The following is a 133,814-nucleotide window of genomic DNA, read 5'->3' as shown; positions in this document are numbered from 1 at the left end:
TGATTTTCAATTATAAATTTATAGACTTAGTCAACCTTATTTTATAATTTCAATTACATTTTTGTTTTCAATTATAATTTCAATCAATTTTATCAGTTTCTAATTATGCATTTTAAATTTTCAATCAACATTACATTACTTTATATGTTCCAGTCAATCAACTTTACTTTTCCCTTTAATTTCGTATATAAATGATAAAAAATTGTCAAAAATTTGTTTGACAAAAAAAAATGACAAAATATCGCCAAGTTTCAACGATATTTCACCAAAAACTCCTACCTTACTTTTTCACTTGAACATTTGTTGTTTAGTTATTATATCTTAAGTCTTATATTTTTTTAAAATTATTAATTAATCTAATTTTATATGTTTCTTGAAATTACTAGTGCTCTTCAGTAAGTTCCTTCAATTGATATTTTTATATTTTTTAAAATTTCTAAAATAACTTTAAGATTTGTTGTTACTTATTCATCTCATAAAGATCCAACTCAACCACTTTGCAAGTTGCAACATTACTTTCATTTATAATATATTTGATTTAATCATGTCAATTTATATACAATTGCCCCAAAACCATTAACATAGATGTTATACCCAAGGTTAAGAGATTCAAGAATAATTTTTTTTTTTGACACCCCATGATGAGAGAGGAAGAATATGAATTTAAGATCGTTCTCTGAAGTATCAAGGATGTCGTTCCATGGAAATATTTTGAAGGTGGAAAATATGTCACTTAGGAACCCTTATCCAAAATAACCCAAAAAATAAGTCTTGCTGCCAAGAGTACTAGAGAGGTTTGTTTCTTATTCCAAAACTATTATCATCTTTGTTGTTGTTTATTTCATCCAATTATGAATCTATATGGGTTTGTTTGGGGTTACATAACTACATTCTCTATTTAGATATGATAGCAGAAGGAAGCACTAACTAATTCAAATCCGACGATCAGGAAGGGTGGGAAATCTACCTCAATCTAAACATCTAACTATCCAAATTTTTATTCGTTTTGGTAAATAAAAGAGGGGATGCAGTAGCAACAACCTAATGCCCTCCCGCTACGCAATGTTCAGACTTTTTATCGAGTACGACCTATGCAAGCATTAGTTCCGGACACTACCAGCATAAGCACTAGCTCAGTCAGCAGAGCCCCACCGGAGGCGTAGTATAGTCCATGATCCCTATTATTTATGTCATACTATAAACCCTTCGCTCGACTCACACAAGGTAATAAATGCTCAATTTCTATTCTCAAGCTCCGTGAATACTCAACGTAGAAATTTCCTTATGGGAATTGTGTGCAAGTACTAACTTGATTGTCACAGGCTGCCCCCCCCCCCGGCCATTTCTTGAAATTTTGTCCCTTTACTTCTCCATTTTTTGAAATTTCTCATATAGTCTTCTTTCGACATGTAATACCAGCACTTGGCCTCTCTCAATGTTAAATCTTGACTCTGCCCTTAGTTGCAATCAACAAGTGGACCATTAAGTCATGTTTGAATGCAAATGATACCATACAAGCACAGATTGGCAAGTCCTCTTTCTCCAACTTTGTTGTTGAATAGATTCACAATCCATATTCTCTACTTATTCCAGCGTGTTAAAAGAAAGTCTTCATCAGTGCAACTCTTTTTTCCTTTGTTCACTCCTTTCCTAACGCAAGCAAGGCAAGTAAATGATTGATATAGCCAAATTGGTGGACAACTTGATTCTTACTACTCCAATGTTTTTTGTATGCTAAGCTTAAGCCCTTATGTGGTTAAAGAGAAAGTCACCACTCATACTTCATTTTGAAGCTCATAACTTAAAGCTAACAGGGCTGAGTTATTCCTACTAAACAAAATATTTAAATTGAAGACAAGTAACAAAAATCTTGAACAAGTTTGTTACATTTGTAGATTGCATTGACAATTCTTAATGATTGACAATATCTAGTTTGTAACTTTAGTCATGATCCGGCAGACGATGAGGTAGTGATACTTGATGATAAGGAGATTCCTCAGAATGATTGTTTTAGGTACCTAGGTTCAATCATAAATAAAAGATGTGATATATATAGAGGATGATGTTTCCCAAAGAATTAAAATAAGGTGGATGAAGTACTGGAGAGGTGCGTCCGAGGTCTTGTGTGATCGACGTATTCCATTAAAGCTTAAAGAAAAAATTTATAAGATCATTGTTCGACCAACCATGAAGTATGGTGCAGAGTGTTGAGATGTTTAAAAAAAAATCATATAGATAAACTCATTATAGCATAAATGAGGATGCTAAGATGGGAGTGACAAAACTATGAGGGACAAGATAAGGAATGATCATATTAGAGTTGGTTTTGGAATTGCTCACATATGTGATAAGCTTTGAGAAAGTCATTTGAGGTGACACAATCACGTTCAATGGAGACATATAAATGCTCATGTACGGAGAAGTGATATAATCCAGATTGAAGGGACTAGAAAAGCTGGAGGTAGACCTAAAATAACTTTAAGAAAAGTAGTGAGAAAAAATATGCATAGCTTAGACCTTGTATTTAGCATGACCTCAGATATAACTGATTGAAAGGCAATAATCCATGTAACCTATTTAGTTGGAACAAGGCTTATTGTTGTTGTTGTTGGACTTCAGAGTTATAATGCGCTACTAAAATTTTCTGAGATTTCAGTCAAAATTTATAGCCGAAAAATAATAATTTTCCATTTTGAACTAGCATTTTATTGAGGTTTCATCACTGAAATTCTTGAAATTTCCAAAATTCTCGATATATTATAATAACTCTTATACCATACCTCTAGTTGTGCGCAGAAGCCATGAATGCCACGAGACCTTAAGAAGAATTCAACAGCTTCATTTGGTCCAGAAACTCCTTCGTTACTCATGGGTATTGGCCTTTGTTGCTGCAGCATTCCCATTGCTTGTTGTCCTCCTTTTATATCTGAGAAACACCCACCCATCACTTCTCTCTCACTGAACAAGAAGAAGGTTTCTGCAACTAATCAAAGTCGCTTAATTTCTTGCAGTTCCCAAACGTTTAAGCAAAGCAGCTTCTGATAACGTTTCTATTCTGAAAACGCTCTTCTAGCTATAACTAAAATCTCAATGGAGTTGTAGGAAGGGTTGGTTTATGCATGCTTCAATTTATATATCTAAGAGATTAGACTTTTAGCTGTTGCTGCAACACGCTTTCCACTTTCCGCTTTCGACTGCTTAGAACAAACAGAACCTTGTTTTGAATTATTCTCTGTTAGTGACTTCCAAGCAAGAAGCCACGACTCAAGCAGAGAATAATTATTTTCTCTTTTATATAATCTTGCTTTTTTAATGTAAAACTTTCATTGTTTCGTTTTTAATGGAAAAGGAGACAGTCCCCATGATTTCTTGGGAGGCAACTTTCAAGTTTTCTCGTAAAACCAGCTGAGTGCATGAAATATGAGACACTGGGGTACTCATTCAACTTTGTAATTTCGTGGTGGACTTGGATTTCTCCTTTTCATTTCTCTGCAATTTCCTGGTAGCGTAAGCATTGGAAAAGCAAATCTTTCTTTTTCTTATATCATACGATTTACTCTTCAATGTATCTGAATATGTGGGAAACTGCTGGGGTGTTGCTTAATTAATGCGCAGGACTTTGGTCTCGATCGTCCATTTCTAAAAAGTGTGTTTTCACATTTTTGTGAAGCAGACGTCAATATCGAAATCTTCGACCGTTTGCATCGAAATTTTGATCTCGACTATTGCTGGACATGCATCCTCATATTCGGGCTCGACTTTGTAACACTGTACTGCAAACGGTCGAGATTTCGATATTGACCGTCTGCTTCTCAAAAATGTGAAAACACACTTTTCAGAAATGAATGGTAGAGACCAAGGTGTTGAGCATTAATTAAGTAGCACTTTTCCGAATATGAGGATGCATGTCCAGCAATAGTCGAGATCAAAATCTTGTCGAGATTTTGATCTCGACCGCTCATTGCACTTAAATGGTTTAAGGCAATGAGTGTTCGTCAAAATTTCGACTAGACCTTGATCTCGACTTTTAACCGGACGCTAAATGCGCAAGATTGAAGCAATTTAAACTAAACAAAGATCGCCAATGAAAATTGAAATAATCATTCCATTTATGTGGGGTCGAAGTAAACGGGTCATTTCCATTGTTTATGTATTTCTATCGTTTTTTGGGGGCAGACTTGAATGTTGCGCATTGCACGCCTTCGTTTCGCAGATGATTAGAAGCGAGACTAACCGTTGAGAGATTTTGATCTCAACTGTGCTGATCCGCTTTTTCTGACGTCTTTTTTATTTAAAAAAAGTTTTTTGCTGACGCAAGCAATACCAAGGTCAGGGTTTCATTCCCATTCTTCCCCTTTTTAAACTCCGAGATGCAATTTTCCAGCTGACTTCAGTTTCTTGCTTTTATTTTGTTTCCTTTCCCAAAGACTTGAAGTCTTCTTCTATCTGTAATTTAATGGTGAGAGCTTTCATGCAAATTCCATGTAATTATATTTTAAAATCTTCATCGTTTTTATTGAAAATTTTCAGCGCCCTTGGGTTATTGAGTCATCTCCTAAAATTAATATCATTTCTTGAATTATATATTTAATATATCAATTAGACTTTCTATAGGAGAAAAATATATCAATGACATTCCTTAGTATTAGGAAACCAAAGTTCAATATTAATGTAAGCAGTCTAAACTTTTCAAAAAGACAAGAATACCCTTAAACAAGAATCTCTAAATTCGATTAGTTTTCGTCTTCCTCTATTGCCTGTAACCGCTCCTCTTCTTTTATTCTTGTATCTTCCTCATTTTTATTCTAGCATAAATATTTCTTTTTGTCTCTCTCTTATTTATTATCTTCTTTTCTTAGAATGGTGGAATAATATTGAAAATGAATAAATAAAAATTAATTGAAACTAACAGTGTTAATAATAAAGAGTCTCATTGATAAATTGAATAACTTAAGGGGTGGCAAAAATATATGCCAAGAACATACCTTAGTGGATGATGTTGGACATTTCTCTTTTATTATTGAGTTCCAATATGTCTTGTATTTGTGGGTTTATATATTATAATTTCTAAACCAATGACTAACGTGTATTTGAAATAATAAATTAATGCAAGAAAATGTAGTACCAACTACCAATGGATATTATAATTTCCGCTCCCTGGAGCAGCATTTTAATTTTATTTCCTTCAATCACATACTCAGGGAAGGAAATCATGTGGCAGATAAGCTGGCCTCACTTGCTGCCTCCCAACCTTCTCTTAATCTTATTTCTGTTAATCCCCCTCCCTTGCTAAACTGGAACCTGTACTTTGATGCTATTGGATGTCCTTTCCCTAGAGGTTTTCATTTTAAATAAATTCCCAAATTCACCCAAAAAGAATGTATAGATTAATAGAAAAAAATACTACGGGGCAAATATTACATCATTCCACACTGAGAAAAAGAATAAGGTTACAACCATTTGAAAAAAACAACAAATAAGGTAACCTCACAATAATCCAAATTAAGAAAACACCATACACCACCATGGATTTCACAATGTTTCATTGATTTGAATGGATGACCAATTGAGTAGACAAATTTTTTTTATGGACAACCTATCTTCCTCTTCTTTCTTTCTTATTTTTTTTATTCATTTTTCTCTCATTGTCTCAGTAGTCAAGAAACCTCATAAAAACTTGAAGACTATCAACATGTGATTAGACTTAAAATTGTACTAATCAAACTCTAATTACATGGGCCTACATAATACAAGACATTCTCAAACCTAACATTATATAATTAAAGTTTGACTATAATTGTAAATGAAATGATTTTTGGGTATTTAGTTAGACAAGGTTAATGTTCTAATAATATAGGGATTAGGGTATTAGATTTCCCTTTTGCATCCGCATTTGATAACCTTCCCTGGAAATGTTTCTCTTGTTTTCACGTGTTGTGAGAACAAAAAATAGTTGAATTATGTTTGTAAACTGATTTGTTTTTCTGGGCGCTACAAATGAACCGGATGCAAAACTCACTCCAAAACAATTTAAAACACCTTAGAGTTGTTTTCTTAAGAGCTTTTTACTTGGCACTGACCCCGTAAGTTGGGTCGAAACCTAGACTGCCCTGCCCTTTTTTTTTCTTCAATTTGATAAATTATCTTTTATCCTCTATTAAGTTGTTAACTTTGAAATTGAAATAATCATTTTGCCCATGGGATGTTATGACTAAATTACCCTTCAATGTGCCTATCATCTTCCCGGATCTTGCATGCTAGAGAACACCAGACACCACCGGCTCCCTAATACCAGAGGAATTCTGATACTACATACCACCCAAAACAAGTAAAAAGACGATCTTAAGGCTGCGTTTGTTTGCTGGAATAAAGGTGGGGTGAGAAAATTCTTAAAAATAGTGTAGATTTCTTATTTTTTTCTTAAATCCCAAAATGGTAGATTGTTTGGTTGCTTGATCCAAAGAAACTTGTCTAGTGATATGGCAACTCAACTTTCCCACCCCAAGTCATTTTAAAACCTTACATATTTGGTAGGACTTTGTGAAAAAGTTGGGAAAAGTAAATAGTGGAACCCACTACTATAACTTTTTCGCATGTTTTTTTTCCACTCATTTTTTCTCATCCCACCTTTACAAACAAAGGCAGCCTAAAGGAGATAGAAGGTGACAACTAAAGAGGAAGAGCAGAGTAAATGAGATGAGAACGAAAGCATGTATAGTTCTTGGGTGTTTTTATTGCATTGTTTTCCTGGATATATATCTGGTCTTAAATGATCAAAAAATTAATTGTTTTCCTGTCCTAAAACTTGCGGAAGCACGTCATTACTCGCCATTGCGGGTGAATCGGTGTGAAACTCCTCGAAGAAATGTTTAGTATCGAAATTGGAAAGGAAGAGCGGAGAAAAAAAAAAAAAAAAAAAAAAAAGGGGGGGCCGTAGCTCTAGTACCGAGGATTCACGCAATTAGAGTTTTGCTAGGCATCTCTGAATTTAATTGACAAATTCAGTCTCAGAAGATGGGTGAGAATGCAAAACTTTGATTTGGGGGGGTTTTGTGAAACCCATCAACCAGGATTAACTAAAAAAATATATGGAGATTTCTTTTAAATGCTTAATGATTTGCGATTTTAGATTGAAGCAGACAAACTTATTTTTGTGGACCAAAGATACTAACAACTGAATTTTAGATGTTAGGGTTCGTGTTCCTAGGGTTTTAGAAGGTCAAGTCACAGAGTTTTTGTTGAACAAAACTTTTGTTAGCAAAAAGGAATTTTATGTGATGGGTGAAGGTAAAGGATGGGTGTTTAATCACCTAAGGTTTGGGTATGGAGGGTAATTTAGTCATAACACCCCTATGGGTAAAATGGTTATTTTAATTTCAAAGTTAATAGAAAAGGTGAGTAAACTTAATCGAAAGTAATGGATAATTTTAAAAAGAGCAAATTGCACTGGTACTCCAAAATGGAGGTCTAAAAGCACTGACACCCCACTTTATGTTTAAAAAACACAGACACCCCAATTCAATAAACACACTAGTCCATTCTGTCAGTGAAACTGTTAACCCATTGTTAATGTTTTTTTAATTCCAAAAATACCCTTCTAAGATCTGAGAGGAAAAAAATTCATCAGGCGGAAGAAACCAGCGGTGCTCATCAGATCGCTTTGTGTATCTAATAAGTGTATTTAGTGAACTTCGCCTCAACACCATGATAGAATGAAGTTTTTTCCTAGCGCCATGATAAAGTTTAGGATCCTCTCCCCCAAAGCTCCCCGAAGCCCTATCGCGGTTACAACATGCAATACATGCTTTTTCACCTCCAACATCCCCTATTCCCCTCCCTAGTAAACCTATCTCACTCATTAGGTGGGAACCTCCACATATGGGTAAGATTAAATTAAATGTGGATGGCTCTTCATGTCTTAATCTAACATGTTCCGGGATTGGTGGTATAGCTCGAAACTCTTCTCATCAAATGGTGTTTGCTTTGGACAAGGAACGGGATCACAAGACTCTCTTACAGCTGAGGCACTCGCCGTTCGTCGCGGTCTTAGCCTTGCTCTCGACCTCCAGATCACTCATCTTCAAGTGGAAAGTGACAACCAGGCGCCGTTCGTCGCGGTCTTTGCCTTGCTCTCGACCTCCAGATCACTCATCTTCAAGTGGAAAGTGACAACCAGGCGATTATCTTTTCCCTTACACATCGGGAATCTCATGGAAGTTGGAAATTTTCACACCTCATTTCTGATATTCGTAGGCTGGCTGAATCATTCATCGAATGTTCTTTCTCCTACATTCCTCGTGAAGCCAACTTTGCTGCCGATGCACTTCCTAAATTTGCGGCCCGCTCTCAGGATTGGTTTCTGTACCGTTTTTCCCCCACCCCCCCCCCTTTTTAATTTGGTTTTTACTCTTCGACTCTTTAATGTGTAAGATCCCCAGGGGATTCCAGTTAGATAAATAAAGTTTTAATATTCCCACCAAAAAAAAAATGATAAAGTTTAGAAATGCTATGAAGTACTTCAAAATCGCAAGATATTGGGACCAAAGTTTTCAACGATCATCACTTTCATATCCTATTTTCACCACCAGAAAACCCTTCATTTTAATTAAGCATTGATCAATTTTTTCCAGCAACTCTAAAGAAAATGCTGTGAAGAAATTCAACCTCACTCCTGCAAAGTAAACTTTTATTATTACCCTTGAGCAAAGCAATACGCTGTAGACCATGCCCGATCAACTGGTCTTCAATTGCTCTCCTCAAAGGCAGCATGAATTGAGAGAAATCCATAATGTTGTGCCCTAACCAAGCGCCTACTCCATCTAACGAATTGACAACATCAACTTCATTTCTCTTCATTCTTCTCAATAAGTTTGGAGAAATCGTCGTCAGAGGCTCCTTAATCGTCCAAATTCCTCATAGAAGAGGAGTTGCGTTGGTAAACAAAATCAAGTGAATCTTCTCTGCGAGACATTGAACTTGTCTCCAAAAAGAAGAAGAGCAGTTCCATTGAGCCACGGCGAGAGAAGAACCACTCATTATTTGCAAAACCAAAACCCCAAATCTGTGTGCTTGAGCTGTAAAGAGAGAGAAACCGGAGAGAAAAGGGTCCAACGCTTGAATCATTGGACAGAAGGAGGACCAGAAAAGGAAAAGATCGGACTGAAGAGTAAGAGCGATTTCTCATGGCTGCAGAGATGAAGATGAAGATGGGCAGAGCGGTTTTTGTCTTTTTCAAATTAGCTTAAGATGAAGATGGGCGGGTGCAGGGTTAGGTTTTTTTTTGATAAAGGAGAATAGATTTTTTGGAAAATAAGTCAAGGGTATAATAGTCTTTGTAAAAATATGACTAACCTAATAATAACCATTCTAACAGAATAGGACCTATGTATTTTTTAAACATAAAGTGGGTTGTCAGTGCTTTAAGGCCTCCATTTTGGGGTTTCAGTGCAATTTGCTCTTTAAAAAATTGTAAAATATGGGCAATCAGTAATATTCCCCACTTAAGGGGGCAGCTAATAATTTTAGTCCATGATAAGGGGTGCCAAGTAAAAAACTCTTTTTCCAAGCAACTTAACTAATAGTGATGGAAGAACCCCAACCCATCTTATGTCTTCTCAAATTACAACTTACAAGAGGGACTCGAACGACAATAGTAGCTGAGGTCTTGTTTTCGTCTTTGCAACTCCTGAGATTCCTCCACCAGGTAGCTTGGTTAATCTTTATCTTGACTCTCTCTTCACTCGTGTTTCTCTATCTCACTACCTCTTTTTGAGCATCGACTATGTTTGTCTCACTATTGAATTTGATCCTTTTTTTTTTTTTTTTTTTTTGCTGATATAACTCTGCTTCTATTGTTCTTGTTTTTCTCCTTAATAATATTTTTCTGTTGGTTCTTTCTTTTGTTTTCTTTGGTGGGTTGGGTATGGTTAAGAAGAATGTGCAATCATCCTCAAGCCCCATATCCTTATAAAGGAGTTAGGGTTGGTTGGTGTGAAATCTAAGACTTGGCAGACCAGGTTTTGTTCTTCTGCTTGTCGAAAACATTTTTTTTCTGATGCGTCTCAGTTAAACTTCTGGATCCAACTGAGCTTCCTCTCGTATCCAGGACGATGAGTCCTGCAAGAAAGGGTAGATGCGGCCGGCTTGTGTGCCGGGCAGCCGCCTCCGATGGCAAAGTCAGATAATGAACGGAGTGAGGTCTCGTGCAAAAGCTACATAATATTATACTCATAATGTATTGGATACTTACAGGAGAGGTATGTCCCCTATCTTATATTGATTATGTTACCTTATATGCATTTGGTAAGTTTGTCTGACGGAGGCTGTCTTATCCCAGAGATCACGCCTTCCTATTATTAATCCTGTGTAATCATCGATGGAGTTGACTTTCTTGATAGAGAAAGGTTACCATATTAGTCGAGCGTTCATCGTGCCTTGATCAATCTAGTCGGCTATTATCCCGATTTGACGTGGAGCCCCAATCGGGTATAACTCGATAGATTAGGAAGCCCATGCCATGAGGTGATCGACCGGATGTGGAGGCCCTGTCCGGGTCTGACCCGGTTGGGTATGAAACTTCTGTATCATTTTCTTTTTCTTTCTCTTGGAGGTTAGTTTTGTACACAGAGCTGTGTTTCTCTTTCCCTGTTCTTCGCATATTTTTATATGTTGCAGGGCTGTAGCCAGCAGCGAGTGGCTAGGATTTTGCCATGCGTATCAAAATAAATTCGACAACCATTAGTGAAAATGCAGGGGCATATATTTAAGGGTAATTTTCATCTGGACCCCCTGAGGTTTGGTCTATGTCATTTTTAGTCCAAAATAACTGAAACTTTGCATCTGCCTCTCCTGTAATATAGAAAAAGTCAATTTAAGGACAAATGATCAATTCTATGATGAATTTGCCCTTATTTTTTTTTTTTTTAATTTAATTTTTTATTTTTACATTTTAAGGAGTTAAAATTTATTAATTTACAAAATCAGACCCTTCTTCATTACTCGATTCCCAAATGCTTAGTTCTATCAATTCTAAATCCTTAATATCCAAATCCTAGTTGAAGATTTGAAAATGAAAATTAATGGGTGAAATGTAATCTCCAACTCATGAGCAAGGAATCGTTTGCGTTTTGGCGTCAGAGAGAGAAAAGAGCCCAAAAGATGGATGGAACACACGCTCAAACCAGATCTTGAAACGCAAAGCTTGAAACCAGATCTTGAAAGCCAAAAACCAGCTCTAACACGTTGAAATCAGAAACCAGAACCAGCTCAAACATGTTGAAATGCAGAAACCAGAAACATGTAGAAACAAATCTTGAACTAAGAAAACGAGAAACGCAGAACCAAAACCACAGAACCAGAAACGCCGATCTGAGAAGAACTAGAAGAAACTATACGCTGATCTTCATCTGAAACGCTGATTTGCATCTGAAAGCAGAGCAATGCAAAGTCAGGAAAGTTATCCGTAAATCTCATTGGAAAAGCTGAACAGGTTTTGAGAAGAAGAGGAACGCAGATCTGAGGAACAAATTTCACAAATCAAGAGAAGGTTCAAGAAGAGCCAGTTCTTTGAACCACAGCAAGTAAAAAGAACCAGGGTCAAACGAAGCAGGTAGTATTGAGAGACCATGTCTATGGTCTTCTTAAGGAGATAGACACGATTTTCAACAGAGGCACCATCTATCTAAAGGTTTCTCAAGGCTCCAAAGCCATTATGCTGAAAAATATCTACTTAGCTTGTGATCCAAGACCAATCTGGTCAAAGAACCTACCGAAACATGTAGAAAATGCAAGCGAGGCTGGCTCGGTGTGACTCAATACTTCTTGTTTCAATTTACTTCATTTGATTTCTAGTCGATCTGGTTTCAGCGTTTGAGATGAGCTTCTCGTAAGTACTTTAATTCCATCTTTTGAGCTCTCTTCTCTCTCTGAGCCCAAAACGCAAACACCTCTTCTTAACGAGTTGAAGATTACGTTCAACCCATTAATTTTCATTCCTTAATTTTCAACCAGGATTTGGAAAATAAAGATTTAGAATTGGTAGAACCAATGATTTGGGAATCGGGTAGTGAAGAAGGGTCTGATTTTGTAAATTAATAAACTTTAATCCCTTAAAAAAAAGAAAGGAATAAGGGCATATTTGTCACAGAAATAATAATTTGTCCTTAAATTGACCTTTTCTATAGTACAGGGGAGGCAGATGCAAAGTCTCGGTTTTTTTGGACTAAAAATGACATAGACCAAACCTCAGGGGGTCCAGATGAAAATTACCCTATATTTAATATGAGATTTTATTTTACATTCAATGGTTCAACTTTCCAAAATTTACAAAATAAAGTCCCTGACTCTATCTCCAATTTTCCAAACCCTAGGTGCAAATAACTCTTCTGCGACTGCGAGAAGGAGAGTGAGAGACTTAACGGTATCCCCATTTTTGCTAGAGAAAATGGAGGTTGCAGAATTGCCAAAGTGTCTACAACAAGAGGCCAACAAGCACCTTGGTTCCTCTTTAAAACCACCAACACCATGAACATCCTCCATAGGAAAATCCAAGAAATCATCGATGTGGTCGAACAAATCCCAACACAAGTCATTGTCTAAATTATCTAAATGTGCTCCTTCTAGAATCATAGTTAAGATTTTGTTCACGGTATCAATCTTTACTATTTGGCAATCCAATTCATGGATAATTGAAGCTAACAATGACCACAGTCAATTATCATACAAGTGTATGATTTGTGTAAAGTAGTCTCTAACTAGTCTTTCCTTTGTGCATATAAGGCATTCAAATTAAATTCTGTATAGAAAGCCCACTTCAGTAAATTTTATTTGAATGCCTCGCATGTATCTCTCAAAAAATTTTTGTTAAATTTTAACTTCCTTTGGTCAAACGTGACACCGATAAAAGCTTAAATCCAGGCGAGAAAAAGCAAGAGACGAATTCTACCTTGCTTTAAGGTCATCTACAACCATAGGAATAATAGAGAGGTTATAACATGTTTTCACTGATGAGGCGTAAATAGACATACAGGTAAGAAATCCCTATTGTCTCTCACTCTCCCTTTTGCAGTCGTGGAAGAGTGCGAATCACCTAGGCTGCGTTGGTTTGCTGGAATAAAGGTGGGGTGGGAAAATTCTTGAAAAAAGTGCAGATTTTTTACTTTTCCCTTAAATCTCAAAATGGTAGATTGTTTGGTTGCTTGATCTAAGGAAACTTGTCTAGTGATGTGGCAACCAAATTTTCCCACCCCAAACCATTTTAAAACCCCACATATTTAATGGAACTTCGTGGAAAAGTTGGGAAAAGTAAAAAGTGGGACCCACCACTATCACTTTTCTACAAAATTCTTTCATTTTCTTTTTCTTTTCCTTCTCCGTCACCCCACTATACATGAGACCCACATTTTTTTTTTTCACCCCTTTTTTCCTACTCACCTTTGCAAACAAACGCAGCCTAAAAGAGATAGAAAAATGAGAACTAAAGAGGAAGAAGAAGAAGAAGAGCAGAGTAAATGAGATGAGAACCAAATCATGCATAGTTCTTGGCTGCTTTTATTGCATTGTTTTCCTGTATATATATCTGGTCTTAAATGATCAAAAAATTAATTGTTTTCCTGTCCTAAAACTTGCGGAAGCACGTCATTACTCGCCATTGCAGCTGAATCAGTGTGAAACTCCTCGAAGAAATGTTTAGTATCGAAATTTGGAATAGGAAGAGCAGAGTAAATGAAAATGATAACAAAAGAAGGTGTCGTTGTTAGCTGCTTCTGTAACTCTAGTACCGAGGATTCACGCAAATAGAGTTTCTTGTTTATGGAGAATTTATGATTTCGGAGCTAGGTATCTCTGAATTTAATTGACGAATTCAGTCTCAGAAGATGGGTGAGAATGCAAAACTTTGATTTGCGGGGTTTTGTGAAACCCAAAAAGCAGGATTAACTCAAAAAAAATATGGAGATTTCTTTTAAATGCTTAATGATTTGCGATTTTAGATTGAAGCAGACAAACTTATTTTTGTGGACCAAAGATAATAACAACTGAATTTTAGATGTTAGGGTTCGTGTTCCTAGGGTTTTAGAAGGTCAAGTCACAGAGTTTTTGTTGAACAAAACTTTTGTTAGCAAAGAGGAATTTTATGTGATGGTTGAAGGTAAAGGATGGGTGTTTAATCACCTAAGGCTTGGGTATGAAGGGTAATTTAGTCATAACACCCATATGGGTAAAATGGTTACTTTAATTTCAAACTTAATAGAAAAGGTTAGTAAACCTAACCGAAAGTAACATATAGTTTAAAAAATTGTAAAAATGGGGCAGTCAATAATATTTCCCACTTAAGAGGGCAGCTAATAATTTCAATCCATGATAAGGGGCGCCAAGTAAAAAACTCTTTTCCCAAGCAACTTAACTAATAGTGATGGAAATATTATGTCTTCTCAAATTACAACTTACAAGAGGGACTTGAACGACAATAGTAGCTGAGGTCGTGTTTTTGTCTTTGCAACTCCTGAGATTCCTCCACCAGGTAGCTTGTTTAATCTTTATCTTCACTCTCTCTTCACTTGTTTCTCTCTCTCTCACTACGTCTTTTTGAGCGCCGACTATGTTCGTCTCATTATTGAATTTGATCGATTTTTTGTTGATGTGACTCTGCTTCTCTTGTTGTTGTGTTTTTCCTTAATCATATTTTTCTGTTGGTTCTTTCTTTTGTTTTCTTTGGTGGGTTGGGGATGGGTAAGAAGAACGTGCAATCATCCCCAAGCCCCATATCCTTATAAATGAGTTAGGGTTGGTTGGTGAGAAATCTAAGACTTGGCAGGCTAGGTTTTGTTCTTCCATTCGTCGAAAACATTTTTTTTTCTTTTTCTTTCTCTTGGAGGTTAGTTTTGTACACAAGGTTGTGTTTCTCTTCCCTTGTTCTTTACGGACTTTCTTCCCTTGTTCTTTACGGACTTTTATTTGTTGCAGGGCTATAGCTAGCAACGAGTGGCTAGGATTTTGCCATGCGTATCAAAATAAATTCGACAACTATGAGTGAAAATGCAGGGGCATATATTTAATATGAGATTTTATTTTTACATTCAATGGTTCAACTTTTCAAAATTTACAAAATAAAGTCCTTGACTCTATCCCCAATTTCCCAAATCCTTGGTGCAAATAACTCTTCTGCGACTGCAAGAGGGAGAGTGGGAGACTAAACAGTGTCCCAATTTTTCCAGAGAAAATAGAGGTTGTAGAATCTACCGAAGTGTCTACAACAAGAGGCCAACAAGCACATTGGTTTCTCTTTAAAACCACCAACACCATGAACATCCTCCATAGGAAAATCCAAGAAATCATCGATGTGGTCGAACAAATCCCAACACAAGTCATTGTTTAAATTATCTAATGTTCTCCTTCTAGAATCATAGCTAAGATTTTGTTCACGGTATCTATCTTTACTATTTGGCAATCCAATTCATGGATAATTGAAGCTAATAATGACCACAGTCAATTATCATACAAGTGTATGATTTGTGTAAAGTAGTAGTCTCTAGCTAGTCTTTCCTTTTGTTCATGCAAGGCATTCAAATTAAATTATGTTAGTAAATTTTATTTGAATGCCTCGCATGTATCTCTCCAAAAAAATTGTGTTAAGATTTTAACTTTCTCTGGTCAAACGTGATACCGATAAAAGCTTAAATTCAGGCGAGAGAAAGCAAGAGACAAATTCTACATTGCTTTAAGGTCATCTACATCCATAGGAATAATAGAGAGGTTATAACATGTTTTCACTGATGAGGCGTAAATAGACTTACAGGTAAGAAATCCCTATTGTCTTTCACTCTCCCTCTTGCTGTCGTGGAAGAGTGCGAATCACCTAAGGTTTGAGAAGTTGGGGATTGAGTCGGGTAGGGTCAGGGACTTTATTATGTAAATTTAGAAAAATTGAATTGTTGAATGTAAAAATAAAATCTCATATTTACATGTATGCCCCAACATTTTCAATGAGAAGTCGAATTTATTTTGATACACGTGTTGAAATCCTAACCACCCGCTGCTGGTTGTCAATGTTGAGTTAATAAAGTGGTTAAAGGCCCAACTTCCCACAGGGAGGTATTGGGTTCACACCCATTGGATGGCATGGCATTAATATTCTCATTCCCATCGGAGTATATTTGAAGCTCTTAATAAAAAATAAAAAAAAAATCCTTTTATCGCTTGGTTTTATTTCGCTATATCGTGCAGCCGATATTGATTTATTGTATCAGTTTGACATTGATGGGTTAAATCGGTACATATCGTCCGTATACAATACCGCTAATCGAAAATGCATGATCTCGATTCTTCGAGTCTCGTCTCCCTCATGCTCTATTAGGGTTTTTCACTGGCTATTTTCTTACTACAACGTTTCTGGCCCCTGTCGATCAGCTTGTTTGTAATTTGATTAGTTGAAGGATTGGTTAAGCTGTTCGATTAAGGTTGAACGTGCGACTTGTTGTCTTCTGTATGTAGTATTAGATTTCCATCATAGCTGTTTTGAGCTATTTTCTGGTATACATTGCAGATTCTAACCCGAATAAATTTTGTTTACCTCCCATCTCCGTTTACTTTATTTGGTCTCTCTTTTTTGTTTATGGATTGACATTGATCGAAGATCACTTTTGGGTTTTGAAATTTGTAGGTCTTCTAACTAATTTGTAGGAGTTTGCTAACTTCGGCCGCTCAGCATGCCTCGGTATGGGGTTCTCATTCTTTTCGCATTTACAATTCTTCCTTCGGATTCTTCTTTTGTTTCTACCCTTTTGCTCAGGAAACTCTTTTTTTTTTCGTCCTCTAATTAAATTTCTCTGATTTTTCAGGTACTACTGCGATTACTGCGATACCTACCTGACTCACGATTCTGTGAGTTACTTGAGTTCTGTTACTCTTTTTCCCTTCTATTATGGTGTAAACTGATCTGAATAGAATTTATCAACCAAAAAAGGAACTGACCCTGAATGGTGGAAATATGTATTGTTTGACATTGATGGTAGACATAGCCTGCTGCAATGTCTTGCTATGGTTGCATCTATTCCGGATGGGTCTATTTTGTTACGGTTCTGTTTATTTCGAATCAGTCTGTTTTGTTATGGTGCCATTTGTTTTGAATTTGTATATAATAATGTCTGCCTTTTTTTCTTCTTCTTTTGAAATCTATAGTTGCGGATTATAGTGAAAGGATTATTCACTGAAATGATGGCCAATGAAGATTTTCTTTTGGTTAGCTATTCCCAATAATAATAATGCCAGTCACTAGCTGTGAATTGGGCCACTGTCGCATTTTCTTTTGAGTTGAACACAATTGACAACTTCTGAACATCAAAGCGTCCTTGATTGGAACCATTTCAAGTTGGCAAATGTATTGAAGCTTCCACTTTCCCCTGTGAAATCAGGGTGACAATTTGGAACAGATTAAGTTCTATTTGTGTGCCTAATAGCCACTTAGGAAATCATTACGATCAATCTCAGAAACAAGGTTTAAAGTATCCCACGATACCATACAATACTAGCCGATACGTATCCATATTCGACCCAACCGATACAATACATCTCGATACGTCTCTCTATTAAATTACATTAAAATACCTTAACTAGAGCGATACAATACTCGATACAGGATGATGTCTCTTAAAATCACATGACCGGTACGATACCTGATACCGATACTTTAAACCTTGCTCAGAAATGCTTGTAACCTTCAACTTGAAGATGGAAATTGCATTTCCACCAGGGCGACCTACTTCATTGGCTTGGCCTTGCTCAGGTTTTTGTTTTTACGGCTCTTTCCAGTTTGATTTATTCTCTTGGAGCATGTCCCTCGTCCCTTGTCCCTCGTTTATTTCTACAAATTATTTGGGTTATCACTAGAGTGTTCAGCCCATTGGATGGATTAACAAGTCTAATGATAGAGAACAACTTACTAAGCCTTCACCAATTGTCTATGGTCGGACGTATGAACACCATAGTACCGTCCCACTCAATTAGGGGTTCATCGTGAGATAGTAGTTATATGTCTTCTCATCACTTCAACTAAGGTCATCTTTTGTCTTCCTCATGTCCTTTTACATGCTGAATTTGCTCCATATCAGTCATTTTCACTGATGCATTTAGTGATTATCATTGCACTTGAAAATAAACCATTTCAAATGACTTATTTGTTAGTACCACAAGATTTCCCCAAACTTGTATGCTTCTGTTTTAGTCTGATAAGCCCCTAGTAACTAAAGTATACATCCATAACAAGTGGACGCGCAGTAGAGGATCAAGTCCAGTTGTGGCTGTGTCTGTTGGAGGACAAGAGCAAGTGAGATGACAGGTGGCAGCTTAGCATTCGTGGACAACCTCAACCATGCAAAGTACAGCAGAGGGGTACTTCTCAGAGGTTGTGGCTTACGTGGAAGTGAGTTAGTTAGGAGAACTGTGGGGGGATATTCGGAGGGAAGGGATGAAGGCAGAAGGTAAGGAAGAATTCAACAAGGAAGAGCAGAGGTGTTGCTGGGCAGAGTTCTACTCTCAGGAAAGGTGTAGGTTCTCGTTATTTCATAGTTGAATCGATGTGCTCATCTTTTGTGTTGGCCGAAGTGACAATAGTCACATTGAACCCTCGAATATGTTCAAAGTATGGATCTAATGAACTGAACTGAGTAGTGTTGCTGCATTGTCTTCTTGAATCGATTTATTGATGAATGAACAGATAGATGAATAAGTCATTTCTCTCTCTGTTCTATTGTGCATGACTGCATTGTGTTGAGAACTTGGGTGATTTAGCTGAGTAGAGATAAGGGGTTTTATCATATTCCGTATGAGAAGTTGGTCTCATGCATTTCTTATACAATTACCCTTTTGGTTTAATTGTATAAATTGATCACACAACGCTCTCTGGTCATACTCTTTGAACAACTTTCTCGATTGACTCTTTCCTTATTTATGAATACATTACTGATAAATGGCCAGTTTGAGCTTGGTTCTCTCTTGATCATTAATGTTTGCAATTCCTTCTATGTATCTACTGTTACTTAATTGCAACTTATATTCCATGTTGGCAAGCTTCATGTTGAAACTTCGGATTGTGAACCCTTCCTTTGTTGGTCTAACTTGGCGTTTACTCCTTCCGATCAATACTCTTATAATCTTAAATGGCAAATACAGTGGAAACTTATGATGTAGGAATCCAGTACTAAACTTCTGATTAGAAACCTGAAATTTATTCCTTTGGTTAATTTTCTTTTCTTTTCTGGAGCATGAATTTCTCTTTGGTGCTTTCTTTCTGGTTGTTGCATAGGATATCCTGTCATGGACGCAGTTATTTTTAACCTTTTTACTAGAATTTTGAGGCCTTGAAAAGATTTTCCTATTCTGCTACTTACCCTCTCTTTTTCATTTTTTCCTGGACAGCCTTCAGTTAGAAAGCAGCACAATGCGGGATACAAGCACAAGGTATTTGTTTTGCTTTAAAAAACCCAATAGGCCCTCATGCATCATATTTTGTGGTTGCTGTGATGCTGATTTCTTTATCACTTCAGGCGAATGTGCGATCCTATTATCAGCAATTTGAAGAGCAACAAACGCAAAGTTTGATTGATCAAAGAGTCAAGGAGCATCTTGGGCAGACTGCAGCATTCCAGCAAGTTGGTGCAGCATACAACCAACATCTTGCTGCTTTCCAAGGTCCAAGGCCCCGACTTCCAATTTTACCTACTCCTGGCATGCCAATGCCAGGAGCTCCACCTGGTAGTGGACCAATGATGCCAGGGATCAGACTTCCCGTCTTGCCAAGGCCTGTTTCCGGTGCCCCAGGTGAATTATAGATTGATTGTTTGGTTCTTTTTATCTAGAGTCCTATTTTGCTTTGATTTGGTTGTAATGTGCCTGCAATTCAAACATGCCATAATTATATTTTCGTGAATATCCAACTTTCGTGGTACCATTTTGTTGGTTGATGTTCCATATAATATTTAGCAGTCTGTTCCAACAGTATGGATGGCAAACATGCTGCCCAATGTTCTGCATTGGGGTTTGTTTGCTTGATTCTGCCCCACATAAACATCAGGCAGTCAGGAGTATGAAAATTTTTGCCTTCACACCACTTTAAAGCTGACCAAATACCCCTGGGGTATTTTGGTCATTTTTGTAGCCCTTTTAGGACTCAATAGGGGTCTGGTTTGAATCTCCTTGATAAAAGGGTCATTGATCTACCTTTATTTTTCCATTTGGGTCAGTGTCATATGAGATATGACAGAGTCCTAGTCTAGTCTAGTCTAGAGTCCCAGTTGGAATTAATTCAAAAAAAGATTCCTTCTGGATAATTACCTATTTATTTTTGCAAGATTCTTAGGAGATTCCTTTTGATTGGTTTTCGGTTGTAAAGGGAATTCTGATCATAAGTGGATTCCCTAGTTAGAGTAAAGTTGAGTACAAGTAAGTTTTAAGCTGTAAGGCTATAAATAGCCCTCTTATTATGAACAAAGTTAGATATGGAGTTATTGAATAATCGATGCTTGGGCTGTGGGGGAGGGGAACCCTTGTGGCCTGGGCTGAGAGTGTTCTTTGTGCAAATTCAGCATATTCCAGCAGAGTTCAAATACAGCGAGCCTCTTCATCTCCTCTTCCCTGCAGCAGCCTCCATTAAAGGTTTTTGCAGTTTCCTACCTTGATGGTCATCTCCTTCAACTCCAGTGCATACTGCAGCAACCCCAACCAAGTAAGTACAACCTCAGCCCCTTCCCCTAACCTGCGAACCACCAAGAAACCCTCCCCTTCCACCTGCAAGTCTTCCCAGCCCCCTAGCACCATCACAGCCTGCCCCATCCATCCCCCCCCCCCCCCAAAAAAAAAAAAAAAAAAAAAAAACCCAAAAAAGAAGAAGAAGGATCACAGATCCTGAAGAATTCCAAGATCCAATCAGGAATCCATCCCTCTCTTGCCGCAAGATCCCCTATATATTTCCCATCCCCATCTTACCTAAGTTAATAGCACCCTATTACATTCCAAATTAGGATACCATATAACAGTCCACATCCTTTCCATTTATCTCCAAATTATTTGACTAGTCTTCTCCCCCTCCCCATTCCCTTTGGGCATATATCACCCTGCCTTTATTAGTCCAAATTAACCCATTCTCCTTCCCTAGGATCTTTGGGTATTCCCACAACCCAAGATACATACCCAAGATACATAAACAATAGTCCTTTTCTTCCACTCAAGCCATCCCATAGGGTATCTAATGTAGTACTGTATTTGTTTGATCAAAACAATAACCAAATAGGACCTTTCATGGGGAATCAATTTCAGATTTGATGGACTTAAGATGAAACATAATTCAAATGTGAAAGAGGGCTGAAACTATGTTTTTATAAGGATAATAGCATAACAAGATGGGCTGAATAGATCTTCAAAACAAGGACAAAACTATGATGAAGAAATTGGAAGGACAATATGAGGGAATCGAGAACAAAAATGTAACACCTGGGCTTCACACTGCAAGGTGGATCGATTGGATCGAACACCAACCTACCTTGATCAAACACAAGGATTCTCCATAGGGAAGGAATGCTAACAAAGCAATTTGATTGCAATTGATGAGTTGTGTCCTCACCTCTTACATAAGTCTCTTTATATAGCTATCTAAAAAGATATAAACATTAATGGTAACATCCAACCACTAGCTAACACCACCTACCTATTAATAACTCAGTTATTACCTAACTCTTGACAAAGGAAAACTCCTTTGATAATGAATTCTTTTATTTTGAAAGCACAACCCCTTTTATTGACTTTTCGAGAACTAGCTTGGGCTTAGGTTTAGACCATGGAGACCAAAATATGTGGGCTAACTTCAATCCATTAAAACAGTCTTTAGCCCATGAAAGTCATGGGCTGATTTGGGTGATAGCTTTAGGCCTTTGATGGGCCTAACCCAATGGGCTTCTTCTTTCTTAAATAGGTCTTCAATTCTGCATCAGTATTCCATAATTTTAGCTATCCCATAGGATACCCTAACCTTCCCATAGGATATGCACAGGCTCCTAAGATCTCAAAAGCATTGCCTTGTCAACCCATAGACCATACTCTAATCCTTGGAAAAGGCGAGATCTCGGTCGAGATCTACCAAAAAATGGGCGTAATCTTGGTGGCCCATCTCGGTGGGTTTTAGGTCCCCGGTTGGGCTGAAACTTGGTATTTAACCTATTTAAGGCCTTTTGAACACATTGGTGGCCTTAGATTTGTGAGAAAATAACCCTAACTATGTCTCCTAAGTCGACCCTATGTGTAAGACCGAAATTCTGTGAAGTGCAAGGTTAGACAACATGTAATGTAAAGATATCAAGTAATTCAAGTATCAAATACAATAACATTACACATAAAGTATTCAAGTCAACAAGTGATCAAAGTTCAAACTATCAAAGTAATAAATTGTTAAATGTCTTAAAAATTTTACAACCATAAGAATTAAGAAGTTTTAGACTTTTAGACTTTTAGTAAGTCATAAGTCATAATCCATAAGTTCACAATCACAAGTCATAAGATTGACAAGATCACAAGAGTACAAGAGACAAGAGTAACAAGATTAGAAAATTACAACTTACAACTTACAACTTACAAGACTAAGACTCTAAGAGTGTCACTCAACATTTTGCATCAATTGATTTTGAACAGTGGCCACATATGACTCCCAAGTCAACCCATCACTGTAGTATGTCACATATCAGTTTATATGGAACTGATATGTCTCCATGTCGAATCACTGGAGGAATAGCACTCTGGGATAACTGTCAATCGTGGGTGGGTGAAAGTGCCATTGTTGTTGTACATATTGGTGTTGAGTATGTGGGTAGGGGTTTCTAAACCACTCAGTTAACAACCCACCTTCACTCCCATATGTGTACTCTCCAAGTGCAGGGTCTTGAGGAATAGCATGACCTCCATAAGAAGAATACCCACTGTAATCTGACCCGATGTTGTGATCCTCGTATTGGTACCCCGATGACTGCCAACTGTCCAAACTCTGCTGTTGTGAATCACTGTGACCATGATCTAGGCTCATGCTTCCCATGTTGAATTCAAGATCATGCATGCTCGCATCATCATTCGTTTGCCCCTCCCCCTGGTTTGATATGCTCTTCCTACTCCTAGCATAAGTCCGAGAGATAGGGGAACTGTGGCTCGCATGTGTTGGATGACTCGGACCTGGTGGAGGTGACTCCCTTTGTTGACGCTGACTTCCACCAAAAATACGACCAGCCTGACTGCCTCCATGACTCGAACTCGATGGTTGACTTGGGCCACTTGGCCCTCTGGTATCATCGGCATCATCTGAATCCCCACTACTAGTTGTCACCTCAGTTGTTTCAAGTCGACCAGGTGGCTCCACAAATGGTACAGTTGGTCCTTCTGATGCTTGCTGACAGCCCTGACCCTCATCAGAAGACACGTGCTCAGCCATAACATCTGGCCCATAGTAGCAGCAATGGTTGGATCCGGCTGCCCTCCTGGCCCATCCAGCATTGGGACTCCTCAATCCCTAACCCACTGATATATGACATCATCTTCTGCGGGGGGGGCTCGTTGAATATATCAGTCAACTCAATCGGTTCACGATTGTCGTCATCTATATCATCTTGTATGTGCCCTACTCTCAATCTCATGTTGTAATGCACATACACTAAGTCCTCGAGCCTCTTACTCCCCAATCTGTTCCGTACCTTACTATGGATGAGCGAGAAGGTGTTCCAGTTCCTCTCGCAACCAGAAGGTGAGCAAGTCTGTGAGAGTATTTTAATTGCTATATCCCTGAGATTTGGCGCACTAGTTCCATATAGCACCCACCAGTCAGCTGCATAACCAAAAACAAGAATGCATTAGGCAAGTAAATCTTTATATTTATATAACTTATCAGTTATCATTTATAGAGTTATAGACTTAATGACTTATAGTAATGGACTATTTACCAGGATCATTTTTTTGCCTAGTTGCAACTGCAGAAGGCTTTCCAAAACTCCCAGAGACATCCCTGAACTCCCTGATCTATACATCAATTCTTCAATTATTGTATTATGGATATGCTTAATGTACTAATGCAAGAAGTTGAAAAAACAATTGAGTAAGTTCTCACCTCTCCATTACTTGTCCCTTGCATGACGGGATTTGACACAAGCTTCTCCACCACTTCTTGCATCGCATTCATCAACTTTACATCAAGCCCCAGATCATTCTTGTAATGGTACTTTGGGTTGAGGTAGTAAGCTTGCATTGTGGAAATAAATTTTTTTGTTAGTGACGTAGTGTTTTGGTTGTTTATTTGTTTATAAATTATAAGTTATAAGTTATAACTTAATAAACTTATAACTTATAACAAATTAAGAATGTAAATTAAAGTATACAACAAAAACTTAAAGACTTAAAACTTAAAAGTGACTCACCAGCCAAGTGCAAAGGATGCATCAAGTGCATCTCCCATCTATTATCGATGATCCTCTCGTAGGATTTGAAGGAGCTAGGGGCAGCAGCTCTAATCAGCTCTTTCATTTGCTCGAGGGCTGCGGCTTCTTCTCCGAATCCACCATCCTTAAAATAAACACAATAGACTCTATAATGCCCAGTATTCTATTCAGCTGCCTCCAAAAGGAATCATCAGCAATGGTTTGTTGGGCTAGTACTGCATCAGGATGGCTAGATCCACGCCAACCAAACCACTCCTCACTTGTAAACATGTGCCGTAGACCCACCACTTTCTTCTTGAAGCTTTTCAGAGCTACATAGTTGGTGACAAATCTAGTCAATCCAGGTCTTACTAGATCACTCTTATAGTGGTTCCTCATCATCTTCAGCACATAATCATGGTTATAAATAAAAATTACTTACCCTTCTAGCCCTCTCAACTACAGTATTGATTGACATTCTTTTCCCCCAAGTCCTTCAACATAAGATCAATCGAATGTGCTGCACATGGTGCCCAAAAGAGGTGGATCTTGCTGCTCTTCTTCCTCATCAACATTTCACCAGCTTTTTTGAAGTTAGCACCATTATCTGTGACAATTAGGATAACATTCTTTGGCCCTACCTCGAGGACCACCTCCCTAAGAAGCTTGTAAAGGTAGTCAACATCTTTGATTTTATCTAAGGCATCCACTGACTTAAGGAAGGATGTCTTTCCATTGCAGCTCGCCATGAAATTAATGATGGACTGTGTAGTAGGACCAGTCCATCCATCAGCCATCACAGTAACACCATTTGTACTCCATTTTTCCTTTAATGAACCAATGTATTCATCCACCTCTTGCTTTACCTTTGGTAAATATTTATTCATTACTTCCCAAGCTGTTGGGCCTTTAACCCCTACACCTGCCCTAGCAACTGCATTGATCATCCCCTGATGGTATGGTGTTTTTGCTACATTGGCTGCAATGTTGTTGTAGAGCATGAATTTGCTGATTGCCAACCTAACTTCCTCCTCCCTACCGCCTTCTTTACCTCCAGCAAACATATATGGAATGCTTCTTTGATAAATGTCTTGTTGCTTGAAGAGTGAGGGGTCTTGGTCAAATGTGGAATCATAATGTCTAGTCTTCCTCCTCCATTCGGTCCTCTCAGTTCCCTGAAAACTATGTTTAGGTGGCATGGATGCCCCTGACCCCGAACCACCTGCTCCCCTTGTCTGTTCATATTGCCTCACATTCTCAACATGTAAGGACTGTCTGCTAGCTTCCATTGCAGCCTTCATTTGTCTCCACTCGGCCCGTGACTCAACACCAATAACCCTCCTCTCTTCATCATTGCTTGACTCCTCATCAACATCAAGAAAAGGTCTAGATAGCACTGTATCTTCAAATTCCTTTTGCTTTTGTGCCATCTCGTCCTTTTTTTGTTTCCCTCCCTTTAAAATTGTTGCAATTGCTTTTTGCACTCCTTAAGGAACCTTGGGACACTTGGAAACATCTTTGTAGCCACCAACCAAATGTTGCTTTAATCTGGTTGAACCACTAGAATTCAAAATCTTGAGGCAATACTTGCATTGGGATTTTTTCTTGTCGGCAGTCAGGGGATCCTCATGTTGCCAAGCAATGTCCTAAGTCCCACTACTAGTGCTGCCACTCCCACTAGTTTTCATTTAAGATTCAAATGTACAGCACTGAAAGTCTGAAATGCATACATGAATGTTCCCAAATAATCATTAGAATAATTTTTAGATACATAAAAACATGTAAAAACAATTTATAAAACAACAAAACACACACTTTGTTCTAAGATAACATATATACAATGCTCAAACAAACATGTTTGTATTTTTAAAATAAACTACATAATATGAGCATCAGTTAAAAAAAAAAAACAGATAAATTTTTAATAACATATTATTTTTTATAATTATTTATGTAAAAACAATTTATATAACAACAAAACACACACTTTGTTCTAAGGTAACATATATACAATGCTCAAACAGGCATGTTTGTATTTTTAAAATAAACTACATAATATAAGCATTTTTAAAATAAACTACATAATATAAGCATCATTAAAATAATAATAATATATCATTTTGTAATAAAAATATTATTTTTCATAATTTTTTTATTAATTATTTAAATAAAAAAATAAAAATAAATACATCAAGCATGATAATCAAAATATTAATACATGAGATTGTAGCCCTCTAAATGTAGTTTAACATAAGTAATAATCACATTCATATCATAAGTATTTATTTATAATTTATAATTTTAATTTTTTAGATAATATATTTTTTAAATATGAAAATAATAATAATAATAATAATAACAGAATTAAATTTTTTTTCCATGAAAGTGTAGATCAAAGCTTGATCATCAACATATATTTATACCACACTCATACACCCATTGTAGAACCTTCTATTTGAAAAAATTCAAATTTGGGAGAAAATCTTACATTTGTTGAAGATCACTTGAAATAGGCTCGAATCACTTGAAATATACTTGAATCTGCTGTTGTAGATGAGTTAATGATGTTGCTATGTTGAATCCCCAACAAATTCCGGCCAAAATTTGAGTTTTTCGGCAAAAAATGGCCTTGCAGCGAGAGAGAGGCTCGAGAGAGGCGAGATATGCCTCTCTTGAGCGAGACAGGGGCTTTTTAAAGCCCCTATAGAGGTGAAAAAAAGTCCGTTAGCGAGATCTTGAACCGAGATCTCCCATCTCTCATCTCTCGCAGACCATCTCGTCTTGCTATCTCACGATAATGAGATATCTCGCGAGATCTCGCTGAGATCTCCCACCATGCCTTGGACAGCCAGTTATTTGCTGGTTCTTATTAAAGAGGATCCTGGAGGATCTAACCCAGACCTTGGGTTACATCACGCATACTCGATAGAACTCTTCCATTTGCCGCTTCTTCAACCCTAACGAAGGGATTGTCGGATTCTTCCTGCTTTTGCAAAAGGGGTCCTTGTTCTTCATCTTCTTTATTTTGATGTGATAAGATGCTTGTTGGTACTGTTTCGACTTCTAGAAGCAAGTTTGGTCAAACCCTTATAAAAGTGCTTTTGCTTCTAGAATTGCTTTTGGTGTTTCTTGAAGCAGAAACACTTGCTAGGTTATCAAATGCAGGTCCTAGGATATTGGTCTTAGAATGGGGGTCCATTTTTGAGTCTTCTATATAAGGTTAAAGTTACCTAATATGTCCAGGATTGATTAGGACTTTGCTTCTTAAAATGGAGGTCTATTTTTGAGTCTTCCATATTAGGCTGTAAGGCGGTAGGGGTTGATATAGTCCTAGATTGGTAGAGAAGATCCGCTAGTATCCAATATCCAGGATCTTGGTTGAATTGGTTAGCTCAGGTAAGTTGAGTTCAGGGTTTGGGGTCTAAACTATGTCTGGATTGGTAAGACGTGATTGATGGCAGGGCTATGCCAAGTGAGCGGCAGGGAAGACTATTAGTGAAGGTTTGAGGTTTTCAAGGATGGTCGAATATTGCTGAATCAAAGAAACAGTTACTTATGGTATTGTTCTGGGGTCTCTGAAAGGTAATATAGGGTTTCTAATGTCACCGGAGGTTGCAATTATGATCATGTTTCCCAATGGTTGTGGAGAAGACTTGATCCAAGGGGGGGGGGGGGGGGGGGGGGGGGGGGGGGGGGGGGGGGGGGGGGGGGGGGGGGGGGGGGGGGGGGGGGGGGGGGGGGGGGGGGGGGGAGGTAAAAAGGGGGGAGGGGGGGGGGGGGAGAGAAGTACAAAGAAGACAGAGGCTGTCTTGGATGATTTTCAAATTGTGATCTTGCACTGATGATTATTTTAAAAAGGTTTGTATAAGAGTAAAGGTATAAAGTAGCGCTTTGGTGGCTGATTGGGTGGCTCAAGAAGAGATGGAGGAGGTTTGGTTTCAATGGATGGCTTGGACAGCAAAGGGGATCAAATGATGATTCAGGTTAGGAAATGATATGTCCAAGTTTCAGAAGCATTTTTTATGGCTGGGTGCAAAGTAATTTTGGATTTATTGAATTAGAAGGTTAAGTATGAATTTAGAAGTTTGGGGTTTTTGCTGGACAGAATTGGGCCAGCTGAGGATTGAATGTCAAGGGGATGGAAGGGGTTGTCCAAACCTTTTTGGGGATGCTTGGATGGTTAATTTTTGTCTATGAATGAGTGATGGTGTGGGAAACAAAGATCAAAGGGAAAAAATTGAGGATTTGAAAGAAGTTTAGAAGTAGATTCGGGGGTTGAGAATTGATGCAACTTACTGATGCAACTTACTCATATTAGAAGAACAGCAATCTAAGTGCTTGAAGACACTTGAACTTGCACGAATTCTGGCGGTTGAAGAGTCTTCAACAAAGATCGAAATTGGCAGCTTGGGGGAAGATTGTGGAAATTGATAGAGGCCTGGAGGGAATGGGGAAAGCTAAAAAGCTTTCAAAAGGCTAAGCAGTACTCAACTTAAACCGTGTTATTGGTCAACCGTTTCCAATTCTTGCTCGTATTTCCACCCTACATAAAGAGAACACAATTAGATTCTTATACTAAAGAGAAAAGTCCTGCTTTAGTTTTTAACCTACAAAGTTACTTAAGCTGATTAGGGAAACTGAAATGGACTCTAAACAGAGCAAATTATTATTATACAATAAAAGGGAACATTTCCTTAGTAAATTTCAACTTTCAGTATAACTTAAGTTGAACCACTGGTTAATCAGCATTTTTGGTCCAATTTACAAAATAAAATAAAAAACTATACATAGAAATAAAGATGCCTAATTTCGTAGGCCAATGAATCATTTGATTGAAGGCCCAACATGTATATAGCCCTAGCCAAGACTTACTCATAAGAAAAGAAGCCCAAGTTGGTGATGAATTTGCATAAGTGGGCCAAATATTGAACACAAATTTTGGTTAGTGAAAAGCTTTTTGCTGCTCTTCTTATACATTCTTTGAGACTTTTTGCCTTTTGTGGAGCGTCATATCAACCCATTGATCTGTAACATCAGTTTATCCTTTGTTGTTAATTTCAAATGATGGATTCCTAGCTTCTTTCTGTTCTTCCTTTCCTCTTTCTCAAATCAGTGACTCTCTCTACTGCTATATGCCTTACCTACTGTGGAGCTATTACAACTGTCATCACTTTTTTGGGTTCTTCTCAAATCAGTGACCCTCTCTCTCTATTGCTATATGCCTTGCCTACTGAGGAGCTATTACAACTGTCATCACTTTTTTGCTGCACTTTTTGAGTTCTTTGGTGCATGCAATTTCTAACATGGGAGCTCCCTTTGCATGTGTGGGAACTGTATGCCTAGCTCAAAAAGATTTTCTTAATGTTATTATTTTTCTGATGAATTGCACATTTAAGATGTATTTTTCTTGGTGTGAGAATGAATGACTGCAATATTTTGATTATCCAAGTTGGTGATTTTGGATATCTGATTGAGACCATCAAATGACAGATCTTTGACGTGATCCTGTGCGTGTATTGATGTATATAACCAAAGTTCCTTCCCCCCCCCCCCCCCCCCAAAAAAAAAAAAAAAAAAAAAATCATTTTCCCCCTTCTCCATTTTCATCCCCATCACTGTTTATCTCCTACTTTATTATATTGATATTCTGTATTCCTCTCTATTTCTTTATCATTACCAAATCTCATATGCCCACCATCCTTTTTCAGCGTGACAAATATAGATTGCTTTTGATTCATATTTCCTTGTAATGGATTGCCTTTTACTCATATTACCTTTGGCAGGTTATGGGGCTCCTCCAATGATGGGGCCACCTAGCACAACTTCGATGCCAATGCAAATAAATGGTCTTCCTCGGCCTCCGATGGTGAATCCCCCAGCACCTGGGAGCACGATGGCACCCACTTCTAATGGTGCCCCCTCTATGACTACACCGCCTATGTATCAAGCCAGTCCAACAGCCCCAGCAAGTGGAGGTTTTGATGGTTTCAACATGAATGCTGGTTCAAATATGCCAGTTACACCTCCAAGTGGAGCCACTGCTCCTTCAACTGCCCCTACAGCTTCACAGGATGGGTTTACTTACTCTCAATCTTCAGAGGCCAGTCATTAGACAGATGGTTGTGTATGCTAGTCTTTCATTCTTTATGCTGTATGTTTAGGGAGAGACTGAATTGTAATGATGAATCAGGATATGTAGGAAGTAACAAATGTTTGTGTTTTTTGTTTATAATATAACAGTTGCAATTTTCAAAATTTCATTCATGTTGTGACTGCTGGTGAGGGACACATAGGTTTCTTATAGTTGGGACCCAACCGAAGGTAAGTTTTCTGATCCTGGTCCTTAAGCAGTGCAAATGTAGATTGGACATTGATCCCTCTCCTTCCATTGAGGACTGAGAGAGCACAATTGATTTGATGCATGGGCATTGATTTCACCCATCCTGGAAGGTATCCTCCCTGAATTTCCTGAGAATTTTGAATATTTATAACTACATTTTCAGATGGGCTTTAGATCTAGTGAGCGATCTTATTACAGCAAAGAGTGAATTTAAGTGCTTATTTTGTTCACTCTTGTGAAAGGTAAAATCTGTGGCCTTGCTAATCCTGTTTCTTTAGGGCAGCCGGGTGAGAGATAGACAATGGGTTTTTTTTTTTTTTTTTTTTTTTTGGGTAGAGACAATGGGTTTTGTGACTTTCTCATGGGTCTTAAACAGAGAATCTGGATCATCACCCCCGACGGCGAGCACAAAGTGCTCATCGACGGTTTTTCCACCACAAAAAATGGTGGGCCCCACCTGAAAAATATATAAATAAAAAAAAAACAAAACAGAAAAACCCTCCACATCACCACCCTGCCCCCCCCCCCCCCTGTTTTTTGTGGTGGTAAGCCAAGTGCTCCCCGACGGGGTTGCAGATCCGGACTCCTTAACAGAGTGGTCTTTGAAGTTTCTTATTGGTGATCATTGAAGACTTACTGGCAATTGTGAAAAATTGGGGAGACTGCAACTTAGGAACATAGATGGATCTCATGGTGGCATTACCTTATTTGTATTAAATTGTTTATAGATTCATATAATATTCTTATTTAATTCTCAAACAGGTTAGGTGGATTTGGATTTTTTAACACAAAGATTCTCTAAAAATGGGGGTATGATTATAAAAGAATATATTGAATACAAAATTGTATGGTTGTATGAGCATATATTGAATACAAAATTGTAACTACTTGTTTATCTATTTAAAAAGAAAGTTAAGGTTGAGGATGAAAATTTAGGAATTTTTTTCTACTATTATTTTTGAGCTGAGGTTCACCCAAGCTAGGGCTTCGCCCCTATCTCCCAGGGGATTATATCCAACTAGATAAGTTAGACCCATTGATTGATCAATAATAATTATTTGATAGAGGTAGCCATGTTTGCATTTCGTCGAATTCTCTCAAATGGACATGAATGCAAACTTTAAAAACAGATTTCAATCGTGCATTTGACATTAGATATAAATGTGAAGGAGAAATTAGTTTTTATAAAAGATCATAAATTTTACATTAGTGAGATTGTGTGAATGAGTCTGTGGAGTTTTAGGACCCATTTGATATCTTGCCAAGTGTTTCTAATTTGAGAAACACCAAAAACAGTTTTGAGTATTTCTGGAAGCAAAAGTACTTTTTTAGGCATTAATAGAACCAGTTTTTAAAAGTAGAAATAATACTAATAGGCATGTGATAAAATTTGTTTCTTGAAAAAATTTGAAAATTGTAATAAATTTATGAAATTTGTTATTGTTATATTTAAAGTGTCAAATTTCATAAACGCCCCTCTAAAACTGCCTCACTTAAACTTAACCTGTAGACAAAAAATAAACACTTAATCCGCAACCAATTTTTGCTTGATGCAACAAGAAATAATTACTGTATCAAAAATGTTTCTCAAAGCAATTAATTTGTGTTACAAAATTATGCGAAACAAAATGCTTTAATCAAACGGTTTTTAGTCAATTTTACTGCTTTTGAAGCAAGAAACCATATAAACTATTGTTTAGTGAGTTATCAAAAGGATCTTCATTGTGATTCTTGACAAGGATTTAAACTCAAATCATGGTGGCATTTGATGCAGGAAAACTGTTAGTTTTTTGTTTTGCTCAACTGTAAAAAGGGGAAAATTGCTAGTGGAAAAGCTTGAGTACAGCTTAAAAGTTTCAAGTTTCAACAACTATAAATGTGTGGTCCATAATACATCAAATTAAATTTTCACAAAAACAACAAAAATAAAATAATTTTAAAACAATGATTTCCTTTTTATTTTGTCAACTGGAAGTCTGGAACAATGATTCCATTATAAGATGGAGCTTACCTGATAATCGACATTGTTTTATATTTTTCAGTGAAACAGTAAAAACTCGTTGACCCATTCACGCTGCACTCGCAGCCTGCGTCATCTGCAATTGAGTTCATTGTCGGTTTCTTATTTTGTGTAAATTCTAAGAGAATTGCAGTGTGTGAGAGAGAGATCATTTCTTCCCTCCCCAGTTCACTGCTCCTGGTCTTTTTTACTGAAATTTATACTGCCAAATAGTTCATCTTGGGACGGCTGATACAGGAGGAAAAGGAAGAAGAAGAAATGCAACACGATGCAGCTTCTGATGGCGTTAGGGACGAAGAAGCAACGTCTCAAGAGGTAATTTCTCTCTTTTTTTGTTTTTGTTTTTTTGTTATGTCTTGATCAAAAGATGAAAAAAAAGGAACAGAGAGGTGGATTTCATTATTTCTCTTTGAAGTAGAAGCGAAGTTGAACTTAAGATCGGTTCACATAATCTCATATGTTCCTCAATTATTTGTTTCTATAGGTAAGGGGGTGGAAATCACTTTGTTTTTTTTCCCTAACAGTGATTTCCTGGAATGCTTTTATAATTGATGTGATACTCAATTGTAGTTCTTTTATACTTCTATTCCTTCTTTTCCTCCTATGGCTGAGGGTGTTATGCTTGATTGTAGTTATTTATCTGTTGTAATCATAAGTGATAAAGGGGGAACCACTTTGTTGACAACTTGACATGCATGCGTTTCTTTTCTGGCTGGACTTTAGGAACTGATTGTATTGAGCCCCGTCGCCTACTCAAAAGGAACAAACCATAATTGTCTTAGCGATATCATTTTTTGACACTGATAGGTTTTGATCTTGTCCATGAAACGGAGGTCATTCAGCTTATAGTAAGTGGTGAGTGGTCCACAGGAATAAGAAAAGGAAATTGAATTCTTTTCTGGGTAGAAAAAGTAAATTCTTTATGCCATGTCCAAGTGTGGATTTTGCTGGACTCGAGCTATATCCAGTGATAGGGAGTTTGAGGGCTGAGTTGGATTTTTGACCCATTTAGTCTACATTTATCCAGTGGTAGAGTGTTTATTTTGCCACTCTGAAGATTGGTTTTTCCTAGCTAACAATGAACTGAAGCTGAAAAGCGAAAGCATTGTAGAATTACCCGAGTAATCCATAGTCGAGTTTATGTTAGTTGCACTTGGATAGTTCTGTTGCCCAGATTCCACAGTTACTCTCCTGCAGATTAGAGTACTTATGTTTCTGTATCAATTCTTCCATTATATATCTGGATAGACAGATTGTCAGACTTATTATGGACATATTGGGTTTCTGAGTCCCCATAGCATGTTAGTTGCCTGTTCCAGAACTATTGGTCTTAATCTGTAAAGACCTTTTGAAATTGCTAGGTAATTTCCTACTTAAAACTGTGTCACAACCACCAGGTGTTTAAGCACCATTTAAAACTGTTTTTTTTCCGAGGCATGTGAGTAGGGGTTTAATCATACTAGTAAGAGGAGGAAGGGCTGGCATTCCCTATCATGCTAGGCCACAATTCTGAAGTCGTTACAACAGTGGTGGTACCTCTACTTTAAATGACTGGATATATGGTTGATTTTCTTCAGGTTAGTGCTGGAGAGCCTTATTGAGATGGTACCCCTACCTTAACAGATTCTTCAACAAGGAAGAAAAATACTACAGCTTTAAAACGCTTGGGAAGAGGCCTGCCAAGGATTTCAAATCAATATTACCTGCGGTGGTCCAATTTGGCCACTGATCCTGTATCCAGAAGAAAATTTCCCCATCTAATTGGTTATTATGTTTAGGATCTCAAAAAGCCTTGTTCTTTCTTCAGGGTGGACTAGTCTACTTCTCCCTTACTACACCCCCATGGAAAGCCTATCTAATGCAGATTTTCTTCACTTTGTCAAGCTTTCGTATTTGAAGAGTGTGGAATTAATGGTTGCCTAATTGGATGTATGCCTGCACCTTCATGCTCTTTTATTTGGTCTCTATGCTTTGTGTAGTTTTCAGGTTAATGTTTCATGCACAAACTGCATCTTGTGTGTTTCTAGATTTTTCACCTTTCCCAACTGTTGGAGGTAATCCTGGAATTCTCATATATGCAGGAGGGTAACCAACTGATGGATTCTACAAATAGAATGATTAAACATTCAGGACCCAGTGAGAGGAAGTTAGATCTATCACTTCAAATACCCACTCGGTTAGTAGGTTCTAGCAATAACAGGGGTCTCCTGGCGTCTAAACTTTCCTTCAAAGGTGGTTTGTCTCCAAGGAGCTTGCTGAAGGGACTAAGCTTCAAGCACAAGGCAGCTACACCTGAAGGCGAGAGAAGATCCCTTCTGAATCCGGACCCCACAGTAGTTCCTGAGAGCTCTTACATGGCCAATTCTTCTCCAGAACTCCTCTGGAATGGATGTGTTTCCCTCCCTGTCACACCAGCATCGAATCTGTCACCTTCAGTTTCTACACCCACCACGACAAGGAAATGGGCTGAGCAGCAGAAATCATGTGTAAGTTTACGGGGGATCCTCTTGGGTTTATGAAATATTGTAATGATGTGCTTCACTTTGAGTGAAAGTTGCTGTGGAACTTTGTTTTAATTCTTGACAATTAAATGAAAGTTTCTTTTATTCTTTAAAAAGTTCCTAATGTTAATTCTTCAACTACTGTTGTTTATTTAGTTCAATATTATCAGTAAAGAGAATAGCTAAAGTGCATTTATATTTCAATGTGTGCAGAAAGGGGAAGTCACAGTCAAGAAGGTCTCAAGGTCCTTGTCGGTTCCATCACGAAATGTTGTTATTGTGAGATCTATGTCCTTTTCTGCACGAAAGGAGCATGGGCAATCAGATCTTGCTGTGGGTATACAAAATATACTTTTGCACATGCACACACCATTATTCTGTTTCCTCCCCCCCCCCCCCCCTTTAATTGAAAACCCTGTGCACATATACATACTGCAATACTATTTCTTTGGTCTATGTAATCCAAAAAGAATATATGAATATGAACAGAAACAATGATTAACTGTCATACTCTTTATATACTTCAACGTACTTCATGAGTTAATTGGCAGTTTTTCACTACCCAGGAATTTATGGTTATAAGGTTTCACTGGTAAGGTACCATTTACAAGCTTCCTTAACTTTGTTTTATTTCCAGAGGAGTGATTCAATCCAGATTGAAGAAAAGAGCTAGGGCAGACCTAAAATAACCTTAGGAGAAGTGGTGAGAAGGGATATGCATGGATTGGGCTTTGTATCTAGTATGGCCTCGGATAGAGCTAATTGGACGGCAAAGATCCATATAGTGGACCCTATTTAGCTGGGATTAGGTTTCCTGTTGTCTTGCTGCCTCATGTCTGGCGTGGGTTTGGCTTTGGAAGAAATGGAATGCAATCTCTCATACAGACGATGTCAAACTGTTAATTTATTGTCATCTTGAAGTTTTCATTCTTGTCTTTAATCTCCCACATCTTTCTTTTGTGTCTGTCAGGTGAAATAACTCCAGCTAATGTGGAAGATGAGGACGAAGAAATTCCTGAAGAGGAAGCAGTTTGCCGGATCTGTCTTATTGAATTGTCTGAAGGGGGAAATACACTCAAAACTGAGTGTAGTTGTAAAGGTGATTTAAGGCTTACACATGAAGAATGTGCGGTGAAGTGGTTCAGCATCAAAGGAAATAGAAAGTGTGACATCTGTGGGCAAGAGATTACCAACCTGCCTGTAACTTTGCTTAGGGTACAGAGTTCTGTTCCAAGGGCTAACAGACAAGAGAACAATAGGCAGGGTTTAAGTCCACAGTCAACAAGGTGAGAGAATTTATATTTAAGTGATTTTCACCCTACCTGTAATCCTGACATTTACTTTAAAGCTTGAGTTCCAGTCAGGTTGGGAGAGGAGTGGCAGTAAGATTGCAATCCAACTGGCTTTGGCTGTTTTGGTAACATTACTCAACAACCAGAACGCCTGAGTTGACCTTTTCTTATCAGAAAACCTCGTCTTATTCAGTGTTAATAACTCAAAGTGACATGATCGAGTTGCAATTTCTTTCATGTTTTCTAAAATATTTGTCTCCAGTGGATTGGAACCCTGGTCTCCTGGGAGAAAGTCACACATCCTAACTGGCTAGACAATATCATCTAATTCCTTTGCTTTTTGATCAACTTGATTTTACTCTCAGTTCCTATTTGGTTGGTGCAGTGACTGGAAGGACTTAGTGACGCTTGTCTTGATTAGCACATTATGCTATTTCTTCTTCCTTGAGCAAATGCTGGTATGCCAACCAATTTATGAGAATAAATCTAGAATTAGATTTGTAACTTCTGTTGATGATTTCTGTCATTAATTTGTCTCAAGAAGTAAATTGTGAAATGTCCCCTGTTTTTTAGAGATGTGACCGAAATGTGGGTTTGTCCTTCTGATAATCCTACAGACGAAAGAGGGCAAATGAAAAACATGCTGAAAAACTGCTTCTGTGTGAACAGATGTTCTTTATAAATGCTCAAATATCAATACAGAAATCCTAGTTACCCCTTTAACATTGAAGCTTATAGTTTGAAGTGAGTAAATTGGAATGTCACCCACTTTTGCTCCTGGTTTTTTTTGCCAGTTGTAGTTTTGTAGTAAAAAATTTCTCTTGATTGGTTGCTGTTTTCCTCTCTCTGAAAGAACATCATTGTCCTTGCCCCCCCCCCCCCCAGAAAAAAAAAAAGAAGAGGAAAGGAAGAACATTATTGTGTACATATGATGTTTAGGATTACTGCAAAAAGGATTTGGGCTTAAAATCTCTGTTGCGATGCAAAGGGACAGGCCACTGTAACAAGCTAGCATGTAAGTTATGTCTAAGAAAGAGGTGCTTGGAATTGATCTGGGGTTTAAAACATAACTCTCCCCGTCCTTCTCTTGGTAGTTTACGGCTATGGCCTATAATCTAGTTTCATTTCCACAAGCATAAACTTGTAGTGGGAATGCTAACATTAGGATTAGAATCTTATCCACAAAGGGGTGGAGGTAGAAATTCCTTTTTGCATAGTCTCACCAATAAATGAAGAAGCTGCAATGCTGTTCCACCATAGATGAGGTTTTGCTTCTGAAACAAGTTGTTACAGAGCAACTGTCTGAACTTCCTTAAAGTGGTAAACTATGATGTGGGATTCTCTTGGTTTGAGGTTAGCTAACCATTCCTTATGTTAAAGCTGTAACTTGGACGAGAAGATAACTAATGAAAAGAGAGATTCAAAAATAAATAAATAAAAAATTATTATATTCTTTTAGAGAAGGATTGCTAGAAGTGGCTTTGCCCGTACATCCAAGAGTAGATCAAATGGAAATGGCTAGTCTGCCATCTGCAACAATGCATGGAAATTCAATTCCAAGCTTATTATATTCTTTTAGCGAAGGATTGGTAGAAGTGGCTTTGCTTGCTTGTGTCATGATAATTGATGTATAATTTTATTTATTTTTTTTTTTTTTACTTGTCCTTGAATTTTGTAGGTTAGTGAAATGAAATCTCATGCAATATTGGTTGCGGCACCGTTTTCATTCACTCTTGGTGTTATTGGATCAATTTTTGCAGTCATCCTTGGTATGGTTGATCTGCAAAGAAATTTCATTGGTCCTTATTCTAGTGATTGTTTACTTCCAGCATCTCTTCTTTCTTAGCATATTTTGACATCTTTGTAATCAAAATTTGATTTCCGTACTTTGTATGCAGCAATCAAAGAGCATGCATGGACATATGCAACTCTTGAATTTTTGTTTGTGGCTGTAACTCTTCACCTTTTGTATTCTCTGGTAAGGGTCTCTTTTAACTTCCATTGCATGATTTTATATTCATTTCTTCTATAAATAATTTCTCCTCTAGTTGAGTTAATATCTTCACAGAACCTGAGTGTGCTCAGTAACAACTTACAACACTGTACCTTTGCTTTGGCATTTTGCATTGAACAGCTTTGCTTTTAACTAGATGCTACATCTAGCTGATGGTTTCATTATATAAACCTGCAATCCCTTGGGAGAGCTTGGTTAATTTTTTAGTTCACATTCAGTGGAAGGTCACATTTTTCGCAACACTGTATCTTTGCTCTGGCATTTTCCATTAAACAGCTTTGCTTTTAACTAGATGTTACATCTAGTTGATGGTTTATTTTATATAAACCTGCTTTCCCTTGGGAGGCTTTGGGATTTTTTTTTTGACCTATTCACTTTTCTGGGTTCCACTTGTTGGTAATTGATGTTTGAATCACCAGGATGAGAAGGTATTGGCAAATTGAGACTCCATCCAACGATTTTCTCCTGCCAATTTTTATTTTTTGAGTGAAGGTAACATGATCCGCTTCTGTCGTTACTGCCAAGAGTTGTAACCTTGGTGAATGAATTATTTTTTGATGGCAGAAGCATAAATTGAACAACCTATTGTTGGTGTTTGATTTGTCATTAGGTACATGTTATCTTCCCATGTGGCAGATTTGGATGGACATGATTGAGAGTCGAGTTCAAAGTTTCATATAGTTACAAAAATGTCTTATCATTTTGATTGAATCTGATGAAGTTTCTCTATTTTTATGAAAAAAGACTCTTTTTGAGGCACTTCCCCTACCTGCCCTGGGTTGGAAGTTAACATTGATAAGGTAGGTGTTGAAACCTCTCATGAGATTGGACTCTGGTCCAGTTTTGACAGTGTTGGCAAGTGATTTATTCCAACTGTCATGAACGGGTCCCTAACATGCCTTTCCATTATCTGTTGCAAGGAAATCAGTAACTTGGTATATTCTTTGTTCTTTAGCTTGTATTTTTTAGGCAGTGTGAGCTGAGAATAACTTTTTTTTTCCTTTTTTCTTTCTTAACCTTCCTGTTTGCAGCTTCACTTGAATCCAGTATATTCCATCCTGCTTTCTTCATTTTTGGGTTTTGGAATGGCGATGACCCTTAATTCACTGTTTCTTCGGATGTATGCTTGGGTGAGACAGGCTCAGCCGAGACAGGCTCAGGCATCCCTTGTATAGCTCTCATAAAAGAATGGGGCTAATCACTCTGTGCCTTACCTTATTAGCTCATGTTGTGTACACTGAACATTCGAATAGTTAAAAGCCAATATTTAAATAGAAAGTAAATCTTGAGTCATATGAACTGCATAAGATCCTCCTATCTGTACAAGTTATTTTGTGTCTACCATTGCATATGCACTTCCACTATTTGGTTTAACTTTATAGTTACAAGGTATCTTTCTGCATTTGTTAAGAATACTAGGAGACCACCCCTACCAAAAGGAGCAGAAAGCACTTGGAACTTTCCTCATTTCATGTCTATGTTTTGGAAATTTTTGAGTTTATATTCTTGTTTGAACTTCTCCCATGCATTCATCTGCTTGTGTATATATTCTTGTTTGAATTGCTCCTTTCATTATTCCCCCTCCGACGAACTGAAGATCAGCATTGTTCTGGTTAAAGCATTGGGGGAGCAGCTAGCTGTTACCACTGCAACTGGATGCCTTGAATATCAATGTTGTTCACTTACAAAAATCACTGTGGTCCTGCTAGCTGTTCATGAACATGGCAGTGCTTGAGAATGCTCTCCTGAAACGACACTTTATGTCACAGCCAGTGCTTGAGAAAGGGTAACAAAGAGGAAGCCATTATGTGAAAGATACTAGTTGAAGAAGGGGGGGGGGGGAATACAAGGAAATTGCTTCAGTCCTAGGCATTACTGTCAAGCCGAATTTTGGATCGTCGGATCCGAAATTTCGGTCGAGATTTTGATCTGGCGGCCTAAATTGTTTTGCTTGACCGTCCTAATGCGCAGGACTGAAGCAAGGTCCCACTACAAGGGTTTCTACATTTGTACCAGTTCCTTGTCCAAGATTCTCGGCCTAACATATTGAGGTACACTCATACGTACGTTAGTCCTTATTGTTCACTATTTAGGTTGCAGATTTCATTCCCAAGATATGACAAGTAGGTTTCAGACAAGCAGCTTTGAACTCGAATGATATCATCAATGGTAAATACTACATTATAATTTCCATCTTCCAATTTCTCGCTTGGGTTTCGTTTAAGCATTAACAATAATGTTCATGGAAATTCTTAGGTTGAGAGGGATTCAGAAAGTTGGCAAGAGTTTCGGAGGCAGATTTAGTGATTATTGGAATTACAATATTTATTTGCTTTAGATGAAACCAACAAGGGCATTTGGTCTAGTGGTATGATTCTCGCTTAGGGTGCGAGAGGTCCCGAGTTCAATTCTCGGAATGCCCCGTTGTATTAAATTTATTTTTATTCCATATCAAAAAAGCTAAGGCTTTTTCTATTTGCAAATGCCCCCTCAATAACCCTCAATAATTATTACTTTCCAGTTCGGTGGAAAAAAAATTTCATCCTCTGTTTTTTCAACCTTTTCTTGTAATTTGTGATAGTTGACAACAGGATTAACATCCAAAGAATTTCTCCTTTTATGTATTTCAATTTTTGAGTTCTTCTTTTTCTTTTTGAGGAGTGAAAAAAGGATTGAAGTCCTACGCAGTGGGGCGGACCTATGAAGGGGCCAAGGGGGGCCACCCGGATTTTTAAAAATTTTATAAGAATTGCCTTAATTCGGTTGATTTTTCCAGTTTTTTATATTCTCACATGTGAAATGTTACTATTTAGCCCTCTCAATATTAAGAACAAATTTTAAAGGTAAAAATAATGGGTAACAAGGGTTCGTCCACCACACACCACAATATGACTGTCTATATTTGAGAAATTAAAAGTAACCACAAGAGCACGGTATCATGTAGCTAACGGGTCGATCTCAATGAGATATGTCACTTTAAAATTAACTTCTTAATGATAATTCAAGAGTGCAATGATTAAAATTTATTAATTACTTAATTAAACTAAAAGAACGGCCCTAATCCATACATCTAATGCAATCAAATTGAAACGAAAATTAAAGCAAACATAATCAACGCATAATTAATAAAGGCAGAAAAAAATGCGAATAATAAATAAATAAAAATAAAAGGGAAGTGATCCGAATGTCAACTCTGATCTAGAGAAGGGGAGTATAATTATAATGACTTTGACCATGGTCCCTTGCCATAGCTTAAATCAATAATTATTAGAGAAAAAGAAATTGCAGAAGAGAAATAATCAAATCAATAAAAGGAAAGTGAAACCTTAATCAAAGATAGACACGACTGTAGGCATCTCTGATCAAAGACCCAGGGGAAAGGAAAACAACAAATAAATGCTGAAAATAATTGCATAAAGTAAATAACATAATAATAAAATGAAAGGAAAACCTTAACCAAAGAGAGGTACGATTGTAGGCATCTCTGATCAAGAACCCAAGGGAAGGGGAGAACAATAAATAAATGCTGAAAGTAAATCCTAAATTAAGAATATGGAGGGGTAAATAGAAGCGGGAATGGAGGGAGGAGAGAAGATTATTGAAGAATGTTACTTACTTGTGAATTGAACAAACGATTCAAATCTCAACCAACCCTAACAACCAGATCTAGATCTGCAATTGCTAGACCTAGAGAAAAATGAATCTTAAAGCTTGAAACTTGAACTAGAAACTTGAACTTGAATTGCATTACTTAGAAAAATTAAACCTAAACATTCAATCTAAAAATTTAAATCTCACAAATGCAAGTAAAGAAAACTAGAAAAAGCCGAAATAAACTGAAGAGAGAAGAAAGAGTGCTTCTACTAAGCTCTAAAAACACATTCCCCTTTGATGGAGTATGCTCTCCTTTTATAGAGTTTACATGGGATATGAATCTTGATAGAATTTGAATCAAATTCAAGGTTCCTATCTAACTCAGCCAATTAGGGTTTTGATGTACTAATCGGACCGACTTAGAGAGATTAGATGCACAATTGCACCGTTGGATTTGAGGTTTAATAAGTCCTAAAGCTCTCCTCCAAAAATCAGCACGATCGAACACTAGACCATTCGATGAAGGGCTTGATCGAAACTGGATAGAGACATTTAAAAACGGGATTTTTGCCTCTTCCTTCTTTAAATATAATTATTTTTCCTCTTTTTCTTTCTTTAATCAAATCCCAAATAAGAAATAAGATATTTAGGTATACAAGGACTCTTTTCTCCATTTGGACACTCTTAATAATATCTCTGTAGATTTAATTGATAATTTATAATCTCAGTCGTAGATCAAATTTGCCTTCTTTATCTCTTGAATATTTTAGAGTTGATCCATAATCATATCTCTAGCCCATCATGCTCCAGATCAAGCTCATTTTCGCATTTGAGAATTTGAATGGACCTCTTGACGTATAAAATTGCATGATTCATACCCAAAAGTCCAAATATTTGCTTAAATCTTGAAAAGTCCTAAAATCTGCAAAAACAACATAAAACTAGGGCTGCAACTGGGCCGGGCTTTTGCAATCCCAAGCCCAGCCCATAGGATAATGAGCCCATCCCGCCCGGCCCTAGTCAGGGCCAAGAAGCCCCGGCCCTAAGCCCCACGGGGCCAAGCCAAGCCCATCCACCCTAATTGGCCCTAATTGGGCCAGGTCGGGATGGGTTGGCCTTGATTGGCCCTAATTAGCCCTAATTGGCCCGCCCGACCCAATGGCCGGCCCGGCCCCGATGGCCATGTCCCCGGCCTTGATTGGCCCCGTCCCCGGCCCTAAGGCCTGTCCGATTGGCCCCGCCCCGGCCCCGATGGCCCTATCCCCGGCCCTAATGGCCCGCCCCGGCCCCGATTGGCCTTGGCCCTAGCCAGGCCCTAATGGCCTTATCCCTAGCTTAATTGGCCATATCTTTGGTCGTAAATATCAAATGTAAGATAGGTAGTAATTAAAATACATATTAAAGTAATTAAATTCTTAAATTCCAAACTCGGCCCGAAAAATAAAATAGTAAAGATGTCAACAAATAATCCAAAACATATTCAATATGTATGTAACTATTTATACCCATTAGATTTTAGAGAAATAGAAAATCCAAATTCTAGGGTTTTAATTTGCTATTCGATGAAAATTATGGTTATTATATGTAAGCTCGAAGGGAAAAAGAAAAAGATTTATCTCAATTAATTTCTAATTTCTAAGACAATGGTCAAACTTCATCCAAATTCCAATTTGTCTTCACTCAAGTTCCTCTCTCTACGTTTTTACGGTTTTCTCCAACAGCAAAGAGTTAAAATTATCATGAAATAGAATAAGTAGAGAGAAGAAGCAATTAAAAGGCATATTTGAAAGTCAAGTAAATATAGAGAATGTCACACAAACCTTTTGTAAACTAGAAACACGAGATTCGAATTCAAAAGGAATCGATAAATGAAAATTTTATCTTCAAAGTCAAGAACTTAAGCCGAGGTAGGTATGTTTCATTCACAACTGTTCAATAAATTGATATCTTTATTCAATACAAAAAATTCATATTCAAAACCTTGTTAACAAGTAAATCGACGATAATTTAGTATTAAAAAAAGAGTATTTTTCATAGTTAAAGAAAATGATGTTTTAATTACACACATAGCTATATGTTTTTAATAAATTGAAATATCACGAGATTTGTTAGATATTCATGATGAGAAGTTGGGGTATAGATTTGTTAGATATTAATCTATGTAATAGTTATTATTTATAATATATTATCTCGCCTTAGTCAAAAAACAAAATCAATATTTATTGAACTAAAATGACTTTGTTGGAAAAATAAAAATTACCTAAAATAATATAAAAAGTGAATTATTAGTCTAATATGATCAAAGTGACAAATGTCAAAATCAAGATTCATATCAATGTTAGTATGAAGATCGGGTAAAAACAGCGAGACAGATCATCGCAAATAATATAAGATTAGAACCAAAATTAAGGGGATCAAGGCCAAAATCAAATAGATGCTATTACATGGTAATGAGATTATAATTTATTTATTAATTTCACAAAACATGATCATGTCTAAAATTGACACGGCAAGATCCACCCAATATTACAATAACCTCCCAGTGGGGGAGGGCCGAGCAGACCAAACGGGCAGGACCGGACGGGGAAATCGGGGCCAAGATCGGGGCCAGGATCGGGCCAAGATCGGGGCCAAAACGGGGCTAGGATGAGGGCGGGCGGGGCCCGGCTCGGGGCAAAAATCGGGGACGGGCCGGATGGGGGGCGGGAGAGTAACCAGCGGGCCTAGTTCGGGCCGAAATTGGCCCAACCCGCCCAGGCCAAAACTAGCCCAAGCCCATCGGGCTCAGGGCGGGCTTAGGGGCGGGTTAGGGCCGCCAGGGCCAAACTTGCACCCCTACATAAACCCAAGGTAGCTCCACTCTAAGTGTGTAAAATGCATGATTTATGCCCTAAGATTTCACACGTAAATGTGCTCATCAGTCTACCAGATAGTGCACCACCATTCTGCAATCAAAGCACTCCAATATATGGAATGAAAAATAAACTAGAAATGCAATACACCAAGTTTACATGGTTCAGCTAAATTGCCTACATCCACGGAGTAATGCCCTAGAAAGAGCTTCGTACTTACTCAGTACTTTTAAACTAAAATTTTGATCACTATAATGATCAGAGAGCACCCACTCTAAATTAATTCAAAACATGGAGCATTCACTCCAATATTAACTCTTGCACCCACAAAAGTATAAGGCCACAACCTCAAACAACTCAACCCAAACAAGCAACTACTTGAAAGGTGAAACTTTTCAAATTGAGGGAGATTACAATAGATTACTCACCTTCTTTTTTCAACATTTTCATCAAAATACGCATCCATGCTTGTTCTCCATGCCCATCTTGATTTTTGGCTTCTCCTCCTTGTTTTTCTTAGTCTTCACAAGCCAAAAATCTCAAAAACCCTCTTCTGCTTCGTTCAAATTTGAGCTTTTAAAGAGAATGAACTTTAATGCACAGGAACCGCTGGATTTCATCTTCTAGATGAGTCCCAAAGATAATCTAATCACACAACCGTTGGACATCCACTTTAAAAAGGTGGGTGAGATCTGGACCATCAGATCCTTTAAGTGATGTAAGATTAGAGTATCCCTCACCAGATTATTTCAAATGGAATCTTTTCTAATCCTACTCTTAAGCTGCGATACATAGGATCATGTTGATCATTATACTTTGCAGTGCACCACATTTTCATGCTCTAGACCAACCAAAAGGCACGCGATGAAATCTTTTCCGTCTTGGACACTTGAAAATCAAGCGCATCAATCTCGACTCTCAAAATTGGATCTTCATCCACTTTCTTCTAATGACCATTAGATTATATCATTAGTCTTTCAAAATTACAGTTTCCTCCTTGAGATATAAAACTTATTTCACAAAGATCCCGAAACTCTTAAAAATTATTTTCAAACCCCTGAAAGTAGATTACATCATAGTAGTCAAATTTCATATTATTTCTACAATGCTCAGATTTGCCTCCATGTCACACACTCTCATGAGAAACCTCATAACTTCCTTGTTTGATATCGGAATCATAATCCGAAAAGTTCGTTGGAAAAAAGACTTCATAAACTACGTTTCTCTAGTTTAAGTCGAACCCAGAAAACAACTGGATGACTACTCAAAAATTCATCCAAATTGACCCTTGTGCAATGACCTGTGAAATTCACCATTCTAAGTAATCTTTGCTTCACCCAAAATACTTAAATCTTCTAAAAAACATTAAAAACTATTGTAATAATGTTAATCGCCCTCTAAAATAATATAACAAATGCCCAAAGCCTTCTATGGGAGCTTCACTTCAGTACAAGTCATGTACTCTTAGAACACACTGTATTTTAGTTGCCAACAATGACAACACATGCAATCTCAGCCAATGGAACAATAAAAGCAACAACCACCATGATACTCTCATACTATAAGGAGAAAGCTGTTTACATGACTAAAAGAGATGAAAACACCAATGATAGGGTATTCTACAATTCGAAGAGCAAAGACCTTAGAAATTAGGGAAGGAAAGAGATAATTGAATTTTCGTTGAATTTCTTATAGAATTACAGTTAGATACCCCATCACTCATTTCTCATCTCTCGACATTCCTTGGAATAGAGATATGCTTCTGTACAATATTCCCTCTCATGCTTTCCTCGTGTGCCATGGTTTGCCAAGTTGACCACTGGGATCCCTATCATGAAAACTGCACCAAGCATAAAGTCATTATATCAATTAAAAATAATAAAGAGTGAATCAATATAAGCGGGCATTTGGTCTAGTGGTATGATTCTTGCTTTGGGTGCAAGAGGTCCCGAGTTCGATTCTCGGAATGCCCCATTTGGTTAATTTCTTTTTGAGTTTTGTAGCGCACCTAATGGGGAGTTAGACTCAGTAACTCACTATATTGGCCTAGGGTTTGCACGATAAGACCATATTGCTCTTAGTAGAGTAAAATGACATAATTACCCCTCCTATTTAATACATTTTCATACCCAATCTATAGAAGTCTTTAGGTTGGTGAGGGGCTTTTTCACCCATCTTCTATCTATCTTCTATCTGCACCTCGCCCAGGCACTTCTTGTAGCTACACCTGGTAGAGAAATTGCCCGCCACAGCAGCCCGATGCACCCACCTTCCCCTCCCGAACATCATACGTATGAAACATCAAATCAAAAAAAACTAATACTGACCTTAGAGCACTAACTTGTTTCTTTTTATTTTTTTTGTAAGAAAGCACTTCATTGAGATAATGTAGCCAAGCAAAGCTCTAATAACCACTCAGAGGAACACAGCCATTGTGTTGATTCATCAACCAAGAGGGCTTTCCTTGCTAGAAAATCCGTAATAACATTGAAATTTCTAAGAATATAAGAAGGAATAAAACTTAGCAACTTTAAAGCTAAATATAAATGTCATCAACAATGGGTTGAACCTCGCAGTGTGCTTGGGCTTTTCCATTGATGATATTGATAAGCTGCTGGTTGTCCGTTTCCATCTCTAGGTGCTCAAAGCATGCATCAATTGCATATAATAATCCGCTCTAAAGGCATATGCTTCACTTTCTAGAACCGAGTTGGGCACAAAGAGGATGGAGGCAACAAGCATAGGTTTACCTGAGTAGTCTCGAACTATAACTCTAGCACCTCCTTTCTTTTCTTTTTGCTTCAGTGAGGCATCCACGTTCACCTTGAAGAAGGGCGGGGTTGGGGGGATCCAACGTTGATCTTCTTCAACTTGTAGGTCCCCTTGGTGCAAGTCGCTTTCCATTTCAACATAGGTATCCATGCGCCAGAATTCTTGATGCTCACCAATGCCTTCCCAATAATTTATTGTGGAGTCCATATTCTCTTCCCATGTACCCTGTCATTCTTTGCATTCCATAAATTTCATGCCATGAATGAGCACAAGCTTAGCATTTTCTTGGCTTCACACCTACCTAGGATATCGAAATGATTCCAAGAAGAGATCCAATCAGCCAAAGATCCTTAGAGCACCCGCTCGAGCGAGTATAATTGCCAACCTTTACCCTCCAAAGAAGGATAATCCCACATCCATCTGTAGGTAGTATGTGGCGAACACTCTCAATCATGCATCAAATGTAGAGAGACTCTCTGCAACTAAGCATAAAATAGGGCACGGAGATTCAAATGATTTGAAAATCACAAACAGAAAAATCTATACTAGATATGAAATAGAAGAGCATTGCTCGTGAAAGAGCGAGAATAGAGGAGTTGCAGAGACGGACCACATTGAAGATTTCAAAAATTTTAGTCAGGACTCAGGAGAACAAATGATGACAAGAAATCAAGAATCTTACGTCGTGCGGATGACAAGTATTGACGAAGCTATTTCCTTAAATCTTCTGATCTTTAAATTGAGAAAGAAAGAGAGAACAAGAAAAAGAGGCGCTGCAAAGGGAAGCAGAGTGAGGAAATAAATCTGGGCAACCTTCTTGGTGCCTTTTAAGGCATCAACAAGCCAAATAAGAACTTTTCCGCCAAACCCAAGAGGAAAATTAGTACAAGCCTTCGAAATACAGAGGAACTTAAACTTGGACCAACGCTTGTTGCAAACTTGTGCCTTGTCAAGGCAGCAATCACCATTGCATACCTCAACGGCGGTGTGATTGACTCATTCACCAGCCCAAGAAGGAGGTCAAGATTGCGAAGACCAAAATCTGCATCAATTTCGGAGAAGCCCAGAAGAGCAAGGGAGAGACCAACATTTGCAGTGATGGAAGTGTTGCCAACACCACCCTCGCCAAAGGTGATGGCGACAACACAAGGTGTCTCTCCAGCTAATAGCAGGGGAGGTGGGAGTGTTGGTCGCGGGCAGGGGAAGGGTGGTTTCTGGGGGTTGTGGCAGGTAATTTCTTAGCAAAGTGTAGATAGAAATGGGTGCATATTAAAATGGAGGTAGTTATATCAGTGGATGAAATTTTAAAAATATGTAACTTATAATTTTGCATGCAACCTATAATTTAAGCCACTATAAGTAAGATACTCAGAGTTTAACCCCATTATAGTGTAACACTGATAGAAATAACTTTATTTTTTCTTTGTGAAAATGTGTACCCATCTACGGATTTTTATCAGCTCCAGTTTGTGTCAGCTCCAGTTTCCTCATGTTCACCTTTAGATTGTCGACATGTGTATTATTCCAATCTTATGGTAAAAATTCAACCAACAACTTAACCTCTTCTACAAGGTTATCTCTTGAATCTTCGTCTTCAACGCTGTTTTTGTTTCTTCATCTTCGTCTTCACTCGCCAAGCCCTGCAACTCCAAATAGTGTCTTTGTTTTCTTGCACATATCATCTTCTTCTTAATAATCTTTTTCTTTTGAGTCACCGAACTTCCCTTCTTGTTTGAGGCTTCGATCTTTAAAGAAAAAAAAGAAGAAAGAATAAGGAAACAGATGAAAGAAGAACTTGTAGAACATGAAATCTTCAAGAATCCATTCATTTTTGCCCTCCGATCTCAGATGAAAGAAGAACTTGTCGAACATGAAATCTTCAAGAATCCATTCATTTTTGCCCTCAGATCTTTTGATTTTTTTCTTTTTTAAACCTTATACGAATGCCCCTACTTCAACAGCTCAAACTCTGTTTTTTGTTTTCTTGGACTTAGTTGTCTTCCTCCTGAAATTCTTCTCTTTATTTCTTTTCAATTTCTCTTTTCCTAGTCTTCAATAATGCAGGGAAAAGGTAAGGACATGTGTGGGTTGTTTATAAGGTGAAAGAATGTTGATCGCCGTGAACTTGAAAGAAAAATTAGCTTCCAAAGCCATGAATTTTTTCTTAATATTGTTTAAGAGAAACAAAAGAAATGATGAAGTATGAAGATGAAAGACTCATTTGAAAAAATAGAAAACAGAGGGTAAGAGCGGATTTCTGAGATCTGTACTCTGCCTCTCGTCTCTCCTTATAAAGTTGTTTCTCTAAGTGTGGAATTACTCAAAGAGTTGCTTGAAGGATCTGTGAGACAATGGCAACTGACGTTAAAGAGTTGCTCAGACGGAAGAACGGCAGCAACTGAACAGAGAAACGGAAGAAGAAGAACTTCCTTTAGCCCTCATTTGAAAATGAAACGTCTTCACCGTTGGATCCGAATTTACCACGTGTCAAAAATTTAATGGAAAACAGGAGGAAACTGTAGGGTCAGAGAACGGGAGCGGATAAAAATCCACCCAATCTACCCATCTTCAACAACTTAAGATGCAACAGTAACGATTAACAGCAGGAACATGGATTCTTGGGGTTATGGATTTAGTATTTGATATCACGCTTCATATGGATTTTTATTTGCGGCAGCAGCAGGCAAAAAAAACCATGAGCCACGCACCAAATTACATAATGGTCAAGATTAAAAACTGAAAAGTATATATATAATATAAATTCCGCATTTAAGGGTTTTAGAGTTTTAAATACAAACCAGTCCCGCAATAACCGAACCAAACCCAGTGAAAGATTGACCGCGGTAGAAAAACGCGGCACGATACCGGCAACATCAAGCCGACGATAATTGACCAGGCCAACCACATGATGCGAAAGGCCACATAAATCAGAACCACACACACGCCACAGATCTCCACAGATCAAACCCAAAAGAGGAGAACACGAATTGATCACGAAGGCCTCACCAGGAACCCACCCTCCCCCACCCCCCCGCCCCCAACACCACCCCAAATCTGTTCGCGCAACAAACACGATTACACAGCCTGATGAAGATCAAAGCAGCACCACAACCCAACCACAGCCAGGGTCCCAACACCGATGCTGCGTCGGGACGCACGGATGCGATTCAAAACCAACGCACGTTGAACCCCCACCCAAGCCAACATCACGGCCAAACCCCGAAGTGGGTGACCACCACCGAAAACCCAATGTCCACACGAACAAACCACCGGAAACACCCCAACCGCACAAACCACCACGCCCGCCCAGCGGAACAACCCGGCCGATCCCCCCAGCAAAACACCAGCCCAACACGAGCCAGCTCAACCAACACAGGGAACCGGCCCCCCCCCCCCCCCCCCCCCCCCGGTCACGGCTAATACAGGGACTGAGTTTGTAAATCTAAAAACTCTAAAACCCTTAAAATGCAAAAGGAAATTTATATTTATATATAATACTTTTCAGTTTTTAATCTTGACCATTAAATATAAACTTGATGACGTGGCTCAATCAGAGCCGTCGGCAGCAGCAGGCACCTGCTGCCGCAAATAAAAATCCCGCTTCATATAGTCTGGGCCGATAGCAAACCAAATCACTGTGACGTACTAAATAATTACTGGGTTAGAAAAATAATTCCCCGTTCCATGAAAAAAAATCTCTTCCTCGGTTCATGGTGTCTGGGAATCTGGAAAAGCTTTCATAACATTTAATGGGAAGAAAGTGGAGTAAAGGTTCCAACTTTTTCAGTCCTGTTATTAATGACACTCAATGTGATGCAAAAAGAGTCTTAACTTTAAATATTCTAATGATAATGATAGATAAAGTCAAAGAAACAATGACTAAAGATGGTAAAACTCAGCAGTTTTCAAATGCTAAAAGGAAATATCAATTCATCAAGCAAGTTACTTCAGAAACAGGGCTCGGGCTCGTGGAGAAGGCAGCAAATCAAATATAATCCAAAATCACCAACTGAAGAATGCAGCTCAGAAACTTCTAAAAGTTGAAGCAAAATATGAATCCAACACTCAGAATCACAAGAACCCACAATTCAGACAAAACGCACTGTTCAGAAAAAGAGGGGGGAGGGGGTGGAGAAGGCAGAAACCAGGACGATACCTCAAAGCTAACTCAATCAGCAACACCCCAAACCACCACCAACACAAGAATGTAATATTGGGGGTGAGGGTTCGGTCATACGAACAAACACATACCTTTATGCTTGTGTAATCCCATAATTTGGACCACCACCTGCATGTAAGGAAGAAGAAAAAAACACCCAGTACCAGCAGCATGCAGTTCTCCAGTGCATAAGTTCTTGCCTCTCTTCTTTTTCTTTTTTCTTTTTTTTTGGGGGGGGGGAAGGGGGGTGGGAATGGGAATGGGAATCAATAATCTTTTGTTTCAGACAGATGATTAGTGGTCTCAGTCTTTTAGCTCAAGAAGCAAAGGTTCCAAACTCAGCCATAGGTTATAGGTGCACGAAAAGTCACTGCAACTTCAAAGGCAAGACGTACAGGGGTTCCATGTAGGCAGTATCACATTCTATATCTGGACAGGTAGGCAAGACTGAAACTAAACCCATAAGATGACGATGACCTTGTTCAGAGGGTGTACAATGTACATCATAGGATTTGGTTCATGATCTTGGTGCTTGCTGAAAAGAAATCCCAAACCCACATTTCAATTGAGACTCAGAACAGACAGGCAGAATAAACCAACCAAAACCAGTATGCTACGATTACTTTTCTATCCGAAAAAAGAAAAACTAGTAGGTAATAAAAAGCAGTAAGACGAGATGATTACAGAAGATGTCACATAGACATATGATGTTTACAATAACAGGGCAAAACACCATTACCACTAAATACCTACAAAATGTGAAGAGTAGGGAAAATACAATTGAAAACTAGCATAATGATCCCTCTACGTTCCCCTCAACACAACCTAGCTGCCAACCTGGCCGCAACTCCCTTTGGAAAAAAAAAGGGAAGAAAATAAGATTAACCATTCATTGTTAGACTATGCACACTTAAGGAGCAACTAAGGAAAGCTCTCTGGATATCTAGCAGAAGCAGAGATTTTGAACAGATTGTATCATTCACCGGTCCAAAAAGTGAAAGCTCAGAAGTTGATCTTTGAAAAACCATTCAAAATTTCACAAGCATTAGGGTGGAAGATAGAGGTTACAAGTGACACTGAATCAACCAGGGACATGCACTGGATAAGACTTACCATCTCATATTTTAATTCAAACAAATTTAGGTGCATGGTAATGATGCAGGATCAAGCTCCCAACAGCCGCTTAGGCTGCCATTTTTCTCCTCCGTAAGCCGAAATGCAGGAACCTGATGAGAGAACTTAAGCAACTCCCTTTGAGGGATCTGTGAGGCAATGGCTGAGCCTTTTTTCTTTGCAGCCTTGTAAACTGTCTTATAGCCATCCACCAGGACAAGGAATTGCACTTTGGTTCCTGAACTATTATGCTCAAGGATTTCTACTACATCATATTTGCAGTCAGGCAGATTGGAAATGGTCCATTTAGCATCCCAGTTCTTGTACAATGCCCAAACCTCACCTTTCCTAGGGTATATTGAATATCTGTTCTTACCAGCAAGTTCAGCTTCTAACCGATGAGAAAAGCTACAGGTGGTCTCAAATTCGGTCTCGTCCCCCAACATAAATACACCACAGCCGATGGGCATATCCCTGTTAATCCACTTAATACTATCCATCGGTAAAGGGCAGGCTTCGAGCCATGTGATATACACCATGAAATCTGGTGCATGTCTAATTCTCTTTATTTTGCCATAGAACTTAGGCATGGCATCATGGTCACCATACAACGCCCAGATGTGACCAATCTTCAACTTCTGGGGGGATCTATGAATGGCAAAGTCACAGAATTCCGTCTCTGGGATTTCATCAGGTTCTGAAGGCGATGCAGGAGTAGAAGTTGGATTTTCACTTATGTCATCCGAACTAGTGTCATCAACCACTAAATGCCTCTCCTCATCATTCTGATATGTTGACACACCTGCTTCAGTGGAGTCACCAATGCTGCCATTTTTCACCTTGTTTTGTTGCTTCGATGTCTTCTCCTCATCAGCGCATTGACTTGCATTTGCTTGACTGGGTTTTTTAAGGGTTTCATTCAGTTCCACTGGATTATGGTAGCTGTTGCCTGATTTCTTTGTTTCCAACCCATTTTCCTCATTCAGATCCAAACTACTTTTCTGTTTATCAGGAAATCTAGACTCCATGGGTTTTGCATTCTCTTCAGAAAAATTTGAACATGAGCCCTTACTTCCATTATCCAATTTCACGTCTTCCGTATGAGAAAACACTTCAACATCAGTAGGAAGAGATGCAGGATCAAGTTCATAAGATCCTTCTGGAACATCATCTCTTTCCCCACCAGTCATTCTGAAAGAAGGTATCCTATGGGAGAACCTCAATAATTCATTGGGTGGTATTTGAAATGTATGAATACCTTCCTTTGTAATTTGCCTAAAAAGGCTGACAAATCCTTTCATCTTACCCAAGTACACAACACTAATCCCAGAGTCTTCAGAATATTCTGAAACGACTTCAACATATTCATATTCATATTTCTGATGGTCACCTGGATTGGAGTTCCATTTAATATCCCAGTCCTTGAAGAGTGCCCAAGTTTCTCCCTTTCTAGGATATATCTTGTAAGAGGCTCTGCGGTTGCCTGTCTCATATGTAATCACATGAGAAAACATAAGCTGATCTTCAGTATCTTCAGTCTTCCCATTTTTGAAGTTACCACTGGAAAAAGGCAAGTCCTCATTGACCCAAGCAATCTCTTCTTCTCCACATGGAACAGGTTCCAGCCAAGTAATCCGAATCCTGAACCCAGGTGAATAAACTTTACGAACACGGGCATAAAACCTAGGCATTGCATCTGAAGTATCATAAAGAGCCCAGATCTGGTCAACCTCAAACTTCTCCGGCTCTCGTAACTGGTCAAAGTTACTGAAATCTGGATCAGGATAAACATAATACTCTGGATCTGGCATGGTCTCGGGGCTCTCATTTGATTTTTTTGAATCACTATCCAGTTTGGAACTTCCCTCATTGTCACCCATCACATCTGCTTCTTTCCCATTTTCTTTGAATGCTTCAGTTTTTTCCCTTTCATTTGGTAAATTTTCTTCAAGAGGGTTCTCCATTTTCACATCATTAGGCAATCCTCCTGATGCAGCAGCATCCTTATTGTTATCTTCTGTAGCATGAAATGATCCACCTGCCCTTGGCTGTTTTGGAGGGCTTGAAAAGTCATCATCATCACTTGCGTCTTCTTTATAAGTGACATTGTGTTTTTGCCTACTAGATCTCCGAGGATAATGGCCCCCAGTGAAACCAGGGTTTTGTCCCGTTGGATGAGAACCATCCTCTTCCATGTCACTGCTGCTTCCAGTGTCAAAGCTTTCACTGGACTCTTCATCTAATTCCCTTCGCCTCTTCTTGTCCTTGTTCCCTACAGGTTTTAAATCCTCAGATTTCTCTTGGTTCTTGGGTCTTGCCTTGCCTTGTTCCCCAGCATCAGAAGAACTTCCTGTCTTTGACAAATGCTGTTTTCCCTGGGTCCCAGTGCCAAAAGTTTTCTGCAACCCTACACCAGGAGGGTTCCCAACGGCGCCTTGTGAACCCACCTTAACACCCTGACCAAATACCTCTTTTTGTTGAGCAGATGCAAATTGACCCTGGTTGGCTCCTCCAGCAGGCCCCTGAGCATCCATGTCATAGGCAATGAAAGGCTTAGTGCAACTTTGACAACGTAGAGCCCTGTTCAAAACATTTCTGTAATACTGGTACCTAATACCACAAAATGGGCAAAGAGTCCAGAATGTTTGTTCACCATTAGGGAAGCATGGCTGGTTCTGCTTCTGATGCATGTTCGGCCCTGAGAATGGTTGGGAAGCAGCATTTGTAAAATTGTTCTGTGTTGGAGGTTGTTTTGTGACAAAATTGTGTCTATCCACTGGCGGCTGCCTTGAAGCAGTAACTTTCACAGAGTGTTTACATTTCATGTCATATAGAGATCTCTTTTGTTGATCTGTAAGCACCCTTTGTGCTTCCCCAATCAGCTTAAAGGCAGCTTCTGCTCCAGCGAACTTGTTTTTGTCTGGATGTAGCAGAAGGGCAAGTTTACGGTACTGCTTTTTTATGGATGCTTCATCAGCTGTTTGCGTAACTTGGAGGATTCCATACCAGTCCATCTCTGAATGAAGGAACTTCTGCTCGGCAGAGCAGTGTACATCACACACCGTAAGCATCTGCGAGATGTTATCTAGCTCTGGATAAAGTTGCTGAGCCTTGAGAGCAATCTTCCTAGCTCCCAGATAATCTTTATTGTGCATCTTCTTTTCAGCAATTTCCTTGGCTCTGATAGCCTCTTCTTTGTTACAGTCCATTCTTGAAGTCATCTCTTCTAACTTGGCTTACCACATAGACAAGTTCTATCTTAGTCTTGAATTGGTCAACTAACATAGCCAAAGATCCAATGCATCATTGCCTGGCACTCTTTCCACCTTTAACAACATCCCAGATTCTTCAGTGATTCATAAATATATAAACCAAACCTGAAATCAGCAAAAATACAAGCCACCACAAGAACTATGTTAAATAAGAACTCCAATTCAAATATGAAATATCAATCAAACAAAGGAAAAAAAACTTCTCTTTAAATTTTGAGAACACAAAATAAACCATACAAATCAAAAACACACCAAGCATCGCAAGTCCCAATAGGGGGACTTGTAAAAAAAGAGAACTGCATACTCCCTACAAATTTTGAGAATAACAATAGACCAAGATAATAGATAACCAATCTAGCATCCTAATAGGGGGAGATTTTACTAACCCAAGCATTGCAAATACACATGCACAGTCCAAAAAGACAAGCGGTAAAGCAGCTAATCAGCTAATCGTGAAAAACACTTGGAGACAAAGCTTTGAAATTTAAACAAACACAAAATTCCGAGTCAACTCTAAGGTTCATATGTGTGTCTACTAGAAATTCAGATTTCGACCAGATGAAGACAATCAGAAAATCAAAGCAACAGCAGGCTAAAGTCTTAAGAAATCTTCACATCACCACTAGGGAAAACTTCCCACACCTAACCAGCACAAATGCTTCATATAAGGGACGACATACAGCACAGAAACCCTAACTCTATCCACGTAGACTAAACACAACCTCAAACCCTAAATTTTGAACGGCATAAAAAACCAAAATTTGCAGAAGTGAGCAGGAAACCACAGAGGCCAAATCAGATACATCGACTAAACTCCTTAACCAAAAAAAACCCTAAAATGATGAAGAAAAATCAATAGAAGACCTACAGAAACGCGAACATGTGGTAAGAAATTTAACACAATTCGAACAGCTTAAAACCCTTAAATAAGTTAGAGTTAATGAAATGCAATCCAGCATAAACAAGTTATGAGCAGTTACTGTAACGAACATGATATAGAAACAAAATGTAAGAGAGGAAACAGTAGACTTACTTGTTGAGTTTCTACAAGAAACAAACTCACAAATGAATTTCCAGAGAAGAGAGAGAAAGAAGAAAATAGATAGAGGAAGTCAGAAATGATAGAAGAGAAAGAGAGGGAAAGTTGCAGAGCCAACTAGGCAGGCAAAGCACACCCCGCCCAGCGGGAACGAAATTGAGATGAAAATAGATGAGAAGAGGCCCTAAATTTCTCTGTAATTCCTTCGAGCCCCTGTTTATGACTTCTTATACTTCCTTTTCTCGTTAATTGCATATGGTAAGACCAATATTTTATTCTAATTACCTAATTACGAATTTTCCTAATTATTATTTAGGATCACAAAATAAAAATATTATTTACTTCTGGCTTCCCTATAGGCCTATATAACTCCGAAATTTTTGGATGAGGCACGTGCGAATGGTTTTGCTTCGACCGGTTTAATCGGTTGGTTTATTTGGGTGTTAAGTGGTCCGCAATCTCTAGATCCTCTCACTGGACGTCAAAATTAGATGGAAATTGAGACAAACATCCTAGACCAGAGGGAGAGGGAGGGGGAAGAGAGTCTGGATCATCTCCCCGAAGGAGAGCACTCACCGCAAATTATAGGGGGACCCACAAGATTAAGGTAATAGTTTTTTTTTTAAATGTTTTATTAGTTTTTATTTTTAGATCACACATATTTTGTGATTGTAAAGCCATCAACGGTCTGTGCTCTCCGTTAGGAAAGATGATCCACACTCGGAGGAAGTGGAGAGGAGTCCATTCATCTACTTTCCACATGAGTAGAAGTGGGGATAGATCTCGACCCATCAACTTGTTTGCTCTAAGACGTGAGATTCGTGCTCTATGGATGGTTCGCATCTAATTCTAATTTTTTGTAGATGATAAACTTGAAATTACTAACGCCTTCACCTAAGAGGTCAAAGTTTGAATCTCTTTGAGGCCAGGGGCTAAATTATTCCTTATATACAAATTATACATAACAACTAACCCCTTGAGAAGTAGTCAAGGTATGCGCATAGGCTGGCAAGAACAAACTTCAATTTAAAAAAATAAAAAATAAGAGGTTCTAGAATTAGGGTTCCTAGAAAAAACAGATAGGTCGAACCATGTTCAATCTATTGATATTAGATAAAACAAGATAAGGATTTGGTTTTTAATCCTTATTAGGAAAAGTGTACTAAAACCACGACAAGTTCTTCTTCGTGCCAGAGTTATTTCTTCATTGGCATCTCACATTGGATACTGCACTCACTGAAAAGGAACTGAAGGACAATTCGACTGCAATTGGTGTTAAACAACAAAGTGGAAGTGATGTGGGCAAAATATTACCGAACCAGGATGAACCATGGTCGGGTCATTTATTCCAATTAGGTACGGTCCAATTACGGTCAAGACCGGTTCATGGTTCGAGTCCATCAATTACGTGAGGGTAAAGAAACTCTACAATTATGGAAATAAACATGGTTCCGAAGTATTTGGGATACGTGATTGAGTCGTAATAAGTAACTGATAACTCTATTAACTAGCAGAAGCATCTATAGTTAGTATGTGGTATACAATGATTAGAATCCAATTAGGGTATGATTCCCTTTAGACATAAGTATGAAATTATTAAGCACATCAAATCAATATATTTCTTTTTTTAATAAATGTCAAAAGACAGGCGCCTTAGGACCTAGGCATGACAAAGCTTCCAATGATGCATGCGCATCCTAACACATCCCAAGGCAACCACGTTTAGACAAACAAGCGGTCAACCACCCTGTCCATCCAAAGATGCTAGGATGCCTAGGCGATGCGTTAATAACCATGATCATAAATATATTTGACCAATAAATCAAACAAGGTCAAAGCCCAAATCAAAAGTTCATAACTTAAATGGTCGGGCTAGGTTAATGGAATCAGTCAATTTGGTCAGCCTTCTAACAAGCTAGGACACCCATCTACTAAACTTGTCGAACTTAACCCATACAAGTTTAATTCACTAAGGATCCATTTGATGGGATGAAATTTTATTTGAAAAATTCTTACTTGTAAAAAATTACATGTTGAAAAAGCTCTCACTTATTGTTTTTCAATGGTACAAACATGAAAAATTTTCAATTTTGCTATGAATAAATGAAGCACAAATTTCAAACAACTCAGTATAGAAAAAGCAAGTTCGCTATATTAAGTGGTCAACAATGTAAAAGATTTGTGTTTACTCTTGCCTTCTAGGCTCCACAAAACCCCGTTGTAAGTTGTAACCCAAGAAGTGTTTGTACCCAATATTTATGTTAATATACACTTCAGTTGCATTAGGAAAACAAAAAGATCAAGTTCACTTACTTGATTCCTCATGGCATCCTAATGTAGAAGGGAATCCATAAACATCTGGAATGACATTGTGATAGGGCAAGGTACCTTGCCAAGGATAACTATGATATGTTTGAAGTCAAGAAAAGTGAAGCACAAGAACGTTGTTTTTCGAATAGGGTTAGGAGGAACAAATAAATGTGACACTGTATGGAGCTTTGAAATCCTATGCAAGAAATTTTAGACTGATCAACCGGGGGGCACATTTGAAGGGTAGTAGATGGGCAAAATAAGATCAGTGCTTGCCATGCATAGGAAAATGATGCCACTTGTTTGAAATAGCAAATGCACAACCACGAACAGAGAAGAACCACAAGTAAAATATACGAGAAGAATTTAACGTGGTTTGGTAAAACCCTACCTACGTCCACCAGAGAGAAAATAAATTTCAGTATTTCAAAAAACCTCACACCTATAAAGTGTTACCCTTTGCTTTGCGCTTTTTTTTAGGTTATCCCACATAGACTATTTATAAGGAAACTTAAAACCTTAATCCTAACATAATTACAATTTTAACTCAGTACTAGTAATTAACCTAAACACTGTTTCAATTACAAATACAACTAAAACTATAATTACATAGACCCATAGAATACAAGACACCCAAACTCAACATCTTGGAATTCAAGATCCATGTTTGACATAGATCGTTAAAGAAATTAGGGAGACATCAAAATTTGAAGAAAATTAATTGATGAAATAATCCTTCAAAGATCAAACCAAAAGTTTGGGGATACTCTAACAAATTTGAAAGACCTAATATAGATGTGCAGAGATAAAAAATAATCGCAGGTCAAATAACAAAGATAGCAATGATACTGAAGTAAAAGAAGCCGATAACAGCAATAACAGCCACAATTATCTCATTGCATCCAAGAAAAAGATTTCCAGCTGGAATAACTAATTAAGATTATGCTCACCAAACATCTAATCTATGATGCTCCATAGAAGCCTAAAAATATGAGGTTCCCTGCTTCAATTAATAGTTGGAACATGAAGCAAAACAAATGCTTCTAATGAACTCCAAGTATAGCAGCAAGTCCAGCTTGGCCAAATAGACCCCTTGGCTAAAACCCTTTCCTAGCAAAAATTATTGATATAAAGCAGAGAACAATCCAAAATTTATACAAAACTAGAAAATTTCACGTGTATACCCATGTGGTTTTTGTTATTTTTCGAAATAATGTAAACATATAAATAATCAGAGAACAATCCAAAATTTATACAAAACTAGCAAAATTTCACGTGTATACATGTGGCTTTTGTTATTTTTTGAAATAATGTAAACATATAAATGTTTTTTTTTACGAGGAGAACAGATTAAGGATAAAGCTTAAATTATCCCTTTTTTTTTTTCATTTTTATTATTATTATTTTTTTTTGTACTGGTGTTTTTTTTAATACTAGAAATCTAATGCCATCCGCAAGGATCAAACCCAAGATCTCTCCACTGAGAAGTATGGATCTTTACCACTCAACTCAACCATCCCTCCATTGGCTTCATTTTTATTATTTTACTTTAAGCTTTTATAAGTTATTAAGTTGATTGATCTGGTTATTTGATGGATTTTTGGGGTGAGATGAAATATGGTGAGAAACCTTTTTGTTGTGAATAATATTTGTAGGAGAAAAATAAGGAAGGTGGACGAAGAGACATAAGGTTTAGGTGAGAGACTTTTAGTTGAAGAGGTGTACCTCTTGAGAAAACCTCTTACGGATATTACACGGGGATGGTTTGAAAGGATATGTTCAATGAGGAAATGTATGTTGTTATGGTTAAAGGGTATTTTAGTCCAATAAAAGAATATACCATACCTAAATTAAAGTTCTACTATGATGTAGTAGTATGATAGTATGATATGATTAGGAACTTTTCTTTTTAAAATTTCTTTTTATATGTATGAAGCTGAGTTTGTGATAGATACATTTTATGTGGGTATTTGTGATGGTGCAGTCTGTTATAAACGTTGCTTACGGTTTGTTAAAATTTTATAATGAAGTTGCCTTCTGCTTTGAGAAATTCCACCACTTCCCCATGAATTTAAGTATTTAATCTCTTAGAAGTAAAATCTAAGCTTATGGCCTAGCATTTCCTCAACATGACAAACCAGAAAATTTCAATGTTAGTTGCATGGCAATTTCTGTAGTCTTTTTTTTTTTTTTTTGGTTGTCAACCCCAGTTTTCAAGGCTTTGCCTCGACTAATCCGGTGTTCGACCCGGGTCGCACACCTAGGCTGTGGTGGGTGAGTCTCCCAGCGGAGATTTTTGCATCCACAAGGTTTCGATACCGGAACCTTGCTTAAGCGGACCAAGCTGCTTACCACTTGGACCAACCCCCGTTGGTTCAGAGTCTTATTTTTATGAAAGATGGTTAAGACTCTAGCATGGAAGCCCAGAATGTGGTTGGGAATGAAAAATCCTGCCAAGGCTGCAGGATTTCAGTTTGGTATTGATTTCCTGTTGATTTCATTTGTCTGTTTTCATTCATTTCATTGCTAGTCATTATCAGAGAAATTCTTCCTATACAAGAACAAGTTGTCTATACATGGAAACATATATATTACCCAAGCTTGAGAACACCCAAAACAACAAAACCATTGAAACGGATTTTAAAATCAAATGTCTAAGATTTTAGAGCTTCAACTAAGTAACAGCTCAAGAGAAAATAAGTAGGATGTTTTGATTTCTTCGCTCCCTCGGTACATGTCTTTGCAAATAACCGTCAAATTTGAGTTCCCAGGATCAAAAAAAAATGTGACCTAGTGCCGAAGGCTTCCACACAAATCAATGAAGTAGAGTAATACACAATCAACACAAAAAGAGTCCAATTTGTGTAAGTTGATACCATTTAAACAAGAAACACCACTTACCATTGCAGATTTTTGTGGTGTCTTTAATATTGGCTTTTGCTTGTAATCCATGAAAACTCTTTTAGACCACTTTTTGATAACATTGGAGTTGGATGTTACTTTTTTTTATACTGTTTTATTGCATTCGCCTGTTTTTGAAATCCATGTTATATGAAACAACTCAATATTAATGATGGAACTTGTAACCCTTTCAATATTGAAGTAGAGGGATCAGCCCACATCGTTTTGTATTAGCCAATACGTATTGGTATGCCATGTTAACAATATGATATATGTCCATATGTCTCTAGAAATTTATTTGCCTTTATGGTTTCCCATGTCTCTCAATGAGTCAGCCAATGTGCTGAGGGATGAACACTGAGGTATCTTTCTTTAGGAAAATTAATTTAAAACATAAATGGAAACAGAATGATACATATCGATAATTTTGAGGACAACACGGTTTGAAACGATATGACACTTAGTACGTATCAGTTTTATTGTTAAAAGAAGTACAATTGAGACGGTATTGATTGTATTGATGAGTATTGAACTGATACATGTCAACGCAACGTATACGTATCGAACTATTTTTTATTCTTTCTTATTCTTTTGCTCAAAGCGTATCAAACTACTTCAAAAGGGATTTTTGTTGGCAGCCGAGCGGATATCGTCTGCACAGGCCGATAACGCTGTCACATGTCTTTTAAAAAATCCTACGATTGAGAAGTATGGGTAAATTCATAATTTGGTTTGTCAGGCTTAGAGAATTTTTTAAATTACAAAAACCCACCCATTCTGAAATAGAATTTGCAGAAAGATCACTTCCATCGAATTTGCCCACCCTGAGTCTCTTAGCAACCCGCCATTAAAAAACCAGAAAAATTCATTATGAAGGTGAAGGTGAAGGTGAAAGTGAAGGCGTGGTCGTGATTCATAAGGCAGAGAAGGAAACCTAAAAGAAGTCATGATTAAGCTTGAATCTTGAAAAAGGTAAGTTAAGTTCAAGATTTATGAAAATCGTCAAAAAGGAGATTAATCTGAATTAAAACGAGAGGCCAATTTACTCAACGAGGCCCAAATAACCCAACGATGTCAAAAGCGAGAGTTCAACACTGACCCAAAATACACAGCATCGCAACCGTATCTTTTGGATTTTTTCATAGTTTCAAGTAAGAGATCCCCATTTTGTTTTCCAATTTCTTTTGATTTTTCAACCGTTTCAAGTTGAAGATCCCTTTTTCGCTCACTGCTCTTGTTTTCTCTCACACGCTCTCTCACTCTTTGCATTTGCCAAACTTCCTCTTCCTGAGGATAGAAGTGGCGGGAGAATCCACATTTGAGCCCTCTTCTTTTCATGTTTTGTTTGATTTTTTCACATTAGGTATGCAAGTTCCATGGCTTTTAAATCGATGTTGTTGGAGTTTGATCTTTAAAGATTTTGAAAGGGTCAAATTAACATTTGAAATTTCTTATTGTCTCACTGTGTGCTCAACTGTAGAATCCCTCTGCAGCTGCTATTTTTCCAACTTAGCAGATCGTGTGATGGTGGGTGTATTTTGGGTTAGGGTTAGAGATACAAGACCACCACTGCTGGTTACTTGGGCTTGAATGAGTAAATTTAATTGCTAACATGGATGGAGTTTGTAAATTTAAAAAGCTTTTTAATTTTTTTTACTTTTTTAAACTAAATGATTCAGACCCGTAATTCTTAACCGTGGGATATAAAAGGGACACGTGTCACATGTTCTGACCTGCACGGGAGATATCCGCTCGGCTGCCAACAAAAATCCGGGTTTCTTCATGTTTCGTGACGAGTTGCAGTAGGGGAAGAAAGGGTTTCTCGTTTCGCTCAATCCTCTTCCACTGTTTTCGTGTTTAAACCACAGTTTCCAGTCAGCGGTTCATATCAATCACAAGGTAAACCCAGCTCTGATCCTCTTTCCTTTGCTTCTTGCTGCTCCTTCCCAATCCAGTTTGGTTGGATTTTTATCTGACTGTCTGGTGCTTATGGGTGAAGAAGGTATTTAGATTTTAAACTCAAATCTTGTAAGCTGAAGATTATTGGATCGTTAGATGGAAATAGAGACAGGATGGATAGTATTTTAATTTGCAGAAAGAACAATGAGCTTCGAAAGGATGCTGTTGACACCCCTGCTGTTTGGCTTATGCAGTTGGGGAGAATTTTACAATTTTCATCCCATCAATCTGCAAATTATTGCTATAAGATTATTTGTAGGTCTCATATTTTACCTTAACTTATCATTGCATCGCCATTGATTTTTGGTTGACTTCCTGCTTATTGTGGAGGTGTTGAATACCAAATAATTTTTCTTTCTAGCACAAGGAATTTGAGGAAGTTGAAAGTCGGTTGTAGAGACGTCAGCCACTCATCTCAGGGAGTATCCGTGTGCAAAAATTGGTTTGTAGGAATCCTGTTGATGTTGTTAATAATCCCTTCGATGATGTAGAGCATGACCCCTACGAGGAAGGTTCTGAGATTCACTACTCAGAAGCCATCAGGTGGTTTATTTTCTTTATTTATTTTTTCAACAGTTTCTAGTTACCCTGTTGAATGATGCCAGCCTTGTTAAAAATAAACTTGCTGTCATCAGTGTATGGATGACCTAAATTGGATTTCCTATTCCTTATGGTTGTCTGAAGATTTGAAGTTGTGAATGTTGTGATTTGTACTTATTGGTAGAGCAAACCATTGTATTTTCTTCATTGTCCAAGCTAAGTCCATGATTTTCATTTAAGAATTTTGTTCTTAGCGCTGTTGTGTAATTACTGTGTCGAATGGTTATTTTGCAACCATAGTTAAGGAACCATACTATCCTTAACTGTCTTATGGAGGTCAGCGATTGGCACAAAGAACACCAGTTCCATATTTATTACATTTAAAAAAGATAGACTGAAGAAGGATAGTGTATAGTCAGGAAATTCTAAAACCAATGGTGTAATTTGGATGAGCTGTAGACGTGGTAATCACTCTTCAATTTCCTGAAATCCTCCTTTTGTCCTCTATCTAGATCTGGACTAGGACTCGGTAATGTAGTACTATATTTGAATGATCAAAACAGTAGCCAAATAGGACTTTTCACAGGGAATCAACTTCAGATTTGATAGACTTAAGATAGATAAAATTTAGATATAATGGAAGGCTGAAAACCGAAGTGGTAGAACAAGGATATTGGTTTAAGAACAAGGACTAACTAGGTTTTCAAAACAGCAGTATGCTATAAAGAAGAATGGATGGAATAATATAAGAGAATTAAGAGAACAATAAGGACAACAAAGTAACAAGTAACACCCGGGCTTCTCACTGCAAGGTGGATCGATTGGATCGAACACCAATCTACCTTGATCAAACACAAGGGTTCTCCAAGAGGAGGAATGCTAGCAAGCAATTTGATTTCATTTCACAAGTTGTTTTTTCATCACTTACATAAGTCTCTTTATATAGCATTCTAAAGAGACATAAACATTAATGGCAACATCTAACCACTAGCTAACACCACCTACCTATTAATAACTCAACTACTACCTAACTCTTGACAAAGGAGAACTCCTTTGACAATGAGTTCTCTTATTTTCAAACTAAAGCCCCTTTTATTGACTTTCCAAAAACTAGATTTAGGCTTAGGTTTAGACTATGAAGTTCAACATATGTGGGATAACTTTAACCCACTAAAACAGCCCTAGCCCATGAAAGCCATGGGCTGATTCAGGTGACAACTTTAGGCCTTTGATGGGCCTAACCCAATGGGCTTCTTCTTTCGTAAATATGTCTTCAATTCTGCATCACTCGGGCTCAACCACAGAGTAAACGTCATATCAACAATTATAGAATTAATTTGCAACAAAAGATTCCCTTCATGAATAAAATCTGATCTTAAGAGGTGTCATGTCTTCTTGTTGGTTATGAAGTACAAATGTTTAAGTAATATGTGCATGATAAAATGATTATTTATTAGCTATGTCTATTGTTTTTTGTTTAAGTTAGTGATGTGAACAAGGTTGAGGCCCCGTTTGTGATAATGATCTGTTCTATTTCAGACCATTGAGATTCTTTTCAGCAACAAGCTCTTCTTGCGGAGGAAGGTCAGTTAACTTCGTCTTTTATTGTTAATTTACCTAATGTAGCTTTTCAGAACTTGGAAATGAGCTTGCTTGATCTCACACAGTTGATTGCATTGCTGAGTCAACTGAACTCAATTCACCAGTTAGTGTGAAAATGAAAATAAGAGAACTGCCAAATTCCTAGAAGGATGAAATTTGTAAGTTACACCCCTATTTATTACTGATAAACTTGAAGTTTAAAAGTTAACATTTGAAAACTTGGGCTTATTTCAAAGACAGTTAGGATGAGTTTATTTATGATTATCTTGGGTGCTGCACTGCTTTTGTTCCCTTTTGGTACTTTTAGGAACCCAAGATTAAAAAAGGAGCATAGAAAAAAACTGCTCATTGTTTAGGTCATTCGCAAATCTTCTTGGGTGGGGGTACCTCTCCAACCTTTAGGCTATATGATTTGGGCATTGGGAGATCTAACTGAAATATAACACGTAAAGCTAAAAAATGAACAGATAGATGGAAATGAACTTTCTCGGAAAAGCTGCCCCAAAAAATAAATTGTGTGAGAATGACAAGGCAAAGATGAACAGGTGTGCGTGAGAATGCTAACACAATGGTTAGGACCATTGAGATTAGATACAAGCTAGAGAGGTCGTGAGTTCCCTAGAGGGGGCATGCAGCTACTTCAAGGAGTGATTTTCTGAAATTATGGCATCCTTCTTCAAGGTCCCAAGTAAGTTAAGCTCCCTCTTCCACCCCAGCCCTATTCCTTCTTCTCTCTTACCTGCAGCCTTCCCCCACCCCTTTAGCCCTAAATTTCTGCAAACCAGCCCCTTCTCTCCATCATGGAACACCCCTGCCCCTCCCAACCCCTGTGGCAGCCCTAGGGTCCCTCCCCCATCCCTATTACTTAATCCCCACCTCTCCCTTAACCCTAAACTGTAATTCCAGCCTCTCCCCTTTACCATTTCTTCTTCGTTTCTTCTTTTCCTGCTTGCGGCACTTCTGGGTCTTCCAGAAAATTGGGAAAAACAGCAGTGCAGCAGGTATTAAAGATCAGTAAGACCCTAAACTGTTCCCCTTTTAGAATTAGACCCGACTACAGTCCCCTGCCTTCAATCCCAACTTCCAGCCCCTCCCCTCTCTAAAACCCTAGATTTCTGCAAGTTATATCTTATTAGGAAACCTAACCCCAGAATTCTTCAAAGCCTAAGTTCTCAAACCCTAATTCAAAATTACTGATCTGAACTCACAATTACAGCAAGGTTTAAGGATTGAAAACATAGAATCCTGGAACCCTAAGCCTGGCCGAACCTACTCTAACCCTAGCTTAACCCTAGCATCATTAGAACTTGTCATAAAACTCTCCACCGAAGGGTATTCCAGCCTTAGAGAACTGCTGATTCAGGAAGAGGATCCTGGATTGAGCCTAGGTCTAGGGCTTTATTCCAATCAACTAAACCCTAGATTGTGGTTCAGACCACCCATCCCCTCATATATATGGGGATTTACAATCTGATTCCTCTCTCCCTTCAGTTGCATAGCTTGACTTGAGGGTGGAGCAAAACAGCTCATGCTATGTTGCTTCTTCGGTTGTAGGTCAGATAATACTCTGGCATGGATCTAATTTTAGATTATCCTTAAGGTTTACGGTTTCTAATGTGTATGCATCTTACTCAAATAGGTGAAAAAAGGCAGAGGTTGTTTGTTAAATCTCTTCTTCCTGAGTGCTCGAGTTCCCACGAACAAATTCTGTTTACTTGGATAGCTTACTTCTGCTGGTGGTGGGTGGGTTCATCTTTATAGTGCCTGCTGGAGTAGTTAAGAGATCCTAAAGCTATTCAAGGAAGAGTTCCCATAGTAGCAACTACTACTACAAATAACCTCTTATGTTCACTAATATCTACCTGTTAGGAAGCGTTACCAACAGAATACATGCTTTATTCACTATCTTCTCTCTCAGGCAATGGCTGTAATCCATTTAGCTGCCTACATAACTTAAGTGCCACTCTGCACAGAATGGAAGATTGCAAACATTTGTATTAGTGCGGCTAAAAATCGTGAACAGTATGGATGCAGTATCAAACATGCAATTACAGTGTTCAATAGGTATCTTTCAGAAGTTTGGTATGACTACAGCCTCAACTTAAATGAGCCAGGATAGGTCATCTCATAAACAACCTAGGGTTGAGAATTCATATAAGTTGCTGCTCTTCAGCACAGCAGCAACTAGTTATAACAATAAGAAGTCACAACTAAATGGGGTCGGCTACATGGATTCTTGCCTTCCAATCAGTTCTGTTTGAGGCCATGCTAGATACAAGGCGTAAGCTATTCATATCCTTTTTCACCACTTCTCTTAAGGCTATCTTAGGTCTACCCCTAGCTCTTCTAGTTCCTTCAATCTAGATTATATCGCTTCTTTGTACAGGCATGGAGAAAAATTCGATTGGGAAATTTTGACCGAAATGTCTGCAAAATTCCAAATTGAAATGTAATACAGGTACAGGCACAAAATATGTCCTGTATCCTTTCATATTGACTGAAATATCGGTCGATATGAGTCGAAATTTCGGCATGATATTGCGCAGCTTATAAAATGTCCATAATCGACCCATTTTCAAGCTTAATGGTCATTTTTGCTGTTTCGACCCATATCGCCAGCGACATTTCGAGCTCTTTTTGAGTTATTTATTTATTTATTTCTCTTGCTTTTGTCCCTCTTTACACCTAATTTCTACTACTCCATTTCCTTCAAACACTAGATTTGCTCCTCCATTTGTGCATTTTCTCAAATCTTGTAAGGTGAGTAACCAACCAACTTCCTCATTTTTTTATTTTTGTTTCATTTGTGCCTTAAATCATCTTAGATTGCTTCCAAATTTATGTATGTTTACTTTAGAGTGTTGATCTATGAATTTGTAGTGTCAAAATTATTTTTTGATTCTTCCTACTATTTTTTTCCTTTTTCTGTTATTAAAAATTATTTACTAAATTATGTATATTGCTGAAAAGGTATATGTATAGTACATGTATAAGCTTCAAATTAATGTATGTGAGAGTTGAGACACCATATTGCTGTGATGGTGTTGAATTAATTTTTTTTCTGTTAATTATGTAGTTTTACTGTATTTAATATATATTTAAATAATTAAAAAGTATTTAAATATTAAAAAAAAATTTCTGTTTTAAATTTAAAAATAGCAGAGTATTAGTGGAAGCATGTATGCAATTTTTGGAGCATGTTGTGGATATTTTTAAGATAGTGTGTATTTTATATATTTCTAAATTATTTATATATTAAAAAAATACTTATATAGTATATATATATATATATATTTATATATTTAAAAATAGGAGGTTATTATTAGAAGCATGTATGTCATTTTTGGAGCATATTGTGGAGCTTTTCAAGATACTTAGTGTGTATTTCTTGTATCGGGCATTCTTTTTCAAAGATGTTAGACATAGCTTGGCAACATGGGAGGCCATTGACGGCTGATAGAAGGAAGAGCGAGTGTAATTATTGTGAGAAACTAATAGGAGGAGGTGGGGCAACTAGATTGAAGGTGCATCTAGCTGGTGGCAACAAGGATGTAACAGGGTGCCCAAAGGTGCCCGCAGAGGTCAAGAAGGCAATTGCCTCATATATTAGTGGTGGAAAGCAAAAGAGGAAAGAGAAGAAAACACACAGGGATGAGTTCGAGGATGCATGCTTAGATGACCTTCCAGATCCTGAGGATTATGGTATGGATGAGCCACGAGAGTGTGACCTTGATCTAGAGGCCGATCAGTTGAGGAGGGCGATGATGATGTGTAGGGAGCAACAGAGGGTTGATGACATGAGGAGGCAACAAAGGGGTCTAGGTTATGGGTCCTCTAGAGAGCCAGTAGGTATGGGAGGCATAGGTGGCTCCCAAGTCCCTATGAGGAGGACTCAGAGTGTGAGGCAGGAGGCTCCTATCCCACGGGCCCCTACAAGGGTTTGAGCTTTGTCAGCACATCCTATAGATTCAGATCTTGAGATTCTTCGCAATGATCCGGCCCTATTTACGAGGCCTGAGCATAAACAGAGAAAGTTGAAGCACTTATGGGGGAGTGTGAAGGAAAAAGTGGGGATGACTTTCTCCAAATGGGCTTATTACCATAGTATTCCAGCACATACAGCCCAAGGGCCCTGTTATAGAGATATGATTGAGGAGATAGGCAAGGCTAGGAGTGGTGTACAGGGCCCCACTCCATATGAGATATATATTGTCTATTTGCCTAAGCATAAAGAGGACTTAAATGAGTATATTAAGGGATTAAAGCCCCATGTTAGGTAAAGGACTTAAATGAGTATATTAAGGGATTAAAGTCCATGTGGAATCATTATGGAGTGACTGTGATGGCTGATGGTTGGACTGGTCTCACTAGACAGTCCATCATCAATTTCATGTTGAATTGTGATGGGAGGACAGTGTTCCTCAAGTCAGTAGATGCATCCGGTGAGAAGAAGGATGCAAAATACATTTACAATTTATTAAAGCAAGTGGTGAAGGAAGTTGGAGTGGAAAATGTGATTCAAATTGTGATTGATAATGGCTCCAACTACAAGAAAGCTGGGTTGAAGATGCAGGAGGACTCCAGGTATCTAAACATATAATATTAATTTTCATTTGTAAATACATATATTTACATTACATGTACACTTTATAACTTTGTATTGATGCCTTGATGGATGTACATATATAAGCTCTTTTGGACTCTATGTTCGCTCAACTGCATTGACTTAATGTTGAAGGACATCGGAAATGTCAAGCTTGTGAAGAAGACCGTGGAGCAAGCCCGACAAGTTAGCACCTTTATCTATAACCACACCTATGCATTAAGGATGATGAGGGACAAGTGTCAGGGTGAGTTAGTGAGGCCAGGCATAACTAGATTTGTTACTAATTGGATAGCACTGTAGAGCCTTGAGAGTAGTAAGATTGGCCTTAGGAGCATGTTTGCATCAGAGGAGTGGTTTAACTGGGAGGGTTCTTCATCAGTGGGAGAAAGGAGAGCACAATTGACCATACTCGATGAGACTTTTTGGCACAATGTGAGGATAGTGGTGAAGATGCTTGAGCCTGTAGTGCATGTGTTGAGGATGATAGATCAGCAGAGAAAACCTACTCTACCACACATATTTGCTGCAATAGAGAGGATGAAGCAGCAAGTTGCTCAGGTCCACCCACACGGCAACAAGAGAGTCCTCCAAATCATCGAACTTAGATGGCAGTCTATGTTGCAGCATCCACTGCATAAGGCTGGTGAGTTGTTAAGTCTAGTATTTAATTTAATTTTCATTATGTTATGTTATCACACTATTAAGCATTAACTATTTCCTTTTATGATATACTTTTTCTTACACAACATACCATTTAAATCCCAAGTACCAGTACAAGGACAATCTTGGGATGAGGCAATATTCGATGAATGCCGTCCAAACTGTATTGGAGAAGTTGGATCTAGCTAAAGAAGCAATCATCCTTGTGGAGGTGAGATAGTGATTTGAATAATTTGATATTCACAATTCATAGTTTTATACTAAGTCATTAACATAGTAAGTAGTAAGTAGTTATTGTTTTTTCTCTTTGTATATTAGATGAAGGCATTTAGGGATGCCACTAGGAGCTTTTGTCGTTCTGTGGCCGTATAGGGACAGGAATCCGCCCTTGCGGGTAAGTTCATTCATTTATTTCATTATACATTTAATTATTATATTTTATCTTTAATTTAGTTATTTAAGTATTAAAATGACTTGGAGTCTCTGTTTGTTGCAGCTGAGTGGTGGTTGCAATTTGGACGTGATTCATACCACTTGAGTATGATTGCAAGCAAAGTGCTCTCCCAAACATGCTTTGCCATTGGTTGTGAGCGAAACTGGAGCATCTTCAATCTCATTCACTTGAAGAGGCGCAACCAATTGGGTGTGAAGCGTTTAGAGGACCTTGTCTACATACACTATAATATGAGACTGAGAGAGGATCATATTAGACAGGGGATGGACAGAGAGAGTACCAATATCGAGTTGGCTGATATATTTGAGATGGATGATGATGATAACCCAGTAGTTGACTAGATCAGGGACAGTGGAGAGCCATTGCTGGATGAGGAGGGAGGTCGTCCAAGTAGACAGTTGCCAGAGGAGATGGGGGCTGATGTGGAGGACTTCATGGCGAGGGAGGGGAGTGCATCTGCTGAGCCCGTCTGTCCCTTCGTGCCACACCCTAGTGTATCCACCTAGAGTGAGGATTTGATTGTCTGGTTTGACATTGAGGATGAGGTGACTCAGGCCTTCGACGATGATGACGATGGTGGTGATGATGACGATGGCGGTGATGATGGAGGGGATAAGGAGGGTGTTGAACCTTGTGATCAGGATTTAGCTAATCCTAGGGACAGACCACCACCACCACCACTGCGACGTGAGAGTCATGGGTGGGGAGGACAACCAATGAGATTCACGGGCGAGAGTCAGTTCACCCATGTGACATAGGATTTAAACTATACTGGAACTGCATCTCGAGGCCAAAGTGTTTCCTCTACATATTCGAGGAAGGGGAAGGGGAGACAACATGGCTGTAGCACCGAGGACACGCCATCATATGGGTCCTACCATCCACCCGATGCTGAGGGCTTGGTGGGATTTATGAGATCGATGAGCATTGATGATGCTAAAGACTCCTCCACCTCCAGAGGATCCGGATGGCATAGGCCTGCAGAGTCCTCATATGATATTGCTGTGGAGAGTATTGGTTCTACCGACTCTACTTATGGTTATGGACCATATGGTGTCATTGTCCCTCCTGGCTATTAGATTTATGGTTAGGCCAGTTAGCCACTAGTGGAGCCTTATAGTTATGGAGCAGCCTATGGAGCTTATGGTGTCCCTCCCACTGTCACCTATCGGAATTAGTCACTGAGACCTTATCATTATGGACCTTATCCTTCTCTTGAGAGCCCGGTGTGCTCTTTCATTTGTTGAGCAGATCTTCCACTCTATTCCACAACCACAAGGCCCACCACCACCAGTTCCTTGTTTGGAGATTCACAACTTCCCACTGTCAGGAAATCTTATGCATGTGGATGAGGCCACATACATAGATGCAGTTGTTGACTACGTCCAAAACCATATGGGTCGAACATCATGGGACTTGTATTGTCATTTGTATGGGGTGCAGACGAAAGAGGGAGATGAATAGAATAGACAAGTAATTAATAACATTCTCGCTTCTTTTCTAATGTACTATATACTTGGAAAGTTGGATGTTACATTTTCAATGGTTTTTTTTTAGTAAACTAGTAGTTCTATAGTGTTTATTATGCTTGAAATAAGTAGTATGCAAGAATCGAAATCAATTTGAGTGCATATGAGGCCCGGAATTGAGGTTCCAAGAGTCAGATAAAAAATGTCCAGTTTCCATTTCGACCGAAATTTCTTCTTTGCGTACAGGGGTATTTATAGGTCTCCGTTAAACATGGTTGTGCCACCCCAAATAACTTTCCCGAAGCTTATCACTTGTGGGAGCAGCTCCCAGACCAACTCTTATATGAACATTCTTTATCTTATCCTTCCTAGTTTTACTACTCATCCATCTTTGCATCCTTATTTATGCTACACTGAGTTTATCTATATGATTCTTTTTAATAGCCCAACACTCTGCACCGTACATCATAGCTGGTCGAACGATGGTCCTATAAAATTTTTCTTCAAGCTTTAATCAAAGGTAAAAAATTAGATCGAAATGAACATTTCGACCTTGGAAAAGGTCGAAATTTCGACCAAAACTGGATACTTTTTTCCTGATTCTTGAAAACTCAATTTCGAGCCTCAAATTTACTCAAATTGATTTGGATTTTTGCATACTAGCTATTTCAAGCATAATAAACACTATAATAACTACTAGTTTACTAAAAAACTACTGAAAATGTAACATACAACATTCCAAGTATATAGTACATGAATCAGAGAAGAAGCTGTATTGTTATTACTTACAAGTTACAACTTACAAGTCTATTCTATTCAAGCCTCAAGGTCTCCCTCTTCCGTTTGCACCCCATACAAATGACAATATAACTCCCATGATGTTTGCCCCCGCCCCATATAGTTTTGGACATAGTCAAGAACTGCACCTCTATATGTGGCCTCATCCAGATGCATAAGATTCCCTGACGGTGGGAAGTTGTGAATCTCCAAAGGAACTGGTGGTGGTGGGCCTTGTGGGCTGTGGAATAGTGTGGAAGATCCGCTCAACAAATGAAAGACCACCCCCCCCCGGCTCTCGGGACTAGGAGAAGGATAAGGATACCGATAAGGTCGCAGTGGCTGACTCCGATAATCGAGAGTGGAAGGGACACCATAAGCTCCATAGGCCGCTCCATAACCATAAGGCTCCAGTCGTGGCTGACTGGCCTGACCCTGAATCTGATAGCCAGGAGGGACACCATATGGTCCATAACCATAAGGACCATAACCATAAGTCGACTCGGTAGAACCAATACTCTCCACAGCAATATCATATGAGGACTCTGCAGGCCTATGCCATCCGGATCCTCTAGAGGTGGAGGAGTCTCTAGCATCATCAATGCTCATCGATCTCATAGATCCCACCAAGCTCTCGGCATCGGATGGACGGTAGGACCCATATGATGGCGTGTCCTCTGTGCTCCAGCCATGCTGTCTCCCCTTCCCCTTCCTCGAATATGTAGAGGAAACATTTTTGCCTCGAGATGCAGCTCCAGTATGGTCTGAATCCTGTGTCGCGTGGGTGAACCGACTCTCTCCCGTGAATCTCGGTGGTCGTCCTTCCCCCCCCTTGACTCTCACGTCTCGCTGGTGGTGGTGGTCTCTCCCTAGGATCAACTGAATCCTGATCATGAGGTCCCACACCCTCCTCATCCCCTCCATCATCATCATCACCGTCATCATCACCACCGTCGTCGTCATCGCCGGAGGCCTGAGTCACCTCATCCTCAGTGTCGGACCAGAAAATCAAATCCTCACTCTGGGTGGATGCACTAGGGTGTGGCACGAAGGGACGGGTGGGCTCGCATGTGGCCTCCCCTCCTGGGCCATGAAGTCCCCCACATCAGCCCCCATCTCCTCTGCAATCTGACTATTGGGAAGACCTCCATCCTCATCCAGCAATCCGTCTCCACTATCCCTGATCCAGTCAACTACTGGGTTATCATCATCATCCATCTCAAATATGTCGGCCAACTCGATATTGGTGCTCTCTCTATCCATCCCCTGTCTAATATGATCCTCTCTCAGTTTCATATTATAGTGTAGGTAGACAAGGTCCTCTAGACGCTTCACACCCAATCGGTTGCGCCTCTTCGAGTGAATGAGGCTGAAGGTGCTCCAATTTCGCTCACAACCAGTGGCAGAACATGTTTGGGAGAGCACTTTGCTTGCAATCCTACTCAAGTTGTGTGAATCACGTCCAAATTGCAACCACCACTCAGCTGCAACAAACATAGACTCCAAGTCATTTTAATACTTATTACTTAAATAACTAAATTAAAGATAGAATATAATAATTAAATGTATAATGAAATAAATGAATGAACTTACCCGCAGGGGCGGTTTCCCGTCCCGATACGGCCACAGCACGACAGAAGCTCCCAGTGGCATCCCTAAAAGTCTTTATCTAATATATAAAGAGAAAAAACAATAACTAGTTAGTAGTTTCTAGGTTAATGACTTAGTATAAAACTACGAATTGTGAATATCAAATGATTCTAATCACTATCTCACCTCCATAAGGATGACTGCTTGTTTAGCTGTATCCGGTTCGAACTTCTCCACTACAGTTTGGACAGCATCCATCAAATCTTGCCTCATCCCAAGATTGTCCTTGTAATGGTACTTGGGATTTAAATAGTATGTTGTGTAAGAAAAAGTATGTCATAAAAGGGAATAGTTAATGCTTAATAGTGTGATAACATAATGAAAATTAAATTAAATACTAAACTTAACAACTCACCAGCCTTATGCAGTGGATGCTGCAACATAGACTCCCATCTACTGTTGATGATTTGAAGGACTTTCTTGTTGCCGCGTGGGTGGACCTGAGCAACTTGCTGCTTCATCCTATCTACTGCAGCAAATATGTGTGCTAGAGTAGGTTTTCTTTGCTGATCTACCATCCTCAACACATTCACCACAGGCTCAAGCATCTTCACCACTATCCTCACATTGTGCCAAAAACTCTCATCAAGGATAGTCAACTGAGCTCTCCTTCCTCCCACTGATGAAGAATCCTCCCAGTTAAACCACTCCTCTGATGCAAACATACTCCTAAGGCCAATCTTCCTACTCTCCAAGCTCTGCAGTGCTATCCAATTAGTAGCAAATTTGGTTATGCCTGGCCTCACTAACTCACCCTGACACTTGTCCCTCATCATCCTTAATGCATAGGTGTGGTTATATATGAAGGTGCTAACATGTCGAGCTTGGTCCATCGTATTCTTCACAAGCTTGACCTTTCCAATCTCCTTCAACATTAAGTCAATGCAGTGAGCAGCACAAGGAGTCCAAAAGAGCCTATATCTGTCCATCCATCAAGGCATCAAGCCATCAATACAAAGTTATAAAGTGTACATGTATATGTGTAATGTAAATATATGTATTTACAAATGAAAATTAATACTATATGTTTAGACTTTAGATACCTGGAGTTCTCCTGCATCTTCAACCTAGCTTTCTTGTAGTTGGAGCCATTATCAGTCAATCACAATTTGAACTGCATTTTCCACTCCAACCTCCTTCACCACTTTCTTCAGTAATTTGTAAATGTATTTTGCATCCTTCTCACCGGATGCATCTACTGACTTAAGGAACATTGTCCTCCCATCACAATTCAACATGAAATTGATCATGGACTGTCTAGTGGGACCAGTCCAACCATCAACCATCAGAGTCACTCCATAATGATTCCACATGGGCTTTAATCCCTTAATGTACTCATTTATGTCCTCTTTATGCTTAGGCAAATACACATTATATATCTCATATGGAGTGGGGCCCTGTACACCACTCCCAGCCCTGCCTATCTGCTCAATCATATCTCTGTAGTAGGGCCCTTGGGCTGTATGTGCTGGAACATTATGGTAATGTGCGCATTTGGAGAAAGCCATCCCCACTTTCTCCTTCACACTCCCTCATAAGTGCTTCAACTTTCTCTGTTATGCTCAGGCCTCGTAAATAGGGCCGGATCATTGTGAAGAATCTCAAGATCCGGATCTGTAGGATGTGCTGAGGAAGCTCGACCCCTTGTAGGGGCCCGTGGGATAGGAGCCTCCTGCCTCACATTCTGAGACCTCCTCATAGGGACTTGGGAGCCACCTGTGCCTCCCATACCTACTGGCTCTCTAGAGGACCCACAACCCAAACCCCTCTGTTGCCTCCTGATGTCATCAATCCTCTGTTGCTCCCTACTCATCATCATCACCCTCCTCAGCTGATCGGCCTCTGGATTAAGGTCACTGTCTCCTGGCTCATCCCTACTATAACCCTCAGGATCTGGAAGGTCATCTAAGCAGGCATCCTCGAACTCATCCCTCTGTGTTCTCTTCTCTTTCCTCTTTTGCTTTCCACTACTAACATATGAGGCCATTGACCTCTTGACCTCTACAGGCACCTTTGGGCACCCTGTTACATCCTCGTTGCCACCAGCTAGATGCACCTTCAATCTAGTGCCCCCACCTCCTCCTATTTGTTTCTTACAGTAATTACACTCGCTCTTCCTCTTATCAGCTGTCAGTGGCCTCCCATGATCCCAAGCTATGTCTGACATCTTTAAAATAGAGTGCCTGATACAAGAAACACACACTAAGTATCTTGAAAAGCTCCACAATATGCTCCAAAAATGACATACATGCTTCTAATAATAACCTCCTATTTTTAAATATATATAAAAAAAATGTATAACTATATAAGTATTTTTTAATATATGAATAATTTTAAAATATAAAAATACACACTAACTATCTTAAAAATATCCACAACATGCTCAAAAAATTGCATACATGCTTCCACTAATACTCTCCTATTTTTAAATTTAAAACATAAATTAATTATTTTTTTAATATTTAAATATATTTTTAATTATTTAAATATATATTAAATACAGTAAAATTACATAATTAACAGAAAAAAAATTAATTCAACACCATCACAGCAATATGGTGTCTCAACTCTCACATACATTCATTTGAAGCTTATACATGTACAATACATAAACATTTTTAACAATATACATAATTTAGTAAATAATTTTTAATAACAGAAAAATAAAAAAATAGTAGGAAGAATCAAAAAATAATTTTGACACTACAAATTCATAGATCATCACTCTAAAGTAAACATATATAAATTTGGAAGCAATCTAACATAATTTAAGGCACAAATGAAACAAAAATAAAAAAAATGAGGAAGTTGGTTAGTCACCTTGCAAGATTTGAGAAAATGCACAAATGGAGGAGCAAATCAAGTGTTTGAAGGAAATGGAATACTAGAAATTAGGTGTAGAATGGGATGAAAGCAAGAGAAATCAGCAAAAATTGCAAAATTAGGTCAAAATAGCTCTGGCGATATGGCTCGAAATCTCGAAACAGCGTCGAAATGGCAAAACAAGGTCGATTTTGGGTATTTTATAACCTGTGGAAGTGTCGTTTCGGCCCGATATGGTATCGGGCCGAACTATCGACTCGTATCAACCGAAATTTCGGTCGATATGAAACAAAATGGATACTTTTCGTGCCTACTACTATATTTCGTTTCGAGTTGGATTTTTGCAGGCATTTTGATCGAAATTTCGACCATTTCAATCGAATTTTCTTCCATGGCTTTAATAATAGAATACGTTGATCCCACATGACCCCAGACGCACCTTTCCACTTCATCCACCATATTTTAATTCTTTGGGAAACATCATTCTCTATATCACCTCTTTTATTTATGATTGAACCTAGGTACTTAAAACAATCATTCTGAGGAATCTCCTTATCATCAAGTATCGCCACCTCATCGTTTGCCCGATCGTGACTAAAGTTACAAACTACATATTTTGTCTTCGTTCTACTTAGTTTAAAGCCTCTTGATTTCAAAGCTGCTCTCCATGATTCTAATTTGGTATTAACGTCCACTTGAGTCTCATTAATCAACATAATATCATCAACAAAAAGCATACACCAAGGGACATCGTCTTGAATGTCTTTGGTAAATTCATCCATTACAAGTGCAAATAAATATGGGCTTGAAGTTGTTCCTTGATGTAGCCCAACTGTAATTGAGAATTCATTACTTTGTTCCCCCACTATTCTTACATTTGTCACTGAACCGTCATACGTATCCTTAACTATGTCTACATATTTACTTGCAACACGTCTTTTCTCTAGTACTTGCCAAATTAATGCTCTAGGAACTCTATCATAAGTTTTTTCTAGGTCTATAAATACCATATAAAGGTCTTTCTTACACTCTCTATACCTTTCCATAAGTCTCCTAATTAGGTAAATAGCCTCTGTAGTAGATTTTCTCGGCATAAACCCAAATCGGTTCTCCATAATTGTGGTTAAGTGTCTCAAACGGGTTTCAATTACTCTCCTATAATTTTATGGTATAACTCATTAGTTTAATGCCCTTATAGTTATTACAGTTTTGAATATCTCCTTTATTTTTGTAAAATTGGAACCACAATGCTTCTCCTCCATTCATCTTGCTTTTTCCTTGTGCTTATAATCTTATTAAACAACATAGTCAACCAAACTAGCCCGCGGGTTCCTAAGCTCTTCCATACTTCTATTGGGATTTCATCAGGACCTTGGTGCCCGCAGCTATTTGCATATTATAAGTTGCAGTATTCCTTTTCCTGTTTTCATAGATGTCTCACTAATGTATTGTTAAACTTTTGGGATGATATGTTACAGATTTAGAATTCCTTTTCTGAATGTTTTAAAGCTGACTCTTGTTTATATCTGTATTCAGATAAAGTTGGCTCATTTTACTCTGATCTAATGGATCCTGATGGCAAGAAATTTGGGAGAGGTAATATTTGCAATATAAGCGACTGTTTGGATTGTTCAGCGTGCTTAGACAGATATAGACACCAGCTGTTGACGTGTTTCTGAAATTTTTTGTTCGTGATATGTTAATGTTATGTTATGATCTACTTAATGACCCGCGTATATGGTTGAGTTTTGCACTCTGTGCCTCAGGAATTAGATACCTTGCCTACAAATAAGAACTTCCATTTGTTGGAGTCTTCTGTATTAGCAGTTCAATAATGAACTGTTCTTCAGAGATCAATGTGATCAAACTTCTCTCTGTTTTGTCTTATGATTTGTGTATGTCTATTTCTCCTCTCTAACCACCATCGGGTATGTATACGAGTGTGTGTGTGTGTAGTGACTAGTGGATCAACTAGCTGATCCCGAATAGCCCAATCTTTATTTCAACCGATCCGCCGTCTAAAGCCTAATAAATAGAAAAATATTAGAAACTCCAACATATTTCAAATATATTTCCACTATATATATAATATAAACTCCTCTGACATTTCTCTCTTCCCTCTGTCTTCTCCTCTCCCCCTTGTTTCGTCAATCCTCTTAATCCTTTCTCTGTTTATTGCTGATCCTAACAGTTTTGAACTTGGTATTAGAGCTTGGTTTGACAGTTGACCAAGTTTTTCTTCTTCCTTACCGCTCTTTGAATCTGCAAATGAGAAGAAGATTCTGTTGGACGGTATACTATGTAGGATACATGCAGAGGTTTTATTCTTTGAGGTATATTGCTTTGTCTAATAACAAATGAAAGTATTGTCATTAAGCCTTGAAGTTGCCATGAAGACATGCCCAGCGCTCTGTTTAAACCTTGCTGAATCTTGTTTTATGGTGGTACTTTCTGCTCAGGCTTCAAAATGGCATGAGACTAGGCCTACTGGAATCACCTATGGGTGTCTTTTTAAAGCCCTAACATAATTCCTTACCCGAATCTCTTGATTCACGGTGTCTAGTACTTGCACTTTAGATCTTGTGACTCGACCTGTAGATGGTGATACCGCCACCTTCAGAGACATGATCTTCTCTTATTCACTTGTGCTGGTGGCGGAGAGGTCGGCACCTGTGTTCTGGCTCTGGGAGGTGTTCCCTTTCTCTTCTGCAGTTAAGTTGCCTCTAGGTCTCGGTTGGGGGTGACTTCCAAATTATGGTCTCATTCTTTCCTTCCCATATATTTTCCTCTCTGCTACACTGGTACCTCAAGCTCTATTCTGTTCTTCATTTGCTGAATGTCTTTTGAGTAAGATGATGACTGAGATCAACGATGACTACAATATTGGGCAACTCCATTATATTATTGAATTTCACCCAAATATTATTGCAAGTGAGATTGCTATCTTTTCAGCAATGCTGGATTTCTTTTTGTCAGATGGTTGATCTTCCCATCCTTTGTTCCACGCTCATGTCGACGAACTTATGAAGTCATGTCGATGAACTTTCTGTAGTGGACCAGTTTGTTGACATAACCGAGCCATTTTTTAAAAAGCATAATGACAATGAGCCCTTATTATGACTGATGCTACTGAATGAACTTTTTTTTAACCTATTTTTTAGAATTATTTCCTCCTATTTTCTGTGTCAAAAGCTAAATCACAAGGTTTTGATAAAAAATGACCAGTTCTTGCAAGATTTATAATATGAATTTCTTTATGCTTTGCAGAGATGTAAGGTGTCATTCTAAGTTTGCACTTTTGAGTGCATGGCCAAAATGAACTCCCTCTATTCTCTCTCAAATTGATGTTCCAATTTAGTGTGGACCTGAGAATAGGCTTTAGGAGGATGACTTTAAGAATAGGAAGAAAAGTAAAGGGGAAATCACATAAGAATGGCGGTGGGGAAGAAGAAAGTGCACATGCACGTTGAGGAAAATTTGAGCAACTGTAGGTGCATAGTATGATGTAGTCAACTGATCGATCTTAGGGAGATACATAACCTTGTTTTACTCACTTAAGCAACACGGGACGGCGAGAGAGAGATAGATTATGTGATCAATTAAACTAAACTAATGATCCTATTGCACAGTCATCTAACAAAAAAGAATGATAACAATCTTAACCAATGCATCTAACTAAATTGGGATTTGGAACGAAAATTAAAAATGTAACCAATCATCATTTAACCAGTAATAACAAGCAATGAAAATTAAACAACTTAAAGCAATAAATAAAATGGATCTTAACTTGTGAGAGGCATGACTATAGGCATTTCTAATCAAAGATCCGTGGGGAAGGGAAACAATTCTATAACAACTGAAAATAAAAATCTTAAATTAAGAATGATGGGTGGTCAAAAAGTGGGACTGGAAAAAAGAGGGGGGGGGGGAGGTGCAGAGAAGATAACTAATGAATGTTACTTGAAACTTTAATCTTGAATGATTAACACTTGGTCGGTTTGAAATTCTACCAATCCTAAAACCAGATCTGGACAAAGACCAAATCTGAGGTAGCTAGTTCTGGAGGGAAAAAAAAGTCATATAAAAAGAAATCTGCTGATGTATGGGAATGATACAATAAGGTAGAATGCTTGAGAAGACCTAAGAAATGTATGGGAATGATACAATAAGGATTGGGGCAATTTTGACAGTTAGGTTGATGTAGATCTAAGTTCGAAATTTGAGGCTTCTGGGGAATACGGAAAAAAAAAAAAAAAAAAAAAAGAGAGGAAGAGAAGAAGAACGTATTGAGATTGGTCCTATCAATACAACACGAGAACGATTAGCTTAAAAATTTTACATGATACTGCTGGTTTGTCTAAATGCTACTACTTAAGTAGTTGTATGATAAAAATGTATATACTTGATGTATCTTACATTATGCTTAGTAATATATTTACACGTACACGATGCTTGCTTGTTTTGGAAAGAATCAAAAATTTTTTTTTTTGGTGTGACAAACAAGCAATCAAGCCTGGGAATAATCTGAACAAATATGATTATTTAAACTAGATAATTTAATTTATAAGTTGCAAGATTGATGATTTACATTCACTATATTTTTAGCAGATCTGATGGTGTGGGTGCTGAATTTTTTGAGCATTACCATGGGCTAGTATGTGTAAATAGATTTTACCTTTCCAAAATTTCTTCCTTGTTTTTTTTTTATTACTTTTTATTAGTAATTTTGGTAATGAAGCTATAAATATTTGAATTGCATAGATGCAAGGAAAATAGAGACCTCCTGATGTTCGGTGGATAGATAATCATATTTACCAAGCATTTATGGTGCATGATGCCTTAAAACACTTGTTTTGCATGTGCCATTAGCGTATATATGCGTTGCAAAGCATGTATGACTTCTCCTTGATGCGTCTCCAGGACATTTCTGAAAACCATTTTCCTTTTTCTTTCTTTGGTACATAGACAATGTTGAAGACCAAAAAAAAAAAAAAAAAAAAAAAAAACAAGCTACTCAACAGAAGTTCCTTCAAGATCCTTCTGCAGGATCACCTCTACGTCGAGGGGAGGATCCAAAAAACAACACCAAAGAATCAATGCCTTCTGTTGATGTCCAATCAGTGGCATTATTAGCATATCTAGAAACGTCAAGAATTGGGTATTCAGGATGGTAATAATTTCATCTACTAACTAGGCCACCCATGTAAAACCTTACCAGTGGAGAGGCAAGAAATCACCTATAGGGAGTCAGACTCAACATTCAAGGGCCGGAAATCTGTCATGGCTGCCAGCAACAGACCCTCCTTGAGAGCTAAGAGTTCAGCTTCAAGAACTGAACAATGGCCGATGCATTTGGCGAAACCCCATTTATGAACCCCGCATGAGCTCAGACTGACCTCCAATTTGGGCGTGGCTTCTGTTAGCACACACAGCTGCATCAACATTTGACCTCATAATCCCAAGAGAGGGAAGCATCCACCTTGCTCTCTGATACATTACCCAATACCGACAGTTGACACCTGGTTGTTCATGTTATTGCCTCTGGGTTTTTTTTTTTGGGGGGGGGGGGGGGGGGGGGATGCTTAAAATAACATTATCTTTGAGCAAGTTGCCCTAAGTGCTTTTTTTCTTCCTTTCTGCATCTAAAAGGGTGAACGTCTAGTTTTGTTCTTGTGATGAAAATGGTCCAAGTTTTAAACCTTACGTCACCTAGCCTATAATGTAGAATGCATGCAATGTAATGTAGAATGCATGCAATGTAATGTAGAATGCATGCAATGATTTTTATTCAGGTCATATCTCGACGCTACAATTTCAGAACTTTGTAATTTAATGAAGTCTTATTTGAAACTGCAGGACCCAGAGAACTTACTGGTGCTGCTGATCTCATAAATCGCTATAAGTTATCAGTCCACCATGAGTTCTTCTGCAAGAGGTCGCTTCCTTTGTCAATATGTGATACACACTATCTCCACAATGTGGTGGGTGACACAGAAATTAGGAAAGGAGAGGGGATGGAGTTGGACCAGCTTATTCAGGACACCTCGTATGCAAGAGATACAAATGCGCACATACAGCCTTTTGACCTTGATACTCTGAAAGATGCCTTTCTGCTGAGAGAAACAACCCCAGTTGACCTGCCTATTGTAAGAATTCTCCTACTGGTCGACCACCACCACCACCACCCCCCCAAAAAAAAAAAAAAAAAAAAAAACTCCTCGGTTGTACTTCCATTGGATTTATTATAGTGGGTAATATTTTTCATGGGAAATCTTCTGGACTTGGAAATGGCACAACATCATCCAGTTAGCATTCTACAGTTCTAGCCATAATGATAATCTGGATTGCTGATACCTCGATGGTGTTATTGAACAGGCAGAGAAGGGGATCCCTACCATTGCAGGTGTATCAAAAAGTGAATCCAAAGATAAGGAGAAGAAACATAGAAAGCACAAGGACAAGGATATGGAAAAGGACAAGGAGCATAAGAAGCACAAACACCGCCACAAGGACCGAAATAAAGATAAAGACAAGGAGAAGAAGAAAGACAAAAGTGGGCATCACGACTCTGGTGCTGACCACTCAAAGAAGCATCATGACAAGGTTGGGATTTCATTCCTTAGTTTTTTTGATGTTTTGGCTGTGGCATTTATTACAAAGATATGGTTGGCCAACTAAAATTCAAAAAGAATGAGTGAAGTTGCAGAAAGTTGTGGGATTTCCATCTTCTAGAAATGCTCAATGCATACTTCATGCAACTTATTTACAGCTAGTTGTTTAATGTAGATTGGATCAGTGTAATTAGGTCAATATCTTACTGAATTTCCCTATGAGCTATAATGTGGATTCTCACTTAGATGTTGTATCCATAGCTTATTTTCCTTATTTCCCCCCTCCCTTTCCTGTACTCAAAGATTGTATTTTTCGGGGCGGTAGTAACCTTCCCCAACTGGAATACTTGTATGCCCCTTAGTCCTTGGAGGAATGAATTTCCTTTCTAGATCCGTTACCTTCGTTTGGTACTGACCAACTTGATGTCAATGTTTAAATCTTATTACATTACAGCAGATGGGTGAAACTTTTGACTTCATAGGTATTTGCTATTACCTATGGTATCAGGATGATTTTAATACGAGGAATTCTTCTCCTTTTTGTTGCTTGTAGTAGCATAAGAAGCAACTGGTTTATAGGAAACATATAGTAATGAATCTAGTTCATGTGTCATCCAAATTGCTCCAAAAATAGATGGTTAAATGGGCTTAAATTTTCTTATGTTTCTCCCCTTGTTATCCTAACAGTCTCACCTAATTGGCTGCTTTGTTCAACATTGAGTTACAGAAAAGGAAGCATGATGGGAGTGAAGATCTTACTGAAATTCACAAACACAAGAAAAGTAAGGTAACAGATGCACAATTAGGCTTTCTAACTTTTCCATTTGAATAACCTTGAAGTCAGTGCAGTGCTTAGCTTCTAATTCTTATAAAATAAATTTGCTTCCTTAATAATTCCTCTGTTTTTCCTTTGTATTATTACAGCAAAAGAGCACAAAGTTGGATGAGATAGGTGTAATAAGGGTAGCGGGTTGATGATGTGTCAGCTAGTCGTCTCTATTTCTGATTTTAACTTTGGTGCGGTTATTAATCAGGAGGGTTTTTAATGAGCTGACAAATTTCTTGATGTAAGTGCTTCTCGTCTTGACATTCTGGTTTTCTTCTGGAGTGCTTCGCTGAATATAGTTAAAACCCTTATTGCATTTGTCTCTGAATTCTACAAATATGTCAAAAAAAAATTGATATACAGATCTTAGTTGTAAAGTGTCCAGAAGGAGATTTGAACTTTTACCTCTGACCTCTTAGGCTCTTGGTGTCAGTTTCAGTTGGGTGCCAAAAGTGAATGTTCAGTACTTGGTGCTTATGGTGAATTTTGGCAATAATAAATATAAGACGCGTTGACAAAAGAAGGTTAAGATGGATCCAGTGGCATTTTCGATAAGCTTAAAGAAAGTGTGAATAGCTGAAAAGAGGAGGAAAGCCACGTAATCAAAGTGTTTTGTTAATTTCATGTGCTTATTTTCTTAGCTACAAGCTAGTATTGTGAATTTTGAGCAAGCAGTGGGAAGCTTTTCAAAAGCCCTTATTTGCACAAGCTCTTTATCAGAGGAATGAGCACAAGCATTGGATGCAACTTAGAGGTTCCATTTCAATGAAAGAACATATTTCAGCTTAAGTGAGTGCTCAAAACAAGTGGTTAAGTAGTTCTTATTTAAGAAGCTCATATTTCTAAAACAAGGATATCCAAAATGGCTTCTTGGTTTTAGAGAATAAAACCTAATTCTTGAGATTTGATCTAAATTAATATTTTAATTGAGCAATACTACATGTAAAAATAACCATTAAGAATTTAGGGGTGTAACCGGACTGGATTCGGATCGGATAGTGGTATATCCATATTCGCATCCTATTATATTTGGACGGATTCTGCCGGATTCGGATGATAATTGGATAGTTATTTTCTTAAGTAGATTCTTTTAAATGGGCATGAATATAGATTGAATACAAGTTTTCGACTACTTGTTTACATCTTTACCTTTTTATTTGTGAGGGCTAAGTTTGAAATTTAAGAATTTAACACCTTTAGTAGCTATTTTAGTAGAAAATCTAGAAAAATAGTCTCATATCATAGGTAAAATTTATAAAAATAAGAATAATAAATCTAAATAAATAACTTAATCAGATAATTTCATTGGACGGATAATAATCGGTAAGAAAATGGTATACCATATCCGCATCCTATTAATAATTGGACGGATTTGGATACCCCTTAAACGGATGCGGATGTGAATTCGGAAGCGGATTTCAGTTATCCATTTACACCCCTAATTAAGGTCACACCATTTTAATACAAGATTGCATCAGTATTTTGTTCATTAAATCATCAAAATGAACTGAAACAAACAAAGCACAAAAACGAATAATTTCAGTGGATTGTGGATTTGTTCTTTTGGCAAGCCTAAATGAGATGTTATGGGACTTAAACTGACACGAAATGGAATTTACAACTAGAATACAGTAGCAGGTACATGCTTGTTTGCACACAAGCACACTCGTACATACATACTGGTTAAAGAATGGGTGGTTTCAGTTGTAATTTACTGAAAAATTAGGTTTTGATCTGATTTGAGATGAAATTATGGTTGATTCTGCAGGAATATGATGTTTGAACTGAAAACTTTAAGTTTCAGTTGATGCTTGGCAGGTTTTTCCGACAACAGTATCATTTGGTCAATATTTTACAAACCATTTATCAAAATGCCATTTTTTAAAGAAATGGGTCCTTGTTTTGGCCCATTTCAACAAACTTGACTGAGGCTTCAATGACTGTTTTTGCCATATTTTGCCCATTCTACTTATGCATTGGATGCCTTTGCAAGTCAAGTACCACAAATATTCGGTGGATATGAGGGAACTTTGTTTAAGATTCAAAGAGTTTCAGCAGCTCCCTTTTCCCTGAGGCAATTCTAGAGCCAGATTGGGCTTATTTTCCTAAAGAGTAGCCCAAGGTGGGTTACCTATGTTATGGGCCTTTGATCCATGGGTTAAAATCGCAATGGGCCTCCTTTATGGCCTAAAATAGGGGTAAATAAGCTGACTATGATAGTAGGTCAATTGCTTTGTCTTTTTTAATGTTTCAGTGTGTGAACCGGTTCAATATTGGTTTAACTAATTATGTCCAATGGGCCAATTTAAGTCATGGTTTCAAAACTCGCTCTTGCTATGATCTCGGTCGAGATGTGGGCATTTTTTATGGGCTAACTTGAGGGGGTTTAAGGACCAAGTTGGGCTCAAACGTGGTAGTTACCCTATTTACGCTTTTTGAACGCATTGGTGGCCTTAGATTTTTGAGAAAACAACCCTAAGTAAAAGTTCTAAGTCGACTCTGGAGAATAGAATAATAAAATTAAACAACCATTGGAAGTTCTATATAAGTCATAACTCATAAGTTCATAAGACAAACATGGAATGAGATAAAAATTCAATCAAGCCCTAGCTCCACCACCAACTTCAACATCACTGTAGCCACCAGCCAAGTGTCGCTTGAGCAACCATTTGCCTCCATTGAGGGTTTTTCCATAGTAGTTGCATGTGATCCCCTAGCCCCATGGATCCACAGGGACTCGCTCAGACCAATGGTAGTGAGTGATAATGTTGACCTAAACCCCAGCCATGGAATGCTCGAGAGGGATGCCTTGACCCAATTACCATTGGAGACCCAAGAAATCGAGATGATTGAGGGAGAGTGATTTGAGACCTACCCAGATGAGTATGGTGTTGTATCTTAATGTGTGTCTAATAGAGACCAGCATACTTAGAGTTAGAATCATGCTGGCATTCATTATTTCATATCATTGCATCATGCTTATTTTGCTTTTGTATCTTGTTCCTGTTATTAAGATTGTGAATGTTTATAATTGTTAATTGTGTTTGAATTGCTTGTTGGTTTCTTTTTAGCTCACCCTTCGGGGGACATTTTTTTTAGATTTTGTTGTAGGTAATTATGACTTTGAAAATCAAGACTACGAAGCCATAGAGAGTGACCCGTACTGTGTACAAGGTGTTAGCTGTTCTAAACTAAACAGTGAAGACTTCCAGTGTAATGAATGTGCGTATCAGGATTAGTCCAAACCTAGAACTGGAGTACCCGGTGTTAGAGACGGAGACCCTGAAGTACATACATTATATTTTGAACAAGGATACATACTTTGAATAGTTGTAATTTCTTTTTTTTTTTCTTGTAATGAGATGTAATAACTTTAGAGATTCGATATACCTTCCGCATTGGTTTAGAGTATATTTCGCTATACTCTTTACTCTGGTATTGTTTTATTCTGCACTCTGATAGTCTTTTGTGATCCTTCTTTGATCTATATTTGATTGTTTCTTAATTTACTTTAATACAATGATTTATTCTTGCTCATGATTATATTATTGTGCTATGTGGGTATATGATCACTCTAAACATGATCTTCAGGGCTGTGGATCACACCTCCAGGTATTTCAAATAGGGTATCGGATGGGGGGATGTGACACTTCTCACGGGTTTGTTACTAGTTTTGAGTGCCCATGAGCCCAATTCTATCATATACAATCCTACTAATGAATGACCCTCACAATGTGGTTATGTCCCCTCATAGGTTGATTACTAGTCTTGGGCTCTCAACACCCCCACACTGCGGTCAGGGGTCACTTGGCATCTATACCCTTGCCGATACAGTAATTACATTATGGGGGTCACCTAACCATGTTCATCAATACACCCTAGAAGTGCATCCTAAGTTATATGTCTATACAAGGGTTCTTAAGGCAATGGTTGTACCACAACCCCAGGTCAAGTGTATTTTATTTCAAACTCAACCACACCACTTTACAAAATAATAAGGCAATAGTTGAACATGATTCTCGCAATTTTAGAATATTACATGAATGTAAAGGTAAAATAAACAGCATCATGCATGATATTATCACATAGAGTTGTCCAAGAAGTACACTATAAACTAAACTACTTTAGTACATAACATTCAATATATAACTTCTAACTTCAAAACATCAAATACAAAGTAATTGACAAGAATGAAAGTACAAGTTAGTGCCAAGAGTAGTGCCTCAGTAATCCATCCCGTTAGCTGAGTAGTATTGTGTCAACAATATCCTCTTCTCCAACCAACGAACATAGACATCCCATGACATTTTATGTCTATAGTTGTCAAGTTTATTGGCAACTGTAACTTTATAAGTGTGGTCATCAACATGCCTAAGATAACTAGTCTGAGGGAATATACATAATTTGGATAGGGAAGTCCTGATGGAGGAGGTATTTGTTATTGTATTTGGGGAAACATAAAAGAAAAAAAAAATTTGGGAAATTACAAAACTTGTAGAAAAAACACGGGTCTGGAATGACTAAGTGTTAGTTGATCTTTTGTGGCAATCTAATTGGTTTTTTCATTTAAATCTAAACACTAAATCTCACTTGTCATTAATGCAAGTCATTATCAATTTTGTGTATCTGAGTGCCTATTTTCATTTGCATAAACACCAGCGGCAAACTTCATCATCTAGCTTCATTTGTTGTAATGCTAGGACCATATGTGGGGATTGGATTTCTTATCTTAGTCTGGATGATAGAAAACGGGAATCCCTCTTTCAGTTTCTAAAATTAATGATTTCAATTCTTTTGTTAATCAAGCCAACCTTGTCTTTGTCCAAGCATTTGGTAAACCCTTTGTGCAACAAAAGAAAGGGGAGGAATATAATCGAAGGTAGGCCTGTAAACGGATCGGATTCGGCTCGGATACACCAGTATCCGAATCCGAATCCGATTAGCAAATCCGGTATCCGAATCGAATCCGAATCCGGCAAAAATTTAGAGAAGGCATCCGAATCCAAATCCGAAACTTTATCGGATATCCGATAATAATCCGATCCGATAAAATATCCGATTATTGATTGATAATTGTCACTTTTTTACATTTTTTACTATAAATTTCTAACTTCCGAATACCGGTATCCGAATCCGATCCGGTATCCGAATCCGATTATCATCTATTTTTAAAGAAAAAAATGTTAAATACTTTACTCTATCCGGATAAAAATTTATCCGAATATTATCCGATCCGATAAGCAATTATCCGAATCCGAATCCTGTTGCTTAACGGACGGATACAGATATTTTCCGGTAATAACATTTTCGGATACGGATACCCTTAAACGAATACAAATGCGAATTCGGAGGCGGATTTCAGCTATCCATTTACAGGTCTAATCGAAGGTATACTTGATAGATGTCTCACTAATCTAGCATGTAATGCATTATTCCCTGAATCCCATGTTCACCGTATCATTTCATCATCCTCCGATCTTGACTTTATCCTCTTTAACACTGAAGTCCAGCTTTTAGCTTCTAAAAAACCGTTTCAGTTTGAGGCCTTCTCGGTGCAAGAAACTTCTTTTGAGCATGTTGTTCATAAAACTTGGAGCTCCTCTCCTTCAAGATCTCATTGCTTTACTTTGGTGCTAAAATTTTGGTTCATTGCAAAATTCTCTTCTAACTTTGAACAAGGAAATGGTGGGGAGTTTACGCCATCGTGATAAACACATTGGGGGGGGAGGGTCTCATGAGTATAGGCCACTACAAGAAAATAGGGTTTTAGAGGCATTTATAAAATATTTTTAGAGACATTAATAAAATATTATATCTAATGCTTTATATTAGAGACAATATTAATAAATGTCACTATTTAAATTTATTTAGAGGCATTAATTACAAAAATGTCCCTAATAGTTAAGTTTTAGGGTCATACTATTTAAAATGCCCCTAATAATACTTTCCTAATGTCTCTATTGAATTTCACGTCTCAATATCACGTTTCTATTTAATAAAAATAATTTACTAAAAAAAACTATCGAAGAAGGAAAAACTTAAAAAATCCCTAATTCCCTTGTAATAATATTGTTTCTTAAAATAAAACGGAAAAAAAAAACCCTAATAAGTATTTTCGCCTAGAGCATCTCTCTTATTCTTGTGAGAAATCGGTTCCTAAATAAAATGAAGCATTCATTATCTTCACGATCTCACATTCAATAGAAACGAAGAAAAGCCCCAAAGTTCCCACCCTACAATTTCTCAAATTCCCGCACGAAATCAGTTTCTAAATAAATGAAACCAATCAAACCTCTACCTCACGATTTCTCATTCGGTTGGCATATCAAGCAAAGGTTCGACAATCTATTTATTTCCCATCTCTTTTCTTTTATCTTCTCCATCGCACGACCATTCTTAAGTGCTCTCCATTTGAGACTCGTTTTAGAATCTTATTTGTTTGAGAGCTGTTCCACGCAAGTAAGTTTACTGAATTGTTTTTCATTCCCTTCTCTTTTCCTTTCGGTTCTCTTATTTTTAGTTTTTTTTTTTTTCTTCTTATCTTTGTTTTTGGTTTTTCTCTTCTTCTTATTTTTCTTATTTTCAATTATTTTTTTCGTTTTTCTTTCTTTTTTCTTTTCTTTTCTTTTTTTTTTCTCCGGAAGAAATTGGCAATCTTTCACAACTGAATCCATGTAGGTGAACAAATAATGATTTGAAAAAATTAATTTCAGGTTTGGTGATCAGGAAGTGGAGCCAAAGCAGAGGAAGGAAAAAGAAAAATGTATGAGATAAGAAAAAAAAAAGCTCTATTTATAATATAAATGCCTCAAAAACACTTTTTTTAGTTGAAATTAACAATAACATAAAATCTTTAGAGGCATTTTGCAAATGTAATAAAAGACTATTGGGAGCATTTTACAAATGCTACTAAAAAAATGTCTCTAAAGCATGATAAATAGAGGCATTTTTTAATTGCTTCTAAAAGGCTTGGTCTTTTGTGACATGACCTATAGAGGCATTTATGCAGCATTTATAAAAAATGCCTCTAAAAGTATTAGAGGCATTTGTCAAAAGCTTCTAAAATCCTATTTTCTTGTAGTGGGCCCATAGTTAGGGTGCATGTAAGAAACTAAACAAAAAGGGAAAAGCTTCAACAAAAAGTACCCCCCAAAACTAAGTGAAATGATCCGAAACTTCCCAAAATTAGAGTCTCGGCCTGTTACTCTTTCCTTTTTTAGTCTATCTTTGTGCTTGCTATAGCAAAGCATTGGGTATGCAAGAAGAGTAGACTAGGGGAGAGGGTTTTTGGAAGGAAAGCGTGAGGCAGTGGGCGCAAGGTGCAAGGCTTAAGACAACATGGGAAGCCTTTTCTTCTTTCTTTTGAAAATAGTGGAAATTGACATAGAAAAAAATTCAAGGGAAACTCAAGTTTCGACCTAGTGAAAATGGGAAACCTAGGTAGGAAATTGAGAAATTTCGAGGAAACTTATGATTTTTTTGTGCAAGTTTCAATATAAAGTGTCGACATGTTTTAGGGAGTATTTTAGGGTAGGACTTTGCATTTAAGCTAATTAGAGTATAAAGAATACATTGACTGTATTTTGCTAAAAAAATTAATCAATGTTGATATGTCATTCAATGTACATAACATCATTGTAGAGTTGTCCAAGAAGTACACTATAGTCTTAACTACTTTAGGGCCTGGTTGGTTACTTGAGTCTGTAGATTTTAAAAATCTAAAGATTTCAAATCTATAGACTTCAAATCTCCGAGTCATGGTCATAAAATTAGCGTTGGTTAGCTTGAATTTTTTGAATGAAATAGATTACTTAAAATATTATGAATTATGATTCAAATGTTTAACGCTTTGATAGTAGGGGTGAAATCTCGGATCTCACCCCATAAATCTACAAATTCACAAATGTAAAAAGGTGAATCTCAAATCATGAATCTAGTCGCTAAAAATCCCCATTTGTGAATCCGGAGATTTGAACTCGGATTCACGTAACCAAACAAGCCCTTAGTACATAACATTCAAAAAACTAACTCAAAACCTACAATACAAAGCTAGGAATAACATGAGAACATCTCCCCCCCCCAATGACATAGATATCCCATGACATTTTATGCCTATGGTTGTCAAGATAATCGACAACTGTAAATTTATAAGTCTGGTCATCAACATGCCTAAAATAACCAGTTTGAGGTAATACACAATTTGGATAGGGAATGCCTGATGGAGGGGGCATTTGTTGTGGTATTTGGGGAAACATGAAAGAAAAAAAAAAAAAAAAAAAAACTTTGGAAAAGCTCCAAAACTTGCAGGAAAAAGTCTTAGGTCTCTATGAAATTTTCCAAGTTTTTAAAAAATTTATTAAGTTTTCACGAATTTTTTTCCCAAGTTTCTCAGGTTTCCATGTTTCTCATGAAATTTGAGATTTTTTTTCTTCTTTTGATGAACCAGATGGTCCAGCTGGGTGAGCCAGGTTTCGAGGTTTTGACAAGTTTTGATGAAACTTCAACTTTTTCGATCGAAACTTGGGATTTTTTCGATCCCTTAATTTTTCATTTTGAAATTCCAAAAATGAAAAATTTTTTTGAAAATTTCACAAGTTTCAACAGAATTTTGTTCTATGAATACATGGATTCGCAACTGAAGACAAGCTCCAACGCTTTGACTATTCTCTTCATAATTTGAATGCTTATCCCCTCCCCCAGCACACCTTCCATAAAAGATAAAACCTTTTGCTTTTAATTTACCATTTGATTTCATTGACGGTGCTGCGTTCATTAATGATGGCTGCAATAGTCATTACTACTTTAAACGAGTTTCTCGATTCTTGAATTTCTTGATATTTGCATGAGAAAAGTTGAAATTTGAAAACATCACCGAAAGGAGAAAAGAGAAAGGGAAAACCATTACAAGGATAAGTATCACTGTATCAGATACCTGTACAGATTAAGAAAGTTACATATTTTTGGTAAAAGCTAATTAATATAAACTTTAATTTAATCAATAACTTACCATCCTAATTACCAGGTTTTACGGGTAACAGTCATGGAGGTTTCACAAGTACAAGTCAGTCATGAGTCATGAGAGACAAAGGGTGGGTGGGGGAGGACAGTTCTGTCATTGAATTTGGCAGCTTCCATCATTTCATCTTATTTTAATGGCCTTGGAGAAATCGAAATTCTGCAACTTGTGTCTGTTTGTTTTAACTTTTCAAAGCATCTCCTTCTTCCCTCACGACTTTCGAGCTTGCCTTCCTGTATCACTACTGTATTGTCTCAGTTTTTGTTTCTGTTCTCTTAACTGAACCCTGAAACACAAACCTCTTTCTCTGTGTCTGTGTGTGTGTGTTTCTCTGTTCAGATAAAACCCATATTCCAGAATTCAGATAGAAGTTATTTCCAGAGGAAACAATCATGTTCAAGCTCCAACCCAGGTGGGTTTCTCTTCCCTTTCTCTTCTTCCAAGCTTTTAATTAGTATTGATCGATGTACAACATCAAGCTTATATTTGTGAAATATTAATGGATCTCATGTTCTATCTCCTAACATAAAATTCTGTGTTTCCACTTTCTCTCCGTCATTTGGTTGAGAAATGAAGAGACAAGTATATATATAGAGAGAGAGACTTAACTCTTATTCCTGTTGTGTGGAAATGGAAGAGCAGGAACTTCTCCATTTTAAAAGATCTAGTAGCTACGAGGAACTTCAACAAGCAGAGGTTCTCAACTCAGACAAGAAGAAGGTTTGGATCTTTCTGTTAATTTTGATCTCTTCTAGAGTGTTTGATACATAATTATCTTCTGAAATTCTAACTTTCATTTTCATCACTGATGAAGTAAAAAGGAAGATGAAACGTCTTCCTTTGTTCCTTGTTGCACTCTTTAGCTATTTTGTTTTGACGTGCTTGTTTTCTTTGTGATATTCTTTCCAGATTTGTATTTATCATCACCTTTTTGCAGACCTTTATTTGGTATTCCTAGTTTTAAGGTTCTCTCATATTATTCTCTTTTTATGGACATAATGGCTATGGTTTAGGCTTGCCTTTTTTTTTTGGTGCAACTACTCACCACCCTCTCTCCCTACTGATACTAGGGTTAGTGTTAGATTCTAGCAGGCTAGTTCCTACATGAGTGTTTTCATTTTTTAAATACAATATTTTTTAAAAAGATGCTTTATATCAACTTGAAATAGGGGACGAGAATATTACATATATAAAAAAATCATACATTCCCGTCTTCGCCGGGAGGCATTAGCTATTGTCAACTACACTGACCTTTGATGGTAAATATAGATTCTCTTTGTTTTGTTTTATCTTTGGTCATCAACATTTGACCATTGCATAGGTGGAAAGACTAAAATAGAATCAGTCCATTTAGAAATGGCTAACACAGAATTAGTTTTTATCCGATGAAATGAAACCAACCACAGTTCACGCGTCACTTGTCTGATGGTCAAATGGACAAGACAGAAGGCAATGCGGAATGGAGAGGATTTGGATCCTTCATTTAAGCTATTACAAAAGGAGTTTTTGAATTTTGTCGGTGGAAAAAGAATGATTGCTTCTACATGTATTTTCATTTGCAAGTACATGTAGATGATCAATCTTGGAGAAAGAGCGAAAGCCACCACCTTTCCGGCCACGCACCATAAACGGAGAAAGAGTCGAGTTCTTTCAATAACTTTCACTGACTTCCTGATACCATACATTAGGAGGAGGTCCACCTTGTCATCATTGAGAAATAGAGACCCTAGAGACTATTGGATTCTAAATCATGTTGGTCTGAAATTAATGCCCACTTGAGTTCTATTTTGTTATTTTATTAGCAAGGATTTGAGTTCTAAGAAATATAGGTTGATGATCAAATATATCCACTTGAATGTGTGGAGTATTTTCTTGAATTTAGGTGGTAAGACATGATCTGAAAGCTGTTACTTTAGTGTCTGCCTTATGTGGATCCCAACATTTTGAATTAGTGACTAGGGAGTTTCTCCTAACCTTTTGGATTTTTCCTCTTCTTTCTGTTTTTAATTTTAAATCCAAAAAATGGTCCCCGTCGAAACTCAGATTTGAGCATCTGCTATGACCTATGATCCGGAAGGAATGAAATTTTGCAACAAAAAAAAAGAAGGAATGAAATTCCTGGGTATAGAGTTCACAGATTCTAAGGCATATTTGTAGAAGCATCAAAAGAGTGATGCCAAAGGTCGAAAATCAGATTCGAATCAATTTTGTGGAAACATTATTCAAAAAGAGAGAGCTTTTTGCTACTTCATGATGGGTTTCAAAACTTTCAATTACAAGGGTCATTGTAGAGTAAAATAGTCCTTAACATATATGAAAATATGTGAATATATTTATATATATTTTTTAGAACTAGTGATTTTATATATATTGGGAATGGAGGTTATTATATATACTGAGAGAGAGAGAGAGAGAAAGAGAGAAGTGTTGTCGATCATTATCGATGGACCAACCCTTTGATGGAGGTTATTATATATACCGAGAGAAAGAAAGAGAGAAGTGTTGTCGATCATCATCGACGGACCAACCCTTTGATGGTAAGGTTCACTAATGCCTTTTTGGATTCCATAAATTCCACCTCTCGTTCAAAGTGGTGTCGATCATTCCCGATGAACTACCCCTTTGATGGTAAGGTGACTACCCCTTTGATGGTAAGGTAAAAAACTTATGTCTTGGTTTAGCAAGTCATTTTGGCCGTTTGATGGCGAAATTTCAATCGAGATCAAATCTGGACTGTTCGTTGTTTTCAAAAGATCTCAATCGATCTTCAAGGAAATTTTGGCATCAGACAGTCGAGGTGACCTAGGCGGACAGTCCTGCGGGTTTATAGAAGCCAGGTGCCCTCTCTCCAGGGCAATCTCTCACCGCCCAAACTTCAATGCTGCGCATTTAATGCACAACATGTGCTGCTGACGGTCGAGATCAAATCTTGATGTCCATTTCAGAAGTGTTGGAAACTGAAATGGACGGCACGGTTGAGATCGAAATCTCGCTCAAGTTGATCTCATCTCGCCCGTCAGCGCTGAAGCTCAACCGATATCTCACATGTGCCATTATTCAAACTCAAAAGTTGATGATGTTCATGGTTTCATCCATGGTTTATGCTTTGATGGTGAGTGGTGATGTGCTTCCTGGTTGTTTATTAACAAACAGCAGGTTGGAAGGCAAAGTGGCGCTGATCACCGGGGCAGCAAGTGGAATCTGGCAAAGCAACTGCAACTGAGTTCGTAAAAAATGGAGCCAAAGTGGTGATCGCCGACATCCAGCAAGAACTCGGCCAAGAAACAGCGGCAAAGCTCGCACCTGATGCTACATTCTTTCCTTGCAATGTAACCAAAGAATCCGATGTGTCCGCCGCCGTCGACTTCGCCATCTCCGAATACGGTAATCTCGACATTATGTACAACAATGCGGGCATCTCAGGTCACACTCCTCCCAGCATCATCGATCTCGATCTCTCAGATTTTGACAAAGTTATGAACATCAATGTTCGAGGTATCATCGCAGGGATCAAGCAAGCAGCTCGTGTCATGATTCCACGCCGTTCCGGCAGTATCCTCTGCACTGCTAGCGTCGCAGGGGTCATTGGAGGCTTAGCGCCACATGCTTACAGTATCTCTAAGTTTGCTGTGGTGGGAATGGTTAAATCTGCAGCAGCCGAGCTTTCTAGGTATGGGATACGAGTGAATTGCATCTCTCCGTTCGCGATTCCAACACCGTTTGTGATGGATGAGATGGTGAAGATATATCCAGGCGTTGATGCGGAAAGACTTGTTGAGATCGTTCATGGTTCGGGAGCTCTGGCTGGGGCTAATTGTGATGTTCAAGATATAGCTAATGCGGTTGTCTATCTAGTTTCTGACGATGCCAAGTATGTGAGCGGTCATAATCTGGTTGTGGATGGTGGTTTCACCTCAAACAAGCCCCTCGGACTTCCGGTACCATCCACTTTTGGAAGATAAGGAAGATAATTCTGCTTTTCAATACCCCTAGATTTTACTAAGGGTATTTTGGTCAATTTTCATTAAATAATCATATATTATATCTTTTAGTTATTTTGTTTTATAGTAATTACCATTTGTTTAAAAAGATAATAATAATATTGATAAATTAATTATTTAATGAAAATAAGGAAATCAAATCACAATTGAATTAATCATTTCTTTTTCTTTTTATTATTCAATTTATAATACTTAAATAAACTCAAATACTAAACTAATAAATAATATATCAGTTAAATATTTGTTATGATCGTTAGCTTAATAGATCTTGAACATTTTTATACTTTAAGAAACTTAACACTTCATTATTTTGTAAACTTAAGAAACAAAATACGTTAAGAGTTAAAATATAATATAATAAATGAATTTATGTATATTAAGAATAGTTAATCACTTAAGAATTTATCATACTTTAAGTTTTATTAATTTACTTGATTGTTATTATGAATTTTCTTGCATATAAATAGGGGGAGAAATTTTTCCAAAGAAGGGAGAGAGAGAGAGAGAAAGAGAGTTCATTTCTCTCTAAAATCAATAAGAATTTCTAAATTTCTTTTGATTTTAAACTAAATCCGTTCACTGTAATCGTTTGTCCTAGTTTGTGTTTTATTGGACCGCTCAAAACATTGCAATATTTTGATATTGAATCTATCGTGAAGGCAAGTGATAATCTTGCAATATATCCACTTGTTTGAATAATTGTGTATTTGATATGTTGTATTTTATTTGATATAAATTTTAAGTAATAATTCTTCATATTATCTATAGTTGGAAATAATGTATTTTATCTTGATATATTGCAAGTGAGAATCATTTATGTATATCTACTAACTTGACTCATTGTATTGTTTGATCTATATTACAAATCCTACATTATATCTATATGTTTGATTTATTGTCTTTTATAAATTTCTATGAATATTAAGATTTGGCATTGCATTGCATATTGCATAATAAGAAGAAGACATAAACTTTTCCATTTATCATGGTCCGATAGAGAATTGAATGGGTTGATAAAGCTGTGTAACGCGCGCAGCCACGTAATGGTGTGGATCAATCTTCATCCTTTCCTATTGGGAAAACCCATGATAACACTGGAGGGATCAACACACATATCATGGCTGTATAACGTGTGCAGGCCATGTAACGGCATGGGGCATCGTATTGTTTCCAAAAAAGATAAATAATCATTTTGTGTATTAGCATTATTGCATTATTTATTTCATTTCATTGTATTTTTTTTTTGTATTATTTCGATACATTATTTCAAACATGTCGATATCTTGCTGGATTTGATCTTGCTAAGTTTTTCGAAACTTACCCAATATTTTTCTCCAGATGGTGAATGTGTAGGGCATGACTTTGAAGAATTGGGTCGTGATACAGAAGAAGTCCATATTGCTGATGAACCTCATTCATATATTATTTGTTAAAGACATAAAATATATTTTTTTATCTATATTTAAATAATTATGTAACTGGTGTGAAATGTTCTACTTGATAAATGTAATAGTCGAACCCTTTTATTTTGGATATTTTAGAATAATGAAAATATTTTAGTTTATTACAATAGACTTCCGCTGCTTAAATATTCTAAATTCTTTGAGTTTAATTTCTGGTATATTTTATCACGATTGGTTCACTACCTAAGGAAAAACCGGTTCTTGGGTTAAGTATCGACCTAATTTCCCATATTGGGAATCGGGGCGTTACAGATAATCCAACTGGTCTTTGTACCGATAGATTTTAAGTTTCATGTTGTAAGATTTTGAGTTTATTAGAAATGAAAGGGTTAGGATTCTGTGTTCTGAAGGGTTAGGAATCTCTTGTGCGTGTTTAATCATCTGAAAACACCATTTCAACTGTACATCTCCATTTCCTGCAATTTAAGAGCTTAAAAGCACTAAATTTACGGTGCTAGTAGAGCTCCAATTTACACTTCTCCACCATTTCATCAATGACTATTATGAATGTGTTTCCTATACGAACAGAAAAACACAAGAAAAAGGACCAAGTTGACTTTCTTCAACATAAAGATTCTTTATCTTTCCTTTACCATTAAAACAAAAATGCTTCTTCCCACAGAGACAAAGAAAACTATCAGTCTCCCACTTTCCCACCCCAAGCAACCAAACACTCTACCATTTTGGGATTTAAGGAAAAAGTAAAAAATCTACACTCTTTTCAAGAATTTTCCCACCCATTTTTTCTCACCCCACCTTTATTCCAGCAAACAAAGGCAACCTGAGGGTTGGAGATGGGACCAGGTGAATAGATGATACAACAGAGGGAAACTTACAATTACTACGGAAACCATAATTGAACAAACAACAGTCAAAAAGGGCTCCAGCTGCAATGACACCATCAAACAAGATATGCAAGGCATTCAGTATCTCGCCATGATTTCCCTGAACAGTTTCTTGGGTGCTGCACTTGGAGAATGATAAAGGAATCAACTAAAGAACTAGGGCTGGATACAAAAAGAGATCAAAAGATAAATTTTCCAAAGAGAGATTCTTGTTCCAGCTTACCAGGCAAATTTGTGAACCTTTCATATTGTTCGTATGCCTGTCCAATGAACATCTCCACCCCTGAAACAATAATGGCACCAGACTCTTTTGCTTCTCTCAGGAGTCGTGTCATTTTTGGTGTGTAAACAGCATCAAAAACCAGGGAGTAAGAGCTCAGAGCTCGCTGCATTAACATATCATCCATTCACTTGTCTAGCCATTTTTCCCAGATGAACAGACCAATAGAGAAGCATGCAAAGTTAATGCTTGTACCATGACAAGCAAGGAACTTGCTCACAAAGTTTGCACAAGTTAGTTTTCTTTACTTTGATGCATCATACATCAGATAGGGTAATCCCATAATCCCGGCCAACCAATATCAGATAAGGGTTCTGTACCATTCCTTGTAAATGGTAAGACTGGTAGTGACACAGCCATTAGAAAAAACCAATTCCTGCCTAAATCTCTGAACCTATCTTTCAGCAAGCAGAATTTGGTAATGTTTGCATCTAAACTCTCTCCGTCATGCCTTTCACAACTTCTACTTTTCAGTTGGTTGCCCAATAAAATTGGTGGACCAGTCCACAACATCGAGTAATCATGAATTCATGATCAATGTTTCAAATTATACACAAGTATAAAAGTTTAAATGTTAGGTTTTTTATTAAAATCTACATTAAGTTTCAAAATTAGTCTTTGCATTTCTTTTATTTAATTGTTTTGTTAATGTGTGGGACCCATGAGGTAAGGTTGGTAATGAGGCACCCATGAGTAACGGAGGCCCTTCATAACCTTGGTTATGAGGCTCTTCATGACATTGATCATGGGTGTTAAAGGTCTTGATCATGATGATGAGGCGGGCTTACTTGTAGGAACTATTGACCTTCAATTCTCATTTCAACTTCATGATCATTCATGGTCATTACCATGAGTGGGGTTAAGGTTATTGAATGGATTAAATAGAGGTGAATATGAGAGTTACTTCTCCAAGTAGTGGGGAGGTTTGGTCAAGGTGATTTATTCACATTAATGGAGGAGGGACAAGCCCATTGATTCTCCCCCTTGTGAGGAGGTGAGTCATTGTGATTCAATGACCCAATTCATTGCCTTGAGAATCTCAAGGGGTGTAAGGTGTGGTTTGGGCCTATATAAACCCAACCCCTCCTTGCATGTGGTGTGTAATAGAGACACTCCTCACACTTGCATTATTTGTTACTTATTTTAAAAGTTTCTTCCTTTGAATTTGTCTAAGTGTTGTGCTCTAGCCTTTGGCTCCTTGAAGGGACTAGAAGAATTACCTCATCTTCTAGTTGGAGGTTGCTTTATCTTGGAGGTAGAGGTGGGAAGAACCCTTGGTAGCAGGGTGCATCAATTACCTTGAAGACAACACTCAAGGTGTGATTCAACCTCATTCATCGGTGGTTCGTTCAATCGCAACATCAAGCTCTCCGGCTAAGGATCTTCATCTTTCAATTGTATTGCAATTTCATTATTGTGTTTTGTGGAATTTGTAATACAATTACCCCAACATTAAATAAGTAAAAAAGTCTATAAAACAGTAGTTGGATGCATTTAAGTGGAGTGCATAGTGGAGGACACACTAGCTTATTCACCCAAATGCCATCCCCCACCCCTTACCACCCTTTTATGTGCTTGCATAAATTAACCCAGGATTTTCTCATATACTTAATATAGAAGAAACATGACTACAGAATATCTGTATTGCTAACATAGCCCAAGAAAACTGTGAATTATGCAGAATGCGGAAAAGAGTAGTCCAGAAACAAACCTTGGGTATGGGTGTCAAATCTACTTTCAGAATATCCGTATTGCTAACTAGCCCAAGAAAACTGTGAAGTATGAAGAATACGGAAAAGAGTAGTCCAGAAACAAACCTTGGGTATGGGTGTCAAATCTACTTTTGGCTGCATTCCAATAGACGTTGTATTTGCAAGAACCATCCCATTCTCTGGACTGAAATCTTCTAATTCAGCTATAGATATAGCTTGTCCTCCAATCAGCTCGGCTATTTCTTTAGCTCGCTCTTGTAATCAAGAGAGAAGAACAGATCACTCACAGATGATAAATGAAGTCAACATTCAATAGAAATATGCAGCCCTGTCACCATCATGGTAGAAACCTGGGGGGATTTTATTCTTAGGCTTCATGCATTTTGTGTCTCGACTACTTGGTTGAAGAGCCCGACCATGAGTTGACAAGGTCAAACCAGATCACTATATAATATACCAAACAAGCTATGGCACGTTGGTTAGTATCATTCTCTCTTTTTCTAGAAGGCCTTGATTTTAACTCTTCTTGATCACAAAAAAATAATTATTCTCTGATTGGCCAAACTCCAAGTAAAAGGGTATGGCTATTTGGGTAGTTTTGGTTGAGACAAGTGTATCCTGCCAAACAGGTCAAAGTGGGTTTTACAGCAATGATGTGTTACATGATAGTTCAGTGGAGATTAAACAAAGACATCTATAAAATAAACATTGAACATACGACACAGACAGACAAATTTAAAACCAAAAATAGAAGTTGGAATAATTTATATAGGTGAAACTATTGACCAACAATTGAAATTTAAAAACAACTTTCCAAAAACTTACTCAAGGACTCAAGGTTGGTGTCTATGAAGAACTTCTCTCTCACTCTTCCCGCCCCCCAAAGAAAATAACCAGTCTTCAACAACCCACAGAAAAACAAAATGGAAAACAAAAAAAGCCAGCAAAAAGAAGGAACTCACTGTGACGTGTTTCAAGTTTTAACACAAGGATCAACATATTACAAAATTTCAAGAAAAAGCGTGGCATAATATTAAATATCATAACCACTAATGCCTTGTTTTCCATGCTTTTTTATTTGCCCCCTATAAAATACTTCCAAAGAAATTACAGAGCATATCATACAACACTGAAATACAAACACCAAAAAACAGGGATTTGTATTATGATTTTGTTTTTTGGAATGAATTTAAGCTTCATATGGTCAGGTAGCAGTAGCACTAGGTTTCTGAGCATGCAAATTCCACTTAAAAGGTCAAAAGAATATTCAAAGCATGATGAGAGATATTAATATAAAAAAAAATGGAAGGAACTGTAAAGAGTATATTACGTTATTTTTTTCTCACGAGTTCTTGTACATTATACTTCTCAAAAATTCATTATAATTTCTTTTATTTAAATTTTTTTTTTTTGCATCTACTTCTAGTCCGAAAAAAGGGCATAGATTTGATTCTAAGTGGGGTCCTTGGATAGCAAGTAAAATCACATGTGATGATATATCAAGGGTTCACTTTCCCCCGGCTTCATAGTAAAGCCTGCAAGTCTGGATTATGGATTTACAGTGATAAATCTCTGAGTCAAAGACTAAAGATGCAATTAAATATGCGAAGCTGGGAAAAGAAGGAAAATTTTCTAATGAATTCTCACTTGGTATCAGGCATTCTGAATTTTATAGTACCTATTTACCCCCCCCCCCCCACCAAAAAAAATAAAATAATAATAATAATCGTACCTAAAGTCCGATTAGCAATTACCACTCTTGCTCCTTTCTCCTTTGCACCATAAGCAAGAGCCTTACCAGCACCACCAGCTCCAATGACTACAAACAATTTACCAGCTAAGGGTGAACCACTTGAGTTGTTTGTAGTATGAGAACCTGTAGAGGGAAGATTAGATCCCCAGGCACCTTTAAGCAATATGCTCCATATATAATCCTCCAATAGCATGTAAAACATAAAAAGAAATAATAATAAATAAATAAAACCTCTTAATGCATCCTCTATGGCAGTAATTGCACCAACATAGTCTGTGTTGTAACCAATTAGCTTTCCATCGCTTGGGCTCCTAATAATGCAATTAACAGCTCCAATAGCCTGAAAGGATTTGTCAGCATAACAAATAAATCAGATCTGACATCTGAAAGATAGTAAACTCCCCTACAAGATTTAAAAAAAAAATAAAAAAATCTAAATGTCTAGATGATCAAATGATCAATCATCTGTTCAAATTACCTTGGCAACAGGATCAACCTCATCGCAGCGTTTAAGTGCATCTTCTTTGTGAGGAATTGTACAGCTGCGCAATTAAATAATGGGGAGAAGAAAGTATTAGTACTCATCTTCACAGAAATGATTTCTTTTTGAAATTGCATCCTCCCAGAAACTAAAAAGAAAACCATGAAGCAAATCTATTCTATTAAACATAAACATAGAATACCCAGTAACCAGCAAAACCATAAAAGAAAATTAATAGAAAGAAATAATGAACCCTTCCCATCAAACATTATCATGACAAAAACAAGAGAGATTACAAATAGTGACTTTTATTTAGAGAGCAGCAGTAGCACTTCAATTAATCATCTAAGCTACATTTAAGTTGCTCTAAGGAACATGAGGGGATTAGACCTGAATCCTGCAAAATCAGAGGACGAGAAGACGTCGAAAAATTTCCCAACATCATCAATCAATAATGGAACATAAATTCCATTAAAACCAACTGCTTTAAATGCTTCATTATAAATAATAGGTGATTTGCTGTGCCCCACAGGATTGCCAATAATTCCAAATACTTTTGTGTCAGGTCCCAACTGTCTGAAATTGTACATAGTCAACAGATCCTTGAGTGTTGGTTGCCCAGGAGCAGAAACAATTCCTGCCTCAATTGTACCAAAAGTGAGATATCCACCGAATTTTGGGGAGAGTAATCGTGATATCAAACCCCTTTCGCCCATAACCAGCCCAATTATTGGAACCTGAAATTTCATTTCGTGCGTCATTCGCAAAGTGATAAAATTATGGCATAGAGCATCTAAATTCATAATGAATTCTCAGAAGCACAAAAATCAAAAGTTTCATTTCTTTTCCCCCATAAATATTTTAGTAAAGCTCCAAGGAGAGGTTCTTGTTCTAAGATCATAAAGAACTGATACTATATTTAGTACTAAGTACTTACTTGGGAATGGGCAGTTATTTGGAACATGCGTTCAACATCCGTGATATCCAAGGCAGTTGTAGCAATTTTTACTATGTCAGCTCCAGTAGCTTGAATACTAGCTACAAGGTTTGCAATATCTTCAACTGATGGAGTATTTTGATAGTTGTGGGATGAGACAATGACTTTGAAATTTTCAGGTTTCCTTCCAGAGATAGAACTTAGGAATTCATGAGCAACCTTCATTTGTGAAAATCAGAGTTATGATAACTTGACATTTGGAATTTCCAAAGCATATTTCCATACAAGAACTACTCATCCAAAGATCATTGGCAAATGAATAGCAGTTATTGTGAGATTTAACTACTTTTACAAACATTCACTCACAATTTTCAATACAGTAATATTCATTGCTCATATATTTAAACAAGTGGACAATTCGAAAGAATAAGTGCTTCTATGGAATGAAAAAGGAATGGAGAGGATCATGTATGCACACTTGGGTGGCCACCATAGCCAACTTCTTGGTTCTAGTGGCAGGATCAATGAAATTAGCCACTGAAGAAGAAAAGTTGAGGGGAAGAGGATTGTGTGCAAGGGAAAGAAAGAGGGGGGGGGGGGGGGGACATGGAATCCAGATTGATCCACAGGTTAATGCTGCACATGTTAGACCACAATAAGTTGTTCTAAAGTTAGTTCCTTATAGGTCTTCAATAAAATGTTATAACTTGATACAAAATACAATTCCAAAGATCCACTTCTCAAGACTACACTTCATGTAAACTATGAAAAATCAAAAAGTAATGTATGACGAGATGCTAGATTGTCCTCATCTTCTAAGGATGATTTAGCCTTAGCTTTAAACAGCTATTGCCCTGCCCTTGATACTGGTTTTCTTGGCACATTTCAAGGTTCAGAGGAGAGGGATAGGTCATTGTGGTAGTAGAGGCAAAGACACAAAGTACATCAATGTGACCAAGGCATATATCAATAGACTTGCTGTGCAAAGTTCTGGAGAATTTGATAGACATTTGCAGAGTTACCCATCCTGTCAAAAAACTCTCTAATTTCCGACAGAGCAAAAATATGTCAAAACAAAAACAACAAAATACAGCAAATTGCCGTTTCCTTTTGTATCTACTCTAAGGAAGTCAGAGACTATACGGGAGTGGAAGAACAAGAAATGTAAACAAGCAAATGCCCACTAGCACTGAAAGATGGTGCCGTCAATCCCCTCTCCCCCAATTTCCAAAACAAAAAAAGGATGCCGTTTGAAGATCGAAATTATTTGAGCCATGTAAATGAGAAGGTAACCTCAAGCTCAACATCAATGTAATCAGCCCCCAGTTCCATGGCCAGCCTAAGTGCATCCAATCTTCGTGCTTCATCCCCTTCATACTGACCACCTTCCCATTTAGGTCTGCAAAAGAAATTAAATTAAAGCTTAGATGTAAGATTCTGCTACATGAAGATTTTCAAATGTGAATTCCTCCTTCAGATTGGAAGAAATACACTTTGCCTTGATTGATCAAATAACATGAGAAGAAATCAATTGAACATCAGTAACATCAAAGGAAGGCAAGCCTCTCAAGCATCACGGTATGACTTGTCAAAGCAGAGTGAATGTCATCATTTGAAAGATTGGAACATTGAAGAATTATTCGAGATATGGAGCTGATTCACTAGACTATTTCTGGGGGGGAAAAGCAACACTACAATAAAATATACCTCCAGAACGCATACTGATGTCTGTACACTGTTAAAGACATTAATTGTTGTCTTATTGAAACTTAGCCCAGGTTAATTTTTGGTAACAACCCATGGGTCTGTCTAATTTTCATGTTTCTACATCTACTGTTTTCATTGCTTTAACACTGTTGTATTGGAATAAAATAACAAGAGCCAAGGATTCAAAGTACCAAAGTTTTTAATATTTTCAAGATCACTGACAAAATAGAATGCACAGTGCAATGCAATCAAATTGATGTTAAAGTAAAAGAAAAACCAAAATTAAATGTGATTACATCACCTTGCTAAGAGCCATGAACACTAAACTGAATTTGTTAATATCTGACAAATAGATCTCTGATTTACTAATGAGGAAAAGTCATCAGCCCTTCATTCTCCACAGGAGAGCATTGTCTAATGGCTCAACTGCAACCCCTCAATGTGTAACCAGTTACATAAGATACTTGAGAAATCATTAAGATTCTTGTTTCTTTCATATGATTAAATGATGGGATCAAAATCTCCAGGGTCATTCACTTCAACTGGCAAGCCACTACCAACTGAGCAATTGGGTGTTCACCCAAAAAAAAAGAAAGAAAAAAACCCTTCACTTATAGGTTTAAAATAAAGTCACTGGTGCAATTAGTTTTGTTATACTGCCTAGTAAAACTGATTTAAGGAATTCACATAGTTTTCAAATTGAAATTGGGGATTCTAAAACCAAATGCAAGAACAGAAACAAGGGAGTTCGAACCACAAAAATAGAACTCAATATGGTGTGTAAATTCGTCTACGCACTGAAGCAACCAGTGTTGCCCCGGTGATTAGTTATCAAAATTTCAGCAGGCTCATCAGCCTAGTGGTCGTTCTGATAAAAATTTTGGGTCCTGCAGACAGACACCGTCTACTGAATATAAACAAACGCAACCTAAAATTTTCTCATGGTAAAAGGCATTCAAAATTGCCAATTCCAAATCCCTTTCAACATTTCGCAATTCAGTAACTAGTATATGACAGAGTTAGAGATTCGCAGAAACAGAAAACCCACAGAAGAACAATCCAATATATTAGCTGCACCTGTAAGTGATGAGAGTAGGCAAAGGAGAGTGCTTGATGAGAATTTGAAGATCTTGGGGAGGATTGAAGTCATTAAGATAATCCAATCGAACCTCAACAAGGTCAGCACCAGCGTCTTTGGCCTTACCAATCTCACTCAGCATCTTATCGACAGATTGCCCCATTATAGGCGCACATAACAAAGTGGGTTTCTTCCCCACTCCTCCACGCCCACTCATTTGAAGATGATCGGTAGAACCCACCTGTGGTTCACAACAAAAACTACGATTAACCAGAGATAAAGCCGATAAATTGGAAGGAGACGACATACTATGCTTTTTTTTTTCAGTAGAGAAACGAAATTCTATGCCAGAAGGCCCATGACTGAACAGAAGTGTTACCGAAATGCTCCGTCAGATTTCAATTTCAGCAAAGCTTTGGCGAATAAGAAAGATGGAGAGCTTAGTTTGAATTGCAGTTGCTAGTTAATACTTAATATAGCACTGCTCCGAACTACGAAGCACCAGATAGTCGGTGATCGCACCGGGCTCACCGTCTGGCAATTCTGAGTTCATCACTGACGCTCATATATAACGGGACCGGATTGGCACCTAACCTGTAGGGAATAGGTGTGTAGGTAAACGACGTGTAAGGAACTTTTTCTGTTTTCTTCAATTTTTAATAGGTTGGTGAGTTAGTGAAAATCATTAAAAGGTAAAAGGCTTTTAACACAAAAATTAATTTTTTAGGCAAAGGAAAGGAAAATTACTAAAGGATCCTCCTTTTAGAAATAACAGCAGAACATCTAAAAGTTAGAATTAGACTTGTAAATGGATACTGAACTTCACCTCTGGATTCACATTCGTATTCATTTAAGGGTGTTCGTATTAGAAATTTTTCTTACCAGAAAAATATCCATATCTGTGCACTAAGCAACCGGATTTGAATTCGGATAATTGTTTATCGGATCGGATAATATTCAAATAAAAATTTATCTGCATAGACTAAAGTATTCAACATTTTTTTCTCTGAAAAATGATGATAATCAGATTCGGAAACCGGAAACCGGTAATCGGGAATTCGATAATCTGAAATCCGAAATTATCCATTTAAAGCAAAGTATTAAACACTTTTCACTACAAAAGGGGCTAATAATCGGATTCGGAAACCGGTACTCAGTAATTGGAAATCGAAAAAAAAATGATAATCACCAATCAATAATTGGATAATTTATCGGATCGAATTATTATCGAAATCTTGATAATGTTCTGAATTCAAATTCGGATGCCTTTTCTAAATTGCTACCTGATTTGGATTCGGATTTAGATACTAGTGTATCTGAGCCGAATCCAATACGTTTACAGGTTTAAGAAGAACTCCACTAGTATTTTGAAATCCTTATAGACAGAGGCCACTTTTTCTAAGAGAGTGTGTAGGATTTAGCCATATTGTACTTTGTGGGTCTATATAATTATAGTTTGATTGTATTTGCAATTAGAACATATGACGAGTTACTCGTAAACAGATAGAATTGTAATTGTATGGGATTCAAGATTTCTCTACAAATAGTCTTGTGGGATAACAAGTATGGTGACGGAGGGCAAGAAAATGACAACATTTTAGGTTTTTTATGAAATAAAGAAATCGTCTTCCATCATGTGAACACAGGCAATTTTGTTGAACTATGTAAAATTTATTAAGGTTGTGAATGTGATTCACTTGTGTTCTTCTTTGTAGTTGTGCATCCATTCTCAACAATGGACATCTCCACTGATAGAACGAGCAACGTAGCTGAAGTAACTTAGTTTATTTTTATCTTTTTAGGTAAATAAAAATTTATATTAGATGCTCTTTGTTAGGTCATTTATGCATTCCATGAACTTTCTTTTTTAATAAGAAAAAAATAATATATCTCCCACACAGATTCTTTCTTGGCTTCTTTCCTCACCATGTGGTCCTCCGGTTGGTGGAATATAAGGTAGAAAAATCATATCCCTCTCACTCTTTTTGTTTCTTTCTTTTTCTCCTCACCTATTAGTTTGATGCAGGAGAATGGAAGTTGTCATTACGTGGAGAACCCATCCAGTGGTTGGTATTTGAATTTATTTTATTACTTGTTGGAGATTTGAAATTTCCATATCTGTTACCTAACTCCCATTCTACCACACTGAAGGCTCTGGGTGAGAGAATTCCTGCAGAAAGAGCAGAGTGCAGAGAGTTCACCTGAGGCACTCGAGGTTTCCATTTACTAATTAATCATTTTGGATCATCGTACCTATTACAATGAGAACCTTGAAACATAGGAGAACATTTTCAATTCATAGTAAAAATGAATCTCATCAGTAAGCAGAGAGGGATAGGAATCCAAACATGATCTCTTTATTGCTGTCTGCTGTATGTGATTATAGAGGTTCTCAAACATAATGGAAATCCACTAGAATACACAACTGTGTACATTGAGAATCCAGACACACACACACACACAAGAAGAAAAAAAAAGAAGAAGAGAAATGACAAGCAAGCTACATGATACATGCAGAAATTTTATTTTCATGAGTTTATATCTGTTCCACCAAAAACAGAAAATCAGACTAAATTGCGTTGGCACCAGAAGTCAGAATTTTTCCAAAATAGTCTCTCGCATGAACTCTTCTGGTGCTGCAAACATATATGAAACAACAACAACTTAAATGTGTATCACATAAGTTTGGAGACAGAATAAAATTGTTGTAGTCAGCTGCATGTGACATTCGATCTGCCTGGATCAAGATTTTTGTCCATGTAAAACAGAACATGGTCATCAACCTCAACTAAACATATAGCTATCATATGGAATGAATGAGCTTTTCTTTTATGCTATAGTTGATAGTTTGGACGGGCGGCAGAGCCAAGATTTAACATCCGCGGCAGGGAGGGGGGGGGATTCGGGTAGCGTCTCCTTTGAGTTTGAAGCTCACTGGCAAATCCCAGAAACTGGAGATTTGGAATTTCCAGATGGGTGACCATGTACTAGTTTTCCTAGATCAGCTTAAAGCAGGATATAAAATGCACAGAAAGGAAAAAGAATGACAATGCCAAACTAAAAGTACCTTCTCCATTGGTGAAGAGATTGAACTGGCTTACAGCCTGGCGGAGGAACATCTCAACACCACTCACAACTACAGCTCCAGCAGCTTCTGCTTCTTTCAACAATCGGGTTTTACGAGGGTTGTAAACTGAATCGAAGACAAGCCGGTAAACCCCAAGAGTATCCTAACATAGTAATCGTGGACAACATTAGAATTCAGACCAGAAGAATGTCATGGACTTTTTAAGAGGCATCATAAAGTTGAAAATTACCTCAGCCACAGGAATCCGATCTGTATTTGGGTGCATTCCTAAAGGTGTGGCATTTGCAAGGATTCCTCCTTTCTCTGGACGAAATTTAACTAAATCCTCAAAAGGCCGAGCTTCTCCTGAAACTGAGCGGGCAAGAGACCTTGCTCTCTCTTCTCAAACAGTAAAATCAAAGGTAGATAAGTCACCACAATTAACCTGCTTCCATTTCATTCTAAGAAGAGAAATTCCTCTTTATATACCACTATCAATGTCGAAGATAATAATCTGTGCTCCTCTACTTTTTGCACCAAATGCCAGTGCTCTTCCTGCACCGCCTGCACCAACAAGGACAAACTGTTTCCCAGAAAGGGGAGAAGTGAAAGATGCACCATTCTTGACTGTTCTTTCTGTGAGTTAGATAACAAACTTGTTAGTATGAAATATTACACTCTTCAGGGGCTCACTATCCCCTCACTATCCCCCTGAACCTAGATTGAAGCATGGGGATATCTTACAATACATGGAGTCCATTAATGCAGGCGACATATTCCCTGGCAAACTGGGATGTCTGCATAAATTATTAAATTTATATGGATGTGATTGGTCTGCAATCTTTCAATCCAAATCAATATTAAATTAAGATGCCTTTAAAATTAAGCTGTTAGTTACAAGTGCAGGCATTCTAGGGTAAATGAGATAATCAATCCAAGTAAAAAGTAGAATTACAAGAATTATGAGCCAAATTCATGATTTTGATGAGATGAATGATCACTTTCATTCCAACAAGTTATTTGGTTATGCATTTTGCAGCTTATGCCGCATAAGCAACTCAAGGAAACATTGGAGGTGCTGTATTGTTACAGAAAGTGTCCAAAGGATTTAAAAGATAAATAAGAATGACAATTTGGATAAAGACTTTGGTCTTTAGTACCTTCTAAAGCATCCTCAATTGCTGTTATTGCAGCCTCACAGTCTGTATTGTAACCAATCAGCTTCCCAGAATTAGGATTCCTTATAATAGTATTTACAGCCCCTATAGACTGAAACAGAATACCTAAGTCAGAAGCTAATATATATTTTTATACTTCCATCACTTCCATGTACCAGTGCATGCAATGAACATGATCACTGGTCTATCAGAAAATAAGTTCAAATCACGAACGTCACTGACAATCAACAAGAGATTGCATCAGTCTGTGGTGGCAAACTATACAATGTTGTAAGTTTGTAACAGCACTTAAGGGCTGCCCTGCAACAACCAATTCAAATTAAAAATATCTTAGAACTTTTTATTGCCTGGACAATCTGAACCTATTAGAAATTCAAAGAACTTCTCCATGCTTCTGTCGTTGGAAAATTCACATGAGCTCTGGCTGAACTTTTCCAGATTTCAAGATAAACCAAATTTTCAAGAACAAATCCAGATTGACACTAGAAGGCTGCTTATACAGTGACAAGAACATGATGTAAACAAACTTAACAAAATATACACAAGACTGAAAACTTCAGTTCAATTTTGAAATCCATCAACATGAATAAATAAATATCACCTCAGCAAGAGGATGGACTTCATCACAGCACTCAGTAATAGCTTCCTTGTATGGAATTCCTACACTACAGTTCATACAAACAAGGCAGAGAAAACATACTTCAGAAAAATTCACTTAGACATAGATTGGGTAATAGAGAAAGATAACAGTCAACTCTTTTTCATACACCAAATCATGAAAAACTGCCAATGAACACTAAGAACGATTTGACATACCTAAAACCTGCAAAATCAGGAGATGAATAGGCCCTAAAGAATTCCTTCAGGTCATCAACAAGCATTGGGACATATATCCCATTGTATCCTGCATGTCTGAAGGCAGGATTATGTAGAAGTGGGCCTTTGCTGTGCCCTACTGGTTTTGAGATAAGCCCAAACACCTTTGTATTTGCATTTACATACTCAAGTTTATAAGCTTGTCTGAGGTTGTCCAAAGTGGGTAGTCCAGCTATTGAATTGTTTCGCATGGATCCATACACTAAAAAGCCCCCGAACTTAGGACTAAGTAGATGACTAATAAGGCCTCGATCACCGGTAGAATATGCAATCAATGGAACCTGTGTAGAAATAGAAAGGAAATGTTAACCATCAGGTAATAACCTAGAAAATAGATTATCTTCATCTTTGATTTTCCTTTTTCTTTTTCCATTCAGAGCATTCATTTTGCAGTTATTGTATGAACGGGAAGACAATAATTATCAGATGGTTCTTTCTCCTGGCTTCTGTTACTAGCAGTGCACCTTCTATTTTATGAAATGAAATTGCTAATCTTAACATGCTTTCATTGGTATTAATAAGCAAAGAAAGAGAGAAAAAAAAATCCTATTCTTTATTTTATTATACAGTAAGTTTATCATTTAACAGCATAACAATGTAGAAAAACCTATGAAATTGATACCTTGGAATGGGAAAGCAAATGAAAAATCATTGCTAGTTCCGTAATATTACTTGCATGTGTGACAACTTTGATGACATCTGCTCCAGTCGAGTGCATCTTTGAAACAAGATTGCTGAGGTCTTCTTTTGGAGTGTGGTCACCCACATGATATGATACAATTATTTTACCAATAGAATGCTTGTTTAATTTTGAATACACCATCACATCAGATGCAACCTGAAATGTGATGCAACATGTGTCAAAGAAGATTGAGGACCTAACTGCACGTTTAAGCCAAAGAGCATAATTTCTATAAATTGATATTGAACTTATTCTCCCTTGTAACAAACTCCAGGGTCTAGATAGATAATGGACTCCAATTTTATTACAGTATCACTGAATGATCTGGAGACAAGTGGCACAAGAATTCAGAAAATATGTATATTTTGAAGATTGAAAATGTAATAAGTCCAATATCACTGTTTTACGTCCTGCCACAACTCATTTATTTAGCTGCACTAGTCAGAAATTTCTAAAATGAAAACAACAGAAGTTCTTGACATACTCTGCAATTGTCTATAGAAGCATTCTTAAGTAGAAGTAGGGTTTCCAACTTACGTGTGCATCCAACACAGCAAATGCTGCCAAAAATTGCAATTGTGTTGACAAATATAGAAATCCCAGGTGCATAGGATCGGCTAAACAATCAAACATTACTATGATATGCTAAATTCTTGAACAGCTAAGAAAGGAGAAGTTGAAAAGCCAAGAAAAATGTGGAATTCATCAAAACAAGAAACGAACATGCTTCTGAGACATACCATCCTGCTAATTACAACATTAGACTCTTCCTATCTTTTGAAATGAGATTAATATGTAAGACCACGTGAGCTCTGAATAAAATGATAGTGTTTCCAAAACTTTTATAAGGTAAAGCTACTGAAGTATGACTTAAACTCAACTCAACAGAGCATCATCCATCTAAATGGAGATAATACCACGGTGTCCTGTTTTGTCATTCAGTTGCATCAGTAAATTTTGTTGTCAACCCAAAGCCATTCATAATTTTACTGACTTCTTTGGCTCATCCCAAGTCATTTCCCCTAGTGACCCATGGTATTCTTAACTCCTGTAATCTGGTTCTACCTGTAGAGCTCATGTCAGAAGGAGTATCTACTGAAATAGCTCTACGAGACTATGACCAGCACATCTGCACTTCCCTAAGAATAAACTAGAAAACACATCTACCATTGCACATTAATCAGATACGTATGTGATGATACACTCAAGAATAACTAATGTTGATACCTTGAGCTCCACATCAATATAATCGGCTCCCAAGTCCACAGCTAACTTCAGTGTGTCCAGTCTCTCTTGTTCATCACCCTCATACTGACCACCTTCCCATTTTGGTCTGGAACAATATGGAAAGATTAGATTTGAAAAAACAGAGAATTAACCTGAACTTTGTAAGTAACATGGAGGAAAAGAAGCACCAAGTCACCCATTTCAATGAAAAATGCATCACAGAAAGATACCATTTGCCAGTTCCCCATACAAAGGCTGAATCTACTTGGGGTTACTTTTGAATGTTCTCCAAAAAATTAGAGCACTGTTGTACCACTAGCATGTAGTTATCAATAATTTCTCTTCTCATAGGTGTTAAAACGATATACCAAGACAACCAGCTTACCTCATGAACAATGATAATCATAAAAGTTTACTTCTGAAAGGATACAATTTTATGAAAAAGTGAAATATAGATTACAGTAGAGGTTGAATCAAGGCTGGAAAATCTGCTTTTGAAAACAAATTCCTACATTATCACTCGACCTTCAGTTTCACTTAAAGCTACAGACTGATTGATTACTCTTCCCTCTTCCTCGTTTCCCTCTGCAAATATGGCAAACCATTTTACTAAATTACTTCTGTAAACAGATTGCTTGATATTTTGCAACTAAGCAGAATATAGAGCAACCAGTAGGGATTCAATGGTACAGTACTAATCTTCTTGTGATTGCTAAGCTAGATTCAATACCAGACGTTGATATCAGGAGAGTGACAATTCTTGGAAATCTTAGAACTAAAGGAAGGGTACATTGCATAAGCGCATCAGAACACCAGGAAGTAATAAGAAATTTCAGGGAAACAGAACAGAGAACACAGATGAGTTCGAAAAGTCATGTACCTATAGACAATGATGACCGGCAATGGCTTGTCTCTAAGGAGTATTTCAAGGTCTTGGAGAGGAGTGAAGTTTTGAATGTAGTCCAATCTGATCTCGACCAGGTCGGCACCTTGCGATTTCGCCTCACTCATCAGAAACATCATTTCCTCCATGGATGTACCCATTAAAGGCACACAAACCAAAATCGAATTTTCCCCTGTTCCACAACTACCCATTTGAAATTGAAGAACGAAATATCGAAAACCAAATCAAAATATGAAGAGACAGAGTCACTCAATGAGCCTGCAGGAGTGCAGCAGTTATAATGAAAAATAAATAAAAGGAAACGATCGTTCGTTCTATCTATACCAGAACAAAAAGCATGAGAAACTGTAGTAGGTGGCCTAGCGAGAAACGAAGTGGTTGATTCCATGCATGTAGTTGCAGTTCACTGTCTGGATTTTGTCTCGTTGCGTCAAGTTGATCCAGAGACGTAAAAGATCATCTAATATCGAAAGCGAGCTTCCTCAGGTGGCCACACTCATTCCACAGGGGGCGTTTGGCCGGTGTCAAGTAATTTTCCCATTTGAGTACAGCAGATGTGACGTGGAGTCCAGATCCAAATTCTGTGAAACGACAAAAATAGAAGGCTGCGTTTGGCTGTGAGGAGATGGCCCTAAATAAAAATAGAACGCCACGATAGGATTGCCACGATATCCTATTGTCAAATGGAATTCATTTTTCCAAAAAATTATAGAAAATGAAATTCCTTGCAAACAATGACAAGATTTTTTCCGAACCCGGCTAAAGATTGGCGTTGGAATCCAAGACTTCCGGCAGACTAATTAATACTGAAATTATGTTTTTTTATTTTTTATTTTTTTAAGCTGAGTTTCATTTGAACCAGCTTGCGCGCAGCTTGATTACACCTTCAAAGGGGAGATGCTGTCTGCAAGGTCGAACCCACAACCTCTCCATTAGACAACCCTGTATTGACAATACTGAAATTAAGTTGCGTTAGTATAATAAATTATGTCTAGGTCACAAAATAATTAATACATTCATAAAATGATTAAGGCTCTTTTTGGCATCAATTCTCATTCTCTATTGTGCCTATTTAAAATAAATAAGTACAAGAATTCATTATTGGTCAAGAATGAAAAATGGTTTGGTGAATTTTATCGAAAATAAATTATGAAATAGAAAATAAGTTTGGCGTCAAGATAAAAAATTGTTAAAAATGATAGTAAACAAGTGAGAAAAGAAGAAAAAAGTATGGTTGTTATAAAAGAATGTGTATTGACTATTTTACCCTCATCTTACTTAGAGAACTTTAAGTAAACTTACACAAATGAAGATAATGAAATTCTCATCATAATCCATAATGGACAAAAAGTTCATTATGAATTTTGGAAGTTTTTCTATTATTTTAAATAAAAATAAAATTCAGAATAGATGCCAAACAATTTAAAATAATGAAAATTTCTCATAATTGACAATGAGAATTGATACCAAAAAGAGCCTAAAATACCAACTCTACCCATATCATCCGTAAAACTCTTTTATATTCACATTTGTTTTCTGAGCTGCATCAAGTAATTTATAAGTTAGAGTAAAGTTTTTCATAATATGTAATCTAGCTTGGGTAACAAATTCATGCAATTCCTTCTTACTTTCTTGTGTTCTCCAAGTTCAAACTTTCAATTGCAAGTGCAACCCGAAGATAAATTAGAACGAGAATTTTACATGATTTTTTTTAATGTTTTTATTAATTGCTTCGTAGAAATCTATTTATTTAGGGTTGAATCCATGGTTGCAGAGTGACTTCTGACAAGGAAAATGTTAGGTAGTGCCGTAGTGGTGATAGTATTGTTTTTAAAATTTTTTTTGGTTGGGCAATCATCAATATCCTACAAAATTCCCTCACAAAGGCACATTGGAAAGTATACCCAATGGTTGCAGACATTCTACACCTCAAAGAATCATTTGAGTCTATCTCGTTCAGACTTTTACTGTTTCATTTGTTAGGTGTAGATTGTTTACTGTTTCATTTGTTAGGTGTAGATTGTAGTAGAGGTTTTTATTTTTAGTATTATCTTTTCTTTCTTATCAATAATATCCTAGCACAGTAGATGAGTGTGAGGGTATAGATAGAAGAGGTATTTTAGTTTTTTTTTTTTTTTTTTTTTTTTTTTTTCTTTTCTTTTGGTACAAAATGGCTTAATATGAGGATTGGGATATTAATATGCCTTAGCAAGAGCGAACCCACGACCTCTTCACTAATAGGTGTTGGTTTCACCATTAGAACAACTCTACATTAGATGCTTAAGAACAAAACTAACACCTCTCAAATGCAATTAGATGCTTTAGGACTTAGACATAGTTGATAAGGGGACACAAAATTAGTTTATGTTTTGCTAAGAGGACCTATGCGTAAAAAAATCTAACACATAAAATAGACGGGGTGTCAATAAAACCTTGTTGACTTAGTCCAACCCAAACACGTCTTAAGCCTGGTCCGGTTTCAATTCGATTTTTTCAACTTGAAAGATGGGCTTGGGTCACAAAATAATGAGCTTTGATAGGGTTGGATCAGGTTCGGGTTTAGCCCTTGGGCCAGCCTAAGCCAACCTATGTTAGTTATGTTTAATTAAAGTTATATTTAAATGTTATTTAATACCATAATGGTATATCAAGGTAGCGTTGTTTAGTTGGAAAAAAATACACAGCTTGCAATAAAGAGGTCAAGTGTTCGATTTTTATTTGGTGGCAATAATATTATCTATTTGTTTCTCACTAAATATTTGTATCAAGGTTTGGGTTAATCAGGACCAACCCAATCTTATCAGAGTTAATAACAGTGGGCCAGGTTGGGTTGGACTCTGTTAAGGCCGGGTTAGGATTGTAGATTTTCAAACCTTGATAGGGTTGGGCTTGGATTTCAATTTTAGGCTCTTGCTTACCGTTAGGGTTCAAGGCCGGCCCCACCCAACCCTCTCGTAGAACCTCTAAAAATAAAAGGCCCAAAATGAGCTATTAAAATAAATTTTAAAAAAAATCGGGTGAGAACATAGCCCTCAGCCTTAGGGGAGCCCTGCTCGTATTTCTTTAGTCTTACTACCTCTAAGATAAAAAGTTACCATTATAAGAAAAATTAAATTTAAAAACCAAAATTCATACTCTCAATATTTGATTATATTTCTTTTTTTGTTAGTACTCTCAAGATTTTAATTAGAATAATATTATTAAGGTAAGTGTTTTTTTTTTGCTGAGGTTCATCCGGGGCATCTTGCACGCACTTGTGATTACATTATTAGGGGGGAGATGCTGTTTGCAAGGGTCAAACCCACGACTTCTCCACTGAGAAGAATGAATCTCTACCACTTTACCAACCCTGCATTGGCAGTTGTATTAATTGCTCAGTTATTTAAAAAAAAATTAGCGTATTAATTAGGTAAGTCAGCAAAAAATAAAAAAAATAAAAAAAGAGTCTTTTAAATACAATGAATTTCCACAAAAAATATTTTAATTAGAATGATATTCTCTTTTGTATTTCCCATTCTACCTCCCAAAAAAGAGTTTTATCATTCTCATTATCACTTTCCCATGGCTTACCATAATCTTATAATCAAAATAGTGGAGCTGGGCCAACGCAGAGCTTTTCTAGTGGTTGAAACCAACACGTCTTAGTGAAAAAGTCATGGGTTCGACTCTCACTGAGGCATATTAATATCTCCATCCCTCGGCTTAATAAATGCCCTTTGTACTAAAAAAAAAATAATGAAGCTGAAGAACTTTTATCGTGTTTGGAGGGAGATGGGAGATAGCTCCATAAAATTGATATGATGGGGGTACCTACCTTGAGAAATAGCAGTCATGGTCATGGAGCTAAGAACTCATTAACACAAATTCCTCCAATCCTCGGCAAAGGAACCAAACTTGCCTTTGTAAAGCTACAACTTTTCATGTCATGTTAAGAAATTCAATTCTTGTATAGATTTGTTGGTTGGGTTCCTATCATCTGTCCAAATGTCTCATTAAGTCACTATTATCTCTTTTTGGGTCAAAAGTCACTATCATCTTACATCTTTCGTGAAAGTATCATACTATCATCCGCGTTGTTAGGAATGATGCCCATGAAAAGGAATACTACCTTTTTTCCTATTTGATTGTTCTTTTCATGTTATATTTCGATTCAAGAAATACAAATATCTTTTGAGTTGGTTAAAAGATGAATTGAGCTAGTTTTAAATCTGTTGGTTGCACAAGAATGAACTGTGAGAGTGAGCCGTCTCTAAAGACGGGAAGCCACCTCGAACGGTTAAGTCAAATTTAGGATCACAAAAGACCTCATAGTGAGGGGTTTAGAACTCAAAGGATATTCAATGCCTTAGAGTAATTGCATGAGAGTAAATGCTATTGTTTTTCTCACCTGACCTGCCTTTTATCTTCCATTTGTTACCTTTATACTGAGAAGTCATTATGCTTTTGTGGAGAAGAATCCCCTGCTCTCTCAGATTAGCATATACTCTATGAAAATATACTCTATGAAGAGTCCAGACTGAGTGTAGCACTTGGCTTGCTAGATAAGTCTGAATTCTAAATCTTTTTCAATAGGCCATGAATGTATCATAGCTGGCACAAGATATTATCCAAAATATCCGTTGATTCGACATGCAATTAATGCAAATTAATGTTTTTGGCAATTGATATTAAGTTCTCGAGATTTGAGAATTGCGCATTAAATGATGCACTGTCACGTCCAACTCTTTTCAAAGAAGTGACATCTCCACCGGCGTTTTTCCTACTTTTATTCCGCTAAGTGCCAATGTTTTATGTGGCACTTTGGGTAGAACTAGTCTTCTTCGAAATGTGGCTTTCTGGGATGAATCTAGCTGTTCATCCTTGTCTTTCCCTGATGGGTCCAATAATAAAATCAATAGTACCAAAAGGTTTACCCTGATTCATGGGTTCACCCAAATTAGGTGTAACACCCATGGAACGCAATATTGCTGAAATTCGTCGAAATAAATTTGGTGGCTGCCTATGGTGGAGATCTGGCCACGTCTACAAAAGAAAATCCAACGGTGTGGAATTAAAAGTCTGGGTATAATTATAAATGTGATTTTTTATTTTTACATTAAAGGGTTTTGAAAGTTTGTAAATTTACAAAATGAAGCCCTCATTCTACCCAACTCCAACGTCTTTTCTCTCGTCTCTGGCGACTGAAATCATCTTGCAACAGAGCCCTAAAAACAACGACCTTCCAAGGTTTCTTTATCCACCACTTTCATGGCGTAAAAACCGCTCCCTTCCCAAGGTTGCCACTCCCAATAGTACGAACAAGCTTGAAATCTTTGTTGTTTAACCCTTCTTTTCGGCCAAAGGAAGCAAAACGTATAGCTTCCCAGGCAGAATCAGACGACCTGAGAGGCTTCAAGTTGAGATTCTCTGGAGACCGAGATGACTTCCTCGCTGGGATTTCAAGAGCATCCAATGAAAGGCGATAAAAACTACTGCTATTTTCGCTAGCCATCAAGCTCTGGCTAGAAGAGTTTCAAAACCGATCTCACTGTCCGACTCCGGTAAAAATCTAACATTTTCGGGACGACCACAGCTTGAAAACTTCAAACACGTTTATAAATTCTGAAAACACTATAAGTACATAGCATTTCCCAAAATTTATTTGATAAACAATCAGACAAAACAGAGGATATTCTAAGTAGAAAGGCTAGACAACGAGAGAATCAGCGAAAACGAACCAAAGGACTTTTATAAACAGAGGATAACACTGGATTTTATTGTTTCCTCCGCTCGTTCTCGAACCAGATACAAAGCAATCAGGAAAACCCCAAAAGATTGTGTTAGCAAAAGAAGGGCAAAAGCCAAAAGAAAAGACTAGGATTCTTCAAAAGAAGCGAACAACAAACCAATCTCAATTTGTTCTTTCTTTCTCGCATGCTTTTTCAGTTTTCCCCATTTGAAACCGCTTCGGAAGTGTGGAAAAACAAGAGCTAGCAGATAAACCGATTCAAGAAAATAGAAACCCAGATTATTAATCAAACATCAGTAGAGCATGCCTTGAATTACACGCTCAAATTTGCACCAATGGCGGCCCATTCACTGCTATGATAAGAACCCTTCTCAAAACCCTTTCGTCCTTTGGTGCTGTTTTGAAATCATTGGCCAATTGATAGGGTTTTTTCTTTCTTTCTTTTCATGTTGCAGATTAGCGTGGGTTCGACAGTTTCCATTTCACTTGCTTCAGCTTCTAGACACATACCGCAGTTGAAGGCTATTAACCCCTACGAAATGCTTCGCGCGAAATGTTCCGCACCGACTAAATTTACGGACTTTCATGTAAAACTAAAAATTACATTTACAATTAAACCCTTGATTTTTAATCCCACACCGTTGCATTTTCTTTTATAGCCGTGGCAAGACCTCCACCATCAGCAGCGGCTGCCGCAAATAAAAATCCAGTAAAATCAACAATTTTTATCGGCAAAGTTTCTCTCTGAGTTTGCCTGGTTCGACCAAGTGCAAATTGACGAAATTTACCGAAATTTAGCACCTTGGTAACACCCATAAAAGCATTATTATAAATTAAAAAAAAATTAGAGGAAGTTATCAAAGATTGACAATTTGGAACATTTGCATGACCATTTGAAGAGCCAGTCACATATCTGATCTGTTCTACACGAAAATAAAAAGAGAAAATCTCAAATTAATGCCACTCTTTGAGTCACTCAACTTATCAGTCAAACTTGCATTCTACTTGGCGTTGCTTAGAAGCTCGTTGCAAAGGGGAACACTATATATGTATATACTGCAAACAAATCAGAGACATCGAACAAAACAAAACCGGTTATGCCATGACAGAGATTTAACAACGTTTACACTCGCCACACCAAACACTCAAAATAGTTAGAAGTTAGAACTATCAATCTGACATCAACTATTCTTCTCATTCCATCACTACGAGAGTACTACTATATCAAGTTCCACATAAATTAATGCAGTCTATAACAACCCTCTAATGTAATTTATTGTAATATTCTAGGAGCCAGTGTGATGACTGGTGAGAAATGTGGTGATCAACTGATTCACCTGATCTGGGAATTGTTCCTGAACGAAATGGGTTCCTTCAGCCAAGAAGGTGATCTCCAAATCAGGGACATATTCATTAACCTTTCCACTTGATATGTAGTCATTAATCCCTGGGAATTTGAGAAAGTAATCCTTCCCTCCCATGATGAGCAGCACTGGAACTTCGATTTTTGGGTTAGTTATAGTTGGAGCCCCTTTATGAAGTGACCTACATATATGATAAACACCATTAATATATTTTACCACAAGTACTAGAGATTGATTTCTGCTCATTCTGGATTCAAAATTAAGGCTATCAGGGATTTTAGGGGGGGGGGGGGGGTCACCTGTATGGAACTTGTAATGGAGCAACGAGCCCTGATTTTTCATACAATGTTGCATAGGCCTGGAGATCATCTTCTGTGAACCAAGCAGGTAGAGGAGTAGATGAATCCACCATGTCCATGATTTCTTGACCTGTCTCTGCAATTGGAATTTCGTTTCTGGAGAAGAGAATATATATGTTCCGAATTACTGTTTTAATGTCAAAACGGCCAAAATCTGCCTCAGCTCTTCCAGGTTTCTAGAATCAATACGAAAAATAAAAACACAAAATTTAGAAGAAAACTAGGGTTGAAATTAACAAACTTGGTGAAGATAGATTACTGCAATACCTTCCATCTGTTAATGTAGAAACCCTCTGGTAGACTACCAAATCCACCGGGTTTAGGCAGGAAAAAGGGCACGCCCAATGATACGATTCCTGAAACCCTTTGTGGATGGAGCAGAGCAAACAAATAGACTGGCCAAGCTCCAAAGTCTTTCCCAACAAAGAAAGCCTGGTTGACCATGAAATGCATAGAACAGAAAAACAGAAATGACTGAATAAATAATGGTAATCAAGACAAAAATTAAGCTACAAACTGCAGATCAAAGGAATGGACCTTGGGAATTTCAAAGAAATCAAGAATCGCCAGTAGGTCAGTGACGAAGTCAGTGAAGGATGCTTTTTCCAGTTCAGTTGGATGTTCGGACAATCCATAACCTCTCAGATCAGGTGCTAGGGCACGGAATCCAGCTTTTGCTACTGCGATCATCTGGTGCCGCCATGAATACCATATTTCTGGAAATCCATGCACGAACACCACTACAGAAGGACCTGTTCCGATCTCAGCGACGTGAAGCTTTAGTCCTCCTGAGTCTACGCTCTTTTGCTGAATCTGATCCATCTGATAAAACTGAAGAGAAAACAGAGAGAGAAGAGGTGAAAGAGAAGGGAGAAGAGGCTCCGATTTAAATAAAGGCAAATGATCTGGCCTCTGTGATTTCCATTAAAAGGAGAATAAAATAGTAGGCTATAGCGAGTTCATATTCCTACAAAAATCTGTCTTTGTGTTTCTGTTTTCTTTTCCATTGTATTGATTTGTTATCAGTATTGGATGTGCAGGCAATAATTCATAATGGATTAACGTACACGCTAGAAGAAAGTGAACATTGGATCCTGGAGAAAGAATTTGTTTTTAGGTATTGGTCTTTACTGCTTGGCTACATTTGATTGCTAAGAAAGAGAAATAAGAAACGTTCTAGAAAAAAGAATCTTGCAATCTATTCTCTATTATCATATCTCCACTGATAGTCATCTATTCTTTATTTTGCAGATCGTTAGATCAGAAATTTCTCGAAATTGAATATCGGCTGTTGAATTTCAACGGTCAAGATCGACATTTCGACTGAAATTTTCATCGGACGGCCCATAGTGTGTGGCTTTATGGTCCTACACATTTAGTACGCAAGACCCAAGCAAGACCCAAAACAAACCAGTTTCATAAGATTTGAATTGGTCTGTATGAGGGCTATTGACTTATTGTACTCTAAATAGGTTGGGATTTCAAGAACCTTAGGTCTGATTTGATCATGCTTGACGATGCACATTGACGTGGCAAACTCTCATCTCTCGTCGGAGGACACTCGTTGGGAGATATTTTTTGAAATGAAAATCCAACTCGCTTGTTATAGCCCGATTGATCTCCCTCCTTGGTTTAATTTTTTTAAATTTTTTTATAAATATATCTTGAACCTATTGGGGCCCATAAGTCGTCCAAGGGAGGTGGGAAGGGGGAAAAGCCGAAGGTTAGGGTGCAAATGGACCATATTCGGATCATATAGGATAAATACCATATCTACATCCTATTATATTCAGACGGATTTGGATAATATCATACTGGTTTTTTGAATGAATTCAGTCGGATTTAGATGATAATGATAATTAAATAGTTATTTTCTTAAGTAGATTCTTTTAAATGGGTATGAATACATATTAAATACAAGTTTTCGACTACCTGTTTACATTTTTATCATTTTATTTGTGAGGGCTAGGTTTAAATTTAAGAATTTAACAACTTTGGTAACTATTTTAGTAGAAAATCTAGAAAAATAGTCACATATCATGAGTAAAAGATTTATAAAAATAAGAAAAAAATTTTAAATAAGTAACTTAATTGGATAATTTTATCGGATAAGAATCGGTTAAGAAAGGGGTAATACTATATCCGCATCTTATTAGTAATTGGACGGATTCGAATAAATCTAAATTGATGCAAATGCAAATGCGAAAGTAGATTTCGGTTATCCATTTACACCCCTAACGAAGGTGACTTCCGGTTCGGTATTTGCACTCCCGATCCGGAACCCCGAGTGACAACTACAAGGCTGTTTTAGATGTAACTTAATCATATAATTATCTAACGGTTAAAGTAATGTGTTGAACCAAAAAAAAAAAAAAAAAACAAAAGGATTAAAATTTATTACCTTTAGATATGTTGCGGCTTATATACATCATCTGCACACATGAGTGACCATTTGCCTGATTAGATGTTGATTCTATAATAATATATGCGATTTTTTTTTGGTAATATATATAGGAGTTGTACTGCAGAGCATGGTATTGCCCCCATGGAACAATAGTTTGGATTTCGCCCATCTTGGTGGTAGGCGAACCTAAACCCAACACCAAAGTCGACTTTACAATATGTCACCGGAATATCGCCTGAAAATCGACGATATTTCGACGATTCAGCGAAATACGGGCAATATTCCACCGCTCTTCTCTGTATTTGGGAACCACCGTCCTCCACAAAGCTCGACCTAGTGACTTACTAAGTCAAAGAACACAACAAAGACAAACTTGAACAATCGGAACTTCGGCCAAAAGAGTTGCAGCGATCGAGATTCCCGGAATCTGATTTGGATTGGAGATCTCTCCGGCGAGATTGCAGGCGAGGAGAACTGAGTGGTGGAGGACGAAGGCGTGGTAGTGGCTGTGGTGACCGAAATGAGGAAGCTCGTGCCCAATGACCTTGCAATCGATCCACTGTGGCGAGCCATTTCTTTCTCCGTTCCGATTTCAAAAAGAGAGATCATTGTTAGAATATTAATTGAATATTCCACTTAAGATTGGGCTTCCTTGATTGTGTTACAGTTTGAATTGGTTTCTTATTGGTCTGATAGGGTAATATGAAGTTACTAGAACTCTTATATGGACTGGCTAGTGTGGGCTAATAGGGACCGTTAGATCTTGATGGACGATCTAACGGATTTGCCTATATAAAGGATGCTAGGTCCCTCCTCTAACCCTAATCGCAATCACGTCTGTTTAATCAGAAATGATATACCATCAAGCCAGTGAAAAGGGAGGAGTTTAGAGGAGAAGATCTAACATCAAGTTGATCATAGAATCAACTTCAAGTTCGACCAAAGAGGGAGGCTAAAGATAAAGATATTCCGCTGCGCTTTTGTCTCCAATGGATCCTAAACAAGGTATTACTCATCATCATCTTTTCCTTGTTATACAAAAGAGTTCTTAATCGATCTATACGATCTTGGATACAAATAATCTTACAGTCACAACCCACAAGTCTACCAAGAAATAATAAAAAATAGAAAACAAGAGGTTTATGAGAATTTTTATAAACCAAGAAGGGAAGAGGAATGAGGAGAGGGAGTTGCAGAGATGGGTTGAAAACCTGAAATCAACGAACTCCACTGTCTAGGCGTCCACTTCAGACGAGCTTTCGGCGATATTTCGCCCGGTTCGCTGCGGGCGAAATGGGCGATACTTGTTCCCTGAATTTGCCCCTACCATGCTCAAGAATTAAATGATTGATTTGACCTCTGAATGAGGTTTACAAACTAATTAAGAACAAATTGACCAATTACCAGTCCAAGAGATTGGTTAAGTTGGCAAACTAAAGTCTCATAAATATAAGATAAGTAGTTTGAATCTCTTTTGGAAAGGGATGAAGCCCCTTAAGTATATCACATTTATCCCTGTATAAAGTTATCAGTTTCGAAAAGATTGACGGATATTACCAAAAAAAAAAAAAAGAGAAAAGATTGACGGATTACCAACAGTTGATAAAAAATGGTTTATTAATCTAAGCTCATGAAAAGGTTTCAGATTTGAACTCTTTAAAGACCAACTTATACCTATATAAAGTTATCAATTTCCAAAAAATTGTCTGAGTTACCAACACTGGCTTACTGCAGTTGATAAGCAATGGTTTACTAATCTATGCTCATGAAAAGGTCTCATATTTGAACTTTTTTCTGATAAATTTCTTCTACCAATAAATATATAGAATTCCTACATATTATCCCAAAAAAAAAAATATAAATATATAAACAAACAAAGAGACCAACTTGAACATAGAGTGACATAAGAAAAGAAAAAAAAAAAAAAAAAAAAAACCAAACAAACAGGTGGTGACATCAACCCCTTGCTTTGATTTCTGAATTTTTCTCGCAACAACCCCTTGCTTTGATTCTTGAATTTTCTTGGATGACCAGGCTTCCAATGACTCAAACCTCCTTCCACCAATTTGTTGTGGTCTTCGAAAGAAGACCTAGGCAGCAGCACAACCAGGTTCGGATCTGATTCCCCCTCTACCACTTCTTTTCAATGTCGGGGATTCGGAACATCTTGATCCAATGGATCTTGAGACTCATCCCTTGTTTTTTCTTTTGTCATTTGTACTAAAACTAAAACAATAGAGAATCTACAAAATGTAATCAAAGCAAAACTACCTTTGATTACAATAAAACTCTATCATCCAGGGAATTAGGATCAACGACTTTGGAAGATCAAATCATGGAGCCACGTTTACAGGAAGCTTGGATTGAGCTTGTGTAATTCTTCCTTGGGACATAGTAAAATCTTTTGAACTTCACTATAAATTTGTCTGCATTCACCAAAGATGGAATTAAAAAAATTAAACAACCATCAATTTATGTATATGATGTCAAGACTAGAATATAATTTATTTGGGTTTCTTATACTTAACCTCCAAGGATGGTCACAAAGCATCATTAGGTCTCCTTCATTGTCCTTAAAAATTAAGCACCATTTGCTTTCAGGTTCCATTAATTTTCCTTCGAATTTGAACATATGATCAAGCTCACGAATAAGCCCATCAAACCCATCAAATCTATGAAGGTCTACTGATCTCACAAGTGTGCAACCATATTTTTGGACCTGAATAGGAAAACAATTATAAAGTTTAATTTGCAGTGCTAATAAGTATGTGAACCCAAATGGCATTAGGGCATTAATTACCTTTGTAAATGTTCTGTTGCCATCGTTGCCCTCATTGTCACCCATCACATCTGCTTCTTTCCCATTTTCTTTGAATGCTTCAGTTTTTTCCCTTTCATTTGGTAAATTTTCTTCAAGAGAGTTCTCCATTTTCAGATCATTAGGCAATTCTCCTGATGCAGCAGCATCCTTATTGTTATCTTCTGTGGCATGAAATGATCCACTTGCCCTTGGCTGTCTTGGTTGCAAGCTTTGTCGAATCCTTGAAGAAACTACTTGAAGGGGCACACGGTGATGGTGAGCATGCAACTGCTCGTTAGATTTCTTTCTTGATGGAGATGAAACAATGGGGCTCTTGACCAAGTCGACACAAAAAATCCTACGATTCCCACTGCCACTGCCTATCGGTAGAGTCATTGTTGTGGTAACTGGACTTAGTTCATGAGATCTCAATTCATGAAATTCACAACTTTGAGAACTGAGATGTGCATTAGGGATCCTGCTTCTTCCAACATTACTATCGATTGCTCTTGAGATCCCTAGCAGTGGATGATCAATGAGCCCCAAATGTGGACGATTTATACTTTGAAAAGATGCTGCATTGCAAGAAGGCTAGAGTGAGTATGTTGTAGTTATAACTTAGGTGAGTGTTGATCATTTTCAAATGAAAGCTATTGGTTTTTCCTCTTAAATTTTACTAACCATTACTAGTAGAAGCTGAAGAACTCGCATGCGCCCTCTTTGATCGAGGTTCAGTAGGAATCATTGCAATAGGTTCAATATTCCATGGAGAAAGTCTATTTGGATAGACTGCTGCAGTAGCCTGATCTTCCCACTGAACCTACATAAAGGCCAAAATGGAAAAAGATCAAGGAGTTACTTCTTAGAACTTGATCCATAAAATATAGTCACGGAGTATGCGTAAGAGGAAGAGACAACAACCTTAAGGCATCGCCACATTGAGCCAGGCCATCTAATAGGATCTACATCTTCTATACCAACAATCCTACCAGCAAATCTAGTTTGCCAATAGAGAAAATAAGAGTATCCATTAAAAGAATTTAAGATGAAATAAGCATCTAAAGATCCACAATTAAGTGGTTTTCTTCACCTTTGCTCAGGTTTGTCTTCTTCTTCAGCTTCACCTCTCATTCTAAACCTCATGCCATCTCTATAGGGGGCTCTGATTGATGTCATGCAACGATCATATGGTATTATGAATTCCGAATGAATTGTTCTATTGAAAACATTGATAAAAGTATAGTGGTCAGACAATTTGAGCTTCCACATAAAACATCTCAACTGAAAAATCAATCTCCAAGCTTTGAGCAATTATAACTTACCTAGGTCGGTAGTAGAGGGTGATATTGGCATCTGAAGACAAGCCATGAAAAGCAGGGCCAAGTACACCCAGCTGCATGCTATGTCGAGACATGAAGGGTGTAAGCACAGTGGGCTCACCTCTGTGAGATCGGCGAACCCCTACACCAAGTTCTCCAGTTTCTTTTCTGCAAACAAAGCTTTTAGCATGAAGCCAACCATGGAGTAACAAGACATGTTAAAAGAAAATATTAAAACCCAAGCAAATGCCATGTGAATATTGAAGTAATCATGCATATTGATAGAGAACCTAATAAAAACAAAATAATCCCCTATTTCAAGCCTTTTGGCGCCGACAAATGAACTCCAACCAACAGTAAACATGTGGCGCTTTGGGGTTCCTACAATGAACAGAAAACATGTATTTTAGAAATTGTGGATGGAAGAGATAGAAGTTAAGAAAAGCTAAGGTTTGAAAAAAGAAACAAGCATGAAACAATCTATATATGCTTAGACTAAGAAACTATTTGCCTAATAAACCATAAATTATAATTGAGAAACCAAACAAATTGAGTTTAACCATAGCTGCAGCATCGTACCAATATCAATGCTTGATTCTAGTAACAGGTAGGCCTGATTGGTAAATAACAAAAGGTAGGAACTTTAATGCAATACATACCATGAAAAACATGGGTGAAGTGCCAGACTATCCCATGTAAATCCTGTGCCACAAGATCCTGTGACAGGGTACCTAGAGACATATCCTATGATAAGAAACAACATAATAAGTTATTACTTTACCATCATTATCAAAAACCATTAAAAGAAAACACTCAAGAACAAAGGACTCCTCAGAGAACAAATTAAATGTTGTTCCTAATGAAACTATAGAGATATGGAAGTACTGACCAAAGGTGGAAGGCATTTCTCAGCAGATTTCTTTGGAATTGTTAATCCACCATGTATGTTGATATCCGATGCAGTCAATTTTTTGCAGAATGAGTATACCCTAGTTCTTTGAGGTTGAGGGCCGGCCACAAGGCCCACAACTTCCAGACTAAGTGCCTTTTTCTGATAGATCCACAATGTATATTAATAACATGAGATAATAACATAACAAATATAGATAAACTAACACTGAACCTATTTCAGCAAAGCCAAAGGCAATACCTCCCTTTGGGGAACTAGTGTAATATCAGCATATAGATCATCAATGTCTGCTCCGACCTGAAAAGAGATATAAATTTAGACTAACATCAGATTTGGATTTAACAGAACATGCCCACAAAAACTTGATCCTATTTTATAGAGAAAAAGCTGATCCAAATACATTAAGAAAAACCAATTTAAATTTCAAAAACACATACATGAGCATGCACACATAGGGTTGAAACCCAGTGTTGAAAACTCAAAATACATTTTGGCATGTCTAACTTTTGAGCTTTCTAAACAATATTTGGGAACTTGATGAAACAACATAGAAGGATACCTTTCGATGTATGCTAGCAACTTCACACAAGATCATTGGCGGTATGTTAAACACCGAAAATGCATGACCAGGGTTAGAAAGAGATTCATCAATTGTGGATGTAGTATCCTGAATAAAATCCAATTTTAGTACTTAGAAACAAATTATAGGTGGAAAGCAAATTAAATAAGAAATATTCTATATGAAACACAACCAAATTAAATATTGAAGAATATAGGGAAGAATAGAACCTGTTCGATATGCCCTTGGGGAAAGTAAAAGATCTTATCCCCAATGCGCGGAATGGACATGCTGAGGCCAACACATTTGTCCCACAACACGTCTTGAAAGTTTCTTGCTTCAGCTGAGGTGAAAATATGAAATTATTGCATCAGTGCAAATCCAAAACCAAAAAAAATAATTGAAACGGAAAAAGATAAAGACATTTCTCAAAGTTCAAAAACAACATAGAAGATCTCAGTCATTGAACCCAAAACAAAACATAGCCAACCAGAAAAAAAGAGAGTATTGTAGAAGATCCTATTGAACAATCAAAGACACATAACTCATTGAAAACCGACGACAAATGACATCA

At 37.6% G+C, this 133,814-nt stretch overlaps 9 protein-coding genes and 2 non-coding genes across 18 annotated transcripts in view; 6 read left to right on the top strand and 5 right to left on the bottom strand.

Annotated features, from left to right (window-relative positions):
- The first annotated feature begins 16,283 nt into the window (after positions 1-16,283).
- Positions 16,284-30,872, top strand: LOC149010492 (C2H2 and C2HC zinc fingers superfamily protein). 3 transcript variants are annotated; one of them, XM_089163823.1, is made up of 6 exons: positions 16,284-16,454; positions 16,658-16,711; positions 16,836-16,878; positions 19,411-19,452; positions 19,539-19,812; positions 30,218-30,872. In XM_089163823.1, exons 2-6 carry the CDS (start codon positions 16,704-16,706, stop codon positions 30,544-30,546), a joined length of 696 nt encoding a protein of 231 aa, XP_089019949.1. In that variant the 5' UTR covers positions 16,284-16,454; positions 16,658-16,703; the 3' UTR covers positions 30,547-30,872. The 3 variants fall into 3 exon arrangements, with proteins under 3 accessions (XP_089019949.1, XP_089019948.1, XP_089019947.1); XM_089163822.1 differs by having other exon boundaries at positions 16,284-16,480; XM_089163821.1 differs by having other exon boundaries at positions 16,284-16,527; positions 30,218-30,871.
- A 1,920-nt stretch (positions 30,873-32,792) lies between these two features.
- LOC149010491 (uncharacterized) lies at positions 32,793-40,851 on the top strand. The gene is made up of 8 exons (XM_089163398.1): positions 32,793-33,109; positions 34,876-35,280; positions 35,509-35,632; positions 36,266-36,581; positions 36,973-37,045; positions 38,266-38,356; positions 38,486-38,565; positions 39,633-40,851. Exons 1-8 carry the CDS (start codon positions 33,053-33,055, stop codon positions 39,774-39,776), a joined length of 1,290 nt encoding a protein of 429 aa, XP_089019524.1. The 5' UTR covers positions 32,793-33,052; the 3' UTR covers positions 39,777-40,851.
- Positions 40,852-40,952: 101 nt separating this feature from the next.
- TRNAP-AGG (transfer RNA proline (anticodon AGG)) lies at positions 40,953-41,024 on the top strand. Its single transcript has one exon. It is a non-coding gene; the product is annotated as a tRNA-Pro (tRNA).
- A 5,924-nt stretch (positions 41,025-46,948) lies between these two features.
- Positions 46,949-47,020, top strand: TRNAP-UGG (transfer RNA proline (anticodon UGG)). The gene has a single exon. It is a non-coding gene; the product is annotated as a tRNA-Pro (tRNA).
- A 5,241-nt stretch (positions 47,021-52,261) lies between these two features.
- On the bottom strand, positions 52,262-57,585 carry LOC149010488 (uncharacterized). The gene is made up of 2 exons (XM_089163439.1): positions 57,397-57,585; positions 52,262-56,468 (listed from the first exon to the last, which is right to left on the bottom strand). Exon 2 carries the CDS (start codon positions 56,310-56,312, stop codon positions 53,118-53,120), a length of 3,195 nt encoding a protein of 1,064 aa, XP_089019565.1. The 5' UTR covers positions 56,313-56,468; positions 57,397-57,585; the 3' UTR covers positions 52,262-53,117.
- A 5,809-nt stretch (positions 57,586-63,394) lies between these two features.
- MED19A (mediator of RNA polymerase II transcription subunit 19a-like protein) lies at positions 63,395-87,919 on the top strand. Of its 5 annotated transcripts, none has more exons than XM_089160352.1 (10): positions 63,395-63,585; positions 64,293-64,512; positions 64,767-64,827; positions 64,934-65,115; positions 66,652-66,696; positions 80,690-80,749; positions 85,010-85,299; positions 85,529-85,756; positions 86,492-86,546; positions 86,689-87,919. In XM_089160352.1, the coding sequence occupies exons 6-10, from the start codon at positions 80,719-80,721 to the stop codon at positions 86,709-86,711; spliced, it is 627 nt and encodes a 208-aa protein (XP_089016478.1). In that variant the 5' UTR covers positions 63,395-63,585; positions 64,293-64,512; positions 64,767-64,827; positions 64,934-65,115; positions 66,652-66,696; positions 80,690-80,718; the 3' UTR covers positions 86,712-87,919. The 5 variants fall into 5 exon arrangements, with proteins under 5 accessions (XP_089016478.1, XP_089016475.1, XP_089016474.1 ...); XM_089160349.1 differs by having other exon boundaries at positions 64,324-64,512; positions 86,492-86,551; positions 86,689-87,918; XM_089160348.1 differs by having other exon boundaries at positions 86,492-86,551; positions 86,689-87,918.
- Positions 87,920-95,745: 7,826 nt separating this feature from the next.
- On the top strand, positions 95,746-99,650 carry LOC149010486 (NAD(P)-binding Rossmann-fold superfamily protein). Its single transcript, XM_089161081.1, is given in 4 exon segments — positions 95,746-96,018; positions 96,249-96,326; positions 98,763-98,808; positions 98,810-99,650. Coding segments are annotated over 4 exon segments (903 nt in total). The 5' UTR covers positions 95,746-95,998; the 3' UTR covers positions 99,569-99,650.
- Positions 99,651-101,424: 1,774 nt separating this feature from the next.
- LOC149010485 (bifunctional 3-dehydroquinate dehydratase/shikimate dehydrogenase, chloroplastic-like) lies at positions 101,425-110,462 on the bottom strand. Its single transcript, XM_089161080.1, has 11 exons — positions 110,243-110,462; positions 109,863-110,104; positions 108,372-108,477; positions 107,079-107,297; positions 106,532-106,878; positions 106,139-106,202; positions 105,892-106,000; positions 105,640-105,783; positions 104,013-104,161; positions 102,139-102,301; positions 101,425-102,034 (listed from the first exon to the last, which is right to left on the bottom strand). Exons 2-11 carry the CDS (start codon positions 110,078-110,080, stop codon positions 101,994-101,996), a joined length of 1,560 nt encoding a protein of 519 aa, XP_089017206.1. The 5' UTR covers positions 110,081-110,104; positions 110,243-110,462; the 3' UTR covers positions 101,425-101,993.
- Positions 110,463-112,181: 1,719 nt separating this feature from the next.
- Positions 112,182-118,305, bottom strand: LOC149010484 (bifunctional 3-dehydroquinate dehydratase/shikimate dehydrogenase, chloroplastic-like). Of its 2 annotated transcripts, XM_089163137.1 has the most exons (11): positions 118,122-118,305; positions 117,774-117,969; positions 116,894-116,999; positions 115,607-115,822; positions 114,925-115,265; positions 114,710-114,773; positions 114,091-114,199; positions 113,420-113,566; positions 113,181-113,329; positions 112,931-113,093; positions 112,182-112,499 (listed from the first exon to the last, which is right to left on the bottom strand). In XM_089163137.1, exons 1-11 carry the CDS (start codon positions 118,183-118,185, stop codon positions 112,456-112,458), a joined length of 1,599 nt encoding a protein of 532 aa, XP_089019263.1. In that variant the 5' UTR covers positions 118,186-118,305; the 3' UTR covers positions 112,182-112,455. The 2 variants fall into 2 exon arrangements, with proteins under 2 accessions (XP_089019263.1, XP_089019264.1); XM_089163138.1 differs by lacking the exon at positions 118,122-118,305 and having other exon boundaries at positions 117,774-118,113.
- Positions 118,306-124,379: 6,074 nt separating this feature from the next.
- On the bottom strand, positions 124,380-126,405 carry LOC149010483 (epoxide hydrolase 3-like). The gene is made up of 4 exons (XM_089162219.1): positions 125,786-126,405; positions 125,516-125,680; positions 125,189-125,424; positions 124,380-125,070 (listed from the first exon to the last, which is right to left on the bottom strand). The coding sequence occupies exons 1-4, from the start codon at positions 126,068-126,070 to the stop codon at positions 124,812-124,814; spliced, it is 945 nt and encodes a 314-aa protein (XP_089018345.1). The 5' UTR covers positions 126,071-126,405; the 3' UTR covers positions 124,380-124,811.
- Positions 126,406-129,999: 3,594 nt separating this feature from the next.
- Positions 130,000-133,814, bottom strand: part of LOC149010482 (auxin response factor 2-like) — a 4,371-nt gene continuing 556 nt past the window's right edge. Inside the window, exons 2-13 of the mRNA XM_089162440.1 lie at positions 133,241-133,348; positions 132,922-132,978; positions 132,661-132,822; positions 132,431-132,515; positions 132,062-132,152; positions 131,775-131,939; positions 131,543-131,668; positions 131,374-131,449; positions 131,134-131,272; positions 130,453-131,027; positions 130,181-130,371; positions 130,000-130,078 (exon numbers count right to left, since the gene is read on the bottom strand). Of these exons, the coding sequence (XP_089018566.1) occupies positions 130,000-130,078; positions 130,181-130,371; positions 130,453-131,027; positions 131,134-131,272; positions 131,374-131,449; positions 131,543-131,668; positions 131,775-131,939; positions 132,062-132,152; positions 132,431-132,515; positions 132,661-132,822; positions 132,922-132,978; positions 133,241-133,348 (1,854 nt within the window). The remainder of the gene's footprint in view (positions 130,079-130,180; positions 130,372-130,452; positions 131,028-131,133; positions 131,273-131,373; positions 131,450-131,542; positions 131,669-131,774; positions 131,940-132,061; positions 132,153-132,430; positions 132,516-132,660; positions 132,823-132,921; positions 132,979-133,240; positions 133,349-133,814) is intronic.

The sequence above is a fragment of the Hakea prostrata genome, chromosome 7, assembly GCF_041222555.1.
Source record: "Hakea prostrata isolate BN-2017 chromosome 7, UWA_Hpros_2, whole genome shotgun sequence".
Taxonomy (NCBI): Eukaryota; Viridiplantae; Streptophyta; class Magnoliopsida; order Proteales; family Proteaceae; genus Hakea; species Hakea prostrata.
Note: the sequence above shows the minus strand (reverse complement) of the source record. Positions and strands in the feature narration are given on the sequence as shown.

Bases quoted from the DNA above. Each gene is read 5' to 3' on its own strand.
- LOC149010492 (XM_089163823.1), top strand. The intron at 16,879-19,410 runs GTGAGTTACTTG...TTTCCTGGACAG, and splicing joins CCTACCTGACTCACGATTCT to CCTTCAGTTAGAAAGCAGCA. The intron at 19,453-19,538 runs GTATTTGTTTTG...TTATCACTTCAG, and splicing joins ATGCGGGATACAAGCACAAG to GCGAATGTGCGATCCTATTA.
- LOC149010491 (XM_089163398.1), top strand. From the start codon at position 33,053: ATGCAACACGATGCAGCTTCTGATGGCGTTAGGGACGAAGAAGCAACG. The intron at 35,281-35,508 runs GTAAGTTTACGG...CAATGTGTGCAG, and splicing joins CTGAGCAGCAGAAATCATGT to AAAGGGGAAGTCACAGTCAA. The intron at 38,357-38,485 runs GTATGGTTGATC...CTTTGTATGCAG, and splicing joins AATTTTTGCAGTCATCCTTG to CAATCAAAGAGCATGCATGG.
- LOC149010488 (XM_089163439.1), bottom strand. From the start codon at position 56,312: ATGACTTCAAGAATGGACTGTAACAAAGAAGAGGCTATCAGAGCCAAG.
- MED19A (XM_089160349.1), top strand. From the start codon at position 80,719: ATGGATCCTGATGGCAAGAAATTTGGGAGAG. The intron at 80,750-85,009 runs GTAATATTTGCA...TTGAAACTGCAG, and splicing joins TGGCAAGAAATTTGGGAGAG to GACCCAGAGAACTTACTGGT. The intron at 85,757-86,491 runs GTTGGGATTTCA...ATTGAGTTACAG, and splicing joins CAAAGAAGCATCATGACAAG to AAAAGGAAGCATGATGGGAG.
- LOC149010485 (XM_089161080.1), bottom strand. From the start codon at position 110,080: ATGAGTGGGCGTGGAGGAGTGGGGAAGAAACCCACTTTGTTATGTGCG. The intron at 104,162-105,639 runs GTACGATTATTA...CTTGATTACAAG, and splicing joins AATTGCTAATCGGACTTTAG to AGCGAGCTAAAGAAATAGCC. The intron at 102,035-102,138 runs GTAAGCTGGAAC...CTCCAAGTGCAG, and splicing joins AAGGTTCACAAATTTGCCTG to CACCCAAGAAACTGTTCAGG.
- LOC149010484 (XM_089163137.1), bottom strand. From the start codon at position 118,185: ATGGAATCAACCACTTCGTTTCTCGCTAGGCCACCTACTACAGTTTCT. The intron at 114,200-114,709 runs GTGATATTTATT...ATTCTGTTTCAG, and splicing joins AAGTCCATCCTCTTGCTGAG to TCTATAGGGGCTGTAAATAC. The intron at 113,330-113,419 runs GTATATAAAGAG...CTGTTTGAGAAG, and splicing joins TATCTTCGACATTGATAGTG to AGAGAGCAAGGTCTCTTGCC.
- LOC149010483 (XM_089162219.1), bottom strand. From the start codon at position 126,070: ATGGATCAGATTCAGCAAAAGAGCGTAGACTCAGGAGGACTAAAGCTT. The intron at 125,681-125,785 runs GTCCATTCCTTT...ATGGTCAACCAG, and splicing joins ATTTCTTTGAAATTCCCAAG to GCTTTCTTTGTTGGGAAAGA. The intron at 125,071-125,188 runs GTGACCCCCCCC...TCATATATGTAG, and splicing joins CCATTACAAGTTCCATACAG to GTCACTTCATAAAGGGGCTC.